Source organism: Puma concolor, chromosome A1 (assembly GCF_028749965.1).
Source record: "Puma concolor isolate L17-30 chromosome A1, mPumCon1.1.hap2, whole genome shotgun sequence".
Taxonomy (NCBI): Eukaryota; Metazoa; Chordata; class Mammalia; order Carnivora; family Felidae; genus Puma; species Puma concolor.
The window spans coordinates 29,864,009-29,980,821 of NC_141667.1; the positions used below are offsets into that span (position 1 = coordinate 29,864,009).

A 116,813-nucleotide genomic window follows, 5' to 3' on the forward strand; every position below is an offset into this window, starting at 1 on the left:
CCTAACTCCCCGTGCTACCAGCCCCTTCCGTCCTGTTGCATCAGTTTCCAGCTGTGGTTGTTCCAGCCTCATTGTCATTGTCAGAACAGCATGATGAAAGACCTACAGCATCTGATGCAAGACAGTGCTCCCTCAGTGCCCTCTCACCCAACAAGCTGACTCTGTCCCCTGTGTGAGAACCCGGCTGCCTGGCTGGGGAACATCTGCCAGTCCCCAGAGCTCCAGATTCGGACTTTGAAAGCAACCTTAGGTCTTTACATGTGAAGCAGAAGAACTCTGGAGAACTCTGCACACAGGTGGGTTCGCTATGACGGTCAGGAAGGTAAGAAGGTGATGTACGTGCCAAGAAAAGGGAAAACAAACAAACACCCCAGCCTGGGGATCCACAGCATGGACCTGCCACACTTTCCTGATTCATTGCCTCCAACCTTCCAGAGACAGCTTGGAACATCTTGCCTATGAAATACCTAGCACAAACACTTGGTACTTTTATTTTCTCTTAGGGTTAAGTACTGAAAATGTTGGTTACTATTGAGCCTACTAGGAAAGTTTAATTTAAAACTTAACACTTTCAGGGTGCCTGGGTGGCTCAGTCAGTTAAGCATCCGACTTGGGCTCAAGTCATGATCTCACGGTTTGTGGGTTCGAGCCCTGCATCGGGCTCTGTGCTGCCAGCTCAGAACCTGGAGCCTGCTTTGGATTCTGTGTCTCCCTCTCTCTCCACCCCTCCCCAACTTGTGCGCTGTCTCTCTCTCTCTCTCTCTCAGAAATAAACATTAAAAAAAAATTGTACAAAAGTTAACACTTTCCTACCTTGTGGGCTCTGACACATTCCTACCAGTGTTAAAACAACTCCAGGGAAAGAAGCAATGCCATTTCAACATAAAACGACAGCTCCCAGGACTTTCATTTACCACCAGTGATTACTGCTCAGGGAAAGGATTAAAAGTATATATAAAGCATAACTCCAATTCCCCACAGTCCACCTGCTAGTTCCTTTCTGTAGCCAGCATCATATTTACCAATAAATTTTAAGCCAAGTATGAAAAAGTCAAGAATACCAATAACTGTTATTTGGAGTGCTGACAACGGGCATAATGCAGCTATTAACCAGCACGTCTGACTGGGCTCATTACACAAATATGCCCATCCTTCTGGAGGGCTGTGGGGAGGAGCGAGTGAGGTAATGTATCCGGGGTGCTTCGCACGACGCCTGGCAAGTGGTAAAGGCTTGATAAATAGCAGCTACCGCTATTATTAAGCACAGCAGTGGGGCCCGTGTGGAAACTCCATACAGTATTAGGCAAAGGGAGGAGGAAAAATGAGGAGAAATGCACAGTAAGAGGTGGGGCGGGGGAGAAAGAGGAGAGAAAAAGAGAGACCAGGAATCGGACAGACAAGTTTTGCGAGTTTTCCCCAGGATAACTTCTACCCTAGACGCACAGTCCAAAATGACATTTTTTAAAATCTGATTGTTAGATGCTGCCAATTGAGCTAAAATTGTATATTTTAAATTTATGCAAGATTGGAAATTCAGTTAGCTATATTTAGTTTCCTTCCTTTTTTTTTTTTTTTTTAACAAAAATGAAAGACCCAGGTGATAATTTTTTCTACCTACGCAGTCCTAAGACTAAATCCTGGTATGTGATCATTTCATAGGCCATTTGCCTATCTGGAATACTTGGAAAATGTGCCTGATAAGGTAAAGCTCCCCTCTCCTGACCCAGGCAACCAAGACCTCCCTTGATCAACACAGTGAAATGGGTGATATTTCATCATCCCCAAGGCTCTTTTGATGTACAGGAATAAAATACATAAATGACGTTCATCACCAGTCTCTCAATGGGGAGAAGGACATCAGTGTCACTGTTCTGAATATTTATTTGTGTCCTGTATTAGTCCTCGGGAAACTTGAAGAGCTTTTCAGCAAGAACCTGTACAATAATATTATGACATAATATAAATTAGAATAAGGAATCAACAGCAGGGATAAAATAAACAAAAATAGAAAATCAAGCCTAAGGAAAGCCCAAGGCAGCTAATAGAGAGGCTAGAGTGTGCCTCAAATTCAGCTACAGAGAGTAGTTTCCAGGAAACCAGAGCAGCAACCCAGGAGCCAGGGCCCATGAGGCCAACCTCAAGCCTAGAGAGGAGGAAACAGCAGGAGCCACTGGAATCAAAAATGGGATTGCAGGGCAAGGCTGAAGATCTTGCAAGTCTGGACTGGGGACAGCCAGTGGGCCAGAAATATCCAACTTTATTTCCATTATTTCAACCCAACCCACCCACCTCTCCATCTAGTATGGCCCCAGGGAAACACAGATCACTAGTTTCCAAAGACCCAGTGTGTAGATAGTCCGACATGCTGGTTAAGGGTGCTTCCAGATGCTTTTAAGATCAGATGAATAAGTGCTAAAGGAAGCATCTGTTGAATACCTGCCACAAAGGCAGGAATTTTCTCAAGAGACATGGTCTACTCCAGCATGGCAACAAGTAAATGCTAAGGTTGTGGCATTCTATACCATGGATCGTGGCTCTGATGCTCTTGGCATGGACTCTAGTTAAAACAGGTGTTACCAATCATTCAGCAAGGTCAAAAAAAAAAAAATCTCAGAAATGCTCTCATGTGCAAAAGCTTCCCAGTGAACCTGCCTGGATGAATTAGCTGCACAACGTGCCCCTAGAGGAACTACACGAATTAGCCTGCAGCAGTCGTTACTAGATACAGAGCAATACATTTTGGAGGACATCTGCCAAAAGAATAATTATCATTTTAGAATAGTTAATGTCAAATGGCTCTTAAAAAGAGAAAAACAATTAGCTAGCAGGACCACCTGTTTGTGGCAGACCCCTCCTGGTTCCTTACAAGAGGGCACAGATCAGTAAACTGGAAGGTTTGCATGTTTGTATTATCCTATTATCTATAGCCAGGTATCCAGGTGATTGCACAAAAGTTTCAAATCATTGAAATATAATTTTGCACATAGGTGAAAAGTGACAAACTAAACAATCCCAAATTATTATCTAATTTCTTAACAATCCATTCTGGCTAACCCTGCTTCTTCCAGAAGTATGAATATACAGTGTACCAGGCTTCCCATCACATCCGAATTAATATTGTAATAGGTTTTTTAAAGATGGATAGCTCCCATACTGAGTTGCAATAAGTTTTGTGGTTTTTTTTATCTTTTCTTTTTTTTAAATTTTATTTAAATCCAAGTTCGTTAACATATAGTGTAATAATGGTTTCAGGAGTAGACTTTAGTGATTCATCACTTACGTATAACACCCAGTGCTCATCGCAACAAGTGCCCTCCTAGTGCCCATCACCCCTGTAGCCCAACACCCCACCCACCTTCCCTCCAGCAACCCTCAGTTTGTTCTCTGTTTTTAAACTTTTTAAAAATGTTTTATTTAGTTTTTGAGAGAGAGAGAGAGAGAGAGAGAGAGAGAAAGAGAGAGCGCACATGGGGGAGAGACAGAAAGAGAGTGGAAGAGAGGATCCAAAGGGGGTGGGGAGGCTCCGCACTGACAGGCTGATAGCAGCCTGATGCAGGGCTCAGCCTCACAAACCACGAGAGCATGACCTAAACCAAATTCGGACACTCAACCAACTGAGCCACCCAGGCGCCCCTGTTCTCTGTATTTAAGAGTCTCTTAAGGTTTGCCTCCCTCTCTGTTTTTGTCTTATTTTATTGTAATAGTTTTTGAGTGACTTGGCCCCTCCAATTACCTTTTCTGATTCAAAAGTATGAGGAAGGAATCCCATGGGTGTCTATTCTCCAGCGTCCTTGTCCATTATTTCCTATGATAAGCAGAATGGCTCCCCCAAAGACATCCACATCCTAACCTGCAGAACCTGTGAATATGTTAGGTTACACAGTAAGGAGGAATTAAGGTTGGAGTTGGAATTAAGTTGCTAATTAACTGACCTTGAGAGGGGAGGATGACCCTAGATTATTGTAGTGAGCCCAATGGAATCACAGGGTCTGTAAAAGTGGAAGAGGGAGACAGTCAGAACTAGGAAAATGGCATCATGAGAAAGATTCAACCAGCCTTTGCATGCTTTGAAGATAGAAGGGGGGCAAGAACCAAGGAATGCAGACAGTATCTAGAATCTGGAAAAAGCAAGAAAGCAGAGTCTCCCTTAGTGTCTTCAGGAAGGAACCCAGCCCTACGGTCACCTTAATTTTAGCCCAGTGAGACCCATTTTGGATTTTTGACTGTGAGATGGTAAATTTGCTACTTTACTAGTATTTTATTTCTCCCCAGCTGCAACTCCTACATAACCCCAAAATTCACCTCTCTCTTTCTTCCCAGACTTAACTGATTCTTCAACCTTGAAAACACCAATTGGAATCATCTGGGGAGCTTTCAAAATACTGAATCCTAGGACTCACACCAGAAATTCTGACTTAATTGATCTGGGGACAGCCCAGGTCAGGAATTTTTTAAACTCCCCACATGATTCTAATGTGCAGGTGAGTTTGAGAACCACTGTCATAAAGGGTGTGACATATGTTCTCATTAACCCCTCTGTGTCTCTGCAGTTTTTGGTCTCAGATTCTTCAGACCACACTGCTTCTTATTAGAATCAAAAGCAGATAAAAAGCAATAAAAGATACAAGCTAACATGTCATTTTTGACAGACTTCTCTCCAGAATAAGTAGGGAACATAACCAGCAGTAGTGGAGAAGCCACACCTGAACTTTGCTTGCTCCTCATGTAAAGTATGGGCATAGGAATAGTGGTCTCCTAAACCCGTATATATAGAGATCAGATTGTACGTGCAAAGAACAGAATCCATCGTAGCTGTGTTAAGTAGGAAAAATACTTATTACAGGCCACTGCAAAGGCTTACTGAATCAATGGGAAAGCTGAAGATATAGCCTCCAACTCAAGCTTTCAGGAACAAAAAGCCACAATGCAGAAACAGGTCACCAAAGGAGTTTCTGCCTCTGCTGCAGGAAGCAGCTGGCTCCAGAGCCACGCTGCACTGCTGTGATCAGGAAGCTGCTACAGTGGGAAGGCTGCCACATCAGAAAGTTGTATCATGCCTACATACATACCAGCATAAGGGAGGAGCCAACGCTCTGCCTCTTAGTACTCAAACCAGCTAGGTTACTAGACACTGGTACCTATCTTGAAGCTGCCACAGAAAAAAATAAATCCCCCGCCCCCCGCCCCATGACTCTGCTTTTCAGAAAAAAGCAAGCACAGCAGAGTATAGCCTCCACTCCACGTCCACCTTCCAAATCTTACCCAAGTGTGTTTGATTGGCCCAGCCTAAATGACATCCAAAATGTTAGCTGCAAGAGAGTCAACAAGTATTTTACTTTCTAACTTGTGCAGATCATGAAAGTTCACAGAACAAATCCTGAATGGATATTGAGCACCGATCCACCATAAATGCCACAGACTGTTCCTCCGGCTCGTCAACATCCATCCATACTTACATTCTCTCCATATTTAAACTTCCAAACAATAATAACATAACTGCCCCTGTACTTAAAAAAACATGTACTCACCTCCCCTCAAAAGAAACTCAAAGTTCCATGAGTCTGCATCTATCTTTGAGTGATATTCATTCCTTCTCTAGTTTAGTTTCAATTCCACCAGGGTATTTATTATATATAAATTCACTTATAAAATTAACCACTATCAGTAGACCATATGTAAAGTTGTGATGAAAGGGATAAGGGAGGAAGAGAAATGGTTAATTATATAAAATATACATGTCAGAGCAAGGAAGAAATCGGTGGTGGTTATGATAGTTCCAGTTTCAGGTGCAAGTCTATAGTTGGTATTTACAACTCTTGTCCTACACAGCCCATTGTAGGTTACTTTTGTCCTCAGTCAGCATCACGGCTGGGCCAACTTATTTAGCTGATGGAGTCACCCGGATCTTTATTCCTAGTGAATCTGAACACTAGAGGATCCTGATTATATTCAATTTCTGTAGTCTTCCATTAAAGGTATATATTTAAGATACACATTAAAAATATAATTTGATATAACTTTTACCACTGGGCACAGCACTACTATGAAATGCCCCAGAGAATCCCCTCCATTCCAAAAATACTTCTCCCTGCTCCCATTGTATAATGGCAATCCTATTTCCTCTTGACAACGGGGCTCAATCACCCAGCTGACCTAATGATGACCCCTCTTCTGTCTGTTGGTTCATTTGCATGAGGTGCCCAAATGGTGACTGGCAATCTCAAATTTCAGTTTAATGGTACGAACTGATATCATGTGCCTCCTGGTATTTTCACTGAGGACCCAATATTAGTTACGTGATATTCCTGCCAAAAAATGCATAACCTGAATCTAATTATGAGGAAACACTGTCAGATCGTGGAAAGAGGCTTACAGATATCCACAAAACAGGTCAGTGTGTCCAAATTATTTCTTAGCAACTAATCCTCAAAACACGCCCTATCCTGAACATGAAGATATGTGTGACCATCCTAACAGTTCCATTCACATACCTCTTCCTCAGTCCTTGACATCAGTCCCCCTATGTTTTTCCCTCTGTATGTCTAACCATCTAGCTATTCCAGTGCCCATTAACCATCACCAGTGATTCAGCCTCGACCTCTGAACATCTTTACTTTCAGGTAATATTGACAAGTGCTTCCCACTAAGAGATTGTTCTTTCCCTACTGTCCTTCAAAATTACCACCGAGTGGGGCTATCATACTACAGAAGCTGACTTCCAGCTGATACAAGCGTGTCATGTGGAACACATCTATAAACCAGGCTTGATTTTTTTTTTTTTTTACCCAGTTAACACGTTCATTGGGCCCACACCCAAGGATCTATAGGTAGGGATTAAGGGAGAGGACAACGCAACAATAGGTGATACCCTGGGAATGTGAGCCCTTTGTTCAGGCAATGTACCTGTGCCTTCAAGACCACTTAATGATGAAGTGTTGAAGAATGAAGAATGAGAAGACCCATTCTTATAGCTTGATTAATCAGATAACACCAAGCCCATGGACAGCTCAGGTCACGTGGTCACTTGGTATTCCATTAAAAACAAGCCAGGCCTATTTCCCAAAGGGAGTATTTTTGATTAGGTATATCAAGTGGGATCCTGACAGACCAGTCATCTATTCCATTCCCGGAAACATCATGATCCTTAACTACTCATGATCAATCAACTACCCAATTAACTATTCCAGCTCCCTTAGCAGAAGCAGCTTCCACCTTGAATCGTGCATTTAACTATTGCTACTTGTCTTCTGCCACTCCAGGATCTCAACAAGCCCACTGCAATAAAAATTCCCATTTCAATAGCAGCATCTCTCACCTTTACCCCTGCCCTGACCTAGAGAGGATTACACTGCAATATTTGCCAAGGATATATTTCTCACAATTTTGTTTCTCAGTGCATTGGTGAAAAGAGCATTCTCTGGACCTCTTTAGTTAGTTACTGGGTCATACGCCATATGTGAAATACCTACTTCAATAGTTCTTTCTCTCAGGATTCCTCCCCCTACATTATACCATGGATTTTTGACGCCTGAATTTCCTTCCATGTAGGCCACCTTTGAGTCCCATTTCCAGTCATTCAGCCAGGCCAAGAGTTACAACCATTACCAGTTGCACCAACTAGAACAATGAGTCCAGAATCTTTGGGAAATGCACCCACACCAACAAATTAAGCCAGATTTAAAATTAAGCTTCTTCCTCTCTGGCCTAGATTCTCATAATGCATTCCCACACCTGTTCCCTAGGTTTTTGCCGATATAAATGAGCAAGCTCTTGCAATTCCTCAGTTGTGTAAACCTTTGCTTCATAAGATAGACATTGTACTTGTCCTTCTGGGGACATGCTGGTGTCTGACTCTGCTTACAGATCTGGAACAATGAGTGGTGGGAAATAGGGGCAGGAAGAAAACTGAAATCCCCTAGCAAGGAACTTATCTCAGTAAGGTCATTACAGAGTCTCTAAGCAAGCCCTGACCAGCCTTATCAAACAGAGAAGGACAAGATGCTTTTATGGCAATGAGGTTCAATGGAGTTTTGGGGAACCTGGTACTCAGGTTCAACTGAACCCACCCAAATAGTCCCAATTCACAGGGTCCTACTCTTTCCCAATCAATACTTAAAGTTTTACATAAAAGAACTAGTGGTTCTATGAGTTTAGATTATCTTTTAATCATCAGCCCACAGGATCAAATGGCATTTGATGTTAGAATGCATCAGCTCTGCAGCTACATGAAATAAATGGTTTTTCTAGAAAGTTGTGGAAGCTCCTTAGTCCTCTGATATGTCTCATGACAATAACCTTAAAATCCTGATTATATCATTTTCTTTCTTGAAGTTCTCCGATGTAATTATAAACAGCCACCCAACTCCACAGATCTTGTATTCCTTATTCTCACCATGGTGGTCAGCAGGCACTCTACCAAAGTCTTTGCCTTCACTGGGCGCTTCATTCTAAGTGATCAATATTTGAAGAAACTACTTCACCATTACATGTCATATATTGCTAGTATTCCATATTCTAATGCTAACATAATCATTGCTACTTTCAAATCAAACCCAATCAAATGAAAAAAAATCCAAATTTCCAATTTTTTAAGAGTCTGTTGCCTATAACCCTCCTGGTACCAATCACAGTCATGGACAGGGTTCAATTCCAGGGAACATAAGCAATTCTAGCAAGAAAATGAAGAATGAAAAAACTTATTATAGGGCATTAGAAAGCTTACTGAATCAGGGCGCCTGGGTGGCTCAGTTGGTTAAGTGTCCAACTCTTGATTTTGGCTCAGGTCATGATCTTGGGATTTGTGAATTTGAGCCCTGCATTGGGCTCTGCATTGATAGTGAGGAGCCTGCTTTGGATTCTCTCTCTCCCTCTCTCTCTGCCCCTCCCCCACTCATATACACTCTTTCTCTCTCTCTCTCTCTCTCTCTCAAAATAGATAAATAAGCTTTAAAAAGAAATAATTTTAAAAAAAATTTTAAAGCTTACTGCATCATTAGGAGAGTCAAGGATTTAGGTTGACATTTCAGAAACAGCTCCCCAAACTACATGGTAGATCTGGGTCACCAGGGGAGCTCTTGGTTCTCCCAAGATTAAGAAACTGCCACCTCTTAAACGTTACAACTACCAAAGTCCAGAAGCCATCACAGTGGAGCGGCCCTCATGGACAGGAAGCTGACACCACACCAAACCAGACATGCTTTAATCCTCACTTGCAAATGAGCTTTCTGTGACTGTCTCCTGACATTCACACACTTCTGCTAATGCTGCTGCAGAAAATTCAAATGCCTTAGGGCGCCTGGTGGCTCAGTCTGTTAAGTGTCCGACTTCGGTTCAGGTCACGATCTCACGGTTCTTGAGTTCAAGCCCCACATTGGGCTCTGTGCTGACAACTCAGAGCCTGGAGCCTGCTTTGGAGTCTGTGTCTCCCTCTACCTCTGCCCCTCACCCACTCTCACTCTCTCTCTCCCTCTCAAAAACAAATAAACATTAAAAAAAAGAGAGAGGGAGAGAGAGGCGCCTGGGTGGTTCAGTCGGTTAAGTGTCCGATTTTGGCTCAGGTCATGATCTTACCACTGGAGGGTTCAAGCCCCACATCGGGCTCTGTGCTGACAGCTCAGAACCTGGAGCCTGCTTTGGATTCTGTGTCTCCCTCTCTCTCTGCCGCTCCCCTGCTCACACTCTCTCTCTCAAAAATAAATAAACAAGTAAAAAATTTTTTAAAAAAAAGAAAATTCTAATGCCTCTATGACCAAACTTTTTAAAGAGAACACAGAAGCAGTGAAAGCATGACCTCTGCCTCATTTCTACCTTCTAAACATTGCACAGTGCAACATAATGGCAGAACTTAAATGACATCCAGAGCCCTGTGGGTAGGGTAGTCTGGAAAATGTGGTGTTTGGCTCTTCAGCCACTACAGTACAAGAAGGCATATTAGAAGGCACGTGGCATAGACAGTAGGAGCAGATCTAGCAAACCCATCACAAACCCCAAATACTAAGTTCTAGTCTTAAGCTCTGACAAAGAACTTTTGTAGATGTAACTCTGTTTGCAACCAGTGGGTCCACTACTTACATTTCTTTATATTCCCCACATACCTATTTTTTAATTCCTCAACAGTTATAAATAAATTGTAAGTTCCAATTGATTGAATGACTGGTTTAGAATATGTTATAACAGAGAAAAGCATTTTTATTTTTCTGACTCATTTCTAGAAATCACTGGGCAATGTCTCCTCCACACAGCTGCAGCACAAAATATTTGCTGTTTACCTTGATGAGATACCAGAAGGTCTTCTGAATCATCTGAGTAACAATAAATTATATTTGGTAGCATTGTAGATGAAGTACGTTGTACACTATACTCATTTCTGGAAACTGACATGGCTAACCAATACACCCCTTATTTTCCATTCACTTCAGAAAACAGAGAGTTTACTGTCTCAAGGAAAGACACACTTTCATGGCCTCTTGAAGTCAATAATGTGACTTACAGAAGAATCCCAGTAGAGATGAGCAGTCTGTCTTCTCCAAGATATCCCCTTTCTTATCGTGCATTCAGTTGTCTTGAAACTCCCAAAGTCTCTAGAGTAATTGTTTTGCCTGAAACAGAGAACATCTTTGTGAGTGTTTCTCAGAGGAACAACTGACCCAGAGAACTATAGGCCCTTCCTTCAAATTCTATTCTCAGCAGAGTACTGGTTTTGGGTATATAAATACCCAATTCATTCATTGTGCCTAGTATTGGCCAGAACCCAAACCTTGCACAGCCCCTTGGCCTGCTCAGATTTTGGGAGGGCAAAGGTCATCCTGTCTATCATCCTGTTTTCAGTCAGGACTATGCAAAATTAATCCCAACCTACAAGAAACTGATTGTAACCTGGGAATGACATAAAATAGCCATTTTCTTCTCTGGTCTCCTGTGTTACTTCTTAAGGCATTGATTGAAAAAAAACAAGTAGCTAATGAAAGGTGAAAAGATTCCACTTCAGGGGCACCTGGGTGGCGCAGTCGGTTAAGCGTCCGGCTTCAGCCAGGTCACGATCTCGCGGTCCGTGGGTTCGAGCCCCGCGTCGGGCTCTGGGCTGATGGCTCAGAGCCTGGAGCCTGTTTCCAATTCTGTGTCTCCCTCTCTCTCTGCCCCTCCCCCGTTCATGCTCTGTCTCTCTCTGTCCCAAAAATAAATAAACATTGGAAAAAAAAATTAAAAAAAAAAAAAAAGATGCCACTTCAGAAGCACCAAGAAGACCTTGACAAAACCCATATGGACCCTCAAAATGATTTTTCAATGATTTCTGTGTTTTACTCAAAAAGTTAAGGATTTGGGAGACAGCCCACAGCAAGCAATGTAGAACACATTGACTTGAGCAGACCAGATCTCTCTCTCTGCAAACAAGAGGGAAAGAAAGAAAATGAAGATAATTATCATAGTAATTCAATAGCCCCCTTTCCTCCTGAAATGCTAAAATCCTTGCCTCAAACTTTGGTGGAGACTGATTACAGCTTAGTAGCTGCTCTGGTCATGGACCTTAAGAGCATTCTTCAGAGTGGAACGATCTTCCATTCCACGTCCCCGCTGCAAACTTCGTGCTCCTCAGCAATACAGGATAATACCCTTCACTTTCTTTTGACAGTCAGACCCAAACTTTCCTGTCTAACCCTAAATTCTCAAGACTTTTCTATCAAGGAATGCTAGGCGCCCCCTGGAGGAACTGGCCAGGATGGAGGATAATGGCCCCAAAAGAAGGTGTTTACTATGCCTTTTTATTATTATTATTTTTTTAATGTTTATTTATTTTTGAGAGAGACAGAGACAGAATGCGAGTGGGTTAGGGGCAGAGAGAGAGGGAGACATAGAAGCAGAAGCAGGCTCCAGGCTCTGAGCTGTCAGCACAGAGCCTGACGCGGGGCTTGAACTCACAAGCCGCAAGATCATGACCTGAGCTGAAGTCAGCGACTGAGCCACCCAAGCGCTACTATGTCTTTATTTTTAAAAGGAACCATGGGCAATTAAATGTCGTTTATACTCCTTTTTAAGAAATCAAGGAAGGAGTAAGAATAACCTCTCAGGATATCTTTTTAGAATCCTGTCTGGCCCTCAAGGCAAGTCCAGCTGTGTCTTGTCCCTTTGTGGCATCTGCCTGTCATTGTCTTACAACTCCTTCCCCCAACATGCACCAATGGAGGCTTCTGCCTATGCTTTGCCTACCAGACCTAATTTGTGCATTTCATTCTCCCTAATTGTCTTACCCCCGCCACACACACACATATGATCCTCTATCACAACCCCAACATAGTCATAAAAGGCAATGACTTCAGAGCTAAATAGTGTCAGCTCTGATTGTGGCTGCACCATATACAAACTGTTGGGCAAGTTCTATTCCTCAATGTTCTAATCTGTAAAATGAAGTTAATAATAGCATCTACCGGGGTGCCTGGGTGGTGCAGTCGGTTAAGCATCCGACTTCAGCCAGGTCACAATCTCACGGTGCGTGAGTTCAAGCCCCGCGTCAGGCTCTGGGCTGATGGCTCAGAGCCTGGAGCCTGTTTCCGATTCTGTGTCTCCCTCTCTCTCTGCCCCTCCCCCGTTCATGCTCTCTCTCTGTCCCAAAAATAAACGTTGAAAAAAAAAAATTTTAAAAATAATAGCATCTACCACAAAAAGTTGCTTTTGAAGGTTAAGTTATGAATGCTATTCAAGTGATCAGAAAAAATGTCTGGCGTAAGGTGGTACTCAATATATATATCAGCTCTTATTGTTACAGGATATGGCATCTAGATGGCATATTGAGTAATTACATTTCCTTCCTGTTCTAACAAACAGTAAAGTACTAGATGTTGGCTATGCCCACATCTCCATTCAGAGGAAGTGGTCATGGATATTCTTTATTCTTTATTAAGATACTATCACTGATGGTCACTGAACCAAAAATGAGTGCCCAGGACTGAGGCAACCACATGTCCATAAGATAAACATGAGCAAGACATTGCCAAGGAGACAACTTGACCTAAGAAGCTACCTAATTGGAGCACTCCACATTGAGTGGTGACAACCCAGCCCGATCAGAATTTCTCTCTTGGAAAGTTGGAATATAAAAGCACACAGGGAAGAAAACAATAGAGGCCTGTTTGAAAGACATTGAAAAAATGGCCAGATCACTAGTAGGGCAACCATATTCTGAACGGCAATTATTCACTGAGTTATTCACGAAGCCAGAAGAACCTTAAGCCTGGGAAGCAGAGGATCCAGTGATGGCACAGGTGGTGAGATAATTTCCCACATTTTTTTTTCACTTCATTCACACACTTAACATATGCAACTTTCATCAACCAAAAGAAAAAGTCCCAAATGTACAAGTGAAAAATATCCAAACTGTTAACATAGGATTAACTAATACCAGCTACTTTTAAGTACAGCTGTATAAATTCAAAAAAGCTATCCTGTATGTATATACAAAATTGTTTATACACAAGTCTATACATAGGGTCTATACATTTATTTCCTCAGAACCCTTAGGTGTGCCACCTCTTGGTGAAGACACCAACGCTTCATTCACATATTTTACGAAAAAAGAAAGACTATTTCCAGGACTGACAACACTGTGCATATTGTATTCAGATCATGTAGGCTCCATTCAATTGATTAGGATCTTTCTGGTGCATCTTTGTGTTAAAACCTATCTCTTAAGTGGTGATTTTCAACCTTCAGTGTTAATAGAAACCTGTAAAATTTGTTAAAATGTAGACTCATGGGCCCGTTCCCTAGAGATTCTGATTCAGTAGAACTGGAGTGGAGCCTCAGACAGGGAGGGTCACTATTTGTGACCTCACAGGTTATTCACCGTACTCCTCCAGGAACACATTCATACTGACGACAATGCGAATGCTTCCTGAGAGTTGTGCAGTGCACAACCTGCCCACCTAAATGTGGTGGCCATGAATAGTCCTCATGTAAGTGGCTCTAAGTTCACACTAAGAAATACGGAGAGTGACTTAGATATGTTCCTTTTTTGCCATCTCAAAGAATCCAACAAATATGAGTTCCCTGCTGATCCACCCAGGTCCTAGTTACTATTCATGCTTAACAAGGTGTCTACAGTTGGGCAGGACTAAAGCAGAGAGGGAAAAGGATAGGCAGAAAAAGGACCAGTGCATTTGTGTTTCATTATAAGCTTCAACAAGAGGCTTGAAGTCTAGTCTAAATATATGTCCCTTCTGAGTGCTACTGCTGTGAAGCAATTGGAATGAAAGCAAATACAAAGAGCACAGAATGAATTGCTGGTGAAAACCCTACAACACCCTGAGGCACTGGCAATGCACTCCCACCTCCCTGCCCCTCATTATAGGTGTTGCTTTCGAAGCCCCATTAATTGGTGAGGGTCCCAATATACTTAAGGAGTAGAAAGATGCACAAGCCCCTGAAAAAAATCATTGTGCTTCTAGAGAAAGGATTTTTTAAATTTTTTATTCAAGTTCCAATTAGTTCACATGCGGCGTAATATTAGTTTCAGGTGTACAATATAGTGATTCAACACTTCCATACATCACCTGTGCACGCCTTCATCCCCATCACCTAGTTAATCCATTCCCCCCTCCCCTCTGGTAACCATCAGTTTGTTCTCTATAGTTAAGAATCTGTTTCTTGGTTTGCCTCTCTTTTTTCCCCTTTGCTCGTTTGTATTGTTTCTTAAATCCCATACAAAAGTGAAACCATGTGGCATTTTTTTTGACGAACTTATTTTGCGCAGCATAATATTCTCTAGCTCCACCCATCTCGTTGTAAATGGCAAGATTTCATTATTTTGTATGGGTAAATAATATCCCATTGTGTATATACACCACCTCTTCTTTTTTTAAATTTTTTTTAAGTTTATTTATTTTCGAGAGACACCGGGAGTGTGGGGGAGGGGCAGAGAGAGAGGGAAAAAGGATCTGAAGCGGGCTCTGTGCTGACAGCAGACAGCCCGATGCAGGGCCTAAACTCACAAACCATGAGATCATGACCTGAGCTGAAGTTGGATGCTTAACGGACCAAGCCACCCAGTTGCTTTTCTTTCTCCATTCATCTATCTATGAGCACTTGGGCTGTTTCCATAATTTGGCTATTGTAAGTAATGGTGCTATAAACATCAGGGTCATGTATCCCTTTGAATTAGTAATTTTGTATTCTTTGGATAAACACCTAGTAGTGTGATGGCTGGATTGTAGGGGAGTTCTATTTTTAACTTTTTGAGGAAACTCCATACATACTGTTTTACACGGTGGCTGCACCAGTTTGCATTCCCACCAACCATGTAAGAGGCTTCCTTTTCCTCCATATTCTCACCAACACCTGTTGTTTCTTGTGTTGCTGATTTTACCCATTCTGACAGGTGTGAGGTGATATCTCATTGTAGTTTTGATGATAAGTGATGTGGAGCATCTTTTCATGTGTCTGTCTTCTTTGGAGAAATGTCTATTCATGTCTTCTGCCCATTTTTTAATTGGATTATTTGTTTTTTGGGTGTTGAGTTTTATAAATTCTTTGTCTATTTTGGACACTAACCCTTTATCGGATATGTCATTTGACAATAACTTCTCCCATTCCATAGGTTGCCTTTTAGTTTTGTTGATTGTTTCCTTTGCTGTGCAGAAGCTTTTTATTTTAATGTAGTCCCAATAGTTTATTTTTGCTTTTGTTCCCTTGCCTCAGGAGAAATATCTAGAAAGAAGTTGCTACAGCTGATGTCAAAGAAGTTACTGCCTGTGTTCACTAGAGAAAGGATTTATCATCTTGTATCAAGTGAGTTCAAGTCAACAGGTTTTTGCTGAGCACAGTTAGGTGCTGATGGAATTAAAAAAAAAAAATTAGAAGACTCCATCCGAAGCCACCCAAGGAGAGAAGTGTCTCTTGTGAAGAAGAGGGACACAACTAAAACATGTAAAGAAACTGGAGGACAAGGAAGAAAATATGTCATCAAGTACAAAGTTAATGAGGCGGTACCTGAATTAGAGCTCAGGAAACCAAGAGACAAGTGAGGCTGTGGAGTGCCACATGGAGGCACTTGAAGAATATTCTAGCAGCTACTTTTGTAAACAGTAGAGGTGTCTGAGGTGTGAAAGGAGAAACACACTTGGTCATTTTTCTGTCGGTCGGCATTGCCTTTGATCCCAGTATTGGACTTGGTCACATTCACATGCTCTGGACCCTAACATTTTACTCTGATTTTCCCGAGTGCACCTCACTTCTGCCATACGCTTGCCTTGACTTCTCAGACACTGGGCTAGGACACCAACGGGAACCACCCAGCACTTGTGCGAAACTGGTGAAGCGAGAGAGATGACACCTGGGGGCAATCCTCGACATGTCAGGGCTGAGAACTTGCGGGTGCCTGTCCCACTTGTGTCCCTTGAGTGGACAGTTCTGAGAGGCATTTTTCATGGCTCTCAGTCCCAGAAGGAACAGGCCCCAGTTTCTCACAGCAGTGACCAAACTTGATAACAAACTCTTTACCAACTGGCTTTGCCGCTTGTCTTGTTTTCCTTCTTCCCCATCCCCCACTCCCATTCGCTGACCTCATTTCCCAAACCACCTGCATACAAACCCTTGTCTTATGCCCTATTTCTGATAGGAACCCTGGTATGAACAATATCCTAGAGAGATAATGGTTTCTGGTTCCTGATATTTTATGCTCAATTTGCAGGGAACTCTGACACAGGCCTTCTCCCCCAGGCACACTCATCTCAGGAAGGTTCAAACCAAAATGCACTGTGTGCTTCATCTGAGGTTTTGCCAAAGCTAAGATTATAATTCCCAAAGGCCCAGGATATGAGGACGAGGAGCAGAAGGGAGTATTTTATATTTCCCAAGTCCCCGTTATGTGCCACTACTGTGCTATATGTTTGTATCTTATCAACTGTTACATAAACCTGATGAGGTGGGTAGAATCTTTTTTTTTTTTTTTTGTAAGAAATGAGGAAACTGCTCAGCAAGCAAGAAGTGACAGAATCAGGATTTGAATTCAAGTCTGACTCTCAAGTCCATATTTTGCCCACTTACCTGATGTTTTCTCCCACGTACTAATTCATGCCTGGGGTTAGGTGCCTGTTTCTCAACAGCGTCAGGGGTCTTCATCTTTCAGTTTTGTCAGTTTGGGAACTCGAAATCAGTGATCTGCAGCAATTAGGTGGCATTTTAATCTCTCCAGGTTGTGGCATAGAGTTGTCCCTTTAAGCAGGAGAGAAAGTTCAGAACATAGAAAGCTGCTTATGTCTGTATGCTACACCCAGGGATTTAAAGCCGGCTTCAGTTTGGCTCTGAGAAATGCAAGGCACCTGTCTGGCCAGTAATGAACACAGAACGTGAGTCAGACCTATCATGGCTCGGGGCTCAATGCTGAGCACACAGTAGGTACACAAGAAACATTTGCCAAACTACCCGTGAGCTCTGAGAGCCAAGGCTCCACTTCCCTCCAAGTGCCTGCCAAAAGTAAATTGTTGGGGGCCACGTAATACATCTCTATGCTCTCTACACCGAGCCCTACTTGTACCTTTTACATGCCAGACCCCAGAATAACAGGGATCTAAACACATTTACCGAAGTCACACAGTAGCATTTTGAGACTGAGAACCGCCGGCCTCCTTTGTGATCACATAGCTTCTTAACCCACAGCTCTTTGAGCTGCCACTGTTTATATTGCTCATACAGGATTAACCAGATCCCCACTGCTTTGTGCCATCCTCTGTGCTTCCTGTTTTTGTGTTTATTTACTAATTGGCTGGCTCTAGTTGTTTCCTATTGATTTACAATTCAACTCAGAAAAAGTGATTTAAGTGTAGAGTATTGAAGGCTTGGATCTATATTCTCACACAGCTTCTTTGGTCAGAGACCATGTCGTCTCTGGGAATATCCACTCACCTAGCATTTCCCAACCTTGGTGAAGAAGAGATCAGAATCATTAAACCTCCCAGAGTAGACAATGCCACATTCATCCATTCACTTATTGAGACAGAATACATTATTTCTACACAAAGAAAAGTAGGGGGGCATGTGGCTGGCTCAGTTGGTAGAGCACACAACTCAGTCTCTGGGTCGTGAGTTCAAGCCTCACGCTGAGTGTGGAGTCTACTTAAAATACAATAAAAAAAATTTTTTTAAGTCTAAAAATAAAGACAAGTAGGGACTTTAATCCATTTTCTTGAGCACCAGGATGCCACAGAGTTAGGACTCTATGCAGTGTTTCTCAAACTGCAGTCCCTTCGACCAACTGCATCAGAATTCCCTGCCATGATTATAAATAGAGATTCCTGGACTCTTTCTCAGACTTAATGTAACAGAACTTGGTTTTGGTTTTTTACCAGGTTATTATTAACCAGGAGATTCTCATCACACTAAAGTTTAAGACCCCCCCAAGATGTATGAGGACTTACATGCCCTACATGGCCAAACAAAGATTTCATTAGTGGACATCACCTATGCCTTGTCCAGTTCAGAGCCCTCAGGCAAGTTCTGGCACTGTATCACCTAATCTTCCTTCATTACATGAATTTAAGTCAATAAATTGGTAGGGGTGAAAAGAAACTGAGAAGAGAAGAAAAATCAAGGTACTACAATCCAAGAAATTCACTGATGAACTCAGGAGGAAATTGCCCCAAGAATAAACCATGACAGTTAAGTCACAGAAAACACATATTTCCAACTATTTCCCACATCTGTGTATGGCCTTCAATAACTTCCTGCAGGTATCCCCTTTTGGCTCCAAAACTGTAGTTATCCAACTTATACTCTGGAAGCAGGGAGGAGTTAACCCAATTGTCTAATTTCCATTGGGAATGCAGGAGAAATTTGGCTTTATCTTCAAGCTATGTGTTATAATAACACCATTTTACAATTTACAATTGCAAAGTAATTTATGGTTTCTAACATCTTTTAAGGATAATACCCCACTTAAACTTTGCATTGTTAGAAATACCCAAATTATAATGTATACACTAATAAGGTTAACAGCAAGCCAGGATTTGGTTGTCTCCTCAAGTAGTTTTTTATTTTTTTTTATTTTTTTAAATGTTTATTTTTGAGAGAGAGAGAGAGAGAGAGAGAGAAAAGGGGAAGAGAGAGAGGGAGACACAGAATCTGAAGCAGGCTCCAGCCTCGGAGCTGTCAGCACAGAGCCCAACTTGGGGCTCAAGCTTGTGAACCACGAGATCATGACCTGAGTTAAAGTCAGATGCTTAGCTGACTGAGCCACCCAGGTGACCCTCAAATAATTTCTTTTCAACACAATGAGGTCTTGAAAACAAGATGAGAAGACATTCTTCAGCAAGGATGGAGAAACATGCAAACTCTGACTCATAGTCTGAGTTTCCCAAGACAACATCAATGTCCAGACATGTACTCAATGACAGAAAAAAAAAACAAAAAAACAAAAACCTGATGATTTGCCAGAATGAAAATTAGCTCCTCTGATTCAGTGGGTTTGAGTGTATAAATTTTGTTAATAAAATCACCTGCTATAGATCAGATTCCAGGAGACCTATCATGTCTTAAATCATTTCCTGAATTTATTCAAATCTGCCTGTTGAAGAAAGGTTCACTCTCATGCATAATGCCTTTGACCACAAATAAAGTCTCTGCCATCTGTTTTCACACAAGGAAAACACTATTTGGATTCAGTGATGAAATAAAAAAAAATCCTATTCACATAAATCCAAGTTTTGTTCTCTTACCCTGGGATCCCTCCTGCTGAAATTACAAGGAAAAGAACTTTGTTAATTAAAAAGATGAAGTGTGAACATGTGTTATTCAAGAATATTGATACCTCCACCTACATCTCCAAATTATTAACATTCACATGGCCCTTGGTTTTTGTTTGTTTATCGGCAACAAGAGCTTGTTTAAATCAGGGCTTCAGATACGTCATTTTATCAGGCACCAGCAATGTTTCAGAGGGTACATGGAGATGTCTTTCTTTTTGGAGCTCTTTATAGCCCTTTTAAACAAATATTTCAAGGACATTTATTGCCACTGAGTATCTTATTGAAATAGGAAAACATAGGTGGATTCGGTCCACTCCAGAGAATTTAAAACTGGTTAGACAAAGGAAATGTCATTATCATGGTTGATACAGATGGATACTGAATCCTTAAACTCCCCCTGTTGATGACTTTTGCTCTGGATTATGGAGGACATTGATCAAGAGTAAACATATAGTCTTCAATACAGCCTGCAGTTTCAGTATCACACTTCCAGATCTACCCTGGGGAGCTAGTTTTGAGGACTTTTTTTTTTTTCCTTCTTTAATACCAGACCTAGAATTAGAGCAGGCTCAATAGCCTGTTACTTGTCTATTTTCTCTCCAGCCCTCACTATGTTCCTGACTCTCACATCTTACCATTGTCCCTCCAGAGAAGGAAGTAGGGGAATGTGTAAAATGTGAGGTAGCCCTTCCTCTGAACTATCCCCTAGGCTTCTTTTCCCTGGCCCCATCCACAGGAGGACCTCAGGCCCGGAGGTGCCTAGAACCTGACTTTCTATCATCCTAGAAAAGACAGGGGGTGAAGGGTGGTTCTGTTTATAATCTTTACACTTCTCTCAGCAAGAGCCCCACCTTCTAGCATGCTGGCCTCCTTGAGTGTAACTAATCCACATCAGCATCCCTCCTTTCAGGGATAGAATACGGGGCAGTGGGAGGATGCTTCATCCCTGCAGCTTGGAAACATTATCAACCCAATATCTCAGGGCCACACAAGTCAGAGGTCCTTTCTGCCACCTCTTACTTCTGCCCATGACCCCATGATTCTCCCAGGACAGAACATCCAGGCCATGCTCTTCCCTTTGTGTCCCAAATTAGTTCAGATGAATCCTTCACACCATCTCTTACATCTGTAGCTTTCCATATTCACTGCTTTGACTCTAATTCAGACTTTACTATTTGCATACCAGGATATATTAGAAGAGGCTCTTATCTTGTGTTCCTTGACTCATCCACCAATCACTCTCTGTTGTTTCAAAGGACTCTTCCTGAGAGTCATTGTTTTCATGTCATGATGGTGGTATAGGAAAATATTAATGGGGCATGAATACTGAGGTCAGTCTGTCTGGGCTCCAATCCTGAATCTGCTACTTATTAACTGTTACTTTGGGCAAGTTACTTAATCACTCTGTGCCACAACATCCTCCACCTGAAATAGGGATAATATATACATATCTCATAGGATTAATCTGAAGATGAAATGAATTAATATAGAAAAGGGTCTGGTATTTAATAAGCATCCAATAAGTGGTAGCTATTATTACTATTATTATGGAATATGGCTCAGACTTCTTGGCCCAGCATCCGTTGGCCTACACAATCTCTACTCTGGAACTGTACTCTTAAAATGGTAGATGCTATCTTGGAGCTCCCCATAGCTTCTAAAAGAAATTAGAAACCCAAAGGTGATAAGCATGGTGGCCAATGAGCAAATATTTAATTCGAGCCAAGAGCCTAGAAGAAGTACAAAAAGCCGGGGAGGAGATGTGGTTTTCTTCCCTCTGCTGCTCCTGGGGACACATGCTATGCTCTGTGAAGCCAGAAGGAAGATTTGAGCTGATTATAATCTAATGAGGCTGCCAGATCAGTTTTACTTTCCAATACAGCATAATGACTGGTGAGTCCCATGGGCCCTAAGTCAGGGTTATTTTAACTGGTGGCATTATCTGGGTCAGACCAGTCAGCCTCCACGGGGAACACTCCGGGAAATGTCATCTTCCAAGGCAAAGTGGGAGCAGCCCTTACCACTCAATAGATGGTGATACCCATGGCATTTCCAGGGCAATTTCTGAGTTCGTGAGATATAACAAGGGAACACAGGATGGGAAAAACAAAAGGGAAAGGAGAGAGAAGAGGGACAAGGACACAGCATAGCAGGGGGAAAAAAACAATACAAGTGGAATAGCAGTTAAGGGGCAGAGGAAAAGTGATTTAAAAAAGAGAAGAAGGGGGCGCCTGGGTGGCGTAGTCGGTTAAGCGTCCGACTTCAGCCAGGTCACGATCTTGCGGTCCGTGAGTTCGAGCCCCGCGTCGGGCTCTGGGCTGATGGCTCAGAGCCTGGAGCCTGTTTCTGATTCTGTGTCTCCCTCTCTCTCTGCCCCTCCCCCGTTCATGCTCTGTCTCTCTCTGTCCCAAAAAAATAAATAAACGTTAAAAAAAAAAAAATTTAAAAAAAAAAAAGAGAAGAAGAAGAAGAGGAAGAAGAAGAGGAGGAGGAGGAGGAAGAAGGAGAAGAAGGAGGAGAAGGAGGAGGAGGAGAAGGAGAAAATAAAAAACAAAAAGAGTAGAAATTAAAGGAACTGAGTACTGGGGGACAAAGCATGTCTGGAAAAAGAACTAGAAGCTCCAAGGGGCTTGTGTGACTGATGGATTCCGAAGACCTAAAATACACAAGACCAAAAAAAAAAGAGGAAGGAAATACACAACACGGACACACCTTTGGCGTCTAAGCAGTGTCATCTAGAAATATTTGTTAATAAGCTCAGTAAAGTGCGAAATCGAAGACTGGTCTGGCAAATTCGAATCAGCCAGTTAGATTCTTAAAGCTTCAGACCTCTCTTCTCCAGCCCTAGCAGGTGGCGTGGGCAAGTTACTTGGGAGTTCCCCCATATACTGCTTGGAAATAAGGCTGGTTCAACAGGCTTTGAATCCCCAGGCAAACCCATGCCGTTGCTGAGAGGAAGTGGGATCCACCGGGTTTGCCCCAAGGTTAGCAGCACGGGGGCGGGGCCTCTGCCTCCCTCCCCATTAACGGTCTGGAGAGGAAGGAGGCCTGGGCAGCATCGAATACGCTTTGGGGTAATAATTTAGCCACCCCAAATTACAGGGTCTTCACAAAATGGTCACTATCTTTCCACACTACATTGTGGAGAGACGGTGAAAGAGCTTATATTTCTGAGCTCTTTGTCTCGTATGTCAAAAACATCATGAAAAATACACTTGAAAACCACTGCTATCACCTACAAAATCAGGAGTGGAGATCAGATTTACAGACCAGTTTATCCTTTATACCGCCCTCCACCCCTCCCCCAAAGTAATAAAAATGGGAATATGGGGAAATGCGAAGGTGCAATTCAACTAAGCAATATTTTTCAGAAGTTGAGAAACCTTTCTCTATTAAAAGTTCCAGGGGCACCTGGGTGGCTCAGTGGGTTGAGAGTCTGACCCTGGATTTCAGCTCAGGTCATGATCTCCCAGTTTGTATGTTCAAGCCCCAGGTCAAGCTCTGCACTGACACTGTGGAGCCTGCTTGGGATTCTCTCTCTCTCCTTCTCTACCCCTCCCCTGTGTGCGCTCTCTCTTTCTAAAAAATAAATGAACTAAAAGACTAACTAAATAAACTAAATAAACTAAAAAAAAGAAAAAAAAAATTCCCACACAGGAGATGGATGCATTGAAACTAAGGAAGGGGGGGTGGGAATTAAATAAGATAAACCTTTAGACTAGAGGGCACTACTTGGTTTTCTTTTGCTCCTCCTAAAGTTTCCCAACGTTAGCCGATTGCAATGTGTTTTTTCTTGGTTTTGCTTAGTTTAGGTTTTCCATTTACCCTAGGGCTATGACGGGGACTTGGTAACGATGAGGTCATGTTCCACGGCAATCGGTTAGGTTGTTAAAAGGTTTTTGAGTTTTTTCCACCTTTCTCCAACTCGAGGGCCACCCCTGTAACGGAGCCACCACCACCTCTCACCGGCTTTCCTGCCGTGGCTTTACTACCCGCTGTCCACGCGGCAGCCGGCCAGCTCTGCACTGCCTCTACCACGTCCCCTGCCACTTCCTGCACCCTGTGCTTCTCCTTCTTGGCACTGTCCACAGTTTGTAAACGTGCAGAGGTGCAATTATTTGACTACCGACTCTCTCCCGCTGGACTATAAACACAGGAAGGCAGGGGCAGCGCAGAGCAGAGAATCCTCAGGGCCTGTTACACCGCCTGTTACCGCTGGAGCGGTGCCGGCGGGCTGGCGGGATCAGGTCACGTGGGTGGGAGGGAGGGCAGGGCAGGGAGGGTAGGCTGCCAATCAAAGGCCACGGGCATGTGACCTTGGCTGGCCAATCAGAATTCTTTGCTGAGTTGTTAAAAAAGCAAAGCTGTGCGAGGCCTTCTGTGTTGGGTCGGGGTTTTCTAGAAGCGTACGTGGACTCGAAAACTCAGGCGCAAGTGCGTTTTTGAGGCAAGGCTCCAGAAGCCTCCCAGGAGAAACTAACAAGAAGAAGGGGAAGCAGGATAGGGAAGAGGCCAAGCAATGGAGGAGGCGTCAGGAAAAAGACTTTGGCGGCTACCCTGGAGCCCTCTTCTGGGCTGTTGAGGAGGTAAGGTTGGTTCAGACAGGAAGGTTGGTCCAGGTAGCTCTTTTTTTCTCCCATCTCCTTGTCTCTTCCCGGAGTCCTGGGCTCTAGATAAAAAGTTGCCACAGCCACCTGCGCGGGCTTTGGTTCTGGCTCACTTTTCATCCGTTTTATCAAACTCTTTCTGCCTTGGCATCCCTCACCGGAACCACAGATTTTGCATTTTGCTCTTTTCCATCTGCACCGGTAACCTGGCTCCCGATGTTGGAACCACGCATATTCTCTGCTTGCTTCCATGCGCTGCATCCCAGGCACGAGGTGCCTCCGCAGTTTCTATGCACCTTATGGGAGAGCCGAGGCTCAAAAACCTAACCCAACTCCAAGACGCTGTGCTTACATGAGCTTTTTTTTTTCTTTTTTAAATGTTTATTTTTATTTGAGACAGAGACAGAGTGCGAGGGGGAGGGAGAGACAGAATCTGAAACGGCTCCAGGCTCTGAGCTGTCAGCACAGAGCCCATCCTGGGGCTTGAACTCACAAACCGTGAGAACATGACCTGAGCCGAAGTTGGACACTTAACCAATTTTGCCACCCGGGCATCCCTACGTGAGCTTTATTTTTTTTTTTTTATTTTTTTTTTTTTTCAACGTTTATTTATTTTTGGGACAGAGAGAGACAGAGCATGAACGGGGGAGGGGCAGAGAGAGAGGGAGACACAGAATCGGAAACAGGCTCCAGGCTCTGAGCCATCAGCCCAGAGCCCGACGCGGGGCTCGAACTCACGGACCGCGAGATCGTGACCTGGCTGAAGTCGGACGCTTAACCGACTGCGCCACCCAGGCGCCCCCCTACGTGAGCTTTAAAAAAAAAAATAGTTCATATTATTGAAGGAAAACCCCGGAATCTATTAAAATCTCTTGATATGTTTAAATTAAATAGAAATGTGGTGAGTTTCCCCCAATATTTTCATCTAAGGCAGCTTAAATGACTATGATGGGGGAAACTGTCCTTTTAAAATTCAGTGCTCCATTTCTTTCATGTATCTCCATCATTGATAATGTAAAGTACCACATTTAACGGCACATTTAATGCCAGGGTTTGTGTATTCACATACAAATTTCATTCTCAGGCTTGGGGAAGATAATTGCCCCAGAGTCACACAGCTGGTAGGTGGAAAGGCTTAGGTGCAAATTTGGGTCTCCTTGACTCCAAATCCATGCTCTTAACTGTTTCACTCAACTTTTGCCAGTAATTATATCTCCTGGGCTGAATGCCAAGACTTAAATCCATAGGGATTTGGGAGTAGAATGAGGAGAAAGAAAGTAGGTCTTTGGAAGTGCTTCGGAAATGGTTTCTACATATCTGGCAGCATTCCATGACCAAAGGATCCCAAGTCCTTTACCACTTGTACTACAGTGTATTCATTCATTCAACAAATACAGAACACTTCTTGTGTTAGGTACTCTTCTAGGCACTGGGTGTTTGTTAATGAACAAAACAGACCAAAAAAAAAAAAAAAAAAAAAAACCCTAAAACAAACAACAACAAAAAATACCTCTATGCTTGCTCACAGAGTTTACATTCTGGGATGCAGGAAGGAGGCTGAGAATGGTGGTAGGCAATAAAATACTAAAAACTAAGTAAATTTTGTAGTGCTGACTAGGGGGGAGGGGGGAAGCAAAGGAAAGGAAATTTGGAGTGCAATTTAAAATAGGATGGTCAGGGGCACCGGGGTGGCTCAGTTGGTTAAGCGTCAGACTTCAGCGCAGGTCATGATCTCGTGGGTTGTGAATTCAAGCCCCTTGTCGGGCTCTGTGCAGAAGGCTCAGAGCCTGGAGCCTACTTTGGATTCTGTGTCTCCTTCTCTCTGCCCCTCCCCGACCCATGCTCTGTCTCTATCAAAAATAAATAAACTTAAAAAAAATTCTTTTAAATAGGATGGTCAGGTTAGGCCTCCCTGAGAAAGTGACTTTTGAGCAGCCTTGGAGGAGGTGAGGAAGTTAGGCATGTAGCTATCTTGGGAAAGAGTGGAATAGGCATAGAAAAAGAACCAGTGCAAAGGCCCTGAGGCATGTCCAAGAACAGTGACATGGCCAGTGTGGCTGGAAGTGAGGGTGATTAGAGATGATGACAGAGAAAAAACAATCACCAGAAAGTCCAGAAGTTTAGGGCACTATTTCATGTTCTGGTCTCTTGAAAAATCAGTAATGTATAAAGTCCTTGAGGTCTTTATGTACTTATCATTTTCAGGATTCCAAATGAAAAGAATAATGTAGTCCTGATGGTAATATATGGCAGCTTCTGTTGCTCATTAAGCCAGTCCCCTCCTACCCATCCAACCCCGACACCCACACTCGGTTTTTTCAAGAAAACTTTTTCAAGAAGCTGGAGTAATTGGAAACCAGAAGAGACAAAATTCCCCACGTCTCAGGCTATCTGCAGCTGCCACTTCTGCACGCCTTCTCTCCCTACAGAGCCGGAGCCTTCCCTTTCCCTGTGTACTCAGGGCTAGCCCCAAACCCATGCTGACCTTCTACAAGAAGACTCTTAGAGAACTTCCACTTTGTTCGTGAGACCCTTCCCCACCCTGGGCCCATTCTGTGTAACTTTCTTCCTTATACCAGATTTTTAGCTGTTGACCTGGTACCCCACCTCCTCTAGGACTCAGGGCATGCCTTGGTATTGTCAGCCCCCAGCCTGGCACATGTTCAACATGCCAGCCTGCTCGGAAGTCACAGTGACCTGTCAACCTATGGGGACTAGCCTTTCTCTGGGGACTGGGGCTCCCACCTGAGGTCTGGGGAACCGGTTTGCGGAACTGGTCTTCCACAATGCCTTCTAACTTATTGCTGCCATGTCACCTTCCTTCTTCACTGTGAATTCCTATCCATGATGATATACCCGAAAGGCCTACAGCAGAGTTGAGGGGAGGCATGCAAAGTGTAGCAGAGAGCGGCTACTTGCCACTGCTGACCTCTGTCCAGCCATCACACCCTTGGGTGCTCAGATCCTCCTAAGGCAAGCTCGAGGGGAGGGGTGAGGGGCATTGGCCAAGGGAAATCTGAAACCTGTGAGCGGAATAGGGAGTCCTGGGAGTACTAGATCAGATGGGCTTCAAGTCCTACCTGTCGTCTACATTTGTGGCAGAATTGTTTTAGTTATTGCTACAATTAATATATAGAAAGCATTAGCTTTTTAATTCCAAAACTCACACATGCTTATATATTTTTTTGAGGTTTATTTATTTTGAGAGAGAGAAAGCACGCAAGCAGGGGAGGGGCAGGCAGGAAGAGAGAGAATCCAAGCAGGCTCCACACTATCAATACAGAGCACAGTGCGGGACTTGAACTCACGAACCGTGAGACTGTGACCTGAGCCCAGATCAAGAGAGTCGGGCGCTTAACTGACTGGGCCACCCAGGCGTCCCTCACACATGCTTATTTTTAAGAATTCACATAATCCTGAATCTTATAGGCACTCCCTGCACCCTATTCTGATCCTTCCTCAATCCCAGCCCCACTCCCAGTCCCAGACTATTGTTAAGAGTTTGGTATATATCATTCCATATATTTTTCCTATGCAGATGCCAAGTCATAAAGTTTATCTATTATATACACTGTTCTGCAACTTGTCTTGTTTTTTAAACTGAACAGTATACTGTAGAGCCATTTGTAGCCGTACATCTGGGAAATATTAACACATGCAACCATGTCATGTTTTTAACAGCTGCTTGATTCTATAGTATAAACATATCATGGAATCAAGTAGCCTTTATTTGCTTAATTAGTATCCTATTGATGGATATCAGAGGGGTTTTCCTTTTATTTATTTATTTGCTAGTACAAACAATACTGCAGTGCACATTCTTTTAAATGTAACTTTGAACAGACGCATGAGTAGTTATATAGAATAAATTCCTAGAAGTGAAATTACGGGACAGCAACTGCCAAATTGCCTTCCAAAGAGTCTATTTACCCTCCTGCCAACAGTGTATCAGTAAGTGAGAAGATTAGGATTGTAAATATTTTTTACAAAGTACTTTTTTCCAAGAAAGGGAGGCAGAACTGCAGTTGGGAGCTAACGTCATTAAGCAGGAAAGCACCAAAGTGTATCAAATCTCAGGGACAGGATGAGCCCATGATGAGCAAATGAGTAACAAAATCAGGGACCAAGAGAGATACCAGGGAAGATGCAAGTTTGGGTTTGGTCTAGTTTCTTGAGGGGAATGGAGAATTCCAACTTGTGCCATAGAGGTGGTTATGTGTTTAAAGGAGTCCTGCCAGTCTGGACAGGTGTGACTGCAAATCCCACCGTCCTGAGTTCAGGTCATCCATTTTATTTATCTTAACTTATTGGTAGGGGGCAAAGCAGAGCTTTCTGCTTCCTGTGGCCCCATAGAGGTGACACTGGCACGTGTCAGCCTAGATTGTTTACAAAACACATTAGCCCCACTGCTACTCTCCCTGGAGGGAACGTGACACACAGCCAAGGTCATGGTTTCAGTCTGGAGTTAGAGCTGCCTATGAACACCACCCAGCATTTGGAGTCCTACACAGGAAGAAGGCAAAACCATAAGACGAGAGAGGTCAGAGACTTGAGGTTGAATCCCAGATCTGCTACTTAACAGCTGGGTGGCAAGTCACTTAGGTTCTCTGTGTCCTTTTCTTTAGAAAACCAGACCTCAAAGGCTTGTGAAGATGAAACAAGATGTAAAACACCTGACACAATGGCTGGCCAGTAGCACCTGCTCATATCACCTGTTTTGGAGGAACACTATCCAGGGTATCCTTTGGACCACAGAATTAGATGCCACATTTGAGAACCTAGGAGAAAATATGGAAATCTGAACGATACTCTCCACAATTTACTCTCCACGATAGTGAATCCAACCTTAGATTCCTGAGCATCAGAGGAAAAGTAGAATTTTCAGCGTTTAACCAAGGGCTTTGCAACAATGACTCCAAACAAGCACAAGAAAAATCCAACTTGGATATCTTGTTTGTTTGTTTGTTTGTTTGTTTGTTTTTAGTGGATTTTATGGAGGAAAAGATTTAAATAAATGAAAAGCTTATTCCAGTACAACACTCTCTAAAATGACTCTAAGGAAAAGGCAGCAAGTAGAGATCTCTTGGCAGTATTTACTTCCCTTGACATTAATTTACATAACATGAAATTGATTTCAAAATATTTTCCCAAATATTTACCCAAAATCATTAAAGGCAAACACAGCTAATGTTTGTGTAAAAAGTCACCTCTTTCTTACAAGTTTTGGACCTTCATAAAGATATTTTTATACAAAAAATAAAGAAGCTGGCATTAACTGGCCAATATTTTAGCAAAAGAGTCAGAAAGATCGTGGGTAAATTCAGGAGTTTTTTTCCCCCTTTAGTTGGTACACACTGTAAGAGGTAAATGATTTCTAAGATTTACCACCAGAGGGCACTGATGCAAAAGTGAGTCACAAAGAGTGTGTTTGGTCTTTTATCACCAAAATGCTGCCCTTTAAACAAAATGCCCTCTTTATTTGAGCAAACCTTTGAATACAAATATCTCACACTAGCATTTACTGAAAGTAGAATGTCTAAATACATGCAAATACACAAACACAAATTATTCCAGTATAGTATTCTTAAGTGTTGTTAATGTCTTGTTAAAATTAGAAGGTGCAGGAGCGCCTGGGTGGCTCAGTCAGTTAGGTTTCCAGTTCTTGATTTCTACTCAGGTCATGAGCTCACGGTTCGTGGGATGGAGCCCTGCATCTGGCTCCGTGCTAAGCTCATGGACCCTGCTTGGGATTCTCTCTTTCCCTCTCTTGGCCCCTACCTGCTCACACTTGCTCTCTCTCACTCCCTCTCAAAATAAATGAATAAACTTAAAAAAAAAAGAAGTCCATAACATTAAAAATAGGGTGGAGGGCGCCTGGGTGGCGCAGTCGGTTGAGCGTCCGACTTCAGCCAGGTCACGATCTCGCGGTCCGTGAGTTTGAGCCCCGCGTCGGGCTCTGGGCTGATGGCTCAGAGCCTGGAGCCTGTTTCCGATTCTGTGTCTCCCTCTCTCTCTGCCCCTCCCCCGTTCATGCTCTGTCTCTCTCTGTCCCAAAAAAAAATAAATAAACGTTGAAAAAAAAAAATTAAAAAAAAAAAAAAGGGTGGAAACAAAAACATGTTCAGAATGATCAGGCACTTATCTCTCGAGCTCATTTCTGCATTCCTCCACTTCTCACCGCTTATACCACTCCTTTGGGCTTAGTGCCTAATAAACTCCAGTGTAGTATGCGTTTGAATCCCAGCTTTACCACATAAGAACATCTCCAAGCCTCAGTTTTCTCACCTGTAAAATGGGAATAGTAATGCTTACCTTGCAGAGCTTTGGTAAGGTATAAGAGATTATGCTTATAATAAAGTCCCTAGCACGTTCTGGGTGCCTAATTCTTTTACTAGGATTATATATGAGATTTACACACACAAAGAAGTACTATTATTAGTCCTATATTATGGACATGAAAACTAAGGTTAAATAACGTGACAGATGTCACAGAGCTAGTAAGTAGCAAAGAGGTTGACAAAGCTCATATTATTTTCATTTACTTTCCACACTGCTTCCCCTTGGAGGATGGAGGGTGAGTGGGTGGGTATTGCGTATTATGCTTCTTTGTACCTCCAAAGCTGACAAACATAGTTGGTACTCACATGCCTGATGGTGATGAATATGCAACTTCTTTAAAAAATGAGACAGGGGCACTTGGGTGGCTCAGTCGGTTAAGCGTCCAGCTTCAGCTCAGGTCATGATCCCACGGTTAATGGGTTCGAGCCCCACATCGGGTTCCATGCTGACAGCTCAGAGCCTGGAGCCTGCTTCAGATTCTGTGTCTCCCTCTCTCTCTGCCCCTCCCCTGCTCATACTCTGCCACTCTCTCTCTCTCCCTCTCTCTCTCAAAAATAAACATTAAAAAATTTTTTAAAAATACAATTTGCTCTGACAAATCAAAATAACTTTACCAAAGCGATGTATTGTTATTATTATTATTATCATCATTATCATTATGATTAAATGCATCACTGATTTGGCAGATTGTAGGGTAATGATATACAGAGACTATAATTCAGTCTAAAACATGCTAACTTTCCAGGAAAGAGAAAGAAGGGAGGCCACGCTGGTGCCCAGGTAGTTCAGGGTTTTTGAGGAGAGAGAGAAGCTAGGCCTGTGCAGGTAGAGAAACCAAGGGGAGCACTGAGACACACGTAAGCTGGTCTGGGGCCCAGCAGGTAGCCACACCTGGATCAACGACATCCCCCCAGCAAGACCAAAAGAGTGGTGTGAACCCAAAGTGGCTTCATCCCTGAAGCCAGCGAGAAAGATGTAATCACCTTTTGCCCCTGATCTCTGTGTGTTTATCCCTGCCTCTGCCCCCATCATGATTCCTTGCAATCAAAGACCATGTCGAGCCCATCAGTATATTCCCAATGCTAGGCCTAATAGCTTGCTCAGGAACTCTCTGTAGCCTGAAAAATTAAAGGCCCAGCACTCACCACCACCACCATAGGAAGAGGCTTTTGCCAGCATCTGTCCTGCAGCATCAACATCAAGGGCTTTTAGCTACAGCACCCTCAGAGCTCTCCTCAGAGCTCTGGGACCAGTGTTGTCTTGCAGTAAGAAGCACAGGCCTGCTGCTGCTACAGCAAGCCAGACAGAAGCTAATTACAGCAACTTGAACCCGCCATGACTAACATGCTTATTTAATTTCAGATGTTTCTTTGTTGACCCACAGAAATCAAATGCAGCAGCCTCATAGGCCAGGGCCCCACCACGGCCTGAGGAGCCATGTCTGTGTGCACATCAATTACATAGGCCCCACCTGGGCAGGGATTGGCTCTCACGGTGATACCTGGAACAGAACCCACTCTGGAAAGATGTCAGCTCTTTAGGGAATGTGGTTCACCTTTGGCAGCAAATGAAAGGCATGAAGTTGGTCACAGAAGGCGCTTGGCCAGTGAGGGCTCTCCAGCATGAAGGCTAATTTGCAGAAGTAATAAAATAGCTAATTCATTTATCAGGAATCTACTATGCATCATGTCCTTTATGTACATTATCACATCTATTCCCCAATCCTTATGAGACTGATAGAACTCTTCCAATCTCACAAGTGAAACAATTGAGTCTCTGAGAGGTTAAATAGCTTCCCATGGCCATATGTGAAAATATTACTGGTAACAAATATTTATTGGGTACCCACTATAATTCTGAGCTGAGCGCTTAATGTAGTACCATTTAGTCCTCGTACTAATCCTATGAAGTAAAGATTATTTTAACCCCATTTTTCAGATGAGGAAGCGGAGGCTCAGGGAGATTATGTAGTTTATCTAGGGAATAAGGATTTCACCATACACAGTCTTACTCTACAACTCAAGCCTGAAATCACTGGGCTATGCCGGCTCCCTGGGCTAGGCTTCCTCAGATCATAAGATGTGAAACTAAGATTCAAATTCAATGTGTCTGGCTTCAAAGCCCATTCTACCTTCTGGCTCAAGATTACACAATTCTCCAAATGAGGCTCTAGTCTGAGAAGCAGCATTGCCCCATTTAAATACTGACATATTGACACAGGCTACTCTGACCCAAGGGTAGTCAAAGAGAATTGAAAGTGGAAGCATCTAGGGGTGCCAGGTGGCTCAGTCGGTTAAGTGTCTGACTTCAGCTCAGGTCATGATCTCACCTTTTGTGAATTCAAGCCCCGTGTCAGGCCCAGTGCTGACAGCTCAGAGCCTGGAGCCTGCTTTGGATTCTGTGTCTCCCTCTGTCTCCGCCCCTCCTCTGATCTCTCTCTCTCTCTCGCAAAAATAAACATTAAAAAAAAACTTAAACTTAAAATGGAGGCATCTAGAAGGAGAAAGGAATCATAAGGGACAGACTGAAGCTGGACGTTAAGGCCCATTGCCCAAATCAGCAGCCAAGTGTCCCCATTACAGTCAGAAGTAGGTGCAGTCAACATCGGCATGCGAGGCCATCTGTACATGGGAATTTGGATCAGGCTTGGAATGATACTCACAACCACTAATATTTACCGAGCTCCAGCCAGGTACCAGACATGGTTCTAGGCCACTACATGCATTCTCTCACCTCTTATATTCCCATTTTACATACAAGATAACTGAGGCTCAGAGGCCTAGAAGACCTGCCCAAGGTGAATCATGTAGGAAGGAAGAGGCAACGCCAGTACCCCGATCCCAGTCACCCTAGAGCCCCCAAGCTGAGCTCTTCCTGCCACTAGCATCACTAGGGGGTGCGCTAATTCAATGCCTCATTTAACTAGGTTTCATCATCTACAAAATGAGCTCATAAGTTCCTCTCCTCTTTTAAAATTTTTTTTTTCAACGTTTATTTATTTATTTGGGACAGAGAGAGACAGAGCATGAACGGGGGAGGGGCAGAGAGAGAGGGAGACACAGAATCGGAAAACAGGCTCCAGGCTCCGAGCCATCAGCCCAGAGCCTGACGCGGGGCTCGAACTCACGGACCACGAGATCGTGACCTGACTGAAGTCGGACGCTTAACCGACTGCGCCACCCAGGCGCCCCAGTTCCTCTCCTCTTTTAATAGGGAGTGAATGTTTTAAGCCAGTTTAAAAAAAAAAAATCTTCCAAATGCTTTAAAATTTTCCAAGCTGTCATTAAATGAATCTACCTATCACAGAAAGGATGCAAGACCCTTAAAAAAGACAGTGACAGGGGCGCTGGGTGGCTCAGTTGGTTGAGCATCCGACTTCGGCTCAGGTCATGATCTCACAGTTTGTGGGTTTGAGCCCCGTGTCAGGCTTTGTGCTGATAGCTCGGAGCCTGGAGGCTGCTTCGAATTCTGTGTCTCCCTCTCTCTCTGCCTCTCTCCTGCTCACACTCTGTCTCTCTCTCTCTCAAAAATAAGTAAGCATGAAAAAAAAAAGTGACAACATCAAAACCAGGTACAGTTCCAGTGTTTACTGTAATCAAATAAGCCCATAAAACCGGAAATGGAACTGTATCACATCTCATTAAAATGCTAGTTACACACACACACACACACACACACACACACACACACCTTTACTAGCCTATAATTTATGGCAAGTCCTTTCTGCAAGGAGGTGGGCAGGTCTATATGAACTGAGCAATGTCAAGTTAAATTCCAACATTATAGCTCCCCTACCTCTATAAGCTGTTTCTGCCCAGTGTATTAGAGAGTTTCCAAAGAAATCCCTAAAAGATTCAACAGGACTAGGAACAGATCTCACAGCTTCATTGATACTCCAACACAGTCATTAGTCATGAGTCACACAGAACAATGTAGAAGTTATCCTAGAACTTCCCCATCATGAGGCAGAAAGGACTCTTTCTCCTCCGCAGCTTTTCCCCCATCGTAAGAAAAACCACAAAAGGTTCGTGTTGGTTTTGATACTTTCACTTGAACTCAGGCAACTCATTTTAATTCATGTTTGCCTCAGAGTCACAATATCAAGACCAAAAAAAAAAAAATGCTAGCAAGCATTTCTTCAAAAATATTCATTTCTGCATGTTTTCACATAGCACTAGAATCTTACTACGATTGTCACAAATTGGTACTAAAGACCACATATTTAGCAGTTCTGTGTGATGGGTTTATTACTCTATACGCTGCTAAGTCCCTAGAGAGTGTCACTTAATTAAATGCAAAGAAGTCTTCCTGGATAGATTTCTAATTTACCGTTTCTATGCCAAGTCTCAGAGGTCTCATTTCCTTTCAGAAAATTCTACTGCCACAAAAAGAGAGAATAATGAAATCAAATGACTACTACGTCTTGTAAGACTGAGACCTGCTTGTATCTGAACTATGGATTTAGGGCATGGGTCAAAAGAACACTCTTTCAAAAGGGAAAACCTCTTTCTTCCATCGACTTGAGGACCTCTCACATGCCAGCAAATGCCCAACGGTAGCATTCTTTGCTTCTAAAAATCCATATAGATTTTGCAAGATTATTGGAACTGAAGTATTTAAAATCCTTACCAACATGTTTCTCCACTCTAGCCACCATCTTGGCAGAAATTCTTATAAAATGAATGAAAAGGGGCGCCTGGGTGGCGCAGTCGGTTAAGCGTCCGACTTCAGCCAGGTCACGATCTCGCGGTCTGTGAGTTCGAGCCCCGCGTCGGGCTCTGGGCTGATGGCTCGGAGCCTGGAGCCTGTTTCCGATTCTGTGTCTCCCTCTCTCTCTGCCCCTCCCCCGTTCATGCTTTGTCTCTCTCTGTCCCAAAAATAAATAAAAAAACGTTGAAAAAAAATTAAAAAAAAAAATAAAATGAATGAAAAAAGTCAGTGTAGAGACCTTATAAAAACATTCAAAGCTTGTCATGGAAGAATGCATGTGGCATTGTTAAGTCGTAGGGACAGTTCCAGCTTCTGGTCCTCCTGTCAGGTTTCCTCATCTCTGAACAAGCTAACAAGAATGTCTCTGCGGTGCAGTGTTAGACAGCTTAAAACAGAACATGAACCCTATTCCCTGTCTCACCCACATCTATTCTGCCCCAGGCATAGTTTACCTTAGTCTGAGGGAATGAAAGATTTGGTATTTCTTTTTTTTTTAATTTTTTAAAAAGTTTTTTGCTTATTTTTGAGAGACAGAGAGAGACAGAATGCAAGCAGGAGAAAGGCACGGAGAGAGGGAGAAAGAATCCAAGCAGGCTCCAGGCTCTGTGCTGTCAGCACAGACCCCAACCACAGGGCTCAAACCCACGAACCATGAGATCATGACCTGAGCCAAAGTAGGTCGCTTAACTGACTGAGCCACCCAGGGGCCCCAGATTTAGCATTTCAAAAGACATCTTTAATAGAACAAAAGTTTGTCTGTTGGGCATTCAGTCAACCAGAGTGCTTTATGAAAACTAGCCTGTCTATGAATGTGTAATGATTATCATTGTTTAAAGTGACAATTTTGATTATCATTGTTTAAAGTGACAATTTTGAGGTCCTATGATCCTGCTGCATCAGCCAGCAGTCACTCAGTGTCTGTGTCCTGTGGATTCTGTTTTCACAGTAATTCTAACTTCTCATCCTCTCTGTTTTCACCCCCTTCCTCAAATGAGGACTCTCCCCCCTCACCCAGTCTGCCGTCATCATCCCCTAACTGATGTTCTCACCGATCTGTCCCACGCATCACATACTGCCATGTTATTCATCCTAGAGAACAGGTCCAGTCGTCATTCCTCTATTCAAAAACCCTCAGCATCCCCCTGCTGCCCACCACGCTGTGATCTGCCGTTGCATCGTCTCCACAAGATGATCCCCCACGTCCACCTTTCCAAATTTATCCTCCAGTGGCCACCATTACATAGTTTCCTGTGTTTCCTTCCACCCTTTACTCCTGAGATTGCAAATCACCTTCCTGCTCCCACGTCTGCCTGTCAGAACCCTACCCCTCCCCACAAATACACACCACATATGATCTCCTCCTCCTCTGAATCCCCTTGCCCTTTGCACTTTTCTGAAGATGACACACCCTGCCCAGCATGTGAGCTACTCATGAACTTGCCCTAATCACAAATACCTTACCGCGTCCCATGCAAATTTGTGTTCTTACAATGCTTAGTACAGGGGGCTAAGCACACACCGAATATTTGGGAAATATCAGTGGGCACTATGGATCGATAATGTGTCCCCCCAAATCCATCTGTTGAAGTCTTAATCACCAGTATGATGATACTTGGAGGTAGGACCTTTGGGAGGTGATTAGGTCGTAAGGGTAGAGCCCTTATGAATGGGATTACTGCTCTTATAAGAAGAGACACCACATGAGAGATGATAGCTCTCTGTCCACTGTGTGAAGACATAGCAAGAAGGCAGACCTGGAAGCAGGTTGTCACCATACACCAGATCAGGTGGTGTCTTGATCTCAGACTTCTAGGCTCTAGAACTGTGAGAAATAAATTTCTGTTGTGTAAGCCACTCAATCTGCAGCATTTTGTTACAGCAGCCCAAACTGACTAAGACAGTGGGTACATCTGTGCAAGCAAACAATATACATTCATTTTGCTTACAAATATACTTAGAATTTTAAAAATTTCATACTTGTTAATAAAGAATTTTAAAACAAAGCGCTGTGCTAAAAGGCTTAAAAGTATATGATACCATGCAAAATAAATAAGATGTTTTGATCAACTGAGCCACCTTGCCATAAGTGAGCGAGAGCCTGTGGGTTTGACAGTTCTAATGTATAATATTGTGAATGCTGATATTTAATATATCCCAATGATCTGAAGCCAGCCTTATGTTTCCATCTCCACTCCTTGTCCTTTTCCTCTGTGTAGTTTCTTTATAGGCTTTTTTTTTTTTTAACGCAAGTTGGTACTGAATTTTTGGCACTTAAAAACCTATCACTTTAAAAAGGGAGCTCAAAAAGTAATAAGCAGATCCAGATTTGGGTTCAGTGCCCAAAATAAAATGCAATTTCTCCACTTTAATCAGATCCAACCAAATGGCCAGTCCAATATGCAACATATGTCCAGCCAACTGGTTGGAGTCCATGCATTTGGTTCCTTCTGCAGATTAATGAGATTATGGCATTGTTTAAAAGAGGCAGAAAATGCTAATTTGACATCTACCATGATATACTTTACAGTTTAGGGGGTTTCTGCATTTTAAGACATTTTTAATTGCTTTGGTATGCTGTGCCAGTGAGGACCATATGCCCGTTCTTGTGCCTCCACGGCTGTCTCCATAGTCACCTGCACATTCCCAGGCAGTGCAGACTGTCAAGAACTTGTTTATCACAGCCTCTATCTAGAAGAATCAAAGGGCAGCCTTCTCCCTCCACTTAGGCATGCGCTTTCTGGTTAAAGCTGTTTCCGAAGAAAATAAAAGTCACCTCATATGCAGAGCTAAAGAATTAACTGACCTGTAACAAAAACTTTGTTCAAAAGTTACCTTTTTCAAAAGGTACATTCCTCTGTGACTTGGAAAAGCTATGGAAGTTTACTCATACAATGAACATTATCTACATTTTTTTTTTTTTTTAAATCATCTGTGGTTCTGCAATTTGTTACTGGGCTTCATGCTATAAGCTAACCCAGAAGTTTGCTGGGGATGATTGATGTGACATGTGTTAACATATAGGATATTATTTCATCCTTTGCAAAGGCTTCTGAATATTCTCAGAAGCTTTAGCAAAGCAGAACTGTACCTCCCTCTTTCGATCCTCAGGGAAGCCTCATCCGATAATCATCACCTTGTACACTGATGGACTTCACACGGACAGGGTGCTCAGGATGAAGTTCTGTACTACTTATCTCTCCAAAGCTTTCCTAAAAGCATATTTGGAGCTGAGGATTAGAATCCCCCCCGCCACCCGCAAAAAAAAAAAAAAAAACTATGCAAAGTAATTAATGAATAATAATGGTAGCTTGACACTATGAAATACCTACTATGTGCCACATACTTTAATTAACTCATTCAACCTCATAATCATACTGTGAGACAGATACTATTATTACTTCTTTCTTACAGATAAGGAAGGGGGGGGCACAGAAATGTTACATAATTTGCCCAAGGTCACCTACCTAGAAAGTGTGAGATTCAGGATTTGAACTCTGGAAGAGACTGCACCCTCACCCACTACACTATACTGAGAAAAAAAAAAAGAAGAAGAAGAACAAAGACAAGCATCCTGCTGAAAATATAAAGACGAAGAGAACAAGCTGATTTTTCCAAATTCTCCTGAGCAATTATTGAAAACATTTTGTTTACCATGAAAGCGATTTAACATTTGGGGTTCCAAAATACGAAATAATGGCATGCGGATTTAGTTAAACATTGGCAAAATGGGAGCCGTCTACTGAGGAGGTACACGGAAAAAACAGTGCGCAAGCATACGCACCTCGAATCCACCCAAGAACACGAATGGCAGCGAAGAGAACATGAGCATCTCGTCCTCTTCACCCCCCCGCAAAAACCTCCTCTTTCAAGGTGGGAATCTGGTTCTTCTTCTCATGTTTTAGGAAGGCAGCGAAAGACGCCCAGATGTAGCTTCCCCACCACCTGCAGGCAGTCAGGTTGTTTCTTGTACTGATGTGTAATGGACAGAAATGTCAGCCCCAGGAACAGGGGCGGAAAGCAGTCAAGAGGCAGTCAAGAAGCTGTCATAGAACTGTTCCTTGGTGCCAGCAAATGTTGCTTGGTCCCCAGGCTAAGACACACCCTCTTCTGGGCCACTGCAGGTTCTGGGGAAATATTAAAAAAGAAAAAAAGGGAAAGCCTGTGAGGGGCTGGGAGTAGGGAGAGGATATTGGTAGAAAACCACAAATAAGTCACCACCTTTTCTTCTCCAGTTTGTGGAAGTGTTTTCTGATAACATGGGATGAGTTTCTGAATTAGATGGAATCTCATTTCCAACCCCAAGTTACCACTTTCTAGTCATGCAACATTGGATAAGTCCCTTAACCTGTTCCTACTTTATTTAAGCCACCACTGCCTTCATCCTCTGTCGGGTTGCCTTAAAAGCAAGTCCAAGCTTATTATTTATTTATTTTTAAATGTTTATTTATTTATTTTAAGAGCCAGAGAGGGCCAAAGAGAGAGGGAGAGAGGATCCCAAGCAGAATCCATGCTGTCAGCACAGAGCCCGACCCGGGGCTCGAACTCACAAACTGTGAGATCATGACCTAAGCCAAATCAAGAGTCAGACACTTAACCAACTGAGCCATCCAGGCACCCCAAGTCTAAGGTTTTCATGATAATACTTAATATCTGGTCACTGCTTAACTCTCCAGCCTTATTTCTCCTCAAAATCTGTATTCCAGCCAGAATTAACTCTCAAGGATCATGGTAGTTCTCACCTCTGGCCTTTGCATATCCTGTTCCCTGGAAACACTTTCCTTCCCCTTTGTTGTATCCCTAGAGCCCGGCACAGTGTTCAGCACATAGCAAGAAAGTGATAAATATGGTTGACTGAATGAATAAACAAACCTCTCTGAATCTCCATTTCTCCATCAGTAAAATTGGGGGAAACAATATTCATCTAAATAAGCATGTGAAAAGTCAGTGAAATAGCATGTACAAAGCACTTGACACATGGTAGGAGTCAATAAATGATAGCTATGTATATCCAGTACACAGCTTCATGGTTGCGATCACCCTTTAGGTCTAGAAGAAAAAAGAATGTGCATTCAGCAGGTTGCTCACACCCCAGCTCAGAAATATCACTATCATTTTGCTTAAAAATCTCTAGAGGGGCGCCTGGGTGGCTCAGTTGCTTAAGCGTCTGACTTCAGCTCAGGTTATGATCTCACAGTTCATGGATTGAAGCCCGGCATCGGGCTTTCTGCTGTCAGCATAGAGCCCACTTCAGATCCTCTTGTCTTCCTCTCTCCCTGCCCCTCCCCTGCTCTCGCTCTCTCTCTCAAAAATAAATAAATATTTTTAAAAATCTCTACAGAGGAAATCACACCTCTCCCTTTAGCAAATACCTGTTTCACAGGCCCTGTTCAGTCAACCAGTCAATAAGTATGTATCAATTATCAACATATGCTAGATATTCAGCTACACTTTCCATGTGCTTATTTGATATCCAGAGTAACAAAACATTTCCAAAAGCAGTTATTCGTGGCCTTTTTCACCTATTCTCCCTCTTGCTCTTTTGCCCTCTCTCTCTCTCTCTCTCTCTCTCTCTGTCACACACACACACACACACACACACACACACACACACACACACAGAGTCTCCAGAACACAAAAAGTTTTCAAAGGACAGAGCCAGTCACCATCCACTGAGGCCTCACCTAGTGCCAGCTAGAAATATTCAGCTGAGACAGAGGGACAAAGAGAGATGGACAGGAGCCATGCCCTTTGGGAGTTCGCAGGCTCCAGGTAGGAACAAACATAAACAAATAACCAGTGTAGTAGTAAAGAGACTGTGGAAAATGCAGGGTAATACTGCGGGAGCCCAGAGGAGGGAGCTAGAGCACAACCACAACCTAGGCAGACCTTAAAATGGACTTAGAAGCAGGATTTCTATTTCTGACAGGATGACTCTATTGGCTACACCTTCAGCCCAGTTGCTCTCATTCTGTCCTCTGTGAAGATGGAGAACACTTCATCAGCATCTTCCTCAGAATAAGGGCCTTAATCCATCATAAAGGCCAGCTCTCATGAACACGGAAGTCAGCAAGGACACGGTCCTGGTCTGAATATTTCTCTGTCACAGGTCTACAAGACGGGACTTGGAATCTGTCCAGGTGAATTAACAGGAGCTTTCTGGACACTTGTTATTCTATCCTTTCATAGATAAGCTCTTTGTAGGTGGTTGTGCGAATATATCACTCTGTTTGTTTCCTCTGAGGGCTACTTTAAGTGCTAACTTGGTCTTCAACCCCCATGTATTTTATTCTGTGTTTTGAAAAATAGGGCCCCACCAAGATTTAGAATCATTATTAAATAAAAAGAAAAAAGTATGAGTTACAAGTGCAGTAAAACTCATTTTTCTGTCTTACTAACGAGAAGGGACACATTTCTTTCTGTTCTGAGCATGCTTTCGGAGGAAGGCACATGGAGAATCTATTGCCAGAGACAGCCTTAGGAACAGGTGGCAGAACAGTCCTCGAACAGCTGTGAGCTGGGTACTCAGAAAGGCGTCTTTGACCAACTCTCTCTTCCACAAGCTCTGCTCTGGACACCAGAGTCCCCACCAAGGGGAGCCTCCCAAGATATCACTGTTATCAAGGAAGGATAACCTTGTTTTTAGTTCACAGGGGACAACATTCCTGATAGCTACTAAATACCACCCACACCATATCCAGATAATCAGGGGCTAGGAAACAGGCTGTTAAAACGTAAGCAGAGGGATATGTGGGCAGCATGGAGCGCCCTCAGCTCAGATGGGCTGGAGATACAAGGACGCTGGTCCCTGGAGGAGAGCATTCGTTTGCTAGTGAAAGGAACAATCCAAATGGCAGCCCTGCCTTAGTTTAAAGCTAGGTTCTCTTTTCTGCTTATTATGGATCTTTGATTAAGAAATACAATTGCTGAGAAGTCTGTTTTGCTTGCTGTTTGCTACGAGCACTGTGAGGCCTTTCCTGAATGTAACCCGCTGTGTAGTAGAATGGGTTGTGAACCTTCCTAAATGTAGTCTGATAGGTAATGGAATGAGTGATTGTACATAAACTAACCGGCATTTCTCGCTTCTGTAAACCTGCTTGCTTAGCACATTCCTCACCTACCCTACCCTCTTCCCCCTTCCCCCTTTTTCCTCCCGCCACAAGTAACGGACAAAGCCTTCCCGCCAAAGGACAGACAAAGGACGCCCAATCAGAGAACAACAAATGTCCTTACTTTAAAACCAACTAATCAGGCCCCTCATAATTTGAAACCTCCCCTGTGCTATTTGTCTATAAAAACGCTGTACCAACCCTGATCGAGGCCTCTTGCGTCACCGGCGACGAGTGCGCAGAGGACCAGGTTCGAACCTGCAATAAACGACCCTTGCCGCTTGGCTTTGACTTACGACTCTGGTGGACTTTTGTGGGAGGTTTCGGAACTTCGGGCATTACACTAGGGCTGCCATAACAGGATGCCACAGACTGGATGGCTTAAACAACAGAGATTTATTTTTTCACGATTCTGGAGACTAGAAGTTGGAGAACAAGGTGCCTGCAGGGTTGGTTTCTTTCCTTGGCTTGTAGATGGCAATCTTCTCCCTATGTCTTCACGTGGCCTTTCCCCTGTGTGTGTCTTTGTCCTAATCTCCTCTTCCTCTAAAGGCACTGGTCGACGACTTCATTTGATCTTAATTACCTTTTTAAAGACACTGTCTCCAAGTACAGTGACCTGCTGGGGGACTGCGGGATAGGATTCAATATATGCATTTAGGGGAGACACAATTTAGCCCATAAAGGGGGAGGAAAAGAGGGATGAGGCTAGGAATCCACCCATGTGGGCACTAACACGGGTTTGACCATGAAAACCTAGGGGGCCGGAGTGAAGGATTTCAGCCACCACCTCTCTGCTAATGATAGCCAAACCTCATTGTCTAGCTCTGACCTCTCTCTTCCAGTTCCACATTTCCAATGGCCTCCTGGACATGTGCCACCTGATGACCTGCCAGCATCTTCAACAAACACAGCAACACTCAAAATGAACTCATTTCTCATTTCTATTATTTCCATTACCAGACTTTCAGGAATTTTATATCCGTTCCCTCTGTGTCACTAAGGCCCTCTTTTCTTTGTTCTTGCTTTGTCATGTCTCTTTCGTCCGTCCCCTTTTCTGAAGCTGATTGCTATCACATCTCCTCCAGTCACTACTCTCTGGACCACTGAAGACATCTCCCAACAGCTCTCCCTACCTTCAAGTTCTCCTCCCACCAATCCTACATTTACTACTCTTGGATCAACCTTCCTAAACACAGCTTCCACCAGGAATCTACCTCTGCTCTAAAACGTCCCAAGGTTTTCTGCTACCACCGGGAAAAAAATCTTAACTGTATAGCCTAGTATTCAAGCCCCTCCAGTCTGGTCCCTTCAAATCTGATAGTACACTCCTTCCCTAAACACTCCGGAAGAAAAGTGGAAATGAATGAACACCCCTACACAAACCCTCCATTCCATAAGATGACAAGTAAACCATCTTATTTACTGTCACCTTGTAATCTGTCATGTATATGCTCATGTGCCCGACATTTCCCCCTCTACCTGTCTATATTTAACCTTTCTTTTAGTCCCAACACCAATCCTGCCTCCTTCATTCCTACCTTTCCTGCTTACTGAAAATATTTTACTTCACTCAATAGCACTTACTGTCTATAGTACCCCATTTAGCACTTTAGTAGGATACTGTTCTGCATCTTTATCTGTTCCTGTGTGTTATCTGACTTCACAGTTACATGTGGAGTACGCTGTATTCCCCAAATTCCACAAGGCCAGACACCATGCATTATGTATCTTTGCAATCCTCATGACAGATTAGTAATAATAAACAAAACATTCATTGAGTGTTTACCATGTGCCAGGCTCTGTGCTAAATGTTTTCTAGCATTATCTCATTTAATTAAAACAACAAAACAAGGTGTGTACTATTACTATCCCCATTTCACAGATGAGGAGATTGAGGGTTAGAAAGGTTGTGTAACTGGCCCAAAATCACGTAACTAGTAAGTGGCAGAGCTAGCACTCAAATACAGGATTATGAGACTCAGGAGTCCCTGCTAATAGTACCTTTCACAGAGTAAGTGCTGAGCATGTTTCTGAATTAATTAAGACTATGCCTCCCACCAAAGCAGTTGGGGTGTGTGGCAGGCAGAACAGTGGCCCCCAGAGATGTCCACGACTTGATCCTCAGAGCCCATGAATAAGGCTTCCCCTTTCCCACCCTGACTGCACTATTTTAAAAACCATCTTACCAAGAGGGACATGAAACTCTGAGGGAAAGCCACGTATTATTGACAGAATTCTCTCAGGAAGATTATTACAATCTAAACATGTATGGTATCCTTTTAAAATATTATTACCTAATGCTTTTATTCTAAAGCACTTCCCATATATTGTCTCAGACATCTGTGCCAGCCCTTCAGTGTACATAAATGACAGTTACAAGTGCATACCATGGCTTTTGGATTGCATTTTTTGAGTCATTTCCAAGAATTTTATTCGTAAAAGGCCCAAATAGCACTGTAGGAAAATGTATTTTTCAAAATAGCAGGAAAACCAACAGTTTAGTATTTTTTGTACTGTTTTGAGCTGGTAGGTGGCTTTAGTATAGACTCACAGACTCAGGCCCCTTTTCACTGGACTTTTCTGACCCTATGGCTTCTAATTGTTTTTCTAGGGTCTTTAGCTGTGTCTGGGCTGTGGACACATTTGGCAAGGTGGTGGGGATGAGGGTGACACATTGATGGGGTTGGAGCTGGGATCCATATTCCTATTCCCCAATCCCTGTTCAGCTGCCTCTGATGGATTTCCCATAACCACGTGGGCCCTCACCCCCCTCGGTCACTTCCCTTGTAAATCAATACTGGGTGCATTACATCTTAGCTAGGATCAGTTTGATGAGTATGTGCCTATAGCCACCCCCTCCCTATTTTCCAGGTACTTTACATACATACGCATTATCGCTTAACGTGCAGTTTAGCGTAATGGTTAGAGCGTAGACTTTTCCTTTCCAATCCCAGCCCTACCACTCATCCGCTGTGCGGTTAACATCTCTAGGACTCAGTTTTCCCATTTGTGGAACGGCAATTTTAAAAAGTGCTTCTTTATAAGGTTGTTGTGAGGACTGAGTGCTTAGAAGAGTCCTGCAACATAGTTGATACCGCATAAGGGGAGAATTAGCGCGGCACAGGAAAGTATCAACTTGCCCAAGGTCACATAAATTTAATGAGGGGCAGAGGTAGGATTTGGAGCCAGGTCATTTTGTCTGCACCTACTTCCCACCCTGCGGCACTATCTGACTTTTGTCCCTGATTCCTTCAGAACCAGCCGCGCCCACCCTGCCGGGGTCCATCCAAAGATGAAACGGGCAGTCTCTCGTGCCAGACCTCCACTCCGGGAGCTCCCCCGGAACGCTTAGAGAAAACCAGGAATTGAGAAGTGCGCCCTCTCGCCGGCCCCAGGCGTGCGCTCAGGAGACGCCAGCCGACCTGCTCCTCCTCTGCCTCGGCCGGCAGGGCAGCCGGACGCGGTGGAAGCGCGCGAGGCTCCGTCTGCGAGCGCACCCGGAAGCCCGCGGTCGGAGCCTCGCCGGCGATGCGGGCGCACAGCGCTCACCGTGGGCTGCCTGCTGGGAATCCCTCCCCAGCTGGGGAGAAAGGCAGTTGTTTTCCCCCTGGCGGAACGCTCCACTTGAAACCGTTCCACCAGGGCTGTTCTCGCCTCCGACTCGGGGAAGAACTGTAATTAACACAGCAACAAACGCCCACGACGCTAACTGGCAAAGGGAGTGTAACACGAGCCGCTTCTCCAACCGAACTGGGCCAATTGCTTTCCCTTCTTGCCTCCCCATTTGGTCTGTTTTGGTTCCGCAGTCATCCAACTGTGGCGTTTCTTAAAACATGTCAGTGGCTGGTGTTTGTGTTTGGGGTTGAACAGTTTCACACACGTCGCTGGAGACGGTGCTCGGCCAGCTGCTGTGCTGGGTCTTCGCTTTCTGCGGCTCCGGGAGTGTCAGGTAGAAAAATGAAGTGACTGGGGAAGGCGGGGGGCGGGTGGAGGTGAGGAAGGACGCCGGCCTCCTCCGGTTGCCTGTAGTTGGATCGGTAGCCACTTCTGGACGAGGACGGGTAAAACCGGTCTGCCGGGTTTCCAGGAGGAGCAGTTGGAGATGTCCCACGTGAGTCGCGTCGTCTGCCCGCGCGGCGGCGCTCACCGGGCGGCTGCACTCCGACTCCGACTCGGAGAGTAGGGAGAGGCAAGCCTTTCAGGTCCATGCAAACAGCTGTCATAGGCCAGCCAGGCGCGACTACAGGCGGGCGAACTTGGGGTGCTGACCCGGCGGGGCGGGGGTGGCCTGGAGAGCGGCCATGGCTAGGGGAAGCGCTCTAGCTTCTTTATCTAGGGTTGTAAGAGTCTGGTCCCTAATGCGGCCATTACATATAACCTTGCATCAACCAAGTCTGATCCACACAGAAGCCCCGGCATCACGTGGGAGCTTGTTACCAGCACAATTTCAGGCCCTGCCCCAGGCCTATTGATTCACAATCTACTCTTTAACAAGATCCCTAGGTGATTGCTACGCACACGAAAGTTTGTGTAATGTGTATACTTTCCTCCAACGTCTTTTCATCTGCGTTCTGTACTGTCAACACGTTGCCTTCAAAATGTGCGGGAAAGGCACGGCTTTTGGAGAAATGTAACCCTACCCTCTGCTAAATGTCTGCACCTGTTTGATGCTTAGCAGCAATCTATCCACTAATTACCGCTAAGGAGTAATGAGTGGAGGGAGGGCAGAGCCTGCTCTACAGTCCAGCCCTGTTAAAGCTCAGAGATTCGGTGGGGAGCCAAAACCCAAATAAGAAGAACGAAGTAATTATATGAGATAATAATTCAAGGGGTCACACAAGGCAGAGTGACTCTCATATGAGCAGCTTCAACAGTATGTGCTACCTATTTAGTAAATTCCCTGTGCTAAATAGCTACCACCAATTTTGTACATGTACGTTTTCTCTATATACAGATTCATATACAAACGTGTGTGTGTGTGTGTGTGTGTGTGTGTGTGTGTGTGTATTAGAGAGAGACAGTATGTATTCTAACGTGGTGCCTCACACATAGCAGGTGATCAATATTTATTGCATCAATAGACGGATCCTGTTACAACACATTCTCCTCGGAAGAGAAGAATTTTGTGTTTTAAACCAAACCAATGTGGATCTGTTCCAAAATAAAATATATTACCAATAACCAACAGTCCATTTAATATGTCTTTTATTTATTTATTTTTAAGTTATTTATTTTGAGAGAGAGAGAGAGGCAGAGTCAGAGAGAGAGAATCCCAAGGAGGATCCACACTCAGTGCAGAGCCATATGTGGGGCTTGAACTCACGAACGGTGACATCATGCATGACCTGAGTCAAAATCAAGAGTCAGGCACTTAATGGACTGAGTCACCCAGGCACCCCTAATATGTCTTTTAAAACATTAATTATACATGATACAGAGATATGTGGCTCCTATTTGGTAGGAGCCCAGAAGGGCCCAACATAGCTTCTTCAAGAATCCTACAAAGTCTTTTATGTCAGAATAACCCAACACGCCTCTCCATATCCATTCAAGCCTCCCAGACCACAGTACCCTCATAGATCAGAGACCAACTTTTTTCAGAGCCATTTCAGTCTTATGAGTTATTGATCTGTAAGCCAAACGTTTTCAAACGGAGACCTCGCTGAATGGCCTGTAATAGCTCCAGTTTATTTTGTCAGATACTCAAAGTTTCCTAACCAGGCACTTAATCATGTGCGTTTGCCTAGTGAGCACTGGTGAGAAGCAGGGGTGGGACACCCTTCATTTCTTGGTGGTTAGAAGCATCTTTACAATTTTTAAAATTCATTTTTTTTCCCCCTCTGCAATGTTCTGTTGGCATTAGGCCACCAGGAGATGAGGGATGCTCCTTGGTACTCGCTAGGCACAACTCACATGACTGGGTGCCTAGTTAGGGAATTTTGAGTACTTGACGGAATAAATGGGAGCTCTCACAGACCGTTCAGTGGGATCTCAGAGTATAGGTAAAGAAGGGCAAGGGTGCTTCTGTCTAGTACAGTTAGGGCAGCGATTGGGAAAAAAAAATCTTTAAAATTTGCACCCCAACCAGATTAAGGTTTTCAATTTTACCAGTTACACTTTGATTCATGATGAGAGTTCAACAGAGCCCGTCTGGATATACTATCGAATACTGTTGAGTAAAGATGAACTGTCAAATGCTAATGAATGAACAAACATTCATTATGAAGCAGTTGACATCTACAGTGTCTCCATTCTGAAAGCTTTCTCTGCCTCCACCATTACATGAAAACAAAACCAAAAATTCTTTGCAAAACTTTCAGGAGAGCTGAGCAACAAATATCTGAACTGAACAAGAGTAGTCCATTTTGTGTGGCAAGCCACATGGGTACCTGTTCAGTACCAGTACAATTTACTTTAAAATATTGGGAATCTTGGGGTGCCTGCGTGGCTCATTTGGTTGAGCATCGAATCTTGGTTTCAACTCAGGTCATGATATTCTCGTTTCGTGAGTTCAAGCCCTGTGTCGGGCTCTGCCCTGGCAGCATGAAGTCTGCTTGGGATTCTCTTCTTCTCTCTGTCCCTCCCCTTCTCATGCTGTCTCTGTTTCTTTCAAAATAAATAAACTTAAAAAAAAAAATAATAATAATAAAATAAAATATTGGGAATCTTGATACTGAAAGAATTCAAAATGTGTTTCAAATGAGAACTCTGAAAACTGAGATTTGAAGAGATTGCCACAGGGAATATTGTTGATAAACTTTACAAATAGCATTATTGGTTTGCAAAAGTCACCAACATACTGTCATGGTTCTGGTGGAGCTAGGCACTGTATTCAGGAAAAAAGAAAAGTAAAAAAAAAAAAAAAAAATCTTTCACCATCAGCAATGTTGAGAACCATAAAATCAGTAATTAGATTTAGAGAAAAGCCAGTGGGTGTTAAAACCATAGTAATGCAATCAACTAATCCGGAGCTGGTTAGAATTCTGGCATTGCATGGGCACCAGTTGCTATCTTTTGCTGACACAAACCAAAGGAATGAAAAAACAGAAATGACTATTGATAATAATAAAGAAGTCCACTGTTCCTCCTTACTGACTTTTATGATAATTATTTTTCAAATATGCCATCAAGAGGATTTTTAATGCCATATTAACAGGAAATATTCTGTAGAAAATCTGTATACAAATTATGTGTGAGTTGTTCATTAAAGACCATGAGATTAATAACGGAGGCTTTTTTTTTTTTTTTTAATCCCAAGCAGAATTTAGCCTTTGTAAACAGAAAAAGTAAAAAGTTATCTTTAAAATTAAAAACATCTTTGGGGCATCTGGGTGGCTCAGTCAGTTAAGTGTCTGGCTCTTGATTTCAGCTCAGGTCATGATCTCATGGTTGGTGGGTTCGAGCCCCACATTGGGCTCTGAATCACCTCTCTCTGCCCCTCCCCTGCTCATGTCCTGTCTCTCTCTCTCTCTCTCAAAATAAATAAACATGAAAAAATTTAAATTAGGGGCACCTGGGTGGCTCAGTCAGTTAGGTGTCTGACTCCTGGTCTCTGCTGGGGTCATGATCTTGCGGTTCGTGGGTTCAAGCCCCCACGTTGCACTCTGTGCTGACTGTGAGGAGCCTGCTTGGGATTCTCTGTCTGTCTGTCTCTCTCTCTGCCCCTCTCCTGTTCACTCGCTCTCTCAAATAAACTTTAAAAATTTTAAATTAAAAACATCTAAATATTTCTTCCAGGGGTCAATATAAGGAATCAAATGCACATATTTACAGACTACAGTCCTATTAGATTATTGGACATTTGTCATTCCTCTTGGCCACCCAGTGTCTGAACTTCTTCCCAGTGTCTAAAGGACACCCCTCCCCAGGCCCATCTGCACTCCTCAGAGAGAGCCCCTTTTCCACTATAGAAGTTGGAAATGCCAGGCCCTGGATTTCTCAGGCTTCCTATGGCTCCATTCATTCCCCTCAGAGTTTAATTAAAAGAGGAAGGGCTGCCCACATTTACCGTGGAGATGGGTGTTAGTGGTGGCAATGGCAGCATCTGATTTTCAGAGGCAGCAATGACAGTTATGGTGGCAGAAGCTGGTGGTACCAGTGTCAGGAATATAAACAGTACGAGCCATAGGATTTGGTTTCCAGAGGAAGCACTTCTCCAACATGATTTGGCCATCGTTCATGGCCTGTAGCTTCCCAACAGAGTCTGTGAGCTGCCCGATATCCTTTCCTCCAGCTTCTGAAATCACGTGGGTTATTTGACACAATTATCATTCACAATATATTGGAACACTGCAAAATGGCTTGGAGCAATTGTATCCATTAGAAAGAAGGGAAAATGAAATTTCATCAAATACCCTTCGGGATGAGGATAGTCTAAAGGCAGTCCCTTTTGCCACCAAGAGAATTAAGAGAATAAAACAGGAGAATAAGCCTGTATGCCTACAAATTTAAGTATGGAAAAGAGAAGGGACAACCTTTTATTCTCATGTAAATCCTAATTCTCAGTAAGTTTTTTAAATAAAGAGCAATTTTTTTTCAAAATCTTCTTAATTTTTTCTTGTAATTGGTAAAAAAAAAATGTTCAGAGAGATAGAGGGTTAGAGTATTAAAAATCCATCACTAAGTACAATATTTCAAGCAGAACATGAAAGAGAGGCTTGGATGAGAACATCTAGGAAGCCGTAAGTGACAGCCCAAAATAAGCAAAGGTCAGTCTAGTTGAATGACCTTGGACAAGACACTTTACAATGTGAAATGCATTTGATCTCTCAAAGAAAAATTATCAAAATTCCGTCTGGAGACAGTTAAAAACCAGCCAGACATGACACTTACTATCTAACAAATTGTGGCACAATATAACAGTTAACACAAAAATAGCAACAGGAGAAACACCTTTCATTAGGGGATCAAGGTTCAAGCAAACATTCCCTAATTAATCCTTTCAACTGCATCAGGAAGTCTGTATTTAGCATTTTCATAGATAGCATTCAATGTTTTCAAAGTGTTTTACCAACAGTAATTAGTTGTTCTCATCAACCTTTTGAAGTAGGTCAATATCATCATCTCCATTTTAAAGAAAAACAAGGCACTGAATAAATATTTGCAGAGCATAGAGACCACTAGCATAATCCTTGTGTTGATCAGTTCCCATTTTTCTATCACTCCTTTAACATAATGTAAAGACCTTTTAAAAAATTGCTTCATTTTAAAGCCCTTCAAAAACCCAGTGAAGTAGGCAGAATTGCCTCCATTCTGCAGATGAAAAAACTGAGGTTCAAACACCTATATACACACTCCTCACACCAGAATGCTGGTTGCCTATTTATGCCTACACACAAGTCCTAACTCAACGATGGTCCCAGAGTCCAAGAGGACTGAAGTTGCCCAGACAGACAACCTTCAACTTCTAGGACAATTCCCATTCAAAGAGAAAGAAGTTCCCAAGCATCAGTGTAATACAGGATAACGGGTTTTACCAGAGTTCTTCTTACCATGAACAATTTTGAGCTTATTTTATTAATGGCAAATCTATGGAACACCAATCCCCTCAGACAACTACATGCACCATTTTGAACAGAAAAAATGACACTTGTTATATATGAAAAACAAAACTACTAGATTCCCTAACGGCTTTTGGAAAAGCAGTCTTGTTGAGAATAATATGAACTGATTGTCTGGTTGGTTTTGTTTTTTTTTTTTTAAGTTTATTTATTTTTGAGAGAGAGAGAGTGGGAGAGAGAGAGAGGTAGGGCCAGAGAGAGAGAAAGAGAGAATCCCAAGGAGGCTGCTCACTGTCAGAGAGGAGCCTGACGCAGGACTCAAACTCACAAACCGTGAGATCATAACCTGAGACGAAATCAAGAGCCGGGCACTCAACAGACTAAGCCACCCAGGTGTCCCTGAACTGATTGTCTTTAAGAAGATTAATTCAAAACTGGGCAATCAGATTTAAGAAACTAGTTTTGACCAAAACAGAATCAACTTGAAACCTATTTACAAAGGTTTTCATCATGTATGGTATTTATTCACAGAAAATACAAAAATTAACCATACCAGTATGCCTTTTTTTCATTCTCTGTAATTATACTGGGCTTAACATTTTCCTTTTATGAGAAGAAATGTCAGCTGTGTATTTTATTTGTAATTTAGTTGGACTGTTTGCTAAATGTTAGCAATTATAGCAAAATATGAATAATAAAAAAGAAAAAGTTGTCAGATCAGAATCTGACCTCCTTTTTTTCCCCACAGCATGAATTTTGACTATATCAAAGCAAAATAAATTGGAATTAGTAACATGCTATTTTCCATTCATCTAACTGACAATTAAGCCAAGTGAAGCAAATTTGGCCTTGAAGTATATAGAATTATTCCACATTAAACAAAAAAGAGCTAGAGCCAGTCAGTGTATCTTCGGTCACTACCCAGCAAATGATGTTTTGTTATTTTGGAAAAGCTACTTTAGGAAACTTAAGTTTTAATATACACTATTTTTTAAACCTGTCCTTTCATTATAAGCACATTATAGTAATTCTAGTTAAATGTTTATTTTCTTTAGCTCCATCTTACTGAATGCTTCATCTAAGGAAAGCACCAGTTGGAGAAGCCAAACCTGAGCTATGACAGAATTCTACAAATAGAAAATGACTTAGAAGTTTTCATTGGAGAAGTTCCAAAAGAAAGGACATGCCAAAACCCAACAAATCAACACTAGGAATTTCCCTTTAATACCTTCCATGAGTTCTTGTTATTTAGCTTCACTTAGGAGTTGAAACCAAAGGCCTTCTGTGATCCCCTGTTTAATGATTTCTTCTCCTAATTCAAGTACTCCAACTTTGAGCAGAGGTATAACTGGAAATTCCTCCCTTTGAGGGAGTTCTGAGAGCAATGCCACTCTGTCCTCATCAGAGTACCTTCTGTGGATAGCTCAGTATATTGAGCACCATTTGGGAACACTGGGAAAGAGCTTGGGAAGGGGCACACACCCCAGGAATGGTGAACAGTAGAAAGCAACAAGAGTGAGGGGCCGTGACAGAGCCAAAGGTAGCTGGATCTGTCCCTTTACACTGTATGCGTAGCCAGTTAATCATACCCTTAACCTTGCTTTTCTTCTCATTAAAGTGTCTACACTCCATAGACCATTTTCATATGGCAGTCTCCTTGTGTCCCTGTGTATTCACCTTACAAGGACACCAGTCATACTGGATTAAGGGCCCACCCAACTCCAATATGACCTCATCTTAACTAATTACATCTGCAACGACCCTGTCTCCAAATAAGTTCACATTCTGAGCTACATCTCTCTTTTGGGAGGACACATTAAACTCATAATACCTCTTAAGGGAATGAGAGTACAGAATAGGGTGGGGAACACGTTTGGCCAAGATATAGGTTCAGTTCGATTCCAGCCTCAGCCTGATCCCTCAAGGATTTCTGCAGGCTGAATGGCATCATGAAGTTGTCCCCTATTGAACAAAGGGACTAACAGCCTTTTGTTCTTCCTGAATCATTCAGCCATTGGCTGCAGATAACCCCTGAAAGGAAGATGTATCATCCTGGGCATTTCTGCTCTGGGTTTCCGTTCACTCTAAAGCAGTAATTGACCAACTTTAATGTGCATGAGAAACACAGGTGGTTGGACACCAATCCCAAGTTTCTTACTCAATAGCCCAGGGGTGGGACCTCAGAATTTGCATTTTTAGCAAATGATCAGATGATGCTGATGCTGCTGGCCCAGGGACCACACTTTGAGACCCGCTGATGTAGGGCAGTTCTCAAAAAGAAACAGCTTTTTTTTTTTTAATTTCAGTATAATGTACAGTGTTATATTAGTTTCAGTTGTATAATATGGTGATTCAGCAATTCTATACATTACTCAGTGCTCATCAAAACAAGGGTATGCTATTTTTACAGATTTTTTTTTTAAGTAATCTCTACACACAACATGAGCTCAAACTCACAACCCCGAGATCAAGAGTTACATGCTCCACCAACTGAGCCAGCCAGGTGCCCAAGACAAGTGTACTCTTAATCCCCTTCACTTATTTCACCCATCCCCCCTCCCCTCTGGTAACCATCAGTTTGTTAAGAGTGTGGGGGTTTTTTAAAAAGTTTGTTTTTGTATTTTTTCTTTGTTTGTTTGCTTTGTTTCTTAAATTCCACATATGAGTGAAATCATATGGTATTTGCCTTTCTCTGACTTACTGCACTTAGCATTATACCCTCTAAATCCATTCATGTTGTTGCAAATAGCAAGATTTCATTCTTTTTGTGGCTGAGTAATATTCTACTTTATATGTGTATACCACATCTTCTTCATTCATTCATCTATTGATGGACACTTGGGCTACTTCCATAATTTGGCTATTGTAAATAATGCTGCATTAAACGTAGGATTCATATATCTTTTTGAATTAGTATTTTTGTGTTCTTTGGATAAATATCCAGTAGTGGAATTACTTGGTCACATGGTAATTCTATTTCTAATTTTTTGAGGAACCTCCATACTGCTTCCACAGTGGCTGTGCCAGTTTACATTCCCACCAACGGTGCATGAGGGTCCCTTTTTCTCCACATCCTCACCAACACTTGTTGTTTCTTGTGTTTTTTATTGTAGTCATTCTGACAGGAGTGAGGTGTTATCTTATTGTGGTTTGGGTTTGCATTTCCCTGGTGATGCGTGATGTTGAGCAACTTTTCATGTGTCTGTCACCCATCTATATGTCTTCTTTGGAGAAATGTCCGTTTGTGTCTTCTTCCCATTTTTAATTGGATACTTTGGGTTTTTTTGTTTGTTTGTTTTGAGTTATATAAGTTCTTTATGTATTTTGTATACTAACCCTTTATCAGATAAGTCAAATATCTTCTCCCATTCAGTAGGTTGCCAATTTGGGTTGTCGATTGTTTCCTTTGCTGTGCAGATGCTTTGTATTTTGGTGTAGTCCCAATAGGTTCTTTTTGCTTTTGTTTCCCTTGCCTTAGGAGACATGTCTAGAAAGATGTTCTGACAGAGAAGGAAGCAGCTCTGAGTTGTCAGTAGTCCCCACTTAGAGTAGCCAGCAAATGGGATGAGGGCACCGAGAGGAAGGGGAATCTGGGCAGGGCAGCAACAGTATAAGAACTGCACCATCCTTCTTCACAAGCCGAAAGTATATGGAGAAAGGAAAATAAACCCAAAAGGGATGCAGGAGAATCGGTGTCCTTAGGAGACAGTCAGAGTTTTGCTGTAGCAAAGAAAAGGAGAAACATCTCAGAAAGACAGACGATACCACCATAGACTGCCAACTTGTCTAGATAACAAGCCAGAAAAAGAATTCCTCTATTTTTTAAACAATCAGTGAGACAAGTGGGGTGCACAGTAATGATGCGGGTGATCTTAAAGCTACAGAATCATTCGTTCTTGGATCTCCCCTGCATGCTCCGTGACCGAATTGGCTGCCACCACCAATTCACTCTTTTTTGCAATCTCTCTGAATCATTGGTGGCTATCAACTATGCAGCAACACCACTCAGTCATTAAGGACACCTGAAGAATCCCATCAAGTGTGCTACAGTCTGGTTATTTAACCAGTAGAGTCAAAGCTTTATGGCAGCTTTGAGCCGTGGCTGAAGCATACATATGGCTCTTCTAGTATGAGAGTTACCAAAGATCGTATAAAATTGCATCAATTTTACTGAACCCAAGAAAATGTTCTGTGGTTAGGAAGGGAAAAGAAATTATTTCAAATGCATCGTATGAAAGACAAATTAAAATAGACATTTTTTTTAATGGACTAAAAATAAGTAAAGGGAGCACAGAATGTATCAGCTTTGATATCCACAGAGGTTGCTGGAAAAAGGATTTGGGAATGAAGTGTATATTAATTTAGCAGCATCAGACTGAATTATGAAAATAGAGGCTTGGAAAATAGCAGAATATCTTCAAGTTAATAGCAAAGAAAGGAAAAGTTTTCTAAGGATATCTTTTTATTTCAAGCTGAATGGAAAGTAGTTGGGAAAGTCTGCATGAAACAAGAGAGGAGCTTCCTTGTGGAGTAGCATATTCATAAAGGATCCACAGTTTCTGAAATCGAGACCAACTTTATTAGGCACCTCCCCAAAGAAATCTTATGGGAAAAAAAGTTGGGATATTCAAATGTCTTTGATTTTGTATTGGAAGGTTATTTAAATATACATATAAATATATGAAATCCATTTTATTTTATTATTTTTATTTTAGTTTGAGAGAGAGGAGGGGCAGAGGAAGAGAGAGAGAGAGAGAGAGAGAGAGAATCCTAAGGAGGCTACACTCCCAGCACAGAGCCCGATGCAGGGCTCAGTCCCACGACCCTGGGATCTTGACCTGAGCCCAAATCAAGAGATAGTACACTCAACTGACTGAGCCACCAGGTGCCCCCGAAAAATTCATTTTAGTGAAATTATTAGCCTCTGTACACCTCAGCTTGTGGCTTTAAATGAGTTCATATAAGCAATTAGAAAAGCATCTTGCATGTGCTGAGTTACCAGTTAGCTATTGTTATTTATCTTAAACAAATCAAACTTGGGGGGAAAAAAAGGACAATTTAAATCACATGAGCAATTTTGTCCATTGTTCCATTCAAAGAGCATGTGCCTTGACTGAGAGTGAGATGGGAGATACAAATCTGCTATCTTGGTTGCCAGGTACTTTTGTGAGGAGTCTAATATTTAAAGATAGATATTCTTGCCAGAACATAGCCCCTAAACACAAGCCAACTCCTTCATCTGCCATCTCATGTGAAGAAACAACACTCCATTCCAGCGCTTGCGGGGGACAAAACTTGCTATGTTGTTCTCCAATGTGGTGTGTTCTTAAGTGATTTTCAGGGGTCAATGATTTATCTGTATATGACTTTTGCCTTAAATTCTGGTATCTAGGATGTCACTCCACTATATGTCCTTTGCTGCCGGGACAAATTGCCACAAAGTGGCTTAAAACAACAGAAATTTATTCTCTCACAGTTCTTGGAGCCAGAAGTCCAAAACCAGGCTCCCTGGCCAAGATGTCAGCAGGCCCACACTCCCCCCCAGTGGCTCTAAGGGAGAATCCAGTGCTTTCCTCCCAGTTTCTGGCAGCTGCCCACATCCCTTGGCTTGTAACTGCATCAGTACAATCTCTGCTTCCGTGGCCACACGGCCTTCTCCTCTTCTGTTGTATCAAATCTCCCCCACCTCCCTTTTATAAGAATATTTGCAGTTGCATTTAAGCCCTCCCCCTTGATGATCCAGGTTATTCTCTCCCATCTCAAGACCTTTAAGTTAATTCCATCTGCAAATCTCTTTTGCCATATAAAGTAACACTCAAGGATTTCCGGAATTAGAATATGAACATGCTTGGGGACCATCACTCAACCTACCAAAATACTCATTCCCACTAAAACTTTCTGTGTCTCTGCGTGTGTCTGTGAGAGACAGACAGAGACAGAGAGAGAAAGAATTAAATGAGAGAGAGATATCATGAGTGAAACCAAAACTGTGGTTTGATTTGATTGGACTACCACAGGGCCAACCCAGCTACGTTCACAGGTACAAACTGATCTCCAGAGAAATTGGTTGCTGCTCAACAGGCTTTATAATCTGCTTTGAACACACCAGGTGGATCTTCAATTACAATATTTCCCAAGCTTTAGCTTAACAAAGCAAGTTCTAGCTCCCCATCCTCTCCATGTGTTGTTTTCAGTAAATACACATTTGGTCTTATGTGAATAGAGAAGATTTCTCAAGCCCTGTTTCAGGATCCATATATCCTATCCCGTTTGTCTGATTCCACCACCCTCACACCGCCCTTGCTGGTTTTTCAGATGCTTTAAAGAACAATCAGTTTTGCTGACACATAAAATCCAATTTTCTAAATTCTCTAATGAGATTTAACCCAGCCAGTAGAAGCCAGAAACTGCCTTTCATCAGAAGGCAAGGATTGCATGCCTTTATACATATTGTCAAATTTTTTTGAAAAAGAAAATGGAAAGATGGAAAAGTGACTCTCATGCGTATAATAATCAACCCATTTTTTTTTTACTCTTCTCTAAATTAAAAGGAACTAATGTTGAAGAATTGGTGCTAAATAAATAAAATAATAATAATAATAGCACTATTGGAGAATTATATCCAGAATTTATGCATGGAAAAGACCAGAAGACGCTAATGTTTCCCTATTAATAAAGGCAATTATACCAGTTGAAGAAAGTTCAAGAGAATACAGGTTATGTGCCCCAATTTCTTTTACTGGGATGAACAATAATGTGAGAGACTGCAGATCTTGTGAAACTTCTGATTAGTATTCATTTAAATTCAGAATTTGTTGTTTTGGAAGCAGCTAGATCAAGGTCAAGATTGCATGAAGAAACTGAGTGGAAGAAAAGAAATGGTTGAATCCGGGTAGCTCCAGTTATTTCTAAGGAACCCACCACAATAACCATAATAGTCAATATAAACAGAAAACAAAGCTTCAAAAATATAAATTAATCATGAATTTATCTAAACTGCTTATACACTTGGGAATTTAACTATACTCCCTCCACCAAAAGCTCTAACCTCCCTACCTTGAGATATATTAATATTAAACACCTCTCACCCAGAAAGGCTCACTCCTTTTTTTGTCTCCGTTGGCCAAAACCTACTTATAATTCTAACCCTGCTTCTTGTTTAAAATCTTCCTAAGTCATCCAGCTTATTTTGATTCATACATACACGCGCGCGCACACACACACACACACACACACACACACACACACACCATTGTACTTGATAGAATTCTATCAGTTGTTTTTGTATGTGGCACACACTCCTTTGTATTATTTAATTACAAAGATCACTAATTAGGCGATGAAAAAAAGGAAATAACTTTTTGCCACCATGTCAGAGTTGAGATCCCATTCCTAGGCCAGTTGCTTGAGAGCAGCTTTTTTCAGAAACTGCTATAAGGAGGGCTTGGATAGAGTAAGTGCTCGATCCCTGGCTGAAACTTGAATCTATTGAAACCTTGACAGGACGTATGGGGGCTGGAAAACTGCCATTTCAAAGCATCTAGCAGTTTGGTGTTATGCAAGAAGCAAAGAGTTGCACACACTTTTCTTTGTTCTGGAAAAAAACTACCTCTATGGTATATTTACGAATGTAAGGACCACAGTCTGGAAAAAAAAAAAAAGATGTTTGAGACTGGCTCCAAGCGGTTAGGGGCTAAAGCTACAGTGGATGATAATATCTGCGTGGTCAGCAGTTACAGTTCAGTAGAATGATGTTCCATTGAGAGAATGTTTCCTTTCCAAGTGTGCATTTGAAACAGAGCTGTTGCTGGAAAACTGTGGTTCCCTGTCATGGGAGTGTGAGTGTGTGTCTGGAAGATGGTGTCAAGGGCTCAGAAACTGAGTGTTAGAAGCGAAAGCAGCTCTTTGCATGAGAGAAGTTCTGAGACTTGATCTGGATCAAGCTGCTTTGAAGCCTAGGTCTCTTTACTATCATTAGCACTGATCTAGTCCTCCAAAGAAAGATGGCTTTGGGGAGACAGTATCCCTGGAAAATGCTGCTGGGTAACTACACAACAGAAACCCACACCGCCCCCCCTCCATTCTTCTCTGCTAACAGAACCTTGATCTAATTTGGGGTATCCATGAGTGGAGCCCAAGGAAATGAATCCTAATTGACTATGCCAGTTATATTTATCCTGTTCCCCTTCATCAGGTGATTGCCTTCTCAGACTGCCTTGAAGGTAGGGCATTTCCTGAGACCTAGTTCTGACCAATGAGATGTAACAGGAAATCTGGGTGTGTGTGGTTGGAGATGGGGGGATGACATCTGCTGCTTCTGGAAAAGGTTTTCTGGTTTGAATAAAAGAAAAGAAAGCTCCTGCTGGACACCGTGACATCTAAAATTGTGAAGGTCCCCTTGTAGCCACTAGGTGACTTGTACAAGGACAGAACCAACATGCTGAGGATGGCACAGAGAGAGGCAAAGAGCCTGAGCTACAAACAACCGTTGAGCCAGTTTCAAACCTAGACCTGCTTTCCTCCAGGCTTTCTGTTATGTGAGAAAATTTAATGTCTGTATTACTAAAGATATGGTGGGTTAAGATAAAGGAGAGTATTCTGTTACTTGCAGCCAAAAGTATCTTAAATAATAGAACACTTCAGTTTTGTCACTGAAAATATCAGCAGCAGAGGCCATGCTGGGACGATTTGGCTAGCAGACCAAAGTGAAAGAATTTGAGTGAATTTTTCCTGAACAAATATGAGACAGTTTTCTAGGGACTCTCAGAGCATGGCCAAGTTCTTATGCAGATAGTTGGGGCTCAAAGTAATCATCACAGTCTGGACCTAATAGAAATATGATTTTAATTGGACTCCCATCCCGGTGAGTTACAGAGGGCGGACACACACATCCTTATCTTCCACCATGATTAGCTGATCAGACCCGAGTTATACTGTGCTGCGCACGGTACAAACCTACAATGAGATATGGAGCTGGCACCAGACTGTAAACCAGCTTATTGCTTCCTTCATCGAGAAGTCTTGCCACCAAAAAAATAAAGTAAGTAAACTGAACTAAACAGTCTGTTCAAATGATGTAGTTCCTTTACATTTGGTGACAGGCTCCTTATCTCCTTATCTCTTGCTAATTGGTAACAGTTTGCAGACCCATAGCTGGTTCACACACTACACAGGCTAATGAGCTAGAGGTCAGACACCTGGGTAGCCCACATATGACAATTTACAAGGAAATTGACAAGGAATCCCATGATGCTACTCTGAAACTTACTCCAATGATCACAGTGGACAACTTCTCTACATCTAAGTGCATTGCCTACCAAATTATAGTTCCTTTGAAATCCTCTTGGATACTCAATAAATGCATTTGTAGGCATCATTGCCCACTTTAAGTAAAAAGTCAGTATCTCTCTGTTTAATTATCTCATTTGAAATTTGCTCACAAATGAGAAAGTGGCAACTGTGTAGCTAAGCAGATGGTTGGAAGTAAATAAATTCATGTTCCCTGTGATTTCCAATTAGATCTTTCACCTATATAGCACAATTCTCTTTTCCATATATATATCTATATACACTAAATTCTGGAATATATACAGTATTTATTTAGTATATATAAATATTTAGTGTATATAGATATATACATACTAAATATATGGAATTATACACACACACACACACACACACACACACACACACGCACACACACATGCACATACACACCAAATATCTATGGTATCATTTAGGAATTGCATTCAGCTATGGGAGATAGAAACTTGAAGGGGAAAAAGTGGCTAAATAAATTAAATGTTTTGTTTTTCTCACCTACAAGAACCTGGAGTTAGGTGGCACTAGGTTGGTACAATGGCCTTATGATGCCATCAGGTCTCTTGTCTTTCCACTTGGCCATCCTTGGCTGTTGCTTCATGGTCCCAGGTTGGCTACTACACTGTCAGATTTATATTTCCATTCCAGGAAGGAAGAAAGGAAAGGGCAAAGAGCAAAAGACACATGGGAGCTAATTCTGACCTGTTCTAGAAAGCTCTAGCAAATGGTCAACCAAGGAATTTCTGCTTGTGTGTCTCCTTGGCTAGAATGCTGAGTCATGGCCACCCATGTTTGCAAAAAAACTGAAAAACAAAACAAAAAAAGGTTTTTGTTTACCTTTTATATTAGTTTGCTAGGGGTGCCATAACAAAGCATCCACAGAGTAGTTATTATTTTCTCATAATTCTGGAGACTAGATATCCAAGAACAACCTGTCAGTAGGATTGGTTTCTTGTGAGGTTTCTCTCCTTGGTTTGTAGATGGCTGCCTTCTCTGTGTTTTCACATTGTCTTTTCTCTGTGTGTAATCTGTATCTTTTTATTTATGTATTCGTGTACTTATTAAATTTTTTTAAATGTTTATTTTTGAGAGAGAGAGAGAGACAGAGCACAAGCGGGGGAGGGCAGAGAGAGAGGGAGACACAGAATCCCAAGCAGGCTCCAGGCTCTGAGCTGTCAGCACAGAGCCCAACGTGGGGCTCAAACCCACAAACCATGAGATCATGATATGAGCCAAAGTTGGACACTTAACCAACTGAGCCACCCTCACACCCCATGTGTTATCTATATTTAAGTTTAGGGGCACCTGGGTGGGTCAGTCCATTGAGCATCTGACTTTTGGTTTGGGCTCAGGTCATGATGTCATGGTTCATGAGTTCAAGCCCACATCAGGTTCTGTGCTGCCAATGCAGAGCCTGTTTGGGATTCTCTCTCTCTCCATCTATGTCTGTGCTTCACTCTCTCTTTCTCTCTCAAAATAAATAAACTTAAAAAAGAAAATGTATAATTCTTCTTCTTATTAGGATGCCAGTCTATATCGGATTAGGGCTCGTACTAGTAACCTCATCTAACCTAATTACTTTTTTAATTATCCTATCTCCAAATACATTTACACTGTGAGGTACTGGGGGTTATGACTTCAATATATGAATCTTAAAAAGACACAGTTCAGTTCACAACACCCTTCCAAACATAATCAGGGTTCTATTTGTAAGAAGGGGGAAATTGATATAGGATAGACACTGCAACGCCCGCCAATCCTACTATATTGATTGATTTTCTTTTTTTTTTAAGTTTATTTATTTATTTTGAGAAAGAGAGAGAGAGAGAGAGAGACGAGGGAGGGGCAGAAACAGAGGGAGAAAGAATCCCAAGCAGGCTCCATGCTTAGTGCAGAGCCTAATGCGGTCCTTGATGCCATGCACGGTGAGATCATGACCTAAGCCGAAATCGAGTCAGGCCTAACTGACCTGAGCCACCCAGGCACCCCTGCTTGATTTTCTTTAAACAAACAAACAAGCAAAAATGCTTGAAAATTGCCCCAAATTCCGTTTAGATAGTTATAAATATGATGCATGGTGAGGTGTACCTACCTGTAACAAAACACCTGTTTGTTTATTTAAGACATTTTATTTGTCTTATAAGAAAAGACTTTCCCCAATTGCCATGAGCTAGCATTCAGAATGCTCTGGAAGGCACCAACAGGTGTCCATTATGTTGAATAGCAATTACCACAAATAAAGGAGAATTTGCTTCCTTGAGGATCACTATTCGTATGTTTGCTGAGGCCTTTATAATTCACTTTATGATTAAGTTGGGCAATTTATGATTAGCTGTTTCTTCCTAACCTTTTAGTATCAGAAGACTTTTATCTCTCCTGATCATTAAGTGGAATAAGTAAAAAGCCTTGATTTTGTTGGTGATATTTTCCTTTCATTTTTGTTAGATTGTCCATCATATTAGTTAAATGACCATGAAAAGAAACTACCTGAAATGTTGCTACGTAGGTCTGTCCTTCAAAGTCTTAGGGAAATGCTACATCTGATAGGAAGTTTGAGAAATTATTTGTTAGGCAAAATTCTTTGATGTCTTACTCTGATATTTTTCATAAATTTAACAGTTGTGTTGAAATACAATTCTACCTATCAAAAGATTCATGCTTTTAAGTTATAAACTCAGTGATTTTTAGTATAATCAGAGTTGTGCAACCATCACCACTATCTAATTCCAGAAAATTTTTATCCTCCGAAAGGAAGCTTCATTCCCATTAGTAACCCCCCACCCAACCCCCACCCATTGCCCTTCTTCAGCCTTGGCAACCACTAATCTACTTTCTGTCTGTATAGATGTGCCTATTCTGGATATTTCATATAAATGAAATCATACAATATGTGGTCTTTTGTGTCTGGGTTCTTTCACTTAACATAATGTTTTCAAGTTTCACCCATATTATCATATATATCAGTATTGTGTTCCGGTTTTGATTGTTGTTGTTGTTTCGCTTTTGTTTGTGTGTGTGTGTGTGTGTGTGTGTGTGTGTGTGTGTGTGTGTGTGTGGTTTTTGTGTGTGTTTGTTTTTAATGGCAATAGCTTTTATCTAATCTCCCTGGCTCTTCCTCCTCCACTCTATTCTCTACAATACAATGGAGGTGGCATTTCTCAAATACATCTCTTTTTTCCCTCTTCTATCAGTTTCTTTTTTTTTTTTTTCCTTTTTAGTTCTCCTGGAAATTATCCACTGAAGGATAAATACATCATCTAGTTGTGCCTGTCAAATGAAGAAAGAAGATACTCTTTGAATATTACAATCCTCAGCTTTTAATGAGGGAGGAATTCATTTATGCAAACATGCACACAGTAAATGCGTGCCGCTTCTATTTGTGAGCACATCTGGCTCAGAAATAGAAGAATCTAGTAGTCAGAACCACCTGCAAATCCCACAAACACAAAAAAGACAAACCACACCAATTCTCTTTACATCTGGTCTAACTGAACTTGAAAAAGGATGCCTGTTATCATATTGTGTATTCTCATTCCAGAATGTCTCTCTTTCATTCAATTCATAGGGGACTCTGTGGGTGGGAGTTGAGAGCATGGATGTCAGCATTGATTAACCCACCGCTGTCTATTTTATAGTGAGAAAAAGATGAAGAGCAGCTTGGGTGAGAAGTAAATACATGTGGAATATCTGTATATATAAATGAAAATAAAGGGGTTTAAAAGAATATATAGCAAGTGATTAATAGGACTGGAATGCCTTAGTAAGGCATACACATGTGGCAGATAAAATTAGGGACCTGCTCCTTCAGAGAAGTTTCTGGAAGTCCAATAGATGGAACATCTCAGAATATCTTCTCAAAAAACTGAAAGAGGTGCCACACTTTGCACCCCTTCCCACCAAGAAAAAGGCACAGTGCTTGATGGATCTCCTGGGATTTAGAAACAGCATACACCACATTTCAGTGCATGGTTCCTGCCCATTCACTAAGTGACCCTTAAGGCAACCTGTTCTACATGGAACAGAGAGAAACAGAGTTCTTCAGCTGGCCTAGGCTAACATGTGTCCCTTACAACAATATATTCAACGAAGTTTGAAATGTCAGTGGCAGATCTCAGAAGCTGCATTCAAAGCATCACTGTCCAGTCTCCTAGGGTTTCCTAAGAAAGCCATGCTCTCCTTAAAAATAACTATTTTCCTTCTGATGGGATGCCTGGATGGCTTAGTCTATTAAGCATCCAACTCTTGGTTTCTGCTTAGGTCATGATCTCACAGTTCATGGGATCAAGCCCCGTGTAGGGCTCTGTGCTAACAGTGCAGAGTCTGCTTGGGATTCTCTCTCTCTCTCTCTCTCTCTCTCTCTGCCCCTCCCCAACTCTTTCTCTTTCTCTCTCTCTCTCTCTCTCTGACACACACACACACACACGCACACACACTCTCTCTCTCTCTCTCTCTCTCTCTCTCTCTCAAAATAAATGAATAAAAACTGGGGCACCTGGGTGGCTCAGTCGGTTGAGCATCCGACTTTGGCTCAGGTCATGATCTCATGGTTCATGGGTTCAAGCCCCGTATTGGGCTCTGTGCTGACAGCTTGCTGAGAGCCCAGAGCCTGCTTCAGATTCTGAGTCTCCTTCTCTCTCTGCCCCTCCCCCCACTCTCACTTTGTCTCTCTCTCTCTCTCTCTCTGTCTCCCCAAAATAAATAAATGTTAAAAAAATTAAAAACAAAATAAGAATAAAAACTTAAAAAAGTAACTATTTTCCTTTTAAGAAACAGTTTTTGGCTTGCTACTGCGCCCTAGTAGAGACTTAATATCTGTATTAGTTTCCGCTGTAACAAATTACTGCAAACTTGGCTGTAATAGGCTAAATAAGGACCAACCAAAGATATCAAGTCCTAATTCTGGAACCCATAAAGGTTCTTACAGGGGAAAAAGGGTCTTTGCAGATGTGATTAAGTTCAATGTGACCTGTGTGATTATGTGATAATCACATGTAAGAGAAAGATAGAGGGCAGTTTGAGGACAGAAGAGGAAAAGACACACAGAGAGAAGACAACATGAGGACAAAGACAGAGATTGGAGGGATGTGGCCACAAACTTAAGGAATGCCAGAAGCCACCAGAAGCTAGAAGAAACAAGGAAGGAATTCTGCCCTAGAACCTTCAGAGGGAGTGCAGCGCCCCCTCCCCCCCCCCAATACCTTGATTGTAACCCTCTGATACTGATTCGAGACTTCTGGCCTCCAGAATTGTGAAAGAATATATTCCTGCTGTTTTAAGCCACAAGGTTTGTGGTAATTTGTTATAGCAGCTACGGGAAACTAATATAGTGCCTAAAACAATGTAAATTTATTCTCTTTACAGTCCTGGAGGTCAAAAGTCTCAAATTAGTTTCACTGAACTGAAGTCAAGGCTTTGTTAGGACTTATTCCTGCCAGGAGCTCTGAGGAGAGAATCTATTTCCTTGAATTTTTTGGCTTCTAGTGACTGTGGCCCTTGACTTCTGGCCCCTTCCTCCTCCTTCTGAGGGCATCACTCCAATCTCTGCTTCCATCCTCACATCCCCCTTTCCCCTGACTCTGCCTCAGATTCTGCTTACATTCTTCTTATAGGGAATGTGATTACATTGGATCCACTCAGATAATCTTGGGTAATCATCTCAAGATTCTAACCACATATGCAAAGTTGCTTTTGCCACATAAAGCAACATTCATGGGTTCTGGAGATTAGGATGTGGATGTACTGGGGAGCCATTATTTAGCTTACCACACTATGGAACCATTGGATTTTAAGTGACTATGCAACCTGATCTTCCCGTCATGCACTGAGGTGTTATCTGATCCAGTAAACACTAAAGCTGTGTGCAACTATACTCCATCCTCAAGGAAAAAGATTAGGCTCAAGCAGGTTCTAAAGACATTAGAATTTTTCAGGGCACCTGGGTGGCTCAGTCAGTTAAGTGTCCAACTTTGGCTCAGGTCATGATCTAATGGTTCATGGGTTGGAGCCCCATGTCGAGCTCTGAGCCTAGAGCCTGCTTTGAATTCTGTGTCTCCCTTTATCTCTGCCCCTCCCCTGCTCGTGCTCTGTCTCTCCCCTCTCAAAAATAAACATTAAAGGGGCGCCTGGGTGGCACAGTTGGTTAAGCGTCCGACTTCAGCCAGGTCACGATCTCGCGGTCCGTGGGTTCGAGCCCCGCGTCAGGCTCTGGGCTGATGGCTCAGAGCCTGGAGCCTGTTTCCGATTCTGTGTCTCCCTCTCTCTCTGCCCCTCCCCCATTCATGCTCTGTCTCTCTCTGTCCCAAAAATAAATAAACGTTGAAAAAAATAAAATAAACATTAAATAAATAAATAAATAAATAAATAAATAAAGACATTAACATTTTTCATGAACATGTAGCTTACATCCTTAGTATTCCTATTCCTGATGCACTGCCCTATCCCCTTCTTCTCATCCATTGCCTAGGGAATAAGAAAAATTAAAGAAGGGTTTTCAGGTCATTCTGCGTAACATGTTGGCACCTTCCGTAAATGGATTGCCTCAGCATTACAGGGCTACTCACATTGGCTATATGAAGGACAATAAGGCAGACACATTCGGTGACAAGAACTTTAAGCAGTGTATGTGTTTATCCTCTGTTTGGAAATATACACACCCAGAAATATAGATCAATATCAATCCTTGGTGTAAGGGCTACCAATTTGGGTATACAGTGAGGATCTTGGAAGGAACGAGAATGAAAATTGGTGATAAGGAAGTCTACAGAAGAAGTATATGATTGTGGGGCAGACTCTTATTTTCCACAGATGACCATACCAGTATATCTCATCCCACATGCACTCCTTATAACATGACACTAACATTCTCCCACTGAGAGATGAGATCTGTGATCCCTCTCCTTGAGTCTGGCAGGTCTATGACTATGGCAGAAGCAATATCATGTGACTTCTAAGGCTGTCATAAAAAGCAATACAGCTTCTTTTACTCTTCTTGGGATGTTTACCTTTGGAACCCAGTAACCACGCTGTGAGTAAACTAAGCACCCACATGGAAAAGCCACATGTAGATGTTTCAGCCCAATCCCAGCCAAAGACCTAGCCAATCACAGCATCAACTTCCAGATATGTGAGTGACCAAACCTTTAGAATAATCCAGCCTCGGTCTTCAAGTCAGTCCTAGTGACACTAAGTAGAGCAGAGATGTATTATCCCTGCAAGATTTGCCTAAATAGATTCAGAAGCAAAATAGATGTTTTCTTCAGCCATTAAGTTTGGGATGATTTGTTAAACAGCAATAGATAACAAACAGATAATCTCTCAGAATTGGCCTAAAGTGTGAAACTATTTGTGCCCTTGTGAATGCTAATCAGAAGTCAGCCACTGCTGATGAAGCACTTAAAAACCTGGAGGACAGGTAGAACTGTTCATGGATGTTAGTCAGACTCTTTCCCCAGTCACCCAGTACTTGCTCAATAGGCACCCATGATGGGAGGGATGGACTTTCCCTCACCAAGGCTGATCTGGCTACTTCCACTGCAGAGCAACTTAATCGGCCAACCACAAAAACCAGCAATGAGCCCATGATACAGTCCCATAAACTAGTACCTAGTGACAGGTTGACCACAATGGAAACCTTCCATCATAGAGAAGCAGAGATGGTCCTAATGGAATAGAAATGTATTCTGGATATGTATTATCTTTCCTATTTGTCCTATTTCTGCCAGTACTACTATTCGTAGACTTACTAAATGCCTTATTCACTCAATTACTGCCCAAAGAGCTAAATGTACAGAAAAAAAAATGGTATGGGATGAATCGATGCCTATGGCAAACAACGATCTTACCATGTATCCCCACACGCAGAAGCAATCAGTCTTGTAAAACAGTAGAACAACTTATTGAAGTAGACACTGACGATGTCACCTGGGAAATAATACTGTGTTAGGTTGGAATGCTTTCCTACAGGATGTGATACAGGCTCCAGTCAAAAAATCAATAAGGGACCAACATGTAATAATAGGGGCAGATTTATGCTCTCATCTGTCACATCGACAACGGAAGGAGAAAGTATTTGAAAAAAACAGTTTTGAAGACACTAGACATCAGGCAATGAAGAATAGTGATCCCTGAGGAACAAGAAACAAATGATGTGAACCCTGCAATTACCTTCACTTACTGGCTTGAGAGAGTTTCTAGGCTGTAGTGCAGGGAGGAAAAACCCAGGTGGAACTAGATGGACTTCCTGAGTTAAGGAGAATGAACTGAAAGCCTAGAGAGACCAAAATGACAGAATTCACATGACAATACCAAAGAAGAGAGAGCTGCGCATATACAGGACCTCAGAGATCCACAAAGGTTATTCCTTCAGTATTCAGGAGAATAATGATCATCCTGTGTGCATGAGGAAAATTATCTTAGGCACAGGAAAGAATTAGGAAAAAAAAAACAGTGCCTGGCATCCAAACTGGGTCTGGAGTGGTGCCTACCAACTAGATTGGAAAACCTCATCATCCACAGGACATTGGGTAGAGTACTTGGAAGGTTTTTGCCTCAGTAGTGAGAAATAATTAGCCCTAGACTAAGCATGGCTTAAATCCTAAAAGCAAGACTCAAAAGAATCAAAATGTGTTCAAGTAACTTACCTGCGTTGAAGAACAAAGCTCAAGAATATTTATAGAAATACAAAAATATCCAACACCCAAGGTATGCCTTCCTGCACTACAGAAGCTAGAAAGCTATAAACAACATTCCTGAGATGTATTTTCATGAGACTTGAAAGGCAGAAGTAAAGCAGAGACATTTTTTTTCCCTGAAGCTTTGGTTGATTCTAAAGATACACACACTGGTTTTATTCTGGAGCCACATCCCCATATCCAGGTAGGAGCTTTGTGGGTATTGCAGCAGTGGCAATAGTAGCAGAGGCTTCCTGATTCATTTGGGAGAGCCCATTGAAATCAACAGTTTCAGGGGGGAGTTTCTCGATTTTTCACTTTCTTAATAGCCTCAGAGGTGGCAGCTCCTCTTATAGGTGAAAATAGCGGTGTGATTCTGCAAATATGGCTGAAATACCATTTCTCCAGTCCTTTCAGCTCCTTATATTATACCTCTTTTAGATTAAAACAGCTGGAATTAATTGCGTCTTGAAAATAAATCCTAGTATAGGAATTTGTATTAGTTATCTGTTGCTGTGTAACAAATCCCCTCCTCCCCAATTTAGTGGCTTAAAATAACAAATATTAATTGTCTCATAGTTTCTGTGGTCCAGGAATTCAGGAGAAGATTTACTTGGTGCTTCTCGCTCAGAGCCTCTTAGGTGGTTGCAAGTCAAGATATCAGCTAGGGCTGCAATCATCTGAAGACATGACTGGGGTGGGAGAATCCACTTCCAAGATGGCTTACTGACAAGGTCATTGACAAGATGCTTCAGATCCTAACTTGCTATTAGCAGGAGGCCTCACTTCCTCACTGTGTAGGTCTCTCTACAGAGCTGCCTGGTTGTCCTTAAAACATAACAGTTGGCTTTCCCCAAAGCAAGCAATCCAAGAGAGAGAACAAAGAGGAAGGTGCAGTGCCCTTTATGACCTTGTCTCCTAAGTTGCATGCTATCACTTCTGCTTTATTCTATTTGTTAAAAGCGAACCCCTAAGTCCAGCCCACACTCCAGGAGAGGGAATTTAGACTCCACTTCTTGAAGGTAGGTGTGTCAAAGAATTTGTGGACATATTTTAAACATATTTTCTCTACAGACATGAAAGTATATTATTTTGCATATTTTCTATGCAGTTTGTATATAATATCTAACATTTATAAAATACCTCTCATCATTAGTAATAATTCCAGCAACCCCAAATCAGGCTATCTCATCTCTTTTGGCAACTGGTCACATTTCTTCAGTCTTTCTTCTATCACCCCAATTTTTCTTCTTCAAAGACAAGGTTTCATGAAGGTTAATTTGCCTCTCCTTACTTAAGCTAATGTAAAGATAAGATTTGTTCCCCATAGTCACTATGGATACCATGATTTTTCATACTAAATAATTACCAATAACCACAGACCTATCTTTATATGAGTAAAAAATAAAATGCTACAATTGTTTCAAGGCAGGAGTCCCCAAGAATAACTAAAATATAGGTATATCACTTTAAAAGTGTCAGTGTAGGGGTTACCTGGCTGGCTCAGTCAGAAGAGCATGTAACTTTGATCTCAGGGGTATGAGTTTGAACCCCACATTGGGTGTAGAGATTACTAAAAAATAAATAAATAAATCTAAAAATAAATAAATAAAAAGTGTCAGGGTAAAGGAGTAAGAAGGGCTTGAATTATCTTACTGAATTCATTGAAGAAGTGAATCCGAATATTTAAGAATAATTTCAATTCATTACATATTTTTTAAAGAAGCAATCGAATTATTTTTAAAGGGTTCCCATTGGGGGTGCCTGGGTGGCTCAGGTGGTTAAGTGTCTGACTTCAGCTCAGGTCATGATCTCATGATTTGTGAGTTTAAGTCCCACATCAGGCTTTGCACTGGTGGTGTGAAGCTTCCTTGGGATTCTCTCTCTCTCCCCCTCTCTCTCTCTGCTCCTTCCTCCCTTGTGCACATGCTCTCTCTCTCTCTCTCTCTCTCTCTCTCTCTCTCAAATAAATAAACTTTAAAAATTCTTTTAAATAAAAATAAAGGGTTCCCACTGAAAAAAAGAAGCATGCCCTTTTTTGAACAGAAACCACCCTCATGCAACAGTAACCTTTAGCAAGATATTTCAGAAGTGTTTTGACAATGCAAAAGAAAAGTTCCTAATGAAGCTATAGTTATGTCACAAAAATTATGAAATTGCATTATCCATTCAAATCTACTTTAATGTCCCAAGCCCTAACTTTGAAATTTAAACATTTGAAATGGTATGTGTGTATGTATATGCCCTAAACCCTACCAGCAAAAGTGACCTAGCACTTAGCACAGTGTGGCAACAATAGTTATAGATGTAGAGTGAGTGCCCACTAAATTTCCTTGTATTAATTGATGGATTTATGTAGCTAATGAGTGAGATCCAGCCACCTCAAGAAGAGTGGTATCAGCCTGGCTGGCAATCACTTCAAAATTCATTAACCTTCCAGCTCATTTCACTTGACTTGACTGGTTTTCTTTTATGCCCTAGATGTGTGAGCCCATAACAATTTTCAAAACTAATATGCAGGATATACCGTAAGACGTAGCCCACATCCCCACCCCAGCCTGCCTAATAAATGGAAATACTAAAGCATGACAGATAATAGTGAATGAAGTAGGGATGCTGAATTCTAAAGATAAATCCCTGACACAGGTATCATCAAATTCTTATTACTGATTGTCTTTTTGCAATACTTCATGCGGGTCGGCCTGTACCTGGTTGGTTGGCTTCTTGTCAGGCTATTCTCGACTCTTCTTTAACTACATGTATGTAGTTTCCATCTCAAAAGCTAAGATAAATTGTGCTATAATGTAAAGCATTGCATGAGACACGAGTGCATTTGACATGGTTTTAATGATAAAACTGACCTCAATAGATATATAGGGACAAGAGATGGCACCCACTATTGAAGGGTGAGGATAAACAAACTTATGTAGACTAGAAAGTGCAAAGCATTTCAGCACTTGAATAGCCTTTGATCCTGAGAATGCTACCAACTGTGAAGGGAGGTATATTAAAACACAGTATGTAGGCACACACCTGTTAATTTCAGAGAATGCAATAGCCTTGACTTACATAAGCCACCCATCAAGAAAGGGAACACCCAAGAAATGAGTCATGGGCCTTTTCTTGACTCTTTGGCTGTATTGGTCAAGTATGTTGTTTAACACACACACACACACACACACACCCCAATAATAAAAAGTAGTCATTTGCTTTTTTCACAAAAGACTATTGTCAGGACATAGATACGAAATTTGAGGAATCTCTAGCAATCATACTATGAATACCATCAATACCTGGGGAAGATATGATGACCACGCCCGCAGTGTTCTCTCCAAATGACTTCTACAATCTAGTCTTCCCAGTAGGATGAGGCAAAATGAAGCACTTGACCCTAACTATAAGGAGGCTTGGGAATAGTCTAGTCTCCAAGAAGAGTTGTGACAGCAATTCTTCTGGTAGCATTAGATAATGACTAGTCCTACAGTCCTCTAATTGTGTGTTTAGCTCCTCAGAAAATGAAAAATATGTTTTTAGATCTGACAAGCTTAATAAAGGATGTCTGTAAATCAGATTGGAATGTTTAGTTCACACATTAAATACATATGTTGATTTATTCAAAAACTCTTTACATACCTACAATTGTGCCAGTCATTCTGCTAGGTGATAGGGGCAGAAAGTGGAATAAAAAGATGGATAAGACTGAATTCCTCCCTGCATAGGAATTTACAATCATATAAGGGGAAAACAAGGGAAGAAAAAATGGGGGGAAAGTTCACATTGTCCTCCCTGTCACTCTTCAATATATATATTTTATATTTTTTATTTTATTATCATTATTTTAAGTTTATTTATTTATTTTGAGAGAGAGAGAGAGAGTGCAGGGGAGGGGCAAGAGAGAGGGAAAAAGAGAGAATCCCAAGCGGGTTCCACACTGTCAATGCAGAGCCTGACTTGGGGCTCGAAACCACAAACCGCGAGATCATGACCTGAGCCAAAGTCAAGAGTCGTTTGGTTAACTGACTGAGCCACCCAGCTGCCTCTTATTATTTTTTTTTTTATTTTAGAGAGAGAGACACAGAGACAGAGAGAGACACAGAGACAGAGAGAGAATTACAAGCAGGCTCCATGCTCAGCATGGAGCTGGATGCAGGGCTGGATCCCACAATACTAGGATGACGATTCTAGCCAAAATCAAGAAATCAGACGCCCAACCCACTGAGTCACCCAGTCGCCCCTGTATATTTTTATTTTTATTTTTATTTTTGTTTTTATTTTTATCAAATACATATGGTTGATTCTTTGAACAAGTAGTTCTTCAAGGTTTTCCCTTTCACTTTCCATTTAATAAAGGCAAATGAGTCATTCTTCCAGAAGGCTCATGGAAAAGGCAGCACAGATTTCTGGGTTTTTTTTTTTTAAGTTTTTATTTTAATTCCAGTATAGTGGACATACAGTGTTATATTGGTTTCAGGTGTAAAATATAGTGATTTAACAATTTTATACAGTGCTCGGCGCTCACCATGATAAGTGCACTCTTCATGCCCTTCACCTGTACACCCATCCCCCCCCCACCTCCCCTCCCCAAACCATCCGTTTGTTCTCTGTAGTTAAGAGTCTGTTTCTTGGTTCCTCTCTCTCTCTCTCTTTTTCCCTTGCTCATTTTTGTTTCTTACATTCCACATATGAGTGCAATCATATGGTATTTGTCTTTCTGATTTACACTCTCTTACACTTACACTCTCTAGCTCCATCCATGTTGTTACAAATGGCAAGACTTCATTCCTTTTTATGGCTGAATAATATTCTATTATGTATATATTATATATATCCCTATATATATAATATATAATATATTCCAATATATATAATACAATCTATTCATATATAATATATGTAATATATTCCTATATAATATATTCCAAACTATATAATATATTATATATATTACAATATATTTACAATATTCCAATATGTGTAATATAAAATACATATATATTTATCTATCTATAGATATATAGATATATATCACATCTTCTTCATTCATTCATCTATCAGTGGACACTTGGGCTGCTTCCATAATTTGATATTGTAAATAATGCCACAATAAACATAGGAGTGCATGTGTTCCTTTGAATTAGAGTTTTTGTATTTTGGGGGTGAATACCCAGTAGTGCAATTACTGGATGATAGGCTAATTCTATTTTTAACTTTTTGAGGAACCTCCATACTGTTTTCCACAGTGGCTGTGCATTCCCACCAACAGGAGACAGCACAGATTTCTAAAATAGGGTTGATATGGAAAGACATGTTCTGTTTATAGACTCCTGAATAGGAGGGTTTGCTTGGGAATACCATCTGGTCTAGATTTCACTAATAGAAAGAAGAAAGAAACATTAATTTGCACCATACCAAACAGCAGAATCTTTTTTTGTTTTCTCGACATCATCTGGAAGGCACTGATAATCACACAGGTGGAAAATCCCCATGTGATAATCAAGAATTGGCTGCAAATGTATCGACATGTTCCCATAGATGACTGTGATTTTTCCTGATTCTCCTGACTCACCTAAAAAGATCATAATTCAGGAAATAAGTTAAGGGTCAATCTTAATGGTCTAAGTGGGAAACTTGTTTTGGATGTTTGCATTGATAATGTGCCCTTTGTCAGTAGTAAAAGTATTAGTATTTTTAAGTGTTAGAACTATGCACATATCTTGAGAAGATGATTAGTAAGTGTACATATTTCAATGTTTATAGTATATGTAAAGATGCTATTACAGTTATTCATTTTATTTTTTCCCTAGCTTTATTGGTATACTTGACGAATAATTGATTTTATTTAAATCAAATGCATTCCATAAACCTGCCTTCTTCACAACAAATACTGTTCTGGGCATTTTGCAAACATCAATCCATTGTATTGTTCTAACAACTCTTTGAATTAGGTCTACTTAGGCCTAATTTATTACTCAAAATCTCAGGTTCTGTCTTCTGGGATACGGTATAAGATTAGAACTTCTTCAAAAGACTTCTATCCTACTTCACCTAACAGAATGATCCAAAACTTTACTAGCAACCACCAAACAAGAAAAGGGGTTTAAGCTAGTGCTACAAACCTTAACATCAGGTGTTCAAAGAAAGAAAGAGAAGATTCTGGAGTTGAGCAGAGAAGTGGCTTAGCTCCTAACACCACCTCCACCACCCAGACATTGTAATGAATTTGAAGAATTCTCACTAATCTCAAGTCTCGAGAAAAGCAAACTGGATAACCACCCTTTCTCTCTTCCTCTTCCTCCTTGTTCTTCTTCCTCTTCTTCGTCCTACTTTTCACAAAGCAGTAATGGAGAGGCACCTGGGTGGCTCAGTCAGTTGAGTATCTGATGCTTGATTTCAGCTCGGGTCATGATCCCAGGATCATGGGATCCAACCCAGTGTTGGGCTCCGTGCTGAGTGTGGAACCTGCTTGGGATTCTCTCTTTCTCTGCCTCTGCCATTCTCCCTTGCTCACGTGCACTCTCCCTCTCTAAAATAAAATTTTTTAAAATGTTTTTTTAAAAAAAGCAGTAATGGAAATTGGCAAAGAAAAATACAGAATGCTCAAACCCAAAGAAAACCCAATTCAAGGAACAGAAGGAAACTCCCTAAACTTGCATCACTGTATAAAAACTGAATAAGAATATAAACTAAAGAAACCAAGAAATGAATCAAGAAACCAAGAAAGATCAAAATAAAATAAAAAGAGGGCTTGTGAATCGAAGAGAAAAATTTTTTTAATGTTTATTTATTTTTGAGAGAGAGAGAGAGCAAGCACAAGGTGGGGGTGGGGCAGAGAGAGAGAGAGAGAGAGAGGGAAACATAGAATCTGAAGCAGGTTCCAGGCTCTGAGCTATCAGCACAGAGCCAGATGCGGGGCTCAAACCCACAAACTGTTGAGATCATGACCTGAGCCGCAGTCAGATGCTTAATCAACCAAACCACCCAGGTGCCCCGAAGGGAAAACTGAAGACTAAAATAATATCATTAAAAAGCAAATAAATATATTAAAAAAAGAACAGTGTCTACTAAAAATTTGAATTGCTGAAATAGAGGAAAACCCTGAGATAATTACAATATATATTGATGAAAATGAAAAGAAGTGGACACAGAGAGAAACTGAGATGGAAAATAAAGACAATCAAATATAAGGACAATTGTTGTCTCTTATTTAGAGAACCAATATAGAATCCATGAAAATACGCCACTCAGATCTCCTACCTTGGGGAGTGTGACTTTCAATATTTTTCCTTCTACGATAAATGTAGACAAAAGCATGGTTATATTTGTTTTGCCTGTGACCTTGTTGTCATCAATATAAATTAAATATGTTCATACGAATTCCAATTAATGAAGACTTGTGAAATATCTTTAGTGCTCATTACAACTTCAAAATTATGGTAGTTATTAGTCCCATCACTAGATCTGATTGTTTAATGTGTAATAAAGAAGGACATATATTTCTATATCACAAAATTTTTTAAATATTTTGATTATTGAATATGTTGGACTCCTTTGCCATCCTATGTGTTATACTTTTAAGCTTCTTAAAAATTTTTTTTTACTATTTTTGAGAGAGAGAGACAAAGGGTGAGCAGGGGATGGGGGAGGGGCAGAGAGAGAAGGAGACACAGAACTCTGAGATCATGACCTGAGCTGAAGCCGTATGCTTAACCTACTGAGCCACCCAGACACCCCTACTTTAAGCTTTCTTAAACAGTTATTTATTTTTGACAGAGAGTGAGAGAGCAGGGGAGGGACAGAGAGAGAGGGAGACAGAGGATCTAACAGGAGAGAGCCTGATGCCGGGCTTGAAATGTGAGATCACGACCTGAGCCAAAGTCGGATGTTTAACCAAATGAGCTACCCAGGTGCCCCTGCACTTTAGGCTTTCTAAAAAACATTTTTCTGAAAAGGGGTCCATCGTCTTCACCAAACTGCCAAAGGGGTCTACGACACAAAAAGCACTCCTACAGTCATATCCCAGAAGACTGCAGCCCCTACAACATCACATAACACATGGAAAGGATCCATGTAAGTGAAGGATCCTGAAACTGAATCTTCATTAGTTTTACAATAAATTGGTCACTGGTGTAGCTGAATCAGCCATTTTCAACGAAAGGATTAAAACCTGAGTGTTGGGGCACCTGAGTGGCTGTCGGTTGAGCATCTGACTCTTGATTTTGGCTCAGGTCATGATCTTGCAGTTTGTGGGATCGAGCCCCGAGCTGGGCTCTGCACTGATGTTGCAGAGCCTGCCTAGGATTCTCTCTCTCTCTCTCTCTCTCTCTCTCTCTCTCTCTGCCCTTCCTGCATGCTTTCTCTCTCTCTCTAAATAAATTAAAAAACTAAAAAACGAAAAACAAATTAAAAAAAAAACATCTCATGTTGATAATGTCAGAGTAACAAGATAGTGCTCCTGAAACCATGGCAAAGCCATACTGTCACTAAAATGCCTCTGCAGACTTCTTTGCGAGAGAGAAATAATCGGTCTTGCTTAAGCTACTGTAATTTGGTGTCTCTTTTGTACAGCAATCCAATCTGTTCCCTAACTGACATATTACATTTGCAAATATGACTCCCAAGAGATAAAATTATTCCCCACAACTGGCAATAAAAAGGCAGACGAAAAAGAAGACAGGAGGAGCAGAGTTTGGGGCCAGAAAGGACCTTACCAACAATAGCAACCCAAAATGTGACTCAACCCACAGAATAATAAATGTGACTCAACCCACAGAATAATAAATGGTAGAACTGGGCAGAGTTATATATTCAGTATTAGTTATTTTCCTTCACAGTATCTAATCTCCTAAAAATATCTAATGTCTTACAAATACAAATATTCAAGTGAAAACTTTTTCATGTTACCAATGTCCGGTGAAAAGCATTCCTAAATTTTTTAACTTTTTCCACCAAAAGAGAAATGAAGAAGGTTCCCAATATATGTTTAGCTGTGTAACAAAAGTAACACCACCATCTCTTTCTCTAAATTCTCCAAAATCTTCATTTTATAGTGATGCTTTAAAAGAGGAAACAACTTCAGGGCACCTGGGTGGCTCAGTTGGTTGGGCGTCTGACTTTGGCTCAGGTCATGATCTCACAGTTTGAGAGTTCGAGCCCCACGTCAGGGTCAGTGGGTCAGTGCTGACAGCTCAGAGCCTGGAGCCTGCTTTGGATCCTGTGCCTCCCTCTCTCTGCCCCTTCCCTGCTCATGCTCTGTCTCTCTCTATCTTTCAATAATGAATAAATGTTAAAAAAAATTTTTTAAATAAAAATAAATAAATAAAAAGAGAGGAAACAACTTCATAGAAAATCAGGTGTTTTTAGATGAAAAATCAGGGCCTGAACTGATACATTGCCTAAACTTGTTTGATAATTGCCTTTGGAATTTGAACTCTAGGTATTCCCTCCCTTTAATGAAAAAGCAATATACACATCAAGTTGACTTTGTACTTGTGCTTTGACCCTTGTTAATGTTGCCTGTGAGTATTAATTTCAAATTATGTGGCTTATCCATTAAAGTTCTCAACTCATAAGAAATAAATGCCTACATTTTGGGAAGCTATGCATCAGAGATGGTTTCTCAAAGAGGAATTAACTTAAAAAAAAAACACTGCTTTTCCCCAAAATACTAACTTTCCAAATGGATTATTTTTCCCCCAATAGCTGTCAAGGAACATATGTGGAGTGTTCAAGTTTGCAAACAGCCCCACAGTGTTTCCTTGCCTAAAAATGAAGATCCCAAGAATCACACAAAGAAGGCATGGTGGTCCTTCTGCCTGAAATGTATCTACAGTCTTCTCGGCTTGGAAATATCCTCCTAATCTCTCAGTGCCTGTTAGTTCATGCGCCTTCAATGGCGCCAGCTAGAATTAGCGGCTTTGTCTTCCGTTTCCATAGCATGTAAGTTAGGTCCCTATGTTAGCACTTGCTACCTACTACTTGACTCTGATTACATGGCTGTCTCCTCAACCAGATTATGAGTTCCTCAAGGTTCGGGCCAGAGTTGTCAGTTCTCTCAGTGATGCAGAGATAAAATGGGTGTGGAATCAATAAGACAGAAACCAGGGAGAACAAAGTTTAACAGGGAAAGTGGGAGGCAGAGTCCAGAGTAACTCCTCAAGCCAACTTTCACCGGCAGTGGCTTTTTCCTTCCAATGTATTCAGTCTCAATGCAGAAGATGAAATGAGTAGGGCTCATGGCCAAAGAACCTTACTCACTGTAGTAAAATAATTTTCTTATAAGAAAATCAAGGTAATTTACGGTTTACCTCCAACAGTGCATTTAACTGAGGCTGACTCATCACACATTGTATAACCAGCACAAGTGCTCAAAAGTGAAAGCTAGGTCCCAAGTCGTCTCTTCTAGCAATTGCCTTCCACCATTTTGCTTTGCTTTTCCCACATTTGTTCTTTGTTCGCACTACCTACCCTATACCCATCTCAGTTTATCACACCAGAACTTCCTGACTTTTTCTGCTGGAAATCACTGGGAGGGACTTCGAGTCCATTTTCAGGCTTCATAATGCAGCTTTAAGGCTTCAGGGTTGTAGTTGGGGTTGGAGATGGAAGAAAGAACCCTCAGGCAAAGACTCAGGCACTGGCAACTGGAAGTTCAAGAAAGCACACTGAATTTTACAGGGACACGTTTAGGACACTGACAGCATGTACTACACATTGTCTACTATGGGTTCAACTAATACCTTTTTTTTTGTATAGGAGGAAATGCAGCCATTTTATGCTAGTTCCTTATTCAGACTATTACAGAGATGATAATGGGATAAACAACAGTCTTGGCCCTACCCCATATTATTCTGATCCCAAAATGAGCCAGAGGGTGGAGGGGTAGCCAGAGTATACCTATATTTCTTGTCTTTAGGATTACCGTCTTTATAAATTTGATTACTCTAGGTACCTCACATTAATTGATTCATACAGTTTTTGTCCTTTTGCGACTGGCTTACTTCACTTAACATAATGCCTTCAAGGTTCATTCGTGTTGCAGCATGTATCAGAATTTCCTTCCTTTTTAAGGCTGAATGTATATACCACAGTTTATTCATCTGTTGATGGGCATATAGGCTGCTTCCACCTCCTGGATTGTAAATAATGCTACTATAAACATGGGTGTATAAATATCTCTTCAAGTCTGCTTTCAAGTCTTTTGAGTACGTACCTAAAAGTGGAATTGATGGATCACAATTCTATTTTTAATTTTTTGATGAACTGCCATACAGTTTTCTATAGCAGCTGCACCATTTTATGTGCCCACCAACAGTTCAAAGGTGTTTCGATATTTCCGTATCCTTGCCCACATTCATATTTCTGTTTGTTTTTTGTAGTAGCCATCCTAATGAATGTGAGGTGGTATAGTTATCCTAAACAGAAAAGGAAGTTGATCATTAAAAACTGTTTGAGGCAGTGGAGCAGCAAACTCTAAACTGGTCTTCCAGAATGATTCCGGGAACACCATAAACCAATTCACGAGGGGAGCTATTACATTGGTCACAATCACAAGAGAGGGAATCAAAAGGCTGTTATTGGAACTACTGAGTTCAATAATAAACTACTGCTATTGTGGTATCAGTTAACTATGCCTACAACAATGATGCTTAACAAACAACCACAAATTTTCATTACCCTTATGACAGTAGGTATTTATTTAGGTATTTATGAGCTAGCTTGTGGTTGGCTGATGCAGGCTGTGCTTGTTAGGGGCAGCTTGACTGAGGCAGCTCTGTGTCTCTCAGCCACCTCCTGGGACCAATGGGCTTATGGAGCATGTTCATTTCATGGTGCTGTCAGAAGAATGAATGGAACATAAAGAAAAAGTGCCAAAACTAAAAGACAGATGTCAACAACAATGCAATGCAAGGCAATAAATATTAGTACAGCACATTAACAAATGGGCTTGTGTAATCAGGTAAAACCCACTATAGTACATGCAAATATTATGTCCAGAAAATACTCTTTATTTTAAAAGAAACAACTTCCAAGCTTTGCACAGTGGGAGTATCGTAGCCAATGAGTTTCATCCAAGGCACGATTATTGCTAATTTAAAAGAAACAACTTCCAAATTCCAGATACTGGTGAAGTTGATCAATATCTTTTTTTTTTTTTTAATGTTTGTTCATTTATTTATTTGGGGGGGAGGGGAAGAGAGAGAGAATCCCAAGCAGGCTCCACATTGTCAGCACAGAGCCGGACGCTAGACTCAATCTTATGACCTTGAGATCAGGACATGAGCCAATATCAAGAGTTGGACTCTCAAAGAACTGAATCACCCAAGTGCCCCGATTAAGATCTTCTAAAACTTTGTAACAGGGACTCTCCTCTGCAGCACATTCCACATTTCCATTTCTGTCCTTCTTTTTTTTTATTTTTATTTTTTTATTCTTTTTTTTTTTAATTTTTTTTAACGTTTATTTATTTTTGAGACAGAGAGAGACAGAGCATGAACAGGGGAGGGGCAGAGAGAGAGGGAGACACAGAATCTGAAACAGGCTCCAGGCTCTGAGCTGTCAGCACAGAGCCATACGCGGGGCTCGAACTCACGGACCGTGAGATCATGACCTGAGCCGAAGTCGGACACTTAACCGACCAAGCCACCCAGGCGCCCCTATTTTTTTATTCTTTAAGCAGGCTCTATGTGCCCAAGGCAGGGCTCAAACTCACGACCCTGAGATCAAGACCTAAGCTGAGATCAAGAGTCAGTGCTCAATTGATTGAGCCACCCAGGTGCCCCCCATCCCTTCTTGTACAGTGACATTTTCACATTGACGTCATAAAACAGATTCCAGCCTATTTTAGAATATAACCATTTGATCAATACAGGAATGTTCATTTCAATAGCAAGATTCTTCTAGGCAGGGAATGAACGACAGCAGGAACACCTCATAGTAAGACAAAACAACACCCAAAAACCCTGTTGTGTCTGGTACTGAAGATCTAGTAGGTGCTCTGAGATTCAACATTTTATCTTCAAGAAACTACAAATAGGATGGTTTCCAGAGAGAGTCCCTTTGTTACTGAATTTTCTTCCTGACCCAATTTTGCAGAAACCTGGTGGCATGACCTTTCAGGGCATGGGAGACACATGCTGCTTATAAATCTGGTTTTTAATATATTTTAATGTAATGATTACTGCTCTTTTGTGAATGTTAAAATTATGTTCTTTTAAATCAGACTTTAGGGAACACCAACATTATTAGTTTTCTATATAGAGTAAGGGCTATAACATTCCAACTATATTTAACTTAAAAACAATTTGCCTCTAGACATAATGGTAAACTCTGTTAGTTAAAACAAGCAGAGCAGTCAACCAGATATTCTAGAGTCTCATCTCTCTCATCCATGAACTTTTGTTCATGTTGTTCATCCTCAGCAGAATTCCATATAAATGTCTCTTTGCCCAACCACAAGCTAAATATTTTTAAAGGCAGCTCAAAGTCTACAGAAGTGTGTGTGTGTGTGTGTGTGCACATGTGTGTATGTGTACATGGATGGATGCATGATCAAGCACTCAAAAACACAGATATCCAAAGAAGCTAGCCCCAATGAAGGTAACTTTATGGAAAACATTTAAAAATTTTCATGAAATGTGACGGTGGGAATACCAGACCAGTACAAAACTAGCACTGGGGAGTTGAAAGTTACCTGGAACCAAGGCTATACTCTCTACTTCTCAGGAGCCATGTGACCTACTCTTTGGTCCTCTTTCTCCACCAGAATCTTTTACTCACCAGAACATAGTCATGAACTTCATGGCTTGGCTTCTCAGCTTCAGCGACCACTGCTGGCTAAAATGTCCCTCTGTGTACCTTAGTTCCAGGCTCTGAGAGAGGGATTGTGATTAGGTCAACACTGTGACCTGTGATGAGCCCTCTTTGGGCCCTCTAGAATAATCAATTAGATCCAAGAAGACATATCACAAACATAGTCACACAGGCATCATGGGCAAGATGGGGAAAGACACATACATATAGTGTGTATGACTATACACACATATAGCCCTCTGTGTCTATATGGTTATTACTTGTAAGGCACATATAGCCCTCTGTGTCTATATGGTTATTACTTGAAAGGCACATTATAGCTTCACAGTGTTACATTTTAAAATTTACCCTTTGTCTTCGTCAAAATTCAACCAGAAAACAGAAAACATATTTACATATTTATAATAGAGGGAATTTAACAACTAATAGAGGGAAAATTGATAACACAGATTATAGGAGAGCTGACAGTAACAAAATGGGAGACAGTGAGGCAATCCAGAGATTTGTAAGAGCAGAGAGCTACAAGCACCCCCAAGGCCTGAGAGACAAAAGGAAGAGGAACTGGTGCTACTGGGATCTATGATCAGACTTCCCCAACAACAGCTAGAAGCTAGAAGCTAGAATCAGGCTAAATACAGGGAGTTGAGGTCATGCAAGAGGCTGGAGTTGCTGCTGACGTAGAGAGAAGGAGAGACATACTCTGGCCTTTCTTTCCCTCCCTCCCACTTTTTAGTCTTCTCCTGTACCTGCCATTGGCCTGACCCTCCTGACATGGAAACCTGCTCCATTAGACAGCTTGGGCTGCCGTAAGAAAATACCATAGACTGGGTGGCTTAAACAGCAGAAATGTATTTATCAGAGTTCTGGGAGCTGGAAAGTCCAGGCTCAAGGTGCTAGCATGGTGAGTTTCTGGTGAGGATTCTCTTCCTGGCTTACAGAAGGCTGTGTTCTTGCTGTGCCCTCAGAGAGAAGAGGAAGAGGGGGAGAGAGGGAGGGAGAGGGAGGGGAGAGAGGGAGGGAGGGGGAGAAGGAGTAGAGAGGGAGAGATTTCTTCCTCTTTTTATAAGGCTACAGCCCTCTTGGATTAGGGCCCCACACTTATGCCCTCATTTAACCTTATCTCCTAAGGAAACTCTCTGTAGATGCGGTCATCTTGGGGGTTGAGGAGCTTCAATGTATGAATCTGGCAGGACACAGTTTAGGGCAGAGCACTTGGGAAATGCAGCTTCTTGCCGCTCCTACTGGACTGTGATACAGAAAAGACAAGAAACAGATCTGAGAATATTCTTTCCAGTACTGCAAGATACATACCATCACTCCTACTTTACAAATTAAGAACAGACAAGTTCAATAAACTTGTTCGAAGTCACAAATCAGTAAATGACAGCAGAAGATTCTAATCTGGGTCTTCTAGTTCTGAATCCATCCAATAATAACTTCCATTGAGCCCTCAACTTATATTTCAACTATCCTGAGCTCACCTTTCTCTGAATTTTTATACCACTTTTATTCTTTGCAATTCATCAGAAGTTACTATCTTGTTTTCCTCCCATCACTCCTGTGAGGAATATTCCATTATGCTACATCTCTCCAAATGAGCCAGAAGTACCTTAAAATCAGGGATCACATAGCTCTTCAAACAGTGCCCATCCCTTGTCTAGGCACACAGTAGGTGCTGAATCGCTGAGTGATTTTTCTCCCACAACATTCGCTACAGTACTGTTGAGGAAGATCCTATTATTTCATGTTAATAATTTCATATTAATAAAATCTTTCATCTAGTTTCCAAAATGCCACAGTTCTCTGCTCACTAGGAAAAATTTTCTGTGACTCAAGGAAATCATCTGTATAAAGATTGTTTATTCGTTTAGATGCAATCCCATACAATGGCCTATTGGTGTGAATGAGGATCTTTAAACATTTCCAATTTCCCTCTTAACTGAGTTACCCGTCAAGGTTATCTTTTATCTTCTCCATTATTCATCCTTATTGTGAAACCGCCATCCTCTTTTGTCATGACTGTCCTGCAAATATCCGGCTTGGTCACTATTGATCAGCAGTATGTCGTACCACCCTTTGCAGATAAAACCTGCAGAAAAATCACACATTTCCTTGCAAAAGCTCTTGAGGAAAAATGATAGAGATTTCTTTGATTGTCACCATCTGCGTGGTGCACTATGCAATGTATTTTGAAATCACTCAGAATATTATAAGCAGAGTGAGACATAAAACAAGACTAAATTTTATAGTAGTTGCTCAAACTATCGAAACCACGTTACCTTTCAGTTGACTTTGCCTGAGTAATGGAAGTGGTCACAAATAGTAAACAATTTTTCCTTCAGATGTCTACCCCCTCAGTCACCAGCACTTCTTTCCCCACATTACTTCTTCTGGCATGGCCCCATAAACTCTTCACTTCTTCGAGAACTCCAGGGCTACAGCCTCACCACGTTCTCCCCATCCGCTACCACAAACCCCACTCCTTCCTACCCTGACTGCTTTCCTTGTCCCAAACGTTCTTTTCCTGCATCTTTATTCAAGCTGCTGAACATTCTTGGAGAAAATAACATAATCCAGCTAAATGATTTCTGTGCTTTTGCCTTTTGAGGGGGACGGGGGGGGGGGCAGAGGTTGTTTTGTCTTTGGCTTTTGTTCTTGTTTTCAGGAGGATGAGGGCTGTAGCTTCTCGTAAGTTTTAGGGAAGGTTGATGGTTCCTGTCTAACCCAAACCACACTTAATATTAAAATTTCTTTCATTAAAAAATTTAACTTACACCTGCGGTTTAAAAATTCAAGCAACATGAAAAGATACAGAGGACAAAATAAGTCGCCCTCCAGCTCCTCCAAACTCCAATAGGTGCCCAGGTTTTCCTCCCTAGGAGGTTTTCATTTTTCTCTGCCTCCTTTGCAGAATCGTATCATACTAGTCAAGATAGGCTGGGTTATGCTGTGGTAGCAAATTTAACCCAGTATCTCAGTAGCTAGATTTTTGGTTTTGTACCAAACTACATGTTTAAGCTACATCACCTTGTGGTGCTGCCATCCTAGCATTTGGCTTCCAGAAGGAGAGCGCTGGAAGGTTACACAGGAGCTTTTCTCTCCTGTTGGGCTCACACTGGCCAGAGCTAATCACATGGTCCACTTACCCGCAAAGAGCAATCTTCTGTGTGCCCAGGAAGCAGAAGAGAAGCAGCTTGTGGCAAGCACTAATAATCTCTATCGCATAAGTACTTACAATGTGCTTTTTACACAAATAGGAGCACATACTAGATATGCTTTTCTACACTTTGGCTTTGCTTTGTTTTTTTCACTTACAGCATATGTCACATGTGATAGTTTCCTATGTTTGGCCATACTGTCATTTCTTTGCCTAGTATGTAGGTTGTTTGTCATCTTTTTTTCACTGTAAACAGTAGCTTTAATCACTATCCAAGTTAAGAGTTACATTAATAATAACTGGCATGCATAGAGACCTGACTATATGCAAGGCACTATCCAAAGCCTAGTGCATGGTTTAATTTATTTAACACTGTCAGCATCCCTATGTGAGACATGACATAGTTCACAGGTGCCTCATGCACAGTGGCAGAACCTGGCCTTACACCCAGGCAGTTGACCCTAGAGCCTATCAAATTCACATACGTGTTTGCATCTATAAGCACAAATTTCTGTAGTATAAATTTCTGTAAGTGAAATTTGTGGATCATAAACTGTTTACATTTTAAATTCTGCCAGGTATTTCCAGAAGTACTAGATACTTTTTGTAGACCCTTTCAATTCCACCCTATTCTGAGGTAATCCATTCCATATTGGCTTCTACAAGCTTCTTGCAGATGCAATCTGACAGCACCTTTTCTTGGCATTCTCCACACTCATGCATGGAAAACCCAGAACCACAGGGAGGTTTAAGGACTTTACCCTTGACCAATGACAGCCAACTGATAAATGCTTCTCTCTTTTTTTCCCCCAGGTGGAAACTTCTGTGACACATTTCCTGCAACTCCTCAGATTTCACGGAACTCAGTGGCAGTCTTCTAAAGCAGCGACCAACTGGGTAGCATATCTTTGCACTGGCCTTCCTTCTTCTCTTTTGGCTCTCCTGTCCCTCCCTCTTGCTTCCTGAGATCACTTCCAAATACAATATCTGCTGCAATGCACTTGTCTCAACCCTGCTTTCTTTTTCATTTAGTGTAGTAAATGCAGTGGCTCACCACCCCCCCCCCCCCCCCAGAGCTCCCCTCTGTCTTCCTCTCTGCTGCCACTGGGAGAGTTGACTGCTGGTGTTCACAGCTGAGTACCTTTCACGGTGTTGCCCTGACCAGAGGGAGCTGCTTCACCCATGCTGGCAACCCTTCCCACAGCCTAACAATTGACTGGTAGATTTGGGGGCAAAACAGCCTTGCATCGATCTGAGACATCTCTGAAGGTCAAACTCAGCTTCAGAGATTTCCATGGGATTTGCCAAACCCTTCTACTTCTCCCTCTGCTCACTCCTGCCCTCCTCACTCCCTTACTTGTGGTGTTCTCGAGAACCGTACCCAGTAAACCCTCTGCATTTCAATATCTACCTCAGAGTATATTTCCTAGCAAACACAATCTAAGATATTAAACCCAGACCACTGGTACCAGGAGTAGTCATAGAAGACAGGTGCTTAGGATAGGATTTGGCAACTGGATTGATCAGAGACAGCGATAAGACCCCACTGTAATTCCTGAGACTCTCAGTTGTGAAAGATTGAGGTGAAGTGTGGGTGAAGTAAAGTGTTGGAATATGCCATAAGGATGATACTTAATGGTGGTAATGTTAATTATAATGATTGCAGTGGTAGCCTGAAATGTTTTTATTTGAAAGGTTTTGTAGGGACTTCTCTATTCTCGAATTCTTTATTGTTGGAGGCACTAGACATTGCATTTTCTCTGGACTGTGGTATTACTTCTGATTTACTATGTTGGCTGAGGGATGGGGAGGGGGGAACAGTTTCAGAGGCATATAGAATGACTGGTCTATCAGCACAGCAACTGACACAACTGTCCCCTCTAATGAAAGGACCCATCTTATGGCATATGCGGTATGTCAGTGGGCACATGAGCACTAGATTCATTAGTTTTAGCACATACCTCTTTACTCCAAAGCATCTAGCTTATTAGATGGTTAAATAAACTTTTATAGGCTTGAGTAACACTCCAATTCAAGGCCAATATTTTGGGAAGGGGGGTGGGGGAGAGCACAGTGCCTGAAATGTAGTGAAAGCTTTAAATCAGAGCTCTATAAATAGTGCTATGTCCCCAGTGGTTGGAATACATAGATCCAGAAAACAAGAAGTGAGATTAATCTCTTTCACTACCATGATCAGTGACATATTTTCAGATTCTGTGCTTTCCTTCTCTGAAATTCTACATTTTGTCAGATTAGATTCTCATTCTCAAGAGAACACTTCTGCTGGAGAACACAGTAAGAATTTCACTGAGCTAGAAATTCTGATTACCAACCAGTCTCTCTGGGCTCCCCATGCCAGTGGGCCAGCAGTCAAAGAAAGAGGTTACTCTACTGTTAGAGAAAATAAACCCTGATTACCAGGAGAAGATAGGCAGGGTAATGTTTGGGATTCATGAGGGCATCTCTTGGTGTTACCTAGAAATAGTTATGAACAGGTGATTGCAGCAGCCATAGTCCTCAGTGGGTGATCATGACTCCAACCTCTTGGAGTGAAGGCCTGAGTCACCTGCATCCCCCAACCCAGTCAAGCAAACTGAACTAGCTGAAGATATACAAATGGCCAATAAAACATAGAAAGATGCTCAACATCACTAATCATTAGAGAGATTCAAATCAAAGCCACAGTGAGAGAATTCTCACCCATTAGGATGACTATTTAAAAAAATGGAAAATAACAAGTGTTGGCACAGGATATGGAGAAATTTGAACCCTATGCCTTGCTGATAGGAATTTAAAATTGTGCAGCCACTGTGAAAACAATGTGGTGGTTTCTCAAAAATTAAACACAGAATTACCATATGACCTAGCAATTCTATTCCCAGATATATAAACAAAAGAAAGTAGAAACTTGGGGGCACCTGGGTGACTTAGTCAGTTAGGCATCTGACTCTGGATCTCAGCTCAGGTCTTGAGCTCAGGGAAGTGATTTCAAGCCCCACATTTAGTTCCATGCTGGGTGTGAAACCTACTTAAAATTTTTTTAAAAGTAGGGACTTGAACAGATACACCAATGTTAATAGTAGCATTGTTCACAATAGCTGAAATGTGGAAAAACTCACATGTTCATTAACAGATAGATGAATAAACACAATTGTGTGTGTGTATGTGTGTGTGTGTGTGTGTGTGTGTGTGTGTGTTATAATGGAATATTATTTAGCCCTAAAAAGGAATGAAATTTTAATACATGCTACATCATGGATGAACCTACAAAGGATTATGCTATGTGAAATAAGCCAGACACAAAAGGACAAATATTATATGATTTCACTTACAGGAGGTACTTAGAATAAGCAGGTCCATAGAGACAGAAAGGATAATAGAGGTTATCAGAAGCTAAGAACAGGGGGAAATGGGGACTTATCATTTCAATGATATGAAGCTTCTGTTTGGGATGCTAAAAAAAAGTTCCGGAAATAGAAAAGCAGTAATGGGTGCACAGCATTGTGAATGTACTTAATGCCACCAAATTTGCACTTCAAAATAATTACAATGGTGACTTTTATGTTATGTATGTTTTACCACAATAAAAAATACCAAAAAAAAAAAGTTTTAAAAAGGAATACATGTAGATAAAAATTCCAGTATACTGATGCTTTATCTATTTGTTATCAAGGATGCAACTAGATAGAAATTTAGAAAAAAACAAAAACAATTTACTGTTTTCCATTTTTGTTCAAAATTGAATGGCGTAGTCTTCTAGAATATCAGTTGGAATATAGATAAAAGGATTCCACTTACCTTGTGTATCTCTTCATGTGAACACACTCTGTGCTATTAGATTAAGCAATTGTACAGTTAAAGTAGGAAGAGATAGAAACATTAGTCACTGAACCAGTGTGTATTTTATTACTCACTAATCCAGCTATGGAAATTATACATGCCAAATAAATATTTATTTTACCAGTTTTGCACCTTTTAGGGCACTGGCAGTCTTTCAAGAAATTTCCATGGGTAGTTAGTTTTCTTCTGTATTCACATGCTATACGGCAAGTTCTTAGTCTAACTGCATAATTGTATTTCCTAGGAATCCCCTCAGAGATTGATAAAAATGATAAACTAACCATTGATGCAAGGTCTGCCATTTTTCTTTTGTGTAATTCCATAGGAAATTTCAGAGACAAAACTGCCATATAACCTGTAATAGAAAATATAATAGTAGAAAATACAAATGCAGTCATAAATTGGTGTAGAAAATGCATAACTCGATGAGGTGGAAGGACTGATAAGCAATATAAAAATCATGCTTTTATTTTTATTACTTAACTCAAATAGTCACAGTGACACATTCATTGCTTTTGTAGTACATGAAAGTCATTGTTTCTGTACTTAGAATTAGTAATATAGGGTCTGGAATTTTGGCTATTATTTCCCCTGAGATTCTATAAGCCTCTCCAAAATGCTGATGTAGTTAATATTTCACTAATGTGATATTTACTTCTTTCACAATTATAACTCTAATACATCCCCTCTTCTAGCATGTTCTTTGTCGTCTTATTCTGTGAATTTTTCTTTAAAATTACTGCCATCCTTGACTTTTCTGTGACTACACCATCTTTTCTTTGGACTTTACCTTTTTACATAAAAGACATAGAGTATAAAATTAAAGTGTTTCAAATGAATTCTCTAAACAATAGCTTAAGAGTAAAACATATTGACTGATATCCCTAAGGCTCTGAATGCTCAAGCCTAGGAAACCTGGTTCTACATTTGAGGTTTCGAGCTAACCGAGAGTCAGCTGTTTATCCTCAAGTCTGCTGATGCTAGTTGTACTAATTATAATTATATAATTCAACTAAATATTACATAAAATGAGAAATGTGAGTGCAAGTGAGTTAGACTCTAATTCTATGAAAACTAAGTCAAATGCTTAAAAATGCTTAAAAAGTGAGTTGCTAAAAAAAATTATCAAATTACATGCAAGTGAGGCAATTGTAAAAAAAAAAAAAAAATCTTTAGTTGTAAAAATCCAGAAAGATTGTGCCCTCAGACTGTTCTGCAATGTCTTTATATTCTATTTCCAAGATAATGAAATAGGAACTATAAAATTGAAGATACTGCAAATGAATGTGATTTGTGCAAAAAAAAAAAAAAAAAGGAAAAATTCAAAACTTCTAATCAGGAACCAAAAATCAAAGAAAAGAACTTAGTTCCACTGAAGATTTGGTGAATGAATGCACAAAATACAAACCTTAGTTTTAAGAGATGTTATGTATCTTTGGTATTATTTTCTTCTCCCTTCAGCCACTTTTTAAAAAAATTGAAATATACTTGATATGTAACACTGTGTAAACTTAAGGTGTACATCATGTTAATTTGATACATCTATATATTGTTTGTTTGTTTTTTTAATTTTTTTTTTTCAACGTTTATTTTATTTTTGGGACAGAGAGAGACAGAGCATGGACGGGGGAGGGTCAGAGAGAGAGGGAGACACAGAATCGGAAACAGGCTCCAGGCTCTGAGCCATCAGCCCAGAGCCCGACGCGGGGCTCGAACTCACGGACCGCGAGATCGTGACCTGGCTGAAGTCGGACGCTCAACCGACTGCGCCACCCAGGCGCCCCTGATACATCTATATATTGTAATATGATTGCCATCGTAGCACCTCCATCACATCACATAATTACAGTTTCTTTTTAGTAGTTGGAATAATTAAAATCTAGTCTTAGCAAATTTGATGGTTATAGTACAGTATTGTCTATACTCACCACACTGTGTGTTAGGTCTCTAGGGCTCGTTTACTACTCATTGCATTGACCACTTTTTTGATTAACCGACTAATTACCAGCAACTAATGTGTCAGCAAAGAGTGTTCAAGCTATTAAACTATAATCTAGAAGGGCTCTGTTTTCATGGCATTTTAATATTCCTAAAATGTGTCATTAAAAGCTGAAATGTGGGGCGCCTGGGTGGCGCAGTCGGTTAAGCGTCCGACTTCAGCCAGGTCACGAGCTCGCTGTCCGTGAGTTCGAGCCCCGCGTCAGGCTCTGGGCTGATGGCTCGGAGCCTGGAGCCTGGAGCCTGTTTCCGATTCTGTGTCTCCCTCTCTCTCTGCCCCTCCCCCGTTCATGCTCTGTCTCTCTCTGTCCCAAAAATAAATAAACGTTGAAAAAAAAATTAAAAAAAAATAAATAAATAAAATAAAAGCTGAAATGTTTTACTAGTACAAGACTTCTGTTATTTGGTTTATAAAATATGAGAATATGGTTGAGTATAGAATAACAGTGCCTAATATCTTAATATGTTGCATTTATAAAATGTTGGTATGGGCTGATACAATTTATGAAATAAATTTCTATTTTTTTGCCTTTTACAGTTTTAAATTTCCATTTAAAAAACAGGAGGAGTTGTTTGCTTTCTTGTTTTGTTCTAGTGTGAATTTTTGTTATTGTTATTGTTTTAGTAAAAAATGGGGGAGCGAAGTACAAATGTTAATACTTCATTTTTCAGACTTTCCAGGAATTAGAAAGCATAAATAGCAACAAAAGAACCTTTCAAAAATATATTTTATGAGGTATAATAAAAATACTTTTATTAAGAATAATTAATATACAATGTACACCACATATGTAAAGTGTACCATCTGATGAATATTGATATATGAATACCCCCATGACATATGAATACATCATCCCCAAAAGTTCCTCCCTCCACTTTGTAATCCAATGCCCTCTACTACCCATCCCCATCCCCAAGCAACCCCAATTTCCTTTTTATCATTATAAATTAGGGTTTTTTTCTAGAATTTTATACAAACAGATTCCTACAATAAGTACTATTTTTGTCGGGTTTCTTTCACTAGGAATAATTACTTTGAGACTAATCCATGTTGTAGCATGTATCAATAGTTTGTTCCTTTCTATTGCTGGGTAATATTCCATTGTGTAGATGGACAACAATTTGTTTATCCGTTCACCTCTTGATAAAATTTTCGACTGTTAACAGTTTGAGACTATTACCAAAAAGTCATTATGAACATTTATGTACAAATCTTTATGTGAAAATATGTGTTCATTTCTCTTGGGAGTAGGATGGCTGTATCACATAGTAAGTATGTACTTAATTTTTTAAGAAACTGCCAACAGTTTCCAAAGTGGTTGTGCCAATTTTCATTCCCACCATCAGTGTATCAAAGTTCCTATTGCCCCACCTCCTCTCTAATAGTTGGTGTCAAATTTGGTACCTTCAATCTTCTTAACTTTAAGTATTCTAGTGGGTGTAACTTGCACAAGGACAAACTTGTAAGTGGCATAAATGGAAAGCTGGGATTTGAACTCAGGCAGCCTGGATCCAGGAAGCAAGTTCTTATCCAGCACACATCCTACTCTCTCCATAATTGCCCTATAGCTTAAGAGACTTGTTTGCTAATTTGGGTATGTAATCACATTACATAATATTATTTCTGTGGGAAGATGTATTCTGAACTCCTGCCTTTTCTTTTTAGCAAATTTCTAGGCTACAACCTGTTTGTAAGTTAGCAACTACCCACAGATTAATACACTTCCTTAAATAAATATGGAATTTCTGAACACATTTTAATAGTAAAATATTTAGTAAGTACACATGAATAAAAACTCATCAGTGATGCTCAGGCCCAGCCATTTATAGACAATCTGGGTGTTTTCCTTCTCACTAGATTATTTTTGGAGAGGAAGGAATAATAAGAATATGAAAGCACATTTAACAAAACAAAACAAAAACCCCATAATCCAAACGGGGTCAAAAAGTGAGGCTCTTAGGTAATCAGTAAAAGAGAAAAAGGAGGGAGACAATATATTAGCCCATTTTAGGGAGACTTAGAACTATCCTGTTATTTATGTGCTCACTTGGAGCATGTGTCAAGTTATCTCACTTATGTAATTGTCTCTTTCTTATTACCTTTCCTCAAAAACTAAATGAGCATCTGTTAAGACTCTTGATTACAAATAACAGAAGCCCAACCTAACACAAAAAGGGAATTTATCAGCTCATTTAACTTAGAAGACTCTGGCTGAATCTACGAACTCAAGATGATGACTCAATTCCACCTTGCTCCATCTTTCAGTTCTATTTTCTCCCATGTTGACATGGGTCCTTTTCAAGAGGTGTCAAAGTTGGCCACCAGCAACCCCTGAAGAGAGAGCACACTATTCTCTAAAGAGCTCCAATAACAGCTCCAAAAAACATTCTCAGATGTTAAGATTGGTCCATGATAGGTCTTTAGCCATCCCTATTCCAGTAACTCTGCATAGTAGCATAGAATACTCCATTTTGGTCCCCATTTACAAAATCAAGGTGATATTACCAAAAGAAGAAGAAAAACATTCTGGGCAGGCAAAAATTACCCACTATTAAATTTCTTTTTTCCCATTATTCCTTGTTATCTTTCCCCTCATTTTCCTTTCTGGGAAAGGACTTGAACCAATCCTCTATGAACTTTTTCAAGAGGGGCTCACTGTTAACTTGATAGTAATAAACAAAAAGTAAGTTCTCTGTTATTATGGATTAAACTGTATGCCCCCAAATTCATATGTTGAAGTCCTAACCTCCAGTATCTCAGAACGTGACCTAATTTGGAGACAGAGTCTTTGCAGAGCTTAATCAAGTTAAAATGAGGTCATTAGAGTGGGCCTCAATCCAATATGACCGCTGTTCTTATACAAAGGAGAAATTTGGAAATGCACACATGCAGGGAAAAGGCAACATATACTTGGGGGAGGGAGACAAGGCAGGGAGTTGAGATAAGAAAAGAATATTTAGGTAGATGTAAATTATCAGTAGTACTTTGGTTCTTGGCTTGGTGACTATCCATCATCCCACCTTTTTGTGGGAGGAGTGGTAAGTAAAAGTAAATGTAAAAAATAAAACTTGGGGCACCTGGGTGGCTCAGTCACTTAAGCATATGACTCTTGATCTCGGCTCAGGTCATGATCTCATAGTTTGTGAAATCAAGCCCCATATTGGGCTCAGTACTGACAGTGTGGAGCCTGCTCGAGATTCTCTCTCTCCCTCTCTCTCTCTGCGCCTCCCTTGTTCATGCACTCTCTCTCAAAATAAATAAACCTTAAAAATAAATAAATAAACAAACAAATAAATAAATGAATAAAAGTAAAATAAAGAAAATAAAGGGGCACCTGGGAGGCTCGGTTGGTTAAGTATCCGACTTCGGCTCAGGTCGTGATCTCACGGTTCATGAGTTCAAGCCCAGCATCAGGCTCTGTGCTTAGCGCTCAGAGCCTAGAGCCTGCTTTGAATTCTGTGTCTCCCTCTCTCTCTCTCTCTCTGCCCTATCCCGCTTGAGCTCTGTCTCTCAAAAACGAATAAATATTAAAAAAAAAAAAGAAAGAAAATAAAGAAGGATCACTTATGGATCAATGATGACAACATATTATGAGTAATTCAATTCTATTCACCTGTCATCCAAATAAAATATATTATGTAGATAGAAATCAATAAAACAATAAGATCAATGACTTTCAAGGAAAAAAAGTAAAAGTTAAGAGGGAAAAGGGAAAAAGTATCCCCCCCCAAATTCATTACTTTTGGGGGTTTCTTTATGTATTTTTTTTTCTTCATTGCAGACTAGAGAAAATTTCTTCATGCACCAGTTACTGGAAACGAGTGACCTAGACTAATCCCCCCAGAGTCCCAAAAGTGTTAGAATCTCATCACTCAATTTCACATACTGTCTTTGGAATTGGGGCAGAAGGTTTTGGTGGGTTTTTTTGTTTTTTGTTTTTTCTGTCTTGTCTGAGTCCATATTCTTAAAAATGAAAATTCCAGTGACCATAAGTATTAATGCTATTGTACCTTAGAAACACATGGCTCAAGATGTATGTTAGCAGAAAACAGTCTGAAGATGTCACTCAACAAAAACATTTCCAGAAGCTTAGCACTTAATTGGTCTTATTAGCACCATCTGCTCATCAGTGTTGCTTGTGGAAAAGTGTTTTCATCAGAGAGCAACAAGTTGAAAACAAGGCAGATCACCACACTTTGTTTTGAATTTGACACCACATTTTGCCTGCCTTTTATCACAGTTTTAAATCGTCAAATTAAGTGAGTGAGTGAATCATAGCACTTGCATCACTTGTTAGACCCTGGTTTTCTGATTCTTCAGGAACACACTCATGTCCAGAAGTCCTCTTCTCCCCAGAACTGCCTCCATCAGATTGCTTAGCCAAACATTTGGAGAAATCTTTTAGTAGTAGTTTCAAGCAAATTTTTCACACGCTCCGTTTGTTCATTCTTAAAATCTGGCTGTTCTAACACATCAGGCATAGAGAGAAGATCATGCTGAAATTAAAATCAGACGCTGGGTGAAGTATGAACAAAAAATTACTCCTATTATAAAAGCGTTTTGACAACTAAGCGCTTATGATAAGAGAGTTCACTGGATTTCCTGCCTTCAATGTTTACTTTAATATTATTAATCTAACCATCGTTTGTTTTAAAGATATTTCTATAATAAAGTAAAAATATTCTAATCATTACCATGCTTATTTCAGAATTTGACTTAAAAAGTGGAAGTTAATATTAAGTCTTTACTTCTTTAGATTTATACATCACTTTTTACATGGATAAATGCAAAAAAAAAAAATGATAATTTGCCAAAGTGGCAATTTAGCCAAAGCAAACATAACACTCTTAAGGAAGAGAATGTAAATAGCAGCTTTCTTTCTTAGCCATCTCGGCTGTTGGTATAACTGTTTATATTACACTAAATTAATACTTTTTATTGAAGAACAGAATGATAAACAAGAAAAATAAAACTATCCTCAGAGCTCTATTCAAGACATAAAAGACTCTCCCAGGGAAAACAGCAAAAATTAGTTGTACAAAGATGTAAATTTAAGTTTATTCTTTTTTCATAATAAAAACACACATACACACACACACACACACACCCATCCTGGAGTTTAGAATGCACGTTGGCATCAATCAGTTTTTTTTAAATTCGCATCTTGCTTTTATTTTATATTACAATGACTTATTTCCAACTCATTAAAATTGTTTGAAAACATTTTTATTACTTTAATTATGTGGATAATATTATTACTTATTTTTACATATTTTATATTTCTATTCCTATATACTTATTATTGTTATGTGGATAACATTATTTCCCATATTATTACTTATATAGATTTTTTTCTTTTTTATTATGTAAATAACACTGAGAAGAAACTCTTTGGATGAAAGCTTTGCCAGCATTTCTGGGTTCCTTAATAAAGCTTCTAGTTAGGAATGTAACAGATCCTAGGAATGAAAACATATGAACAATCTAAAGTCCTCTGAACATGTTTGTAGATTACTTTCCTGAAAAGTTGACCATCCTTATTAACATTTACTAGTTAATTTTTAAAAAGAGGTAGAAGTAGTTAATATATTATTTTAAATTTGTTTTTATGATCAAGAAAATGAATTCTTTCAAATGTCAGTCATTTGTAATTGTTCCCTTGTGAAAATTTTCATTTCCCTGTCCATTTATTGATAAATCCTCATGTCTTAATAGTTTTTAGGAGATCTCCAATGTACTGACCTTATCCCTTTTTGTTATTTTTCCATTTATTTGCCTTCCGATTCGATTTATACACTTTGCAAAATACAGATCTTTCAAAAGCACTTTTTTAAAACTCTCTTCACCTTTTCTTTCTTATTTTCGCTCATTGCTTTTATACTTACAAATGCCTACATCTTATCTCTTTTTACGCCATTCACCTGTGGGTGGTCGCCGCCCAGAGACTTCTCAAGGTCTCAAAATCCCTACGTGCAGAGTGAACCTCCTGGCCCAGGGACTGGCTGCTCCCCAACAACAGCCATTGTTTCGCCGGGTTTCCTGAGCTCCAGGGGCCTGGGGGGTCGGCAGCGAACAAAGCAAATGCAAATCTCCACCCACCCGGAGCTTCCATCCCCTTCCTGGGGCATCACTTTTTCCCCAATGCCTGGCTTTTTTTGTCACCATAATGTTACTAGTGTGCCATTGCCTGGATGTGTTCCCCTCTTCTGCAACAACCCAAATGTGATACCTCCTCCAAGGGCCAGCTCTCCCAAGACGTTCTTCCTTGAGGAGCCACCCACGTGACAATCCCCTTGGGCTCTTATGTTCCAATCTCCACAAAGAGTTCCTTTGTAACTGTTCTCCACTGGTACCATTAACGTAGCCTAACATAGCCACCATAATGATGTGTCCTTAGGTGCCACTTTACTTAAGCGTTGTGGTTTGTTGTGTGTATGTGTGTTTTAACTTTTACATCTCATTCTAAACCATGCAAAGTGTATTTTGGTTTACAGTACTGGTTTAGAAACAATACTGATTCTTTTTCAATGTTAATCCACTGTTAAAGGCCCAGTGAGAATAACATTCCCTTGCCAATGACTTGTGATAGTTCTTTTATCATGTACTAAATTCTTTCTTAGATCCTGGGTTGATTGCCTACTTCCTATTCTGTTTCAGTGATCTTTCTATTTTGCATCAGAACAACATTATAGCTTAGCTTTATCATACTATTTTGGATACAAAGTAATATGGACTGTTTACCTTACATCTCATGCTGTGGGTATTCCTAGGTACATCATGTTTTTTATTGTTCTTCTGAATGAAATTTTTTCCTGTTCCGTTTTCTGACTTGTTTTTACTGGTGTATTGGAAGGGTTTTTAAAATACGTGTTTATCTCAAATCTGAGCTTTTCATTTTCAATAATTATTAGTTGATTTTGTAGTTTGCTGATACCTAATCATAATGTCTGTAAATAATGAAAATTCTCTTTCCTAAAGTTATGTCGTATTGACAGAAATTCCAGAGTAATATTAATTAATAATGTTAATAGTGGGTATTCTTGTCACAGAAAAACTAAAATAATGGCCTAGGAAAAACTATGGTCAACTTTCTATTAACAGTAAAATAATAGTTGAAAACAAATCACCCTTAATTATCCTAGCTTAAATTAACTGCTTCGCAAATTTACTGTGGATAAGGTACATCGAGATCCTGGGGACATGTTCATTTCTCCAGGAAGGGGACAACATCTGACTAACACTTCCAAGGTGGCTTCAAAAGGAAAGCAACTTCAGATCTAGATTGCACTTGAGAGGAGAAAGGCCAGAAGGAAGTTAGGTGAGTGAGTCTCTGGATTCCCATACTTCCTTTCCTTAAAAGCAGTTTCTGGAATGGTGGCCAGTGGACTCATCTCTTTTCCAAATGACTATAACAGAGAGCTGAAGGTGAGCATCACTTAAGCATCCCTTAAGGCGAGTGTTTTTATAGACTGATAAAACCAAAGGAACTTAGTATAATGGCTAAAAGTTGCTTTGTTTTCAACCTATAAAATGTAGATAATTATATCTCCCTCTTAAAGTTGTGTGCTAATTGTAGGAGGTACATGTACAATAAACAGCAACCATTATTATTATAAAGCACACATTAAAATTTTGTAAATAAATGTCAAGCTGTCTCAAGAGATTTTCTCTATTTTCTATTTCTATAACTAACAATTTGGCATCTCTTATCAAACACCTTATTAGTTTTACTCCACATTGCAGCAAACCCCCTGAAAAGGGTTTGCATTGCTAGAACTTCATTATAACTAGACAAAAATAGTATAGTGCATTTGTCAGCCTTGTACACAGGAAATACATAAATATTTTAAGCCAATCACATTCACACATTTTAGGTCGCATCACTTGAAAGGGCACTTGGGTGGCTCAGTTGGTTAAGCACCCAACTTTGGCTCAGGTCATAATCTCATGGTTCATGGATTCAAGCCCCTGCATTGGGCTCTGTGCTGACCAGGTGGAGCCTGTTTGGGATTCTCTCTCTCTCCCTTTCTCTGTCCCACACTCACTCCCACACACTCTCTCTCAAAATAAATAAATAAACTAAAAATAAATAAAAATAAAATTTGTCACTGAAAATACGTAATTTGCTAATCTGCAAAGAATTTCTAATTCATGACACTACAGTACATTTCATCTCATTTAAGTTTTAAGCAAAATTACATCATAAGCAAAGAAAATAAATATTTAAAATGTACATGTAAATTACTGAAATGAAACTTAGTTATGGTAATACATTTATTAAGAAAATCTAATATATATTAAACTTCATCTTATTATCTATGTAGTATGACTGCCAAAAAATGTCTATTGTGAATCTATTCATAAGAGAAAAAAGTCATAGTAATCCAAATTGAGGAACAGTCTGCAAAACAACTGACCTAGAACCTTCCATCAGATAATGTCATGAAAGATGAAAAAGGCTGAGTAAGTGTTCTAGATTAAATGAAACTAAAAAGACTTAACAACTAAATGCAATGTAGGATCTATGATTGGGTTCTGAAGCAGAGTTAAAAATGATTTATATTGAATATTATTGGAATATCCAAATAATAATAATATTGGGAGAATTTGAAAATAGACTGCATATTAGATGATAATAATGGATTTACATTAAATTTGTTAAGTGTAATTATTTGGTTGTTATTGTGTAGAATATCCTTATTCTTTTTTTTTAATGTTTATTCACTTTTGAGAGACAGAGATAGAGTGTGAGTGGGACAGGTGCAGAGAGAGAGGGAGACACAGAATCCAAAGCAGGCTCCAAGCTGTCAGCACAGAGCCTGATGCGGGGCTTGAACCCACAAACCATGAGGTCATGGCCTGAGCTGAAGTCGGACGCGTAACCAACTGAGCCACCCAGGTGCCCCAGAATATCCTCATTCTTGAGCATTACATGCTGAAGAATCAAGACATGGGCAGCTAACTTTTAAAATAAAGAAAAAGGGGCACCTGGGTGGCTCAGTCAGTTAAGCATCTGACTCCTGGTTTGGGCTCAGGTCATGATCTCATGGTTTGTGGGATCAAGCCCCGTGTCAGGCTCCGTGCTGACTATGGAGACTGCTTAAGATTCTCCCTCTCTCTCTCTCTCTCTCTGCCCCTCTCCCTTGCTCATGCTCTCTCTCTCTCTTTCTGTCTCCAAAATAAAGTAAAATAAGGGGCACCTGGTGGCTTAGTCAGTTAAGCTCTGACTTCAGCTCAGGTCATGATCTCATAGTCCGTGAGTTCAAACCCCACATTGAGCTCTCTCCTGTCAGCACAGCAGAGAGCCCTGTGCTCTCTGTCCCCCTCTGTCCCTGCCTCTCCTCTGCTTGCATTCTCTCTCTCAAAAATACATAAACATTTAAATAAAGAAAAAAAATATAGGGGCGCCTGGGTGGCGCAGTCGGTTAAGCGTCCGACTTCAGCCAGGTCACAATCTTGAGGTCCGTGAGTTCGAGCCCCGCGTCGGGCTCTGGGCTGATGGCTCAGAGCCTGGAGCCTGTTTCCGATTCTGTGTCTCCCTCTCTCTCTGACCCTCCCCCGTTCATGCTCTGTCTCTCTCTGTCCCAAAAATAAATAAACGTTGAAAAAAAAAATTTAAAAAAAAAAAAAAAGAAAAAAATATAAATATCTAGGGAGAAACAAATACGGCAAAATGTTAATTTTGGAACCTACATTAATTGTGTATCATTGTTTGTTGTACTATTCTTTCAACTTTTCTATAGGTTCAAAAAAAATGTTAATGTAAAATTGAGAGTAAAAAAAGCTAAGCTACCTAACTTAAAAAGTGTCTTGTATCTAACGCAAAGCGGGCACTCCCTCCTCCTTTCTTGCCCATGCCCTCCTACCTGCATGTCCCCGAATGATACCAGTTTTCTGTTGGCTAAATTGTCCAGTCATTGCTTGGGGTTTCTGGTGTCATGCAGAAACCACTCACACAATAAATCCACTGCAGCCATTGACGTGTTCTCTTTCATAAGATGGCATTCATTCTCAAGTGCACATGATTTATTTAGTTCAGACCATCTGCATGCATACTTTTGCTTGTCTTTGACTATTCAAAGAATTTGTATGTTACCCTAATTAAAATTAAAATTTTATAAAACTCATGGGGAGGGCCTTTATTAAAAAAATTTTTTTTTTCTTCCTCGGTTTTCTACCTGTAATTTAAGGAACTCCACCTGCTTCCCAGGATTGCTGTGAGGATTGAGTGAACAAATGGATGAAAACACTCACCCAAGAGTCTGGTAATCAGTAAATGCATTGACATGCAATAAATTGAGGCAATTATTATAACCTTAACCTTAATTTATGAAGCAGTCTTATTTGTTGTTTATAAGGAAAATAGCTATGTACTATACATGAGAATTCACAACAAAGTTCAAAATTTTCATTTCTGGTGATACAAACTATAGAAAGGTTTATAAAATATTCTGCTCCGAGCAAAATAACCTCTACCATAGATGTTACCTGGGCAATAGAGAGCTGGTATTATGGAAATTTACAGGTGAAATTAAAGTACCATAACTCATTATATCTACAGTCTTTAATCCTAAAATTTTATTTTTTTAATCATTTTTTAAAGTTTATTATTTTTGAGAGAGAGACAGAATGCAAGTGGGTGAGGGGCAGAGAAGAGGGAGACTTGAATCTGAAGCAGGCTCCAGGCTCTGAGCTATCGGCACAGAGCCTGAACTGAGGCACGAACATGTGAAACCGTGAAATCATGAACTAACCTGTAGTCAGACACTTAACCGACTGAGCCATCCAAGTGCCCCAATCCTAAAATCTTTCTTAGCAAAGTTCTACCTCTAGTCTGTAGGGGAAGTATGCAATGATTCTTTTTTTTTCTTCCATTCCTCCAGCACTGGTAGATTCAAATACTAGATGCTCAATACACATTTCCAGATTGAAGTAAAGATGGGAAAAAAATGGAATGTTTGTATGTTTACAGAAATGACAGTGAAGAGAGAAGGGGGGGGAATGATAATGTAGGAAAGACAGAGAAGAACTACAACAGGTGCATTTTAATAAACAAGAGAAGATGAGATTGGTCTTAAAAAGGAGCCCATACTATTCATCCAAAAGTAACACTTGACGAGTGAGGATATGAGAGGTGATGCTGAAGGTTTGAAGGGAGACAAGAAGGTATGCAGCTGTCATGTAAGAGAGTGGGGAAGTAAGTGAATGGACTAGGAGAATACAAGACATCTCTCAGAAACCATTAAGGGCCCAATGAGGTTAACTATCAGAGATTTCAAATGAAACCAAAAGTAGGCAATAGCAGGCCTAACCAGGTTGAGCTTTTGTGAAGGCGGTATGATGAGGTAAGAGAGAGGGGCACGGGATCTGAAGATGAACAAAAGTTAGTGATTATAGTGCTTGATTATGGAATTTACACTGGGCAAGGAAGGAAAAGTGGTCAACAGGAAGAGGGGAGACGGCTAACAAATAGTAATGTCAATGGACCCAACCATGGTTCTGGTTTGACCCAAGCCTTCTTAGAGTTACAGTCCAGAGACAGGAGTTAGAAACGTGATTGTCAGAGAATAGTATGCAGGAAACTGAGATGATGAAGCTGTTACAATTATTGGTAATGATAAAGTCTAGGATATAATTATGGAGATGAAGTTCTAAGGTAGAATGGAAGTCAGGATTATTGGAAGAGAGGTGTGAAGGAACTAAGTAACCAGAGTGTTGGAAGGATCACCTATGTGTTTATTAACATTACCAAGAACTCAGATAGAAGTAGCCTGCAGTGGGTCAGGAGATAAACCAAGAGAACAAGCACAGTAACCCAGAGAGCCAGTAGATGGAAGCAAAAGGGAGATAGTGGGGACAGTCTGATGATGTGAAACTCACAGCTGACTATTTTTTTAGGGAGGAGGGAATAAGAATATTCTGAAAATGGTGACAAGGAGCAGGGAAAACACATACTCCCACCCCAACCTCAACCTTATGGAAGAGAACAACATCTCACCACTTGATGGTGAAGTAGTAGGCTCCAGAGAGAGCCAGGTTTTGATTAGAGCAAGGAAGTGAGGGGGACTTTTGGAAAAGGATTATTGATGATGGACCACAAGTTCCAAAGGAACTTGGTGTCATCTTGGTGTTAAAGGTTTCAGGAGTCACGGAGAAGTGGGAGAAAGGAATCTGAACGGTGTAAGGATTAGAATGGGAAATGAGTGGGAAGGAGAACTGTGGCTACTTTGCAGTTTTAATATGAAATGAATTTTAGTGGGCTCAAGGCAGATAAGGTAGTGAGCTGTGATCAGGGAGTGGTGGGTTTCCAGGGTGTTCCGGACCCTACAGATGGAGGCAAAGACACCTAGGAAGGGGCAGTCTTGCTGCAAGAACAAGGAGTGCCTTCTTGGTCTCTGAACTCAGTTTACATTTAGTGTCCTTGGAATGCATTATATCTATAAAATGGCTTGGAGACAATGCTAGATGCTCAATAAATATTCACTGAATGAATGAATAAAACGTGAATGACAGCTTCCTCTCCAATGCCTTAGAGGTATTAGCATGTTTACACCATCAGACATTTCAGTGCATTCCTCAAAGCTACTCCTCGGTTCTTTAACACCATGAGGATCTCTTTCTCTCTTTCTGTTGGATTTGGAGATTTGGGGGCAGGTGAATAGCCCTTAATTTTACTATGCATATGCAGATGTCTCCTTTTAAGTAAAACATAACTCCGGAAGGAGAGGAGGAAGGGGAGGGGAAATTTTGTGACTACCCAGTTCTTCTTTTGAGAACGATATTAGTCACCGTTCTTTCTGCTTTATTTGTCCATCAGCAGCCCTTGGTCAGAAGCCTAAGAACCAAGCCATCTGTCGAGTTTTCACTCCTCAGGGAAGATGCATTATTTACGCTGCCTCCTATGTCTTTGCTTTCTGAGTTCCTGAGTGTGGGAACAAGCCCATTAGCCAGAATTTCCCAGAACACCAGGTCATGGGAAATCCTTGCACAGAAGGTAGTGACCTGCCGCACTCCAGATGCTGGGAGGAGTCTTCCTAGTGGTCTCAGCATAACTTCCTGCACTGCTTAATCCCCTCTCACAGACCCAACCTCTTTCCTGTCCACTACCTACCTTCCAGCCCCTTCCCTACCCACCTCCACTGACCCTAGCCCAATCTGTACAAGGTGAATAATAATTCAAATGGCCATTTTGGTAATCATGTTACTAATGTTGCCTAAAGACCAGGTGGCAACGTACAGTTATCACTATCATTACATACATATCAGATGCACTTTGAAATAAGATTAATGTGATTACAGTACTAAGCTTTGAGTTTAAACTGCCTTAAGGGCATGTCGTGTCAAACATTATTAGAAATAACAATAATAAAAATATGCAGGGCAAAACTGTCTTAACAATTAATATCTTTTGCTGTTTCCCAAGTGTTTTTCTTTATTTCCTTCAAGTATAGCATTGTCAAATAATTGTAATAAAGTGGCTGTGCTTCCGTAAGAGTGATATTACTATTATTAACAATGTTTGAGGTGTTTATTCATAACTAAGAAGAACTGAATTTGCATATAGCTCTGCTGCCCCAATTAACCCACCATATTCATTTCCAATAAGTATTTATTGAGCACCTACTATGTGTCAGTTACAATTGTATTTTTGCCTTACATATATTTACCTGAGAATCATGTTAGATCATGAATTTTCCAGTCCTTTTTTCCCTTTCCAAAATATGACTTATTATAAAATTCTCATGTTCCCATAACACTACTAAGTGAAATGATAAATATAATGTACATAAAATAAATTTTGAAGAAAACCAGTGTTTGGTACATTTTAGTGCATTTCTCATTAATATTTAACTCTCAACGGTCACTGCCTAATCTAACCTTCACTTGCCCAGACTTGATTAGAATGCTCTTCTTAAACTCATCCTTTATACATTAATTTTTTCTGCTATTTGATTTACATGTCTGGTTTTGCCAATCATTAGCCTAAATGATTAAAAAACTCTTGAATGAATAATAACTAATCAGATAGCTATTTCAATTAATTCACTTTTAAGTTCTCCAAAATCATTTTAAAGAATTATGACAAGTTTCTCAGATCATACACACATACATATGTAGCTGGAAAAAAAACAAAAAACACCAGTATAGTTTAGGTTGAGTTTGTTTTCCATTATAAAGTCTGGGATGAAGAAAGAATTGATATTCTAACTATTTTGAAATAGTTAGACTAGGTTTTAAGTTAAAAATTTTAAAGCCATTAACATAGGTGGGATTTTTTTCATTTTTGAGTGGAAAGGAGATTAAAATCTTCACTGTTGTTTAACTGAAAAAAAAATTCCAGTGAGTCCTAATACTATTATTGGCATTTCTTTTCCAAAGGTAAGGCTTTCATTTATTTATTTGTTTGTTTTTTCTTACAACACATTCTTTTATTGCAACATTTTCCTCAGTTTGGAAAACTATGTCCCCTGATTAGATACTTGATAAGACAATATTACACGCTGTTGTCTGTTTCTTTCATATGTCAAGAAAGGGTGATATTGTTAAAACAGTTATTAAAGTTGGAGAGTATTTCACTGCACTAATTATTTTGAAGCAACAGCAATTTCCAGTGAAATGAAGTTCAACTTCCTCATAAAATGCTAATGTATATCTGTTAAGGTATTACAATGTCAGATGAACCAATACCTATTTCTTCAATATTGTTCAGATAGATAGAACTTTTAAATGTTTAAAATACCATAGTTAAATATAAACTCTATTTCTGAAATAGAAATTCAATTTTTACAAAGTAAACATTTAAATACCATTAGGTACATTGGCAGGTATATTAGTGTTCAAGTTTATTATACTGAAATCGATACAAAAGAAGCATTCCTTTGTTTGAAATAACTCTAATGAGACAAAGTTGAAAGCAAATACTTCCCAATTACAATAATTTCAAAATAATAATCTTTGAAAGTCTAGCATTAGTCTCCAGAAAAGGTTAAGTTCATTCTCATCATCTTGCATTATGTACAACTTAAAAACAGTAACTTTGTACTACGTAGGTGTTAGGTTGACATTTCCACTTATTATTACCTGTTTATATTAGGCACGATCTTTTAAGCCACTTCAAGTATTTTTGGAAGAAAGCAAAGCATAAAATAAACAAACGCATTACATATATGGCTGGCATTTTGTTTTCCAACATGTCTAAATATTTTGTGTGATCTCCAGAGTTGAGGATAAAAACAAACACTATATAGTACTATTTACCATAGTCTTTCATGTGAGTTGCAAGAAGCTGAAATAATACTTTGTTTTGTAGTTTAATGAACTGAGGTAAGATACTAGAGTATTGCAATAAACAAACTTACAAGTAGGCTCTGAAAATAACCAAAGTTATTAGATTACAGAATGTTACAAGTTTGACATCACTTTTATTTTATTATTCCTTATGGCAATACAAGCTTTACAAACAAACACTTCTAGTTCTTACAAAGACATCCTCAACTAGGGCATGACTGACCAAAATACCCAAAAAGAAAGCCAACTCTTTCTCCAGGTCTTCTCCCACATACCCACTCCCATCCCACCCCACCCACCACTATCCCCAGAAGCAATTCTGATTGTAACCTCTCCCTCCCCCTCTACCCCACTCTGAATGCATTCTGCAACCACTAAAACCCAAAGGATAATTTCAAAACCAAGGAAGATATGATTGGTTGCCTATCTATTGTAATTTCCCCATTTTTTATACTTTATATATCAATTTAAAGGACCTTGAATTTTTTCTAGCAGCAGCATATTCAATTCAAAGAAGGTAGACTCTCCCTCCAGACCACAGCACGAACCACAGTTGATATAAACCAGGAGTGTAATTCCATTCTTCTTTGTTAATGTTTGGAGTGACCCAGTTCTAGTGAGTTCTGGTCAATGAGACAGGAGGGGAAATCTGCTAGGTACACTTTCGGGAAGGATTTTGCTCAAGGTAAGGTGATCTCTTCTTTCTTCCTTGAATGTTTGAAGATGCAGCCATCATGTGCCAATGTGGTTAAATCTGGAACAACATGCCAGCATTCTAGGGATGGCAGAGAAGAGTGAGCCTGGATCATTGAACTCCATATCTGGAACCTCCATCTGTAGCTTTCTTGTTTGGTTAGATAATTGAATGTCCTTATGAGTTATGTCCATTATGTAATTAATGATACCCCTTTTTAAAGAGAAATGTTTTCATCTCCCATTCTTATTCCTCTCTTATGTTGTACACCTATTCTCATTTCTGAGATTTATTACTATAAAGTAAGCCATATGAAATTATAAAGAATTAAGTACCCACAAAGTCCCCATTTTAAATACCCTTTCCATACATATCATTGTGATGTGCCAACTTTTAAAGTACTCAATCTCCTCCCAAATCCCATCAACATTAGAATGTGTTTTCAGGAAGGGATATTAGTTATATCTTTAATATGATGCCGGATGCCCTTATGAAGGGATTTTTCAATGTGTATACACAGATCACCTGCATCAGAATTACCTGCAGGCTTGTTAAAAATGCAGACTCTTCAGCCTCATCCCAGAACTGATGAAACTGGGACCCAGAATATGTACTATAACAAGCTCCTCTATTGAAGATTGAGAGCCACAGGCTAAGGTAAATTTTTTTGAATAGAGTTGGGTTGAAGTAAAGGAGATTTTGAGATGAGATGCCTGAGACCCTTATATATACTGAAGAAGTGAGCCAGCTGTGGGCTTTCTTGGACATTGGCCATGTTATAATGCTTCCTTTGCAATGACCATGTGAACTTCTATATTTTCATCAGGAGAGCATGGCATAGTAAGGCTTCCCTCTTCTAATGAAATAATTTATATAAATAAGACAGAAATAACATAGTTCATGGACTACTAGTTGGTTTTTTTTTTTTTTTTTTTTTTTTTTGGCTTACATTGATTCATTTCTGATAGAAAATCTTTGGTAGAAGCTTTCTCTCAATGCTCCATTAAAACAAAACCATTCAGTTGATGACATTTTAGTGGATTAAATAAAAATGAATCATACACAAACCAAATTTTTTCACATTAACATATTTTGGAAGATGTCACACGGTAAAAAGGAAACAAACGTAGGAATGCAGTGAAGTCCAGGTTATTAAGCTGAATACAAAAGTGGTTATTAGGGCTAGATAATTACAAAGGTTCTAAAGCTAATTGGAAAGAATACAAATTACATTGAGAATCATTTTATTTATTTATATTTGTTTATACTCTATTTCATTCTACAAATATTATTATTATTATTTTAAATTTATTTATTTATTTATTTATTTTGAGAGAGAGAGAGAGCATGGGAAGGGCAGAGAGAGAAGGAGAGAGAGAGAATCTGCTGTTAGCGCAGAGCCCAAGGCAGGGCTCAAACTCATGAACCGTGAGATCATGACTTAAGCCAAAATCAAGGGTTAGACACTTAAGCAATTGAGCCACCCAGGTGCCCCTACAAATACTATCCGAGGCAGAAAAGTGCTTTAGATTTTAAAAGTCTGCCATTTTGCGATGCAAATAGGAGATAAATTTATTATTTATGAGTTAGTGTTTCTACAGATAAGGAAGACATTTATAGGTGCTTTCTTTCACCAAAAAAAGCGTGGTATAAATAATTATTCATGAAATACTATACTCTATTACTTAGTGTTTCTCATCAACAGAACAACGAGAAAAGTATGGTTCTCTTCCATGTAAGCTAATCAAAGAAATTTACATTTTACAGATAGATAGCATATGCCTTTAAAATGGTTATACCTGTGTGGCAAATCTCTCCTGCAAATAGTCTCATTGAGGAGCTGTCCTATGCTTTCAAGAGCTCCAGAGCAGGTGATCTGGAGAGTAAGTAGAGTATCTCTGTGCACTCTTCAAGGGTTCCCTGTTGCCACCCATGCCCATAGCTGCTTCTCACCATCTCTGTGGTTTCTAGCCTCTGCTACTTCTGTAAGTACTGCTTTCACTCTCTACTCTTCTCTTTTCTGTTCTTTTCTTTTGTTAATCTCCTGCTTCATGGGTTCAACAAACAGAAGTTGGCATGAAGGCTTTTATAGGCAGGTTTAATCAATCAGAGCAATCTGGTGGGTTTTGCTTTGTCTGTTCGTTTGTTGATTGGTGTGATCAACCCATCCATCATGATGCAGAAGGCTTAAGCTTTGGTTTGACACTTTTCTCTGCAATGTTTCTTTTGTTAAATAATGGGTTCTGAGTTGGTCTTGAAGATTCAGGGTCACTGAAGGGTGGATGTTGGGTAGGCAAGGATTTACAGGAATTTTATCAGGATAAAAATTTAATTCCAGATATATTGTTGTGCTTAAAATAGAATCGCACAAGTCCTAATGAAAAAGCTACAATTTGAACACTTTCCCAATATGAATTGGCCCTGGGATATATACAAAAGCAATGCACAAAATATCAGTAAGAAGCATGACAGGCATACATTATAAACCTAAATCATCTTTTTCTTCCTGAATCAGTGTCAGAAAGTAATTCTTCATTGATTAGTAAAGACCAATAACAAGAATAAAAGACGGGTTTTTTTTAAATCAGTTCATTAAAAATATAGGTCAGCTTATCTCTGTAATTTGGTAAAATCAGCTAAAATTGGACTTGAGTTTATCACAACAATTAGCTAAGGGGCACGAACAGAGGCATTCACTGAGGTATTATACAATTCTTAGAAAAAGAAAGCCAGCAATGATACTCTGGACACTATAAAAAGAATGAAAGTGAGGAAATATTTCTTTAAAAATACTGTAGCATGGTCTTAAAGAGATGTAGCCCTAACAGATAGTGCAACACTCATTAGATGAATTAAGAGTGTTTCCAAAATTGAGGTGCCTGTGTGGCTCAGTCAGTTAAGCATCTGATTCTTGATTTCAGCACAGGTCATGATCTCCTGGTTTGTGAGATGGAGCCTCCCGTTGGGCTCTGCTGACAGCTCAGAGCCTGCTTGGGATTCTCTCTCTCTCTCTCTCTCTCTCTCTCTGTTCCTCCCCTGTTCTCTCTCTCTCTCTCTCTCTCAATAAATAAATAAATAAATAAATAAATAAATGTTAAAAAAGTTTCCAAAATAATCAGATAACAATTCTGACTTGGTAGTATATGATAAAACTTACATAACAATGGACTCTTAAATAGTTTTCCTCTGGTCACTGAAGAAAAAACCTAAATCAAGTATTATTAAATTGAATCAAGTGTACACAAAAACTCCTTTGTCATATGGCTTATTATTACCTTACAGGGATTTTAAATCAAACCCCTAGACAATTAAAACAATTTACAAATAACAGCCACAACCGCTAAGTCAGGCTATAAGGAAGCCCTTCTTCCCAATATCAGCATTCTTTTATTTTTAAAAAGAACACTGTGATTATATAATATGTCACAGACATTACTAGCATGGATGTTAATGTCAGTATACACCTAAAAGTAGTAATTTTGAAGATTAAATACGATTTCAGATCAGTACCTTATTGATCATGTGTCCCCATCAGCTTAACAAGCAGTTGGTGAATTTGTTGCCAAGTGGTTTAATTAGGAGTGTTACTTATATGAGCCAGATGCTAAATAAAAGACAAAACAAGATAATCATTTTGCACATTCCAATCAAACCTTCATGTATAAAGCAACTTAGTTGAATGGATTTGTCAAACCTATATTTGCATTACTAACATCTTTGAATAATTAAAATGTAAGCATCTCCAATTGAATTACATTTATAAATACATAATTCCACCTGGATTTTTGCAAGTACTGTCCAGCTGGTACTTGTTTTCTTACATCCCACAGCTAATCCAGTCTTCAATCCTGTCAGCTCTACCTTCAGAATATATCCAGACCCTGACTCCTCTGACACCACCTCCACTAATCCAAACACCTTTGCCTCTCACCTAGATTACCAGATAACTTCCCAATTGGTCTCCCTGCTTCCACCTCTGTCCCCTAAACAAAGCAGACCCAGTGATCCTTCTAAAATGTAAATCGTATCATGTTACACCTCTGCTCATAACTCTACACTGGCACCTCATCTCACTGAGGATAAATCTAAAGACCTCCAAGCTCCAAGCAATTCTGCCCCTGGCTATGAATCCAACCTCATTCTTACCATTTTTTCTTCTTGCAAACTTCCATCCACACTCTTTGCCTTTCTCTAAGCCTCTCGGGGCCTTTGCACTCACTGTTCTCCTGCCTGTGTCATTCTTCTTGGATATCTGTGTGGTTCACTCCCCCTCTTCATTGAAGATACTGCTCAAATGTTATCTCCTCTCAGGAGCCTTCTCTCACCACCGACCTAAAAGAGCACTTGTTTCTTTCTCCTCCCCCTTCTGATCTGCTCCTTCCTTCATAGCAATTATCACCCCAACATATATTTATGTGATGGTTGATTCATTTTGTATCTCTCCCTCTGGTGTGATATCAGTTCCGGGAGAACAGGGATTTGTTGTCCGGTTCATTCTTTCACAAACTCTACTCTTCCAGAAACAACATAGCCTTCTTGCTATTCCTGGAACATGCCAAGCGCTTACTTATTTTTACTCTTATTATCCTCTGCTTCGGAAACTGTTCTCCAGACCCTCACATGGCTCACATCTCATTTCATTCACATTTCTCCTCAAATGCTATCTCCACAGACAGAACTTGCCCTGACCATTTGCCATCATTCTCCATCCTCTTAATTTTTCTTCACAATACCTATCACACTTGTATATTCAATATTTATTTGCTCTTTAATTCATTGACTGTTTTTACACACATAGAATATAAACCTTCTTGTTCACCACTGCATCCCTAGCATTCAAAATGATTTCTCAGTGGGGCGCCTAGGTGGCTCAGTCGGTTAAGTGTCCGACTTTGGCTCAGGTCATGATCTCGTGGTTTGCAGGTTCAAGCCCAGCGTTGGACTCTGTGCTGACAGCTGAGAGCCTGGATCCTGCTTCAGATTCTGTGTCTCCCTCTGTCTCTGCCCCCTCCCCCACTCATGCTCTGTCTCAAAAAAAAACTTTTTTAAAATGGTTTCTCAGTAAATATTTGCTAGGTGTTCAATAAATATTTGCTAAGTGAATGAATGAATAACAAATAACTATGAGAAATACTTTGATAATATTTTTTGAATTACAGGCATAATGTATATTTAAATATTTATAAATGCTCAACATGAACATCTGTTATAGATTTATTTTACTTTGAACTACAAAAAATTAGAATAAACTTTCATTTGCATATAACTAAAGCAATTGAAAAGTAAAATAATAAATATATTTCTTAACAGTATAGAAAAACGATGGTCATCATTATGCCTGTTGGTCCCAGGCTAGTCCAAAGACAAACTGCAAAGCAGACAGAGTTCTTCACCCTCTTCTGTTTCTTCTCCAAGAGATTGCCTTCCTGCCGTCTGCTCAGCCCACTGCCCATAGGCCCCTTCTTCTCTGCATTTATCAGCTGAACCTCTTTTTACAAGTACATGTTGTACTGAAAATCTAACAACTAACCAATAATTGTCAATGACCAGAAAATTAGTCTTACTGACACTTCTCCTACTATTTAATCATTTAACTACTTTTCTTGGAGGGTGCCTTAGGCCCATCAAAGTATATGTTTTTATTTTATTTTATTTTATTTTTAAAATTTTTTTTAATGTTTACTTATTTTTGACAGAGAGAGAGAGACAGAGCATGAGCAGGGGAGGGGGCAGAGAGAGAGGGAGACACAGAATCTGAAGCAGGCTCCAGGCTCTGAGCTGTCGGCACAGAGCCCGACGCGGGGCTCGAACTCACAGACCGTGAGATCATGATCTGAGCCGAAGTCGGATGCTCAACCTACTGAGCCAACCAGGTGCCCCAAAGTATATGTTTTTAAATGCAATTACCAGCCTAGGGCTGCCTGGCTGGCTTAGTTTGTAGAGTATGTGACTCTTGATCTCTGGGTTGTGAGTTCGAGCCCCACAATGGGTGTAGACATTACTTAAAAAAATAAATAAACCTTAAAAAAATAAATAACTATTAGCCTTAAGAAAAAAATATATTAATTCAAGCAAAATGTATTGCTGTGGTCAACTTGTGCACAGTATAGACAGGCTAACATCCCCTAAAGAGTAGAGTAGCACATAAGTTAAATGAACAAATGATTAGGTTCATTTGTCAATGTAGATAAAATTTGTCAATTTATTGAGATTATTAAACCTTTATTGCTATTGTCCCTATATAAAGAAAAATGATAACTGCTGTGTACTGCTTTAAATTTCAATTTCTTTCCAGATTATGTTATCTCTTTTGATCGTCATGACCCTATAATAGAAGCAAGGCAAGTATTACACCTAGAGGTGGATTTACTGTGAAAGGTGAATACCAGGACCCCTTATCTGCATGAAGTTTCTTGGCAGAAGCCCTAGCTATATGACTCTGGTTTCTGTATTTTTTTTTCTTTTCTTTTTCTTTTTTCTTTTCCTTTTTTTTTTTTTTTTAAGAGACAGAGAGTGAGAGCATGAGTAGGGAAAAGGGGCAGAGAGAGAAAGAGAGAGAGAGAGAGAGAGAATCTCAAGCAGGCTCTGTGCTCAGCGCTGAGACTGATGCAGGGCCCAATCCCACAACCCTGGGATCAGGATCTGAGCAGAAGTCAAGAGTTGGACGCTCAACCGATTGAGCCACCCAGACACCCCTGTATTATTTTTCTTTACACCTTTACAAGATCTCTGGGTAATTGCCATTTTTTAGGGATCTGTCCTTGACCACCTGTACCAAACCACACAATATTCCAAGAGTCCCCCAAAGAGTGAAGATACATTAGTGAAGAGGGTATAAGAAAAGCTTTTAGGCTGAAGGAACAGTGTAGTGGGTACCAAGGGCAAGAGATTTCCTGAACTAATAGATAGTCAGTATTGAGAGTGAGGGTCACATGCTGAAATTCAAAGAGTGGACAGGGGTCAGATCAAGGGCTGAGAAGCAAAGTTTAAGATCGGGGACTTTAAGTGCTTTAAGCTTGTATATCTAAAAGATAATTCTAGCTTCAATGTGGAAAATACATTTTAAGCCCAATTCTAAATTTGATAAACACATGAAATGACTTCAAAGATTAGCAGAAAGTGAATCCAGGGATTGTGGTTAGAATGTATTGTTTTGTATTTTCATTTCTGCTCAAAACCAGTACATTTTCTTTATTTTAAAAATGGAATTATTTCAGGTTTTTCCTACCTATTTTAAATCTCTAGAGATAAAGAGAAATTTAATCATGATTTTTTAAACTCAATATAAAATATACACAAACAAAAATGGAAACCTAAGGCATGTGGAAAAATCAAAGAAATATGAATTAAAACTACAATATACTTCTCTTATACTTAATAAACTAACAAAAATAATTGTTAATAACACTCAAACTATTATAGTTGGAATGGAATAAAAACACAAAACAATTTTAGTGGTATTGTGCATTTGGATAAAAATATAGTACTAGGTAACTAGAGCTATACAAATGTTTACATCCTTTGATCCAATCATCCCACTTTTGTAATTTTTTTTCGATGACAACTTAAAAGAAGGAAAAAGCTTGTCATTAAACAGTATTCATGGAGGTGTTATCTAAAATGGCAGCAGTTGACAGTGACTATTAATGTCCTAAGGTATTGAGACACAGACTTCATGATGTTTATCAGGATTTAAAACATTGACAGGGTCTAGATTTTTGTATGCTTTTCTGGGGCTGGGGGCTTCAGAGTAGGATGCTTTCCTTGGGCAGACTAGAGTCTGTGTGAATGTTCTAGATATCTGGGAAAGATTGAATAATGTGAAAACTGTCACTTATTGTACATGAGCTATCTCTGATGAGAGTTACTCTCTGGTTACAGTGTTGTTAGGTCATGACATTGTAATGAAAGTTTGATGGGTAGACTTTTGTAAAAGTACTTTTGGGAGGGTAGAGGATAAGTCAATCGAATGAATCACCCTGACATACCTCAGAAACTGGTGGAGCTGACAATCTGAAGAAAAGTATCTACTTGATAATTC

General features: G+C 40.6%; 2 long non-coding RNA genes and 1 other non-coding gene across 3 annotated transcripts; 2 read left to right on the plus strand and 1 right to left on the minus strand.

The window, feature by feature from the left end:
• Positions 1-10,167: 10,167 nt before the first annotated feature.
• Positions 10,168-61,926, minus strand: LOC147584071 (uncharacterized). Its single transcript, XR_015255142.1, has 3 exons — positions 61,815-61,926; positions 17,035-17,202; positions 10,168-10,598 (listed from the first exon to the last, which is right to left on the minus strand). It is a non-coding gene; the product is annotated as an uncharacterized LOC147584071 (long non-coding RNA).
• On the plus strand, positions 24,104-32,349 carry LOC147584072 (uncharacterized). The gene is made up of 2 exons (XR_015255141.1): positions 24,104-24,316; positions 32,061-32,349. It is a non-coding gene; the product is annotated as an uncharacterized LOC147584072 (long non-coding RNA).
• Positions 61,927-82,013: 20,087 nt separating the features above from the next.
• Positions 82,014-82,153, plus strand: LOC112861750 (U4 spliceosomal RNA). Its single transcript, XR_003223656.1, has one exon. It is a non-coding gene; the product is annotated as a U4 spliceosomal RNA (small nuclear RNA).
• The last annotated feature ends 34,660 nt before the right edge of the window (positions 82,154-116,813 follow it).